Source organism: Talpa europaea, assembly GCF_964194135.1.
Source record: "Talpa europaea genome assembly, chromosome: 13".
NCBI classification, from domain to species: domain Eukaryota; kingdom Metazoa; phylum Chordata; class Mammalia; order Eulipotyphla; family Talpidae; genus Talpa; species Talpa europaea.
Window position 1 is genome coordinate 47,178,430 of NC_140080.1, and position 144,179 is coordinate 47,322,608.

A 144,179-nucleotide genomic window follows, 5' to 3' on the forward strand; every position below is an offset into this window, starting at 1 on the left:
TTACCCTACACCATCCTAACCCCAAACTAGTAGGTCGGGGCTACTAGGGTGAGTTTAATAGCACAGAGTTGTACCTTCAAAGGAATATTATTAGGCTGTTATATTCACTCTATATTCACTACTGTGACAACAGAAAAAAACTGACCTTGAAGGACAGCATGTACAAAGAGGGCACCAAATTAGAAATTATCATAAGACTATTTTAACAATCATTTAAGAATTCATTGATAAAGCATAGTCTTGGAAAGCAGTGGGGGAACACCTGCCTTCTTACAAGTTTCATATTTTCTTCAAGTTTCCTACTGTAAATGTCATTTACTTACTGCATTTTCTAGAGTATAGGCATACTGTCTGTGCACACTGCGTCCTCACTTAAGTCATCAACAGGTCAAGTGGAATGACATAAGTACTAAAGCAAAACCTCAATAACGTCATTTTGTTCCACATAGGTCAGAATTGTTGATTTTTCCTCATTAATGATGTTGAAATAAATGACTTTAAACCACTTTATTTGAGGAGCTGCTGTGTTATAGGAGGAGATACATTTTACTTGTTTTATAAAATCAGAATCCATTTCTGTGGGTGCACTACATTGTGAACTCCCTGGGGAAAATCCTTTACAGACTTCAGTAATTAAGCTCTTTAGTTGAGACCAGACAAGAAATGAATGATATTAAGCTTTCACTCTCTCTTTTTAAACTGAAACTCCTTGAAACAGAAAAGTTTTAGTTGAAGGTTGTATTTCTCCTTCCAGCCAAGTATGCTTTGATGTCAGACAAGCCAAAAGGTACCACAGTCAGAATACAGTAAATGTCAATATTTAATCTATTCCTTATTTTTCTATTCTTAAACCACAATGTATCATCTAAGCATGATTAATACAACCACCCCTTCTTCCCACCTGATGTTATGGCTCCTTTTGTTGCTAAGTTTGCAGTCAGCACTCCTTCTCCAAAAGGGAAAATGGTGTCTTCATACCCACCACCATTGGGCCTCTGCTCCACAACAATAGCAGCTCAGCAGCCTCTAGGCCTGAGGTGAGTTTTCCCACCTCCTACCACCAGGAACTGCCAGCACCATCTCAGGAACTGGAGAACAATCAGGTGGCCCACACAAGGATGGGAGGGAGCAAGGCCACCAGGGGATAGGGAAGCTCAGTGTAACCAGCACTCTCCTTCCCAAGGATCATGGGGAGCCAGTGAGGGTGTAGGCAAGGGGGCACAGTTGGGCATAACTGGGCCTTTTATGGTGCCTCCCTTTGCCTGTCTGTGTACCATTTCCCTAAAGCCTCAAGGCCATAGTGGACAGTGTTCTCTCATCCCCACAATAGGGTTTCCTGGTACAGCACACAGAAAACTACAGCATCTTGGTCTCGCTCAGTTTCTTGCTTAAGGGGAAAAAAAATGAACAAAAACTCTTATGAGCCAGGCAGAATGTTCTATGACTCAATGAAAAGATATTATTCAAATAATGGAAACTATTTCCAAAGCATTCAAAGTAATTCCCTATATAAAAAAAAAAAGTTTCCTCCCACAACATTTCTTTTTAATTAATTAATTTATTTATACAAGCACTGGGTACAGTCAGAAGCACAGGTGGGTGAGAGAATTCACCAGAGCCAGAGTGGGGAACAGAACAGGCAGACTGACGAAATACACTGCTGAGGGGAGCAGCGGGAGCGGCAGGAGAGGTCTGTGCATCATGTGGGACCCTCACCAGTGGCTGGGGATCGAAATGGTGCTGCAGAGGCTGTGGGCAGCTTTGCAGCCCAGCACTCAAACGCTGCGCCACCAGGGGAGGCCCAACCTCCCAGAACATTTCTGACACCAACATTAGAAGCAGTAAGGATGCACAATGCAAAAAATGGAAATTATTATTTATTTTTTTATATAAATTATTTTTAGTAATTAATGCTTCCAAAGTCTAAATTTTTCTCTTTATTTTTTCTATTCCTAACAGTTGACTCCATGGTCTAACAAAAAGGCAAACAAAAAAATTTATTTTACATAGAACTACACTTTTCTTAAAAAAAAAAAAAAAAGACTAGAAAATTGAAAAGGAAAACCAGAGTGGACCTGGTATCTTCACATGCAGGTGTGAACATTCCTGGTGTGGGCAGACTTGTAAAAATAATTGGAAAATTTAAAAAATGGTTTTAAAATGTATTAGTTGTAGGCCACCTGGCAAGGTATTTAGAAGATGTGTTTGATTTTTTTGGGTTCCCTCTATGTCCACACCATTTTGCCAGAAGAAAGACATTCAGACCAGAGAGGAAGGAGGGCTGTGGCCTGACTGGGGCTCTCGCCAGGCTACTGGGGTGGAGGGGGGCAGATGCTCAGCCTCAGCAGAGGGCTCTGTCTTCTGGAAGCAGCAAGACACTCCCAGAACATCTTCAATCTCAGGATTCTGGGCAATCATGGGTCCAAGTATGAAAGTGGGGAGATAAGGGGGTTCCATCTAGAGGGGCACACAGAACATGGGCATGAGAGGGAGGCCATGAAAGGGAGGGAACTGTAGGAGGCATCAGCTTCTCTCTCCCTTGACAGGGCTACTGTCTCTGGCACAGCCAGAGGTAAATTCCCTGGTTGTGAAAAGAACCAAAGCCTATATTTCACATTTTCTAAGGAAAAAAGCACTACCAGAAAACTTTAGAGCAGTATGGCATATCCCGTCCTCAACATCACAAAACAGAGACTCTTTTTTTTTTTTAAAGATTTATTTATTTATTTATACAAGCACTGGGCACAGTCAGAAGCTCGGGAGGGTGAGAGAACAAAACAGAGACTCTTGAGAGGTACCTTGGTCCTGTCCAACATCCTATACTCTCCTTCCCTGGCACACAGGGTACCTCCCAGAGTGACCCACCCTGGCCAGCCTGGAAGGTAAAATGTCCCCCAAAAACCAAGGCTACAGTTGTTCAGTTAAAAAGTTCATTTCTTGCTTTTAACATACTCTCTCTTTTTTTCCTTTTTTTTTTCAAACATTGTGAAAATTTCCCCTGGAAACTTAATAAAACATAAGATGAGGCATGGTTTAAGAGGCTTGTGGGCTATAGTTTTAAAATATTTTTGAGATATAATACGCATATAGAAAAGCACACATATCACAAGTTACAGTTTTTGGAAACTGAACACACCCATGCAAATCTTTTAACTTGGGACATAAAATTTTGAAATATAAATCCCACAAAGGTATATATGAACTGAAAAAATGTTTAATTCCAATGTAATTCACTTGCTATCATTACATAATAGATGTTAACAAAGTTATAAACCAAGCTTGAGGGAATATAATCACTAGACCACATTAGGTCCCAGTAAGTCATTTTCAGTATATTAATTTGATATCCCATTACAGTGAGTCAGTAGTTGTTAGCAGGAGGGATAAGCAGTGTATCCACGATAGGATTCTCCTGGTTTCTGAAGAATTAATCTGTTTTCATATTCACCATGGTGGAGGTTTAGGATAAGAACTCACTTCTCTTGGCCATACTAAGTCTAAGTAGAGATCTGGACTTTATTTACTTTTATCATAAATTATTTACAGAAGGAAAAGTGATCTATGTAACTTTAACCCATCTTTTCGCCATTTTTCTGCATGCCTGGCAAACAATCCACTTCTTTCCTCTTCTATGTCCAACTGTTGTAAGTCACAGAAGCAGAAGACAGACACTAGGGGTGTCTGAGTGCATCAGAGGTCTTCAACAGCAAAGATGTGAAACCAATCCACATGTTGAAAGAGGGCAGTGCTATGACACAATAATATACCTGTGTGTGTTAGGGGTGCTGACCAGGGAGCCGCCAACCACACCTGCTGCTGCTCTATGAACTTAAACACTCCAAGTCATGAGTCCTGAACATAATTTCAGTCTGTTAGTCTGCCCTTGACATAACAGAGTATCAGTGCCCCTGTGCAAGCCTTCACAGGTGAACGTGTACCTATACCATGTGCATCTGAGAGCAGAAGAAAGAAGATATCAGATCAAGCAGGTATCGATGACTTCTAAGTAAAGAAAAATAATTCTGTTACAACTGAGAATGCCTGGAGGCAAACACCACTCCAGTATCGCCAGAGCTTTTCCAGCTCTCCCACATTCACAGAAGGATCTGGACTATGAATGTCTTAGGTTGCTAATAGAAATCCCTTGCACATGGTCTACACACCTGGGAGGGTGGAAGGAGAAACACCAGGCAGATTCTAAGCCCCAAAAACATTCAGGCCTATTTCCGCCTTGTTGCTCTTCCCTTCAAGACAGCAGGATATGCAGGGCACAGGAGGCACTAGAGGAGGTGTCAGCTGTTCTTTTGTGGGTCCTGCCCAGTTCTGCTCTGCAGAGCTCTCTCCAAGGAAAAGGACACATGAATGGAAACTTGAAGTAGAAGCAAATGACATGGAAGTCAGGTGTCATGGCAGGTGAATAGGGTGAAGGTTGTTGCTGAGGTCCCTGAGTCTGTGGGAAAAAGTGAGCTTGGAGTGAGGCAGGTATGCTAGCCCTGAAGAGAGAGTAATCCTTTAAAAGCTCAGCTCATGTTTTACCTGGCCCAACCTCCTACATTGCCTACTCCTCTCAGAGTAAAATTCAAATTCCTCACCAAGGAGCATGAAACCCAAATCAGATCTCCACCCCCTGCTCTCTATGCCCCTTGATTAAAGGGCTCATTAGTTACCCTTGCCTCTGTACACTCCCTCCAACACAGGTATGCTCCTGTCCCAGGTTGCCAACTTGTTCCTCGCTTGATTAAGTTCTCTGCTCAAGTGTCAAATTCTCAAAGATCTTCCTTTTCGCTACCCGCCACCTCCCTACTTCATTCTCCTGGACATCTGTAATCGACTGGCATTAATTTAAACTTTTACTATTTATTTTGGTCTCCATGAAGGCAGGGGCTGTTTGTTTTATCTTCAATGATGAAGATAAAGCAGGAGCTCAGTGTCACGGCATAAACTAATGAGAAACTAAGGCATGCAGGTCCAGTGTTTGGCATTTCGTGTAACAGATTAGCGGCAGCAACAACAACGGCAAGAATGAAGTTCACAACCTCTTGAAAAGTTTTAACATTTCTGTCCATGTCAGACAGGACCTTATCTTGCCAGGAGGAGGGGGTTACTACTCCCCCTCTGGCAGCTTCTCCCTGGTATCGTCATGTGGCACTGCCAGGAAATTTGGGTGGCTCCTGAAGTGATATGCCTTTATAATTCTTTCTGATCATATTCCCAATCAAACTGTCAGGGTCCAAGATTCCTTCAGCTCAAATACAAGTCTGCAGGCAATCCACCAGAGAAGAAAGAGGAGAACAGCTAACCGGAAGGGCTCCAAGACTACCACTGAGGACAGAGTGCCTTTTGCTTGCTTCCTGGGGATAAGGGGTGAAGTCTTCAGGTTTCCTGACCTGGATTATGGTTGAGGAGTAAAGAGAAATGACCGTTGTAGGGTAAAGAAAATATCAGGCTTTTCTGCCCTTCCGCCATCAGGATAGATGATGGATCCTTGTCCTGAATGCATGCCTGATGGCGGGCACATGGAATAGGGTGTGGGCATAGGTAGATGGGATTCAGCTGAGCTAAGACTGTGCTTTTAAGGGCGGCGTCACAGGGGGACGCTAGCAGCACCAGTAGCAGCAGGAGAAGCCGAAAGCCGAGAAGCAGCAGAACGAACTCTAGAGAGCCCAGATAGAGTGAAGACTTGCTGGGGGCTGGAAGGCCTGCCAGCCTCCCAGCCCCCCAGCACCCCTGCCTACCATATGCCTGGTGAACCCCAATAAAAGACCTGCAAAAAACTACTGAGGACTCTGACTCCTCCTTTACCTGGTCTGCATGGGATCAGAAAACCTGCACTGTGCCCAGTCCGGCCCTTTACAACCGTCCTCACAGAAATTTCCCTAAGGAAAAAGTAATCTCTGTTTACAACAGGATTACAAAAATTCAAATGAACAATAAATATATGAAAAGATTGTGGTCATTTAGGAAAAAAATGTAAATTTCTTCAATATACGAAAAATTCCAAAAAATATCCCAATATTAAAAAAGTCCTTAATATATGACTACTTCCCACCCACCATGAAAAAATCTGGCGGCACCACAAGCTAAATGTGGAGCAGATGGACCTGAGAACTCTAGGGTCATGTGGAAATGGGAGAGCCGCTTGGCCCGGCAATTTCACTCCAGTGTTTCCAACAGAAATGCAGCTTAGGGAGCTCTATAGGAGGCTGCTGCCTTCTTTTTTTAGGTCAAATTTATATTAATATAAAATAAATCATTTTTAAGTGAACAATTCAGTGGTATTTAGCACAGGTATGTTCAATGTGTAAAAAAAAAATACAGTGAGTAATTGATATATACACTTTCCTGAATATATGTGCTAATGCATATATAAAAGTGGAATAACAAAATAAAATGAACTCTTTCTTGGCTTCCTTCCACTCCTTAAAGGAACTTCTGTTGAAGGTAATTTCCTGGCGCATCTTCTCTTTAGCCTCATCCAGGCCATGCTCCATTCTCCTTGGTAGAATAAGTTCTGATCGCCTTTGTTTATGTCATCAGATCCTTTCTCCTAGAAGCTTTGTGTGTTTTCTATGCATGGAACAAAATCCATCAGTAAACTGTCCAGATGAATTTAATTCATAAATTGCTATTTGTTTTCACAATTAATCAATCCAATGCATTACTAATTCTTTGGAGAAAGGAAACTGCTTTACTTCAGATAGGGGAGAAGTCATCAATAATTATTAATAACCAAAAATAATTGTGCACATGAAACCACCCAGAATGTCACATATCCCAGGGAACTATGCCTGCAGTGTGCAGGTGCTTCTTTTTTACTTGGCACTAGTTATACTAACAGTCCTTGGAACCCTTGGAGGAATAATGATGTATATCTAGGAACTATTTCCTCATTAGATGTTTTCTGAAACCCCATCTGATTAGAGTTTAGAGAGAAGAGAATGACACTGTGTAAGGGCAGTGTAGGGTAGAGAAAATGTCAGGCTTTTCTGCCCTTCCGCCATCAGGATAGATGATGGATCCTTGTCCTGAATGCATGCCTGATGGCGGGCACCTGGAGTAGGGTGCGGCATAGGTAGATGGGATTCAGCTGAGCTGAGACTGTGCTTTTAAGGGCGGCGTCACGGGGACGCCTGCAGTAGCAGTAGAAGCCGAAGCCGAAGCCGAAGCCGAAGCCGAAGCCGAAGCCGAAGCCGAAGCCGAAAGAGAAGCCGAGAAGCAGCAGAACCAACGCCAGAGAGCCCAAATAGAGTGAAGACTTGCTGGGGGCTGGGAGGCCTGCCAGCCTCCCAGCCCCTCAGCCAGCACCCCTGCCTGCCATATGCCTGGTGAACCCCAAATAAAAAACCTGCAAAACTACTGAGGACTCTGACTCCTCCTTTACCCGGTCTGCATAGGATCAGAGAACCTGCACTGTGTCCTGTCCTGACTTTACAGGCAGGAATGACCACAGTGCAGGTTTTCTGATCCCATGTAGACCGGGTAAAGGAGGAGTCAGAGTCCTCAGCATTTTTTTGCAGGTCTTTTATTGGGGTTCACCAGACATATTGCAGGCAGGGGTGCCGGGGGCCAGGAGGCTGGCAGGCCTCCCAGCCCCCAGCAAGTCTTCACTCTATTTGGGCTCTCCGGCATTCTCTGCTTCTCTCTCAGCTTCTACTGCTTCGGCTTCTCTTCGGCTTCTTGGCTTCTTCCGGCATCCTGTGACACCACCCTTAAAAGCACAGTCTTAGCGCAGGTGTACCCACTTCAGGTGCCCGCCATCAGGCATGCATTCAGGATCACAGGGTTCTCTCATCTATCCTGATGGCGGGAGGGCAGAAAAGCCTGATATTTTTCCTTACCCTACACATTGAAATTCATTTTCCAGGATTTCCTCTTAGTTCTTAATATTTCCAAGTGGCTGAGGCATCCCAGAACAAGGGGTTATTATCAATAATCCACAGCTACTTCAGCAAATGGAACATCTGAATTACTTTGAAACTAAAGGAGAAAAAGAGGGAAAAGGTCCCTTTTAAAAAGTTAATAAGGGTTTACCTACACTTACTTTCAATGAACATTGACGTTTCCTGTTCTTATTTTTTGTGAAGGTATTTTTTTTTTTTTTTTTGCAAAGGAAGTCTGAAGGCCCCTGAAGTGACATGCTTCTGTACTTGTTTCTGACCACAATCCTTGAATATAAAAATAATATCACTCAGGACTTAATACTATCTGATATATGATGAAAACCATTAAATCACTAAAAATGAAGCATATAAGCATATCAGCAGTGAGAACAGCAAGGGGCAGGTGACCCAGCAGCCATAAACTGGGGTAGGCAAACACCCAGACAAGAGCAGCTGTCATTATCACACATCCTTATGAAACTGATGTCCCTCACACAACCCTGTCTCCATGATTCCACAGAAATCACCTAACATGGGGACAGCGGGTCTGTGGTGTGGCCAAGGTTTCAGACAAGCGTTGCTGCGTCATGATTCAAACCTCAAACTCAGGTCTTCCTGAGTCCTAACCCTGTTTCTACTGCCTGACTATACTGCATTGCACCGAGGAAAGATGCTCAGAGAAAAAAGTGGAGATGAGCAGATCTAGTCTTCCCCTAGAGGACTTTGGTCAGCTGTGAGGAGGGAGCTTCACAAACAGGCCCTTGATCCATCGCAGGAGAGATTCCACAGGTACTGAAGAGGCTGCAGGAGCTGCTGCTGGCAGCCAGGAAAACAAGCAGTGAGCAAATCCTCGGGGCTGCTGGACAGAGTGTTGAATGAGTGAGGTCAAACTGGGAAAAGCTCTGGAACCATCGGATCTGCTGTTGGATATGTTTACCTCTTATAAGCATCTGAGTGTTTTTTTGTTTTTGTTTGTTTTTCCAGTGGAGGGAATGTTGGCTTTCCAGGTGTTTGTGTTTGAGAAGTATAGGATCTCTCTCTTCAGGTGTTACCACATCACACCCATCACCAAAACACCCAGAGTCCTTTGTGCTCCCTTCCCATTTTGTTCTGGCCCTTCCCTCTCCTGCTCCCTCCCTGGGAGCCTCAGTTCTATAGCTTTCTAGAGTTTATGGTTAGTTTGGCTTTATCGGACCCTTAGTTTGGTTTCTCTATATTCCACAGGTAAATTACACCATCGGTGTTTGTTTTTCTCCCTCTCACTTATTTCCCTTTGCATAATCCATTCTGGCTTTGATGATGTCCTAGCAAATAAAAGATGTTCCAAGAATACTGAGTGTGTGCTATAGAGCAATTCTCCAAATATGTAGTTGAGATCATCCTTGCTGGGTAATGTGCTTTTCCAAAGTTCCTAGAAAAGTTGCAGAAGCAAAAAATATGCACTAATTTTTAAACTAACCCCTATCAGAAGTGTTAAAATGTCTGTTAACATTGTTCTATCCAAGGTTGGACTCCTCTCAGATGCCTGCAGAACAGAACACTTTCCTCAAAGGTCCCACCAGTGCCCGCCAGCGGGTAGAGGGAGGGACTAAGGCAAAGCCACCACCAAGTGAGGTTCTCCTCCCAGACACATCCTAACTGCTATTAGACAATTGGCCAGAGGCTGCTCCCTTCCTGCCTAGCTGGGCTAGTTAGAGACCTGGATGGTATGGACGATGTCCTGGCACAGAAAGCCCAAGAAAGGCCAGGTGAGCTGGTATGACAGAAGTGACCAGGTGTGAGTGCTCTGGGTCCTGTCCTTGTTGAAGAAGGGCAGGGGCAGGACACACCTCTGCTGATCCCTTTCCTGTGAGTGAGGTAAGGGTGGGTGTAAAGGGCAGGACCAGGCCACAGTGCAGGTTTTCTGATCCCATGCAGACCGGGTAAAGGAGGAGTCAGAGTCCTCAGTAGTTTTGCAGGTCCTTTATTAGGGTTCACCAGGCATATGGCAGCAAGTCTTCACTCTATCTGGGCTCTCTAGCGTTCGTTCTGCTGCTTCTCGGCTTCTCTTTAGGCTTTGGCTTCTACTGCTGCTGCTGGTGCTGCTTCTGCTGCTGCTGGCATCCCCGTGACGCCGCCCTTAAAAGTACAGTCTCAGCTCAGCTGAATCCCATCTACCTATGCCCACACCCTACTCCAGGTGCCCGCCATCAGGCATGCATTCAGGACAAGGATCCATCATCTATCCTGATGGCGGAAGGGCAGAAAAGCCTGATATTTTCTTTACCCTACAGTGGGGGTTCACAGATAACTGGTTAACTTTCAAAACAAGGACCGGTGTCACTGCTGTCCTTGTAGTTTCAGGCTTTTGCTGAGAGTTCCTTCCTTAAATTGAATGAAAGAAAATGCAGACATTTTGCAGACCTGTTCAGAGGAGGACTAGAACCAAGCCCATGATGGCAGGTTACCCAGGAGGGTCTACAGGTAGACAAGCAGTAGGACAAAGAGCAAGCATGGGGCTCACTGCAGGCAGGCAGACCTCTGCGGTTGGAAGGCAGAGACACTGAGAGAACCAGAAGGCAGGTCCTCAGAAAGGGCAGTGTATGAGCACTGCTGGGGCAAGATCTGGGTGAGGACCTGCTCCCTACAACCTCCTGTCTTGATAGCTTGAGCAACTGATTTCATTTGCTGAGCCCCGGTTTTTTCACTGGTAAAATAGAGATAACATTTGCCCTCACAGAGACTAGGAAGATCAAATGATACAACATATACAGTGCCTGGCATTTATTAAATGCTCAGCAAACAGGTCTTGCCAACTTTTCATGACTCCTGAGCCAGGAAGGTGGCCTGGGGGCACAGAGCCCACACGAGCTCATATGCCCTCTGCCCACTCAAATTAGGTGTGGTTCAGTTCCGGTGCCCTCTCCACTTCAGTGGATGCAGACTCAGAATTCACAACGCAGCCGTTAGGAAGCAGCGTGGCTTAGTGATGGTTTGAATGGATCCCAGGTCAAGGGGCTCATCTGGGTAGGGCAGGGTAGGTACAGTAGAAAGTTTTTTAGCAGCAAATATGAAGACTGAACTTGAGATAAGGGGCTTCAAGGGTAGACAACTCGGTTCTTGGCACACAAGCAAAGCTCAGAGCCTTAGAACACACGAGAAACTTGCAACTGTAGCCCTGGGTCATGGAAGGTCTACTTAGATGCGGAACTTGCCATGGAAGCCTGAGATCAAGGCTTCCAGGTTGGAGTTCAGAGAGGATCTCGTGCTGAAACAAGGGCAACTGATCAAGGACCCCCAGTCAGGAATGAGTGGGGAGGAGGAGACACCTTGCCACTGCACCTCAGGGTATTTCCAAGGTGAAAGGGCTCCCAGGTCCAGGCCCTGAAGGCTCCTCCTCCCGCTCAAAGGATAAAACTTCCCTCCATGCTCTCAGAAACTTGGGTTTTAAAAGGAAAGAATTATTTTCCTAGTGTGAGCCCTCTCCAAACCATCATTTCTAATTCTTCCCTTCCGTTTTTATCCATTATCAGGGCATAGCAGGGGAAAGACAAGACAGACGCTGTGACAAGGCCTGGCTTTCCTACTGGTAAGCTGTGTGGCCACAGAAAAATTACTTATAAAATTTACTTAAACTGATGGAGTCGGCCAGTTTCCCTTGAAGATCCCTTCTCTCCTATGTAATGACTTAGATAAAGGACTGGTTCATGTGAGGTGACTGATTTGTTTACTGATGGGAACTCCTCCTTGTCTCTGCCTAATCAACCCTTTAATTTGGGCTCAACAGCTTCCCAAGTTCCTCCACCTGATCACTTTCTCCCACAGAGAAGCTACAGATATGATAAAAGTGTAAGATGCTAGAGAAAGAGTAACAACATTCAGAGTAAACATAATGCACATTCTTCCTGCCAGTCTGCTCCTGAGGTTTGCTGGACATTAAACTTCTGGCATTGTCTGTGTTTATTCTATCCTGAGTACAAGGGCTGAAGACACACAACGGGTGGAGCATGTTGAAACCTCAGGAGAACTGTAAGATCATTTTGCAAGTAAAAGGGTCATCCTTTCTACTCTTGAGAAGGGCATTTCTTAGTGCTGATCCATCAGGAGGAGACCAGTAAGAAACAGCCAGAGCATGATTTCTCAGCCTCTGGGCAAAGATCAAGTGGAACCACCCAGCCAGCCTGCATGAAGTAAAGTCATTACTGGAAATAAAAATGGGAGGTTTATGGGAAAAAAAATCACAATATGCTGGATAAAAACTTGGAGTAACTAGCTGTTATTATAAGAGAAATCCCCAATGAATGCAGAGTCTCTCCTACGTCTCCACACTTGCTTCATTCACCTTCCTTTACTTTTCAGGCACTGGAAGCCAGCTGCACATAGTGTTCCATCCAATGGTCCATCCCAGGCCCCACCTGGTTTCAATCAGGCATCACAAACTTAACACACCTAAAACAAACTGTATCTGCTGTGAGCTAAGACCAACCAGCTTGCAACCCTCTTGTCTCTTGTTTTGCTCACATTTCACACCTGATCCATCAGCAAATCCTATTGGCTCAATGTTCTAAATATACCCATTAGTTCTCATTCCCTCCACAAGTACCACCCTGTAGGTCCACATCACTATTATGTTTTGCTTGAATTATTTTCCACTTTTGTTCTCAATCTAATTTCAGTATAGTAGTTACACAAGTCTTCTTAAACAGAGATCACATCACATCACATTTCTGTTCAGAACCTTCTAATACCTCCTCATTTCAGAGTAAGATTCCTTCTTGTGCTGGCTCTCACTCTCCTGTGATGAGAGTGCTTCTAAGATGCCCCTCAACTTACCAGGAAGGTTCTGCCCAAGACTCTGTACTGGATGAGTATTTCCCTCCAGGTCTTCATGACCTAATGCCTCCACATGATCATGCAAATGTCACATCTAGTGAGGTCTTCTCCTGATCACCTATTTAACATTGGAACCCTGTAAGGGCAGGACATGGGCACAGTGCAGGTTTTCTGATCCCATGCAGACCGGGTAAAGGAGGAGTCAGAGTCCTCAGTAGTTTTTCAGGTTTTTTATTTGGGGTTCACCAGGCATATGGCAGGCAGGGGTGCTGGGGGGCCAGGAGGCTGGCAGGCCTCCCAGCCCCCAGCAAGTCCTCACTCTATCTGGGCTCTCTAGTGTTCGTTCTGCTGCTTCTCGGCTTCTCTTTCGGCTTCGGCTTTGGCTTCGGCTGCTGCTGCTGCTGCTGGCGTCCCCCCGTGATGCCGCCCTTAAAAGCACAGTCTTAGCTCAGCTGAATCCCATCTACCTATGCCCACACCCTATTCCAGGTGCCCGCCATCAGGCATGCATTCAGGACAAGGATCCATCATCTATCCTGATGGCGGAAGGGCAGAAAAGCCTGACATTTTCTTTACCCTACAGTCCACCCCCTCAGGGTTTTCTGCCATACAGTCTATACATATATATACAATTTTCTAAGCAAACAAACTATGTAGCCATGGCCCACAAAAGCAAATACATCAAATATAACAAAATACAACAGAACACAAATAAGTCCAGGCAGGGCCCCAACCTAGCGCAAAAGACAATTATTGGTACCAGCAGATAAGCCACCAAATCTGCTGCCGAAGGCACTGCTCATACGAGGGAGGGGAAATCACACACGGCATCTGCTATAACATACCAGGAGCCGTCAGGCTTCCTGGCCTTCTCTGGCTGTAGTCTAGGCTACAAGGCACACACAGCATCCACCCCCAGGATGCACTAGCACTGAGATTGGCAATTTTATTCTGTCGGGGGTAATCGCCAACCCTCAGGGTTTCTGTCTGCAGTCGCTCCAACACTCAGCCTTCACAGCCACCCATGCGACTCACAGACCCCTGCACTCAAGCCAACCCACTGCACAATCACATGGGTCGGGGATCCAAACTCTGCATTCGGCTTGGGCTCCACCCCAAGCCACATTCCCCACCCGTCCCCCAAGGACAGGTTCCTCAGCTCCTCACCCTCACTCAAGAATGAGCAGGGCATCACCTACAAGTGATTTTACGAGACTCACAGTTCTTCAGCATACCCACGCTGCTTAACAGCCGCTTAGGGCTTCTCAACTTAGCATCAGTACCAGCTTTTGCCGCCTTAGTTGGCTTTTCTCCTCCACCTGGCTGCTGGGCATAACAGGCTGCTTTTGGCCATCAAGGCCCACTGGCCACCCCAGATTCTCAAAAAAAAACATAACCTGCCAAGGTCCTCCGCCTTCTGGTGGGATTGTCAGTCCAAGACCATCAGTCCATCAGTTCAAGTCCATTGGCCTCTCCCTGCTTCAGCAACGGCCTGCTGCCTCAGGGGTCATTGGCTGGTCCTTTCCAGCGTCGTTGGCTGGTCCTATCCGGTGTCGTTGGCTGGTCCTATCCGGTGTCGTTGGCTGGTCCTTTCAGGTGTCATTGGCTGGTCCTTTCCGGTGTCGTTGGCTGGTTCTTTTGGGCGTCTCCTCCATGCGAGGTCTCGTCCCACAGCTCCGGACCGTATCCACCTTCTGTGCCGCCATGGCGCCTCCAGCGTCATCACAGGCAAACAGTCTGTTCTCCTTAGTCCCTCCAGGTCTTCGGAGGGCTCCAATACCCGTCTGCATGGATCTTGCTGACTTACGCCAATTGTAAGGGCAGGACATGGGCACAGTGCAGGTTTTCTGATCCCATGCAGACCGGGTAAAGGAGGAGTCAGAGTCCTCAGTAGTTTTTCAGGTTTTTTATTTGGGGTTCACCAGGCATATGGCAGGCAGGGGTGCTGGGGGGCCGGGAGGCTGGCAGGCCTCCCAGCCCCCAGCAAGTCCTCACTCTATCTGGGCCCTCTAGTGTTCGTTCTGCTGCTTCTCGGCTTCTCTTTCGGCTTCGGCTTTGGCTTCGGCTGCTGCTGCTGCTGCTGGCGTCCCCCCGTGATGCCGCCCTTAAAAGCACAGTCTTAGCTCAGCTGAATCCCATCTACCTATGCCCACACCCTATTCCAGGTGCCCGCCATCAGGCATGCAATCAGGACAAGGATCCATCATCTATCCTGATGGCGGAAGGGCAGAAAAGCCTGACATTTTCTTTACCCTACAAACCCCCTTCTGATTTCCATGCTCTGCTTTATTTTTTCCAAAATACGAATCACCTCCTATCCCAATTAATCAATCAATTTATTTTATCGAATCTTTCTCTGTACCAGAATATAAGCTCCATGAGGGCAGGTACTTTGTTTTGTTCACAGTTCCTAGCATGTAGTAAGTGTTCAATGTTTATTGAATGAGTGAATGACATTTTACCTGAAACTTGTAAACAGGGAACACATGTTATTGCAATAAGTGTCAACCCAATTCTACCTTTCACCTCAAGGGCAATAGTCAGAGCCCAAGATTTCTCACCACAAAACTGATATAGAGCTCTTTATTGATGGAAATGTCCATTCTTTGTCCATTCCCTAACCTCTCAACCAAACTGCTTCATCAGTTTTCTTTCTGATACGTGAGCACTTTCATGGCAAACACTGTTTTCAAAAGTCATTGTTTATCATTAGCAATGCCAAGGATGTTGGTTCTTCTTATTTAAAAAGAAACTAAGGGCCTCCCCGGTGGCGCAGCGGTTGAGTGCTGAGCTGCTAAGCTGCCCGCAGCCTCTGCAGCACTGGTTTGATCCCTGGCCACCTGCAAGGGTCGCACATGGCGCGGAGACCTCTCCTGCTGCGCCTGCTGCTCCCCTCAGCAGTGTCCTCCGTCTGTCTGCCTGTTGTGCTACCTGCTCTAGCTCTGGTGAACTCTCTCACCCTCCCACGCTTCTGACTGTACCCAGTGCTTATATAAATAAATAAATAAATAAATAAATAAATAAATAAATAAATAAATCTTTTAAAAAGGGGGCATTACCCTTAAAAAAAAAGTAAATAAAAAGAAACTAAAATCACAACCATTAGAAAGTACCTAAAGAATTGCAGGCTTTGCAATCAACTTCCATTTAATGATATCAAAGGCAGAGAATATTTTAGTTGAGGAGCAATTTATTTTAATTTATATAAAATTAGAAGTAACAATCACAATTGTTCTAAAGAATCCTAAATGGCTTTTAAATTTGGGGAGAGCAATTTGGCCTTCTGCAAATAGATAAATTTCTGAACTATAAGTGAAACATGAACCTCTAAAATAGAAAGCAATTCTTCCTTCCCTCCACTTACCATTGTCCAGTAATTATTTTGTAATTTTGTAATTTTATATATTTTTACATCATTTTTCATTTTTGCACAATGTACGCATTTTCATCTTGGTTATAGTCCCCATACAATTCCCAACACCCTTGTTTTGATCATACTCCCTTCTCCACCCCCCCACCTCCCCGTAATGTGTCTGAGTCAGAAAGAAAAAGAAAAATACCGGATGGTCTCACTCATAGCAGGAATTTAGAAAACCTAAACAAGGGACCAGGAAAAAGATTAATTATAATAAAGTAAAAATCAAAATCAACAAGCAACCATTGTCCAGTAATTTAACTTTAATACATCTTAATGCCCAGAGATCCTCCAAAACAGAGCAGAAAGTTATCCTTGTATCTTCAATCCCTGCTCACTATCTCAAACTTTTACATCCTTTTTATTTATTTATTTATTTATTTTTTAAGGAGAAGCCTTTTTTTTGTTTGTTTTTTTTTGTTTGTTTGTTTATACAAGCACTGAGTACAGTCAGAAGCGCGGGAGGGTGAGAGAATTCACCAGAGCCAGAGCGGGGAGCAGAGCAGGCAGAAGGACCGAAGTACACTGCTGAGGGGAGTAGCGGGCGGCAGGAGAGGTCTGCGCGCCATGTGGGACCCTCCTCCGGTGGCTGGGGAGCAGCCGGGGGTGGCGCCACAGAGGCCGCGGGCAGCAGCTGCGCAACCCAGCGCTCAACCGCTGCGCCACCGGGGAGGCCCTTTTACATCCTTTTTAAAGACGAACCAAGACACTTTTTCCATTTCCATCCAGCATCTTTCAGTTCCCGCTCCTCCTGTCTTTCCATGACCAACTCCTCATCTCATTAGGCAGTCAGGGCTCAGCTCTGCTCTCTGCCTAAACAAAGAGTGTTGCAACTCACCCTCAGCGCTCTCTGGGCACAGATGGCCACTTCCACTGGGAGCCAAGGGTGGATACCAGCAGCCTGGGCCCGGGCTAATTATTGCTGCTCCCCCAGGAGACTGCAGCAAGAGCACCAGCACCGTATCACCTGGAGCTCCGCAGCCAACCTGTAGACGCCAAGCAGTTCTCTGTGGCGACCTTCTCACTGATCACCTTTGGGAACCGATGACTAGCTGCGTGATTTCCACACCATGCAGACTGACTGGACTGGCGTGGCACCGCCTTGTCTCCACAGGCCTCAGGCTCCACCGGACAGCCCTGGCCTAGCACACCCTCGGTCTTCCTCTGTTCCTGCCTCTTTGTGCAACTTCTTGGCACACAATTTCTATTTTTGTTTTTGAAGGGAGGTGGACAGAATTACGATATTTAAATACTTACAAACTGCCCCTTGTCTAATTGCTCAGTAACAGTGGTGATTTTTGCCATGCTGTTATAGGAATCTGTGTTTTGAGGAAAACAGTGTTTAAAAAGACAATAAGGTGTGTCACACCAGAGCTGACTGGACACCTCCCCTGCAGCACAAGAAGTGGGATTGAAGGATCTCGTAACCATGGGGGAAAGTAAGAGGCACAGAGACCCCGTGGCTCACCTCACATGCCCTGCCTTCAAGACCCTCCAACTCCATTCTACAGGCTCCCAGCCCCGCCATTTGTCCCGGTGCTCGGCCTCTACCACTGGCACCCTGTTCACCTTCACCACTTCTTTACTGCAGCCACAGAGGCCTCTCACTCTCCTGCCTGGACCCCTAAGAGTCAGGCTTCCTTGCACCACACCCCATAGGCCCTCCCAGCGGGTCTTGCCTCCATCACTTTGTCTCTTCTCCAGTCATACCCCACTCCACCCATCAACCTCCATGCTCAGTCGGTGCTCTCTTCTCCTGCTTGCCTGTAAAAATCCACAGGCCAGTCTCTCACTGGCAAACTCTAAACACATTTCATGACCAGTTTAAAGGTCATTTTCTTACGCCAGTGAGAATGGCACTTATTAAAAAAACTAGCAATAACAAATGTTGGCGAGGATGTGGAGAAAAAGGAACTCTCCTGCACTGTTGGTGGGAGTGCAAACTGGTCCAACCACTGTGGAGAGCTGTGTGGAGATTTCTGGACCTACTAAACATAGAGCTTCCATATGATCCAGCAATTCCACTCCTAGGTATTTACCCAAAGGACACAGAAACATCAATTCCAAAGAACACCTGCACCCCTATGTTTATAGCAGCACTGTTTACAATAGCTAAGCTTTGGAAACAGCCCAAATGCCCAAAAATAGATGACTGGATCAAGAAGATGTGGTACATATACACCATGGAATATTACTCAGCATTCAAAAAAGATAAACACATGCAATTTGCAGCAACATGGATGGCGCTGGAAGGGATCATGCTCAGCGAAATAAGCCAGAAAGAAAAAGAAAAATACCGGATGGTCTCACTCATAGCAGGAATCTAGAAAACTTAAATAAGGGACCAGGAAAATGAATAACTATAACAAAGTGAAAATCAAAATCAACAAAAAACTATGAACCAGAGACACTCTATGGGGGTGGGGGGCAGGGAGGGGTGGGATTGAGGTCAAAATAAGGGGGTTGCAATTGTATGGGGAATATAAAAAAAATAAATAAATAAATGTCATTTTCTCAGGGAGACCTTTACTAACCCTCAAAGTTGAAGCCTATTCTTCAAGTGGTACTTTAAAAAGGATATGAAAGTTTGAGATAGTGAGCAGGGATTGAAGATACAAGGACAGGGCCTCCCCGGTGGCGCAGCGGTTGAGCGCTGGGTTGCGAAGCTGCCCGCAGCCTCTGCAGTGCCGGTTCGATCCCCGGCTGCTCCCCAGCCACCGGAGGAGGGTCCCACATGGCGCGCAGACCTCTCCTGCCGCCCGCTGCTCCTCTCAGCAGTGTACTTCGGTCCTTCTGCCTGTTCTGCTCCCCGCTCTGGCTCTGGTGAATTCTCTCACCCTCCCGCGCTTCTGACTGTACCCAGTGCTTGTATGCATGTATGTATAAATCAATCAATCAATCAAAATAAATAAATAAATAAATTTAAAAAAAAAAAGATACAAGGACAACTTTCTGCTCTGTGTTGGAGGATCTCTGAGCATTCTTCATAATTACTTATGTACTCATTCACCTCTTCCAAAGATAGCAAGTTATGCAGGATGGATGGGAGTTTGCCCTTCCTGAATCCTGAAGAATCCCATGCCCAGCATAAAGGAAGAACAAGATTGTAACTGGAAGAGGTGTGAGTAGAAGGGGGTGGATTTAGGGAACTAGTGGCAGGACAAATTATGATAACAGGAATCAAGCTTAGGGTAATAGCCACTAATCAAGGGACACTGGTGCTCTTCCCAGTAGACAAGGACACGTGGTCAGGCTTGACACACTGTGTCCCCTAAGAAATCCTGCTACTGCCATAGACCAATCAGTGTCAAAACATCAGCCTCCATCAGCAGGAACTTTGCCTCCTCAGGTATGAGTCTGAACCACTCCATGTGTTCAGAAAGCAGCTGTGGATTTAGGGGCTTCAGGGTAGGAGAGAGCCAGGGCAGAGTAGAGGGAAAGGCTGCTTTATCCCCCTGGTGTGGCTGTAAACATTTGAAGAGATGTGACTACACCCTTAAATTATATACAGTATTGTAAAGCAATGTTACCTCAACTTAAAAACTGATACAATTAAAAAAAGGATTGAATCAAGAGTGAAAACATTTAAAGTCAGAAGAAAATAAGGGAGGTCAATGTTGTCACCTCTCCAGGTATCAGTGAGTGTCACAGCATCCCAGAGGGTAGATTTGGTTACTGGTTCAATAAAAGGTTCTCACAAGGTGGTAGCACACAGGACAGAGTGCCACTGTGAACTGGCGAGACTGTGGCACTGGACGAATCAGAGTAGATGCAACTGGATGGAACAGAGTGATGACACAGTAACCATGCGTGTATTTTTTGCCTTCCGTCACAGTGGACTGCTGGGAGGTGGATGGCTTTGATTTCAGTGGCTAAGAGAATTCATTCAAACTAAGTCCTTTTGCCTATAACCAAGAATACAGTTTCTCTGTTTAGGTCAAATTTTATGATTCGAGTACCTTCTCCTCAAGAGTGTCCCTTACGAGACAGGTATAAACTCTGAAAACAATAAAGCATTAACTATTTAGCAAATTTCTTTTATAGTGCCAGAGATTCCACACAAGCCTGAAAAAAACACATGTAGCACTACCAGTGAGTGGTTAACATGAAATGGGGGAACACTCAGCTTACGTGAATCAAGGGGCTCCCCAGGCAAAACTGTGAGGTATGCAAATCTACCCCAGCATTATTCTTCTGGAGGCATCTCCTTTTGCTACCTTCAAGACCAGAGCTGTGTCTTGCTATCCACTTCTCTAGCTTTGTGCTTCTTGAAGTGCTCTAGCTTTGTGCTTCTTGAAGCACTGCCTAAGCCCCCTTCTTCCTCCCCCTCATGAAAAAGAAAAACAGTGCTTCAATCCTCTCTATTGGTGATGATGCTCACTGTGAGCCAGACACAGGCTGTCTTTGCTCATCATTGTTGGATCCGCTGTTCCTATGCAGGTGGTACAATGACAAGCTACCACAGCAGAGAATGAGATGAGTATGGCTAGTATTGTTTTTACATGGCCCTGGATCTACACCCAAATCAAGGTTATGAATCTTATTCTTATAGATGTGCATTTCTTTTTGGCCATTTGGAGGTTGCACTGGGCAGTCCTTAGTTTGAGATTGACATTGCTCCTAAGAGACAGGTATAGGGGCCCATTAGAACAGACCAGTCAGAAAATACACTACCAGTCACTGGGACATATTGAACATGTTAAATACTAATTATGCCAATGTTAATAATATCAAAAGGACTTTGCACCAAAAAAAAAAAAAATCCCCGAGTGTGTGATTTCACCCACAGTAATGGCGTTCTACAAATTGTCTGCAGACAAGCCTCTTTAACCAGGTCAGCCTAATCTGAGTCAGTCCAGTTGCACAATCAGCAGAAAAGAGGAAGGAGGCATTTATAATGACCCAAGGTAGTGGGGAGACAGAAGTTGAGGGCAAGGAGGAACTGTGGTGAACATGGAGTGTGGCGCCAAGGGGTGAGGTGTCTGTGGGGGAAGAAGAAAACAGTCCCTTCGCCCCAGTTTTCCTGTGCCACAGGATGAGGGAATCAAGATGCTGCAGTCCCCACTTCAGAACAAGAAAGGGGAAGTGCCACTTCTATAAATCAAACATACCATTTCTCAGAACACATTTCTAATTTCACAGCATATTCTTTAAAAGCTAGACAGCACAGAATAACCACAAGCATTAATAGGTTGTGGTTTCAACCATTTGAGAGTGACCTGCTCATCCAATCATTCCACAGATATTTCTAGGCCTTACACTATAAGCCAGGCAGAGTGCAAGGTGACTTTATAAATGTCTCACATACTTAGGGCCCAATAGACTGTGCTGTTTCACTCCACTAGAAATTCTAGTCATGCACTTTGAGGACTGTGTACAGCCATTAGGCCAGTAAGGAAGCCAGAAAAGGCCTGGAACCTACATCTTACCTTGACATTTTTAATTTTCTAACCATCCTTCTATACACTTGCAAAATGCTGAAACCTCTAATTCTTCATGAAACAGGATCATTAAATTTGAAGGTGATGAAATACACAGGAAACACTTATTTCTCTATGAAAATCTGACTCAGGAGAAAGTCAGGATACTCTATAAACATTTCTTCAATCTTAGCCTTGGAGATCTGTAAAAGTGTTCAGGTCCATACCTCTGGATGTCAATAGTCTACTGAATATTATTTTCTTACGGTATATAGTCCTATCTCAGTCATATGAATATTTAAGATATAGTCATGTATCATGTATCAGTCTCCTCTGACCCTAGATCTGTGAGACCTCAATCTGGAGAAAGAGAAATAAAACTCAACAATGTTAAATTTCATTTCAAGAAATTATAATATTTTTTCTATCTTTTTTTGGGTGGTAAACTATATATAAGAAATATATAATAGAATATTATTCAGCAATCAAAAAAGACAAACTCATGCCATTTGTGCAACATGGATGGAATTGGAAGGGAATATGCTAGCCAAAATTAGTCAGAAGGAAAAAGATAAATACTGATGGTCTCACTTAAATATGGAATATAGAAAAACCAAACAGAAGGTCAAGAAAAAGTCAAAACTAGCAAGCTGACCATAGAATTGAAGCATACAGCAAGGGAGGTGGAAGGAGGGGTGGCAAAACAGGCGAGGGAGGAACACAAAGGATATGGTAATGGTTCACAGGTGATACAGAGTTGAGAGAACTATGGGAACTGCAATGATGCAAGAAAAAACTTCAATCAATAAAAAAAGCCAAAAAACAAATTTTGCCATTTTTAAACATTTTAATTATATAATTCAATTATATTAATTATAGTCACATTATGGTACAACCATCACCCCTAAGTGTTTGCAATTTTTTTCCATCACCCTAAACAGAAACTCTATAACCATCAGACAGTAAGGCCTCATTTGCTCCTTTCCCCAGCTCCTGGTAACTGCTAATCTACTTTTTATGTCTATGAGTTGGCTCCTTGGAGGTATTGCATATAATGGAGTTATTTATACAATAATGGTCTCTTTGTGCCTGGCTTATTTTATTTAGTGTAAAGTTTTTCAGTGTTCATCCATATTTAAGTTTGTATGAGAACTTCATTCTTTCTAAGGCTGAATAAGATTTCTTTCTTTTTTTTTTTTTTACCTTCATGAATAAGATTTCATTTACGGACAGATCACATTCTTCAGTTGTTTCCACCTTTGGCTATTGTAAATAATGCTACAGTGAATGTAGGTGTACATGTATGTATTTGAGTTCCTATTTTTAATTCTTTGGGGTATGTATATAGAAATGAAATTGTTGGGTCACATGGTAATTCTATATTTATCTTTTGAGAAACTGTCAAATTATTCTCCATAGCGACTGCACCATTTTATATTATTACCAGGAATGACAAGGGTTCCAGTGTTTCCACAGCCTTACCAATGCTTGTTATTTTCCAGTTTTTTATTATTGCCCTCTTACCAGATGCCACTGTAGTTTTGATTTGTGTTTCCCTAATGACTATGACTGCTGAGGACATTTACTTGTACTTTTGGTCATTTGCATATCCTTTCAAAGACATGTCCATTTTTTAATTAGGTTGTCCTTTTGTTAAGTTTTAGGAATTTCTTTATATATTTGGATATTGAACCCATATCAGGTATATGATTTGCAAATATCTCCCCCCATTCTCTAGATATCTTTTCGCATTCCTGATAATGTCTTTGGATGCACAAAAGTTTTAATACTGATGATGACCAATTTATCTATTTTTTTCTTTTCATGTTCATGCTTTTGGTATCTTATCTCCAAATCCACTGTTAAATATAAGGCCGTTTCCCCTATGTTTTCTTCCAAGATTTTTGTGCTTTTAGTCCTTGTATATAGAACACTGACTAATTGTATAAACATAGCACCCACATCAAAAATCAGTTGGCCATATATTTATAGGTTTGTATTCTGATGTTTGAATTCTATTCCATTGTTCAATATGTGTATCCTTATGCCACTGACCACACTGTTTTTATTACTATACCTTCATAAATTTTGAAATAGGGAAGTGTGAGCCTTTCAACTTTGTTCTTCTTTTTCAAGATTACCTTGGCTAGTTAGGACCCCTTATGATTTCATATGAATCTGATAATCAGCTTTTACACCTTGTCAAAAATAAAAGACTTAATATTTTGATAGGTATTGTACTGAATTTGCAGATCACTTTGTGCAGTATCAGTATCTTAGCAATACCAAGTCTTGTGATGTCTTTCCATTTAATCAGGCCTTTTTAAAATTTCTTCCAGCAATGTTTTGGAGTTTTTACTCCTTGGTTAAATTCATCTCCAGGTGTTTTATTCTCTTAGATGCTATTTTAAAATGGAATTATTTTATAATTTCTTTGTTAGGTCATTAAATATAAAAATAGAATTGACTTGTGTATTAACTGAATTTATAAGTTTTGTGGATTCTTTAGGATTTCCTATAATATGATCATGCCATCTGCAAATAGGGATAGTTTTATTTCTTTCTTTGCAATTGGATGCTTATATGTCTTTTTCTTATCTATTTTCTCTGGTTAGAACTGCAACTACAATATTGAATAGTAGTGGTAAAAGCAATATTCTTGTCTTGTTCCTTATCTTAGCAGGGAAGGTTTCAATCTTTCACCACTGAATATGATGCTAGCTATGGCTTTTCCATAAGTGTTCTTAATCTTGTTGAAGAGTTCCCTGCAATTATTATTTTTTGGACATTGGATTTTGTCAAATGTCTTTTCTGTGTCTGCTGAAATGGACATACTTTTTTTTCTTTATTTTACTGATGTGGTATATTATATTGCTTGACTTATGTAGACTACAATTCCACTATTTAAAAAAAAACAATAAATATCTAAGTAATTATTATGAAGGTGAACTGTGGGTCCCAGGAAAGTGTGGGCATGCTGGCTGGGATAGTGGAAGCCAGCAACTGCACGATCCCCTTCTGGAACTGAGTAGAAGACAGGGAAAGCTCCACCATCAAGGTGAACTGTGGGTCCCAGGAAAGTTTTGGCCAGCTGGCTGGGCTGTTGAAAGCCAGCAACCCCGAGGTACCCTTCTGGAACTGAGTAAAGACAGATGAAGGGCTAAGCAAACAAATTTAAGAAAGGCATGTAGGGGAAGAGATCAGCAGCAGACAGAGGCACAGTGATCTTCAGAGACAGCACCCATCAATCCATCCACAGTATCATTATCCTTGTGGGGTTTGGTGTAACAGTGCCAGACTTGGTTTGGCCACCAGTTTCCAACATCCCAGAAAGAGCATCTCAAAAAGATGTCCACCAGAAACAGTGGCCCAATGGCCCAATGCATAGAACAAATTAGAAAATAAAAGGCAGGGAGGAGGAAATATATAAACATTCAAGCAAGCCCCCTGTGGAAGGATACACCACAAAAAGAAAAGCAGCCCCAAGAACTCAACAACAATGACATGGAAGAACTTCTCTGCCTGACAGAGAATTTAGAATCACTATGATTAAAAAACATAAAGAAGGCAAAAAGTTAAAGAATGATATGAGAAATATAATTAATGAACTGAAGAATGAAACTGAATCTTTAAAGAAGGAAATGAAAGAAACACAGGGCATTAAAAGATTAATGGAGGATCTAAGGAACTCTGGGAAAAGCAACAAAAACAGAATTGCCGAAATGGAAAAATGAATTAGTACTCTCGAAGATACAGAAATAAAAAGATCCAAAAAAGAAAAGGAAAGAGAAGTACAAGGAAAAAAGAATAAAGAAACACTTCAAGAACTATCTGACACCACAAAGAAAGGAAATATAAGAGTTATAGGAACCCCAGAAGGTGAGGAGAGAGACCAAGGAACTGAGAAACTATTAAGGAGATAACTGAAGAGAACTTCCTAAGCATGAAGAAGGAGATGAAAATAGACATACAGGAAGCTATAAGAAGACCAAATTATCACAATGAAAGGAAAACTTCCAAGAGTCCAAAACAAGGAAAAAGTAATGAAGCTGATAAGGGGGAAGAAATAGATAACCTATAAACAAAAACCAATCATGCTGACATCAGACTTATCCAAAGAAACGCTACAGGCAAGAAGTGAATGGAATGACATATTTAGCAAACTCCAAGTCAACAAATGCCAACCAAGAATACTTTACACTGCAAAGCTCTCCTTGGTATATGAAGGGAAATTAAGGACCTTCTCAGACAAATAAAATCTTTAGAAATTCATTACTATTAAACACCCACTCCAAAAAATACTACAAGAAGTCCTAAAGCCAAAATCAGCAAAGCAACGAATGAGAAGAACAGAGTAAGGTAAGGAATAAAACCACAAAAGACAAACAAAATGGGAAATACAGATGCCAATGTATTGCTATTAAACCTAAATGTAAATGAGCTAACTCATCAATAAAATGACACAGAGTAGCAAGCTGGAACAAAAAACAAAATCCAACCTTCAGCTGTCTCCAGGAAACACTACAAAAGATAAATATAGATAAATATTTATATAGATAAATATTTATAAAAAATAAATATTTATAAAAAATAAATAATTATAAAAAAGATAAATATAGACTGATAGTAAAAGGTTGGAAAACAAACCTACAAGCAAATGAACCAAAACAGAAGGCAGGAACAGCTATACTTACATCAGATGAAATAGACTTCAAACTAAAATATGTAAAAAGAGACATAGATGGACACTACAGTATGATAGGAGATTACATCAGGAAGCTATAACCCTCATCAACATACACTCACCAAATGAAGGAGCACCAAAATATATAAAACAATTATTATCAGTTCTGAAAACAAAGATTAGAGAAAATATCTATACAGTAGGAGACTTCAATGTCCCACTGTCACCATCTGATAAATCAATGAGACAAAAAACAAACAAGAACACTAGAGACCTAAATAAAGACCCAGACCTCATTGGGTTTAATGGACATCCATAGGACACTACACCCCCCAAAAAATCTGAGTACACATTTTTCTCAAGTGTGCATGGGTTATTCTCCAGGATTGATCACATATGGGCCACAAGACAAACATCAACAGATACATTAAGATCAAAATCATACCAACTATCTGCTCTGATCATAAAGGCATCAAACTAGAAATAAATAATGAAAAGAAAACTAATCCCACCTCATAGAGATTGAAATCCACACTACTGGAAGATCACTGGATTAAAGAGGATATCAAAGAAGAAGTTAAAAAATATTTTGAGGCAAAAGACAATGAGGACACAACTTTCCAGAATGCACGGGACACAACAAAAGCAGTAATAAAAGGAAAGTATATAGCAATACAGGCTCACATCAAGACACAAGAAAGAACTCGAAGAAACAACCTAGTCTTCCATCTCAAAAACTACAAAAAGAACAATAAAAAAATCCCCAAACCAGTAGAAGAAAGTAAATAATAAAAATCAAAGCAGAAATAAATGAAATATAAATTTTAAAAAATCCAAAAGATTAACAAAATCAAAAGTTGGTTCTTCGAAAAGGTAAACAAAATAGACAAACTTCTAGCCAGGCTCACGAAGAAAAAAAAATGGGAAAAAACAAAAATAAATAGGATCATAAATGAAAGAGGAAAAATTACAAGAAACTCAGTAGAAATCAAAAGAGATTACTATGAACATTTGTATGCAAACAAGTTCAACAATCTAGAAGAGACAGACAAATTCCTAGAACAATATAATCATCCAAAGCTAGACACAGAAGAAATAGAACACCTAAACAGACCAATTACAAGCAGTGAAATTGAAGCAGTAATCAAAAAACTCCCCAAAAATAAAAGCCCAGGACCAGACAGCTTCACAAATGAATTCTACCAAAGCTCAGAAATGAACTAGTGTGCCTATCCTATACAAACTCTGAAAAAATTGAGAAAGAAGGAGTACTACCAAATATGTTCTCTGAAGCCAATTTTACACTAATACCAAAACTAAACAAAAACACACAAAAAGAAAACTAAAGGCCAGTCGCCTTAATGAGCACTGATGCAAAAATCCTCAATAAAATCCTTGCCAACAGAATCCAATAATGATCAAAAGGATAAGAAACTACAACAAAGTGGGATTTATTCCAGGGGCAAAAGGATGGCTCAACATCTGAAAATCAATTAATGTAACCCAACACATCAACAAAAAGAAAAATATAAAAACAGTATGATCATATCAATACATGCTAAGAAAATGTTTGACAAAGTTCAACATCCATTTATGATGAAGACCCTCAAAATTCTCGGGATAAAAGGAGCACAGCTAAACAAGATAAAAGCCATATATGCTGGGTCATACAGTAGCTCCATATAGTAGCTCCAGTAGACAGAGGAACTTCCATACAGCTTTCCACAGTGGTTGGACCAGTTTGTACTCCCACCAGCAATGTAGGAGAGTTCCTTTTTTACCACATCCTCGCCAACATTTGTTGTTGCTAGTTTTTTTGATGTGTGCCATTCTTACTAGTGTAAAGCGGTATCTCGCTGTGTTTTTGATTTGCATTTCCCTGATTATAAGAGAACTTGCACATTTTTTTTCATATGCCTGTTGGTCATTTGCATTTCCTCTTTGGAGAAATGTCTTTTAAGTTCTTCTGTCCATTTCTTCACTGGATTATTTACTTTGTTTTGGTTGAGTCATGTGAATTCTTTGTATATCTTTGTGACCAGCCCCTTATCAGTGTATGGAGTATAAAGATTTTCTGACCGAGGACACAAAAACATTCATTCAAAAGAGTACTTGTATCCTATGTTTATTGCAGGACTATTTATAATAGCTAAAACCTGGAAACAACCCAAATACCCAAAAATAGATGGCTGGATCAAGAAGATGTGGTATATATATATATACAATGGAATATTATTCAGTGATCAAAAAAATATATGCATGCCATTTGCAGCAACATGGATGGTGCTAGAAGTGATTATGCTAAGTGAAGTAAGTCAGAAGGAAAATGGAAAATATCCAATGGTTTCACTTATAAGATGAATATAGGAGAATCAAATAAGGGATAAGGGGGAAAAATAAAAACAGCGCCAACAACAAAATACAAAATTAACAGGTAACTATAAATCAGAGACATTCTTCAGGGGAGGGGAAGGAAGAGGGATCAAAACAGGGGAGGGAAGAGCACAAGGGACTATGGTGATGGTGCCCATGTGAACTGGTGGTGGGAATTCTATGAGGACTACACCTGAGAGGAGAGGAGAAAGCAAACATTGTGCAAAAATGAACAATGATGTAAAATATATATAAATAAATAAATTATATTAAAAATAAATATATATCTAAAAAAGTTATTACTCCACAAAAACTATGTTCTGTGCATCATAAAGATTAATTATTTCATTCAACATATATAAAATGTATTACCAGTTACTGCTCTAAGTATTGAGTGAGTTCACACTAGTGACCTAAACATAGTAATCTCTCCCTTCATGAAACAACATTCTGGGAGGAGAGATAGACAAAAAACAAGTCATGTAAAATGTATAGCATGTTAATTAGTAATAAAAGACAAGGAAAAAAAAAAAGCAACGAAGGGGGATAGAGAGTATGAGGAAGTCCAGATTTTAGATAGAGACCTGTTTAACTTGCAATGTTATAGTTTTCACACGTGTCCATGACTTAGCATGACTTTCAGAATAAAGAAAATACTTGTGTGAAGAGGAAGAAATGGACTAAATGAACTTCAGTGTCTGTCCCACTACAATCCTGTGCCAAACCACAAGTCCTACCAAGAAATCTCACTTCCTTTTGGCTTCATGTTCTCTGCTAATACCAGATGTAACATGGTGTTTAGGTGTTAGGCATACTTGGCCTAAATTTGCCTAAAATTGCCCTCCTGAACGAGAACCTGGTTATAGAATCCATCAAGTGATGAATGAGGAGTAGTCCCAATGTCAAATGCCTCAAAATGCCCACCCTCTTCAATTTTCACTTTTTAAAGATTTTTTATTATTATTTTTTAAATTTTATATATTTTTACATCATTTTTCTTTTTTTGCACAATGTATGCATTTTCATCTTGGGTATAGCCCCCATACAATTCCCACCCCTCCTTGTTTCAATCCTACCCCCTCCTCCCCCCTTTAGTATGTCTCTGGTTTATAGTTGCTTATTGATTTTGATTTTTACTTTATTATAATTAGCCTTTTTCCTAGTCCCTTAATTTTCACTCTTTTTTAATTAATTTTTGATAGCTATAACTAGTCAGGCTGTGTATCTGTCCGTAACTTCTATAGGTTAACTTCTTGATATTGTATGACCCTTTAAGAAGTTATAAAAGGTTAAATAGTCTTTTTATTTCTGACTCCAACATGCTATCAGAATTTGAACATTTTCTGACCTTCAGAGTAAATGAAAAAACACGCAGCATGAGAATGAAGACCGGGCATACTATTTTATACACTGACTTTACAAATCAATAAAAACCGGTCACCAATTAACTAACTCATAGGGATTAACAGAAGAGATATCCAGGTCTCTTAGACCAGATATTATGCAGGTTGAACATGTCTAATTTAAATTATAAAATAGCAATATACTTACTAATAGCTATGAAAATTTTTAACTGGGAGCTTACTAAAGAAGTCAATTGTTTTATTTTCTATCAAGAGGCCACCATCCTGGGCTAGATCCTGCAGACTCATTCCCTTCATTCACCTTCCTCTCATAACAGCAGACAGGATGCACTGTCTGAGCAAGAGGAAACCTATATTTCCTACTCTTGTGCCCAGGCCAACCAATTAGTATGTTGCCACAAGGGGCAGATGCACATGAATATGGAACACAGAGCCTCCTCTTTCTCTTCAGTCTATCAAACCATGAATTTACAAATTCTATTTTATACTTAAAACTGTGGGGGTGGGGGCTGAAGGGAAAGAGGGATTTACAGTCCCACTCCCCTCTACAGGGATGGGAAACCCAAGGCTATTTTTCAATGCAATGGCCCTAACTTTCTGTACCCTGCTGGAAGAGTCCAGATACACAGTGACTTCTCAAACTGTCCCCTATGATCGATAATCTTGCTGCTTATCATTTATGTACATAAAGAAAAAAGACTTCGAATTTAAAAGGCAACAGGTATAACCAAACACTTAATAAGGAAAACCAAAACACTGAAATGAGATTACTGGTTAAAATGAACTTGGAAAAATGTAGAAACATGAAAATATGCAATGCCTAATTTTATTTACCAGATTAGAGCGATTTCTATAGAAAATTTTTATTCTTTGCTCATCAACACAGATTAAGGAATATAAAAATATTCCTATTGCTTCTGTGCCCAAAAACTTCTCTGCTGAGCTATTAGCCATAGTTTCATTTTATAAAAACCATAATAGAAAATGTGGCCAAACAGCTAGATGGAGTGTTCCCAGCAATATGGGAAACAGTTGTGTTTATGCAGAGATTAATCTTTCAAACTGAGAGATCTCCAAAGCTCCATTTGTACTTGAAAGGCCTGTCTTTTTGTTACCCAGTATATAGCTCATTCATATTCTACAAAGAAAACCCTCCAAATTGGGAGAAATAGCCATATTTAACATTAGATAGTGAAATGGGGCTGAAAGCAAGAAAAGAAGTCTATTTCCCTGTTTCTTGGACTAGATTAAAGCCTGTCTTTATGATTTAAAATAGCCTCTGTTTTTTCCACATAAAGAGACAGAAATTTCATGAAAGGCTGAGAAGTACCATCCATAAATGCAGAAATTATGCTGGAGAACAAGTGGAGAAACACATTTTTCTAAAACAAATCTTGGGTTCCTTTCTCCTTCTCCACAGCTCACGTAACTTAGCCATTGTATTTTCCCTAAAGATGGAAGGTGTGGTTGTCAAGATGTTTGAGAAGCCATGCGCGCAGCTGGTCTTCTTGCCAGGCCATCCTTCTAAAGCACAAGGAACCTAGGGGAGAATCTTAGGGTGAGCTAATTTCTCAGAATTAGGGCTAAATATTATAATTTATATGTGGAAAGTACATTATAGGGCATAAATTGGATGAAAATGTTTTAATAACTGTGTTTAAGCCTCATGGAATGAAACAACAGAATTGAGCTCCAATGTGAACAGGCTACGTCAAAAAAAATGCTGTTGTATAGTCGGCATGCGTCCTTGGGCCCCCACTGACTGGGCTAGTCAAAACCCTGGGCTGAAGTGGAGAAGTGGAGCCTGGTAAGGAGTACACCTTTTCAAGAAAGTAAAGGAGAAAGGGTTTCTCTTCAGAGACCAAGAAGATTGGTAAAAGAGAGAGCCTGAGTGTTCTCATCTGTCAGAATCCAGGAGAAGTCAATACTCACCACACACACACATCCTGCCTGAATCTAGAAACTCCATGTAGTATTTTAAGGGAATCAACAATTACTTTATGACATTCTAATAGGCATGGGTTCCCTGAACAGCAAGTAGAAAAAATGTTCCACTACTACTGAAAGCTATCCTAAGTTGCTGCTGCTGAAGGTATAAACCTGCCTGTCAGCTGAGTGGTAAAAACCCAGGGAAGACTCCCAAAGCCACCCCATCTGGTGTCCAGATCTTGCATGAATACCTCCTCGTGTTAAGCTCATTGAGTCAAGACAGCAAAATTATTCACCAAAAGGTTGTTTCCCTGCATTTCATTCGTAATAGAAAAACTCCTGGATGGTGCTTTGCTTAACGTTTTTGCCTTTCTGGGCTGTGTCCTTACTGTCCCTTCTCTGCCACTTACAGATATCACAACTGAGCCTGTTCCAGTTTTCTGGGCATCTCCCTGATGTGCTAATACATTTCTTCTTGGAGAGTTTTTCAGGGCTTGAACATGGAAGACTTCTGCTAATTAAATGATCCTTGATGGTTCAACTCTAATGCCTTTCTCCACAAGCTTCACTCTTGCTCCATTGGTGGGAAATTGCTCTCTCAGCTCCATTCTGATAGCATGTGGGGTCTTGCCCACATTGTAGTTTATTTTTTTCAGGGCTTGTACTATAGCACTTTGATGACAGGGAACCATGCTTTGGTTAATTGGGTGAATAAAGAATGTGTATTCCAGCACCAAAAAGTTTATCATTAACAAATGCTCCAATGTGCTAAGAGAATGATTGAAGGATAGCGAGATGTGATTTTTTTTTCTTTATTGAGGTATCACTGGTTAACAGCACTGCATATGCTTTATGGGAGTAGACTCATATCTTGTCAGATGTATGTTACCACACTAACCCAACCATCTGAGCACCCCAGACCACCTACCCACCTACCTTTGCTCCCACCCCCATTTTCTCATCCCCTCTAGAGCATCAACTCTGCAGTATTATTTCTAGGGTTTATTTTGGTTTAATTTTGTCAATTTACTTCGTGGGTTTTTTGTGTGATATTGTTGCTTGATTGTATGTTTCTTTTCTCTATATTCTACATGAGTGAAATCATCCAGTATTTGTCTTTCTCCTGACTTTTTTCATGAATTAGAATAAAGCCCTTCGGTTCCATCCATATTGTTACAAATGGCAAGACCTTATCTTTTCTTATAGTTGAATAGTATTCCATTCTGTACATATACCACATCTTAATTCACTGCTCTGTTGAGGGGATTTAGGTTGTTTCTGTAACTTGGCATGTAAACTGTGCTGCAATGAACAAAGAAGTGCATATAACCCTTTGAATTCATGATTTTTGTATTCTTTGGGTAGAAACCTAGGAGTGGAATTGCTAAATCATATGGTATATCTACTTTTAGTAATCTAAGGAATCTCCATACTATTTTGCATAGAGACTAGATCAAACTACAGTCCCACCAACAGTGTATGGGGGTTCGTTTCTCCCCACACACTTGAAGCATATGTTGTTTCTGTGTATTTTATAGACATATATATTGGACAATCTCAAAGGAGGGAAGTGGTTTCATTGTGCTTTCAATTTGCATTTTTTAAAAGATTTATTTATTTATGCATACAAGAACTGGGGTACAGGCCAGAGGTGCAGGGAGAGAGGATTCACAAGAGACGAAGCGGGGAACAGAATAGGCAGACTGACTGAAATACACTGCTGAGGGGAGCAGCAGGCGAGACAGGAGAGGTCTGTTGCACCATGTGGGTAGCTCCTTGGCTGGCTGGGGATCAAACTCCTGCTGCAGAGGCTGTAGATAGCTTCACAGTGCTGTGATTAACCCCTTGGGCCACCAGATAGGCCTGCATTTCTTGATAATAAGTGAAGAGGAACATTTTCTCATGAGCCTGTTGATTATCTGCACGTCTTCTTTGGGAAATACCTAATTAGCTCGTCTGTCCTTTTTTTTTTTTTAAAATTGGTTCTTTGTTTCCCTTTTGTTGAATTATGTGAGTTCATCGAAGGTCTTGGATCTTAGCACCTTGTAGATGTACAATTTACAATATTTCCTCCAATTTGGTAGGATATTATTTTGTATTAATAGTAGTTTCTTTTCCCATACAGAAGCTTTTTAGTTTGATACAGTCCAATTCTTTTATTTTGCTTTTGTTTTCCTTGCTGTCAGAACTGAGTCCCCAAAGACATACTTAGAGCTAAGGTCATGGAGTATTATGTTGATATTTCCTTCTATGTATTTTAATGTTTCTGGTCTTACATCCAAGTCTTGAATTTATTTTGAGTTAATTTTTGTGTATGCTGTGAGATAGTGGTTTAGTTTTATCAATCTGCATTTGGCTGTTCAGTTTTCCCAGGACTATTTGTTCAAGAGACTTTCCCTTTCCCATTGTATACTACTGGCTCCCTTGCTGTAGATTAACTGTCCATATAAATGTGGACTTATTTCTATTCCTTTGATCTGTGTGTCTATATTTAATCCAATACCATACAGTTTTTACTACTATATGAGCCTTATAGTAAAGTTAAAATGTGGGTATATGTCTGGCTAGTCAGGGTTTTATTTGGTTTCATATATGTTTCAATAATGTTTGCTTTATTTCTTTGAAGAATTACACTGAAACTTTGATAGGAAGTGCATAAAATCTACATAGTGCTTTGGGTAAGATGAACTTATAGCAATATTAATTCTTACAATATAAAAGCATGGAATAGCTTTCAATTTTCCTTGTATCTGCTTCTGCTTCTATTTATTTTAACAATGTCTTATAGTTTGATCTCCTTTGCTAGGTTTAATCGTAGGTATTTAATACATTTTGATGCTGCTGTAAATGGAATTATTATCTTAATTTCTTTCTCTTTAAGTTCATTTGCACATAGAAATACAACAGACTTTGGTATGTTGATTTTGTAGCTAGTACTGATTGTTTTATTGTATTGATTGATTTTAATGGATTTTTAGTAGAGTCCTTAAAGTTTTCCATGTATAGCATCATGTGATCAGCATTCTTTCTTATTTCCAATTTGTTTCTCTTGCCTAATTGTTCTAGCTAGGACTTCCAATACTATGTTGAACAACAGTGGTGAGAATGGACATCCTTTTTGTGTATCTGATCTTAGAAGAACAGCTCTCAATTTCTCACCATTCAGTATGATGCTAGCTGTGGGTTTGGCATAAATGTTCTTTTGTTGAGGTATGTTTCTTCTATTTCCATTTTACGTGAGATTTTATAAAAAATGGATGCTCAACCTTGTCAAATGCCTTTTCTACACCCATTGATATGATCACAAGATTTTTGTCTCTCCTTTTGTTGATATGGTGAATTTCACTGATTCATTTGCTTATGTTGAAACTCCTTGCATCCCTGGAAAAAATCCCAGTTGGCCATGATTTGTTAATTCATTGTGATTTTGTTGAAGGTTTTCCATCTGAACTCATCAGAGATAGTTTTCTTTTTCTTTTGAAAAGAAAACTGTCTGATTTGATATCAGAGTAAAGTTGCCCACATAAAACTTTTTCAGAGTGTTCCTTTTTTCTCAATTTTTGGGACAAGTTTGTAAAGGATAGCTATTATTTACTCTTTGAAAGTTTGGTAGAACTTACTGGTAAAATCTTCAAGACTGGGGCTTTTATTTTTTGGGAGACTTGATTACTGCTTCAATTTCCTTGCTTGTAATTTGTCTGTTAAGGTCTTCTATTTCTTTCTGATTCAGTCTTAGAAAGTTGTATGCTTCTAAGAATGTGTCCATTTCTTACAGATTTTGCAATTTGTTGGCATAAAGAAATTCAAGTAGTCTCTTATGATGCTCTATATTTCTGTGGTGTTTGTAGTAACTTCACTTTCATTTCTGATTCTAATTGTTAGTTTTTTGGCTTTTTTTTCTTAATGAGTCTAACTAGAGCTTTGACTTTTCTTTTTCCCCAAAGAACCAGTATTTGGTTTTAAACTATCTTTTGGACTTCTATTTCTAGTCTGATTTTTATTATTTCCTTCATTTTCCTGGCTTTTGGTTTCATTTGTTCTTCTTTTATTACTTCCCGAGCACAGTCTTAGATTATTTATTTGAGTGCTTTCTTTTTCATGATGTGGGCCTGTATTTTTATATATGTCCCTCTTAGTACTGCTTTTGCTGCATCCCATAGATTCTGATAGGCCATGGCTTCTTTTTCATTTGTCTTTAGGTATTTCATGGAGAATGAACCTCTCAACATTTATTGTAGGGGAGGTCTAGTTTTTTCAAACTCCTTCAGTTTTGTTTATCTGAAAGGGAGTCTTGTAAGATATAGTGATCTTGGCTAGCAGTTTTTATCTGCCAGCAGTATTTATCTTGGCTAGCAGTTTTTTTAAAAAAAGATTTATTTATTATTTATACAAGCACTGGGTACAGTCAGAAGCATGGGAGGATGAGAGAATTCACCAGAGCCAGAGCAGGGAGCAGAACAGGCAGAAGGACTGAAGTACGCTGCTGAGGGGAGCAGCAGGTGGCAGGAGAGGTCTGCGCGCCATGTAGGACCCTTGCCTGGTGGCCGGAGATTGAACCGGCACTGCAGAGGCTACAGGCAGCTTCGCAACCTAGTGTTCAACTGCCGCACCACTGGGGAGCCCCTTGGCTAGCAGTTTTAATGTATTTTGGATACATTAGTCCACTCTCCCCTTGCCTTTAGAGTTTTTGCTGATAAGTCTAATGTAATCTTATGGTAATACCTTTATACATTGTCTGTTTTTACCTCTAGCTGCAGTTAGTATTCTCTCTTTGTCTTGAATGCTTGCTAGTTTCACTATTATATGTCATGGTGTAGGTCTCAATTGTATTTAGGTAACCAGGTGTTCTTTCAGCTTCATGGCCTGTTATATTAAATTCCTTATCCAGGTGTGTGAAGTTTTCCACTATTGTTTCCATGAATTAAAAAGAAAAATCTCTGTTCCTGCCCTCATCCTTTTCCTTTCTGGGATACTCTTTAATCTTATGTTGGCTTTCTTAATGGCATCAGATATTTCTTGAATTGCCTCTTCACATTTTTTTAATACATTTTTTCTCTCTCTTATTCCCTCTGGGTTTTTAGTGCAGTACTATCTTTAAAGTGACTGAGTGATTCTCCATTTGATCTATTCTAATTCCATAGCTTTCTCTAGAGTTCTTGTTTAATTTTTCAATTTCTACCTTCTCTTCACTCATTTTATTTCTGAGCTTATTAAATTGTTTTCTTGTTTTGTTGTGTCTCTTTGATTAGCTTTTCTGAGTTCTCTTTTATTGTTTGACTTGTTCTCCTGATTACTCTTTAATTGCTTTGACTTTTCTTCCTCAGTTTTCTTCTATCTCTTTGAGTTTCTTACTGTCATCATATGATAGGGAGATAGAATAGTCCATATTTTTGCGTTTGAATCCTGGAAGGTTGTTCTCACCCTGTGGTGTCATACTCTTTTGAGGTCCTTTATTTCTAGTTTTAATGGGTTTTTTAATAATAAATTTTATTTTTATATTCCCCATACAATTGCAACCCCCTTATTTTGACCCCAATCCCTCCCCTCCCGCCCCCTACCCCCATAGAGTGTCTCTGGTTCAACATCACTTGTAATCAGGGAAATGCAAATCAAAACTACCATGAGATACCATCTTACACCAGTGAGAATGGCACATATTAAAAAAACTAGCAACAACAAATGTTGGCAAGGGTGTGGAGAAAAAGGAACTCTTCTGCACTGTTGGTGGGAGTGCAAACTGGTTCAACCACTATGGAAAGCTGTGTGGAGATTTCTGGACCTACTAAACATAGAGCTTCCATATGATCCAGCAATTCCACTCCTAGGTATTTACCCAAAGGACACAGAAACATCAATTCCAAAGAGCATCTGCACCCCTATGTTTATAGCAGCACTATTTACAATAGCTAAGCTTTGGAAACAACCCAAATGCCCAAAAATGGATGACTGGATCAAGAAGATGTGTACCATGGAATGTTACTCAGCATTCAAAAAAGATAAACACATGCAATTTGCAGCAACATGGATGGCACTGGAAGGGATCATGCTCAGCAAAATAAGCCAGAAAGAAAAGAAAAATACCGGATGGTCTCGCTCATAGCAGGAATCTAGAAAACTTAAATAAGGGACCAGGAAAATGAATAACTATAGCAAAGTGAAAATCAAAATCAACAAAAAACTATGAACCAGAGAATGGGTTTTTTTTAATGCCCATTTTGCTCCATGAGTTGTCCTTATATTATTTTTGTTTCTTTACATCTTTTGTATTAGTTTTTATCTACTTATTTATTTATTTTAACTTTTGCTGACTTCTGTGTGTACTCACCTGTTTTGTAGTTGGAAGTTCACAGGGTGGGGAGGGACTTAGAGGGATGCAGACAGTGGTATTGTTGAGTTGGGTTGAGACTGGCACATGTGTGTGACACTTTAATAGCACTTCTCTCTGAGGTTTGTGAAGAGAACCTCAACATTCCCTCTGCCTTCAGGATACTTTATAGATTAGGTACCATTTCCAGTGGGGAGAAGGGGGAGTTTAGATCAGAACCCCTGCTCTGCTATTATCTTTATTGGGGACACAGTCTGTATGGAATATCTCCTTTCCCACAAATTTTTTCTTCTTTTTAAGGCATATTCCTCTTCCACTACCCTTTCCCTTGTGCTGTGGCTGAGCTGACTCTCCTGTGTCCCCTACTCCAGTCCACAGGTTCCTGTCTTCACTCATTCCTGTTCAATGTAGAAGACTCACATCAGTGTCCACACCAGTGAAGTCTGTACTGATCTCTACTGCCCAATGGACAATCAACATTAAATACTCCTATCTGAAAAATTATTCATCCAACTAGTGTCCCTCTTGCTCACTGCTCCAGGAACCACAGCTATGGTGACTAAGCCCTGCAGTTGCCTCTGCTGGGACCTGTAACTCTGATTACCTGTCAATGTCTGCTCCATTACTTGCCAGGACTACTTGGATTGAGTGGCTTCTGGATCCTCCCTGGGGCTCACTTGGGCCTATGGGGTCCTACCATAATTGGCCTGTTTTCTAGACCTGTTCTGGGGTTTTCTGAGGTCTGCCAAGGCCTACGTAGGTGAGGGATGCTTCCAGGCCAATGCCCCTTTCTCCCTCACACCACCCTAGTGCTTGATGAAATATGTGAATGCTGATTGTGGCAGATGTGCTTCCAGGGCCTTCCCCAGAGCTCACTGAGGATTGCAGGGAGCCTATTTTGGTAGGCCTGATTCCAGGTCCAAACCTGGAGTTCAGCAAAGCTTCTCCAATTTCTGTGGAGGCCTGATGCAATTTCTGTGAAGGTCTAAGGTAGTAGGACTCCTTCCAGATTCCCTCTAGAGTTTATCGAGGCTGTGCTATGACTGCCTAAACCTGATATGGTGGGTCTGTCTCCAGAACCTTTTCCAGAGCTCACCAAGGCTGCGCAGTTATCTGCTTCTGAATCCTGTCCTGAAGTGTGTCTATGTCTGTTAAGGGTCTTACCAGTTTCACTCTGCTGCTCTAAGGACCACCTCACCCATATGTAGGCTATCTAATTGGTCCACATTGCACTGCTTGCTGAATGCCCCTCCTCTGGATGTAATTTCTGGTGTGTGCCATAATCATCTCTTTTTCATTTCAGGATTTTTTGGGTTTATTCTGCTACAATGTAGCTGTTAGTATGAAGAGGTAAGCAGCATCTTCACTCTGCCACCATCTTGCCTCACCCTCCTGAATCTTTAAAGATAAGAAAAGTAATTTTAGATAATACTGTAAACCACAGAATTTAGAAGATATCTCATGTGTTTAAGGAAAAGCAAGTGGCATAGTTCTGCTGTTCTATAATTATTAAATTATTTAGTTTATATTAGCTTGAGATTAGGGTTCAAACCTACACTGATAATATATATTTATGTCTATGAATATGTTTTTGTCATTTTTATATGAAATAGTTTACAAAAGTAAAATTATAATAAATATATGTATATTATTGACGTGTGTGTGTGAGTGAATGTTATGCATGTCAAAACCAACATGCATTGCATGGCTGTTATATATGTAATGAGCTTTTTGCCAGAAACCGAGGATCACAAATTAATAAAATATAGACTGGCGCTACTACTATATGAGGGACAATTAAACATATTGCATGGATTAGAGGAATGATATGGGTTAGAGGAATCCACAGAGTGTAAGGGAGCACAATGGAAAGATAGAAAAGGAAACTGACTTAGTGAAAACACAAAATGGCCCAAATACCATGATAGCCACTTCATTGGCCTTCCCAGGAGCACTTTATCCAAAGCTGCTCAGAGAAAAGAGTGTGTGCATTATGCAGCATATGGAAAAGGAAGCAGGGAGTGCTCTGTAGCTGAGGAAGAAATATTCTTTCACAAGTGGCATACTCAGAGACAAATCTGCATAGAGACAGAAGTTTTAACCATATCCAAAAATCTAGTCTCCTCTTTTCAGGTAAACTCATGCCAGCTCCTCATTCCCCCACCACAGCTGGTCATTTTGGTAATTATTTGAGTCCAAACCCAGACCAGTGGATACATTTTCCACCTGAATCTTTGATCCTTGGAATTTGGAAGATGCATTTTTACCACAACAGTGAAATACTTGATTCTTCCTCAATATGCTGGAAGTCAAATAAGAGCATGTTTCTTTTAACAATGGAAAGAACTTGTAAGACAATTGGTAATCTTTACTCTTATAAGATTTGTGAGACATATACAAAGAAACCAAAAGAATTGAAAGCAGTGATCTCCTAGGGCTCTGAGTAGAAAATCGACTAATAAATAGATATATTTCACGAATAGTTTTGCTTCCTCATTTATGTTGAAAAACGTAAATGTAATTTATCATCCATTCACTTAACACCACCAATATTTTGTTCAATTGCACATTAAACAACCAAAAATGACAACAAAGCATTGCATTTTTCATAAGAATATTTTGAGAAATTGAGTTGTTACTATATAGGTATAATAAAGAAACATTTCAAGAAACATTTTAAGATGTATTGTATTTTCAGATTTTAGTCCTTTTTAAATGTCCAATATCAATGCAATAAGTAATTTTGTTAAATGCCAACAAATAAATCCCTTTATGTTAACAAATATATTTATTTTACTGCAAATTAACACATTCTAAATATTTTTAAAACTGTACTTTGTTTGATATTTTTATATTTTTCTCCTCACAGTAAGTGCATTGCAAACTTTTTTAAATTTTCTGTATAGCATGATATCTCTCCTCAGAGCTAGCGAATTCTTAGTAAGCGCAAAGGACTTAGCTGGGAGTATGATTTTCATAAGCAAACTAACAATCCAGAGCAAGACCTCTTGAACCTGACCCATACACCCTAGCATACAATATTCTTCTACTTTAATTTTCCCAGGTCAGGTACCAAGCAACTAGAAACCACTCCAATACAGCCCAAAGCTCACCGAAATTATTCAAGCTGTTCATTCTTAAGCTGTTTATTGTGCATTGCCTTCCCTTGTCTTTCTCACAAAAACACCAATAAAGGCCATGGCACAAGCTTTTTCCTTACTTTGACTTGTACCTCCACTCTGATGCATCCCCTGTGACCCTGCATGGCATGCACTGACTTCCTCCCTGGGATCTGTGATTGTAATAAACTTCTTTCTTCCAAGCCTCATTCTCCTGTGGTCACACTGACTTCACCTTACATGTTGTTAGATACAACATGTTCATTTCTTAGAACAGAGAGAAAACCTATGGTTTATTAATATGCAAGAGTCATGTCAAAAGAACTTAAGACAGAATTGCGAAGAAAAAATATCCATCGCATGGAGGCGGCAGAGGACTGAAGAAAGTGGGTAAAATACAGAGAGTGGCTGAGATGAGATCCTCAGGACTCATTCCTTTATTCTCTTTCATGTGCATCTCTCATAATCTATAGGACTGGGTCCACAATGCATCTCATGAAGTTGATATTTATTCTTGTAAGGAAGAGGATAATGAATGGGTCTTTTATATATGGTGACTGGAGCTGGGTCTTCAGAAAAGAAGGAAAAACCTGTATTAGTTACCTTTCACTGCTATTTAGTAAATGGTGCACAAGGAAAATTACTCAAGGTAGGACCTGTGTTCGAAATGACGCACAGCAACATGCAGACAAAGATGTGCTAGTGTTTTAAATAAACCTTTGTCACTGAAAGAGCTATCTCAAGATTCAAGGGGAACTTTCAGTCTTACAATTGAGCAAGTCACAATGATATTTTAGAGTAAAAATGAAAATAATGGGCTACACATGTGCATACATGAAGACACACTTTGTGTCTTCATTCATTTCAGATATGTCACCTCACTTCTAGGGTCTTTCAATTTGTGTAGCAGCTACCTACAGAGTCTGAAAAAGCCCTAAAAGACAAAGACCACAGCCCACCCAGGCAGGCAGGTGCAGTGTGGATTTGCTCTTCTAGTGTATCAGGGAGCCACTATTGCAGCACTGTGTCCTCTGGAAATCTGTCTGCTCCTGAGATACACTCTTATTCCTTGTGCATTAACACTCCTGGTGAAACCTTCACTCTACATTTCATTTGAAGCAGCTCAAAGTGTAGGCACCAGATGTTATTATCTAATTTAAGAGAAAAAGAAAAAAGGGAGAAGTGAAAGAGGGAGCCAGAAGGTGGGGGTGGAAGGAGGAGATGGGAAAAAAAATATAAGGGCATGAACCTGTGTTTCAAAGTTTAATTCCTGTGTGGGAAGGTAGGAAGTATGAAAAAAAAATGTTTTAATAATATATCCTCCCTGGGCCTCCCTGGTAGCACAAAGGGTTAAGAAGCAATATATGAATCTATCCTCAGTTACTGCAGCACGAGTTTAATTCCCAGCCTGGAAGCTACCTACATGATGCAGCAGACCTCTCCTGTCTCACCCGCTGCTCCCCTCAGCAGTGTATTTCAGTTAATCTGCCTGTTCTGATCCCCACGCTGTCTGGTGAATTCTCTCACCCCCCACACCTCTGGCCTGTACCCCAGTTCTTGTACAATATATCCTCCCCCAAATTTACCATATGATGTATTAAGGAAAATCTAGAAACGAGGTGACTGTGGTTTTGATTAAAATCTATGATGTATGGCTAACTGCTACAGAGCACAGAGTTTTATATAGTTTCCCCCAACAATTTGTTAAAGAGCTTAACTGTGGTAGAACATATTAGCTATAAAATTTCCCATAAAGAAAGATATTGTCGAAGAATACACTCCTGCTATGAAACACATCATATACATACATATATATGTATGTATGTATACACACACATAGAGAGAATGCTATCCATCAGACTGCTGGGAGCCATTCTCTTTCAAAGTTCCCCTTGGTAATTCCCCTATTGATCTGTCCTTCAGGTGAAGGGGTAATCTACCGCCACATGAAAGAGGGTCCTGCCTCATTAAGATAAACCTGGTGTGTGCGTGGGTCAGATAGGTAGGCTGGGTTCCAGAACCAAGACAAACCTTCCTGTGCAGATGGAACTGAGAGGAGGCACAGAAACATCCAAATGAGGGGTTAGGAACAGTCCTTAAGGAGACAGGCACTGAGCCTTCTCTCCCTTTGTTGTTGTGTGTTAACAGTAAGATGCATCTTGTTGCCTAATACTGACTGGAAATTCCGGAATCTTAAGGAATGTGGCTTTATTCATCTAGTTTTAGAGTAGGCTCCAATCTTTGGTTCACATTTTCAGGATGCCCTGTTAACATTCCTATTTGACTACTGCCTAGTGTAGAGCTGAACACAGTTGAAGGGGAGGCAGGTAGCCAAGATCCTGGGGGCTTACCATGCAGAAAGAATAAGAACTACTCACACTCTACCCCAGTCACAGGTGGGGGGGGGTGCATCCCTGTAACTGCTCCTACTCTCCTGCCTTAAGCAAGTGCACAAAAGCAACCAAGCCCAGCTCCTCGGTGAAGAGCAAGGGCACACAGCATTGGGAGGAGGACCCTACCTCAGAGGGGCACCTGGGCTATCAGACAGTGCTGAGAAGCCCCCAGTACTTCTCCATCTTCTCAGTCAGGCAGGAGTTACTGCAGAGTCTACCCTTATCCAGACACAGGCTTCCTGGGCCACCTCAGGATCTTCATGGGCCTCAGAGATGCACCTCAAACCACAGAAGGGCAACCACATCCCACATGAGAAAATGAACCGCAGTTGATTAGTTGACATGGTGTTATCTTCTGTTCACAATTACATGTTCTCATTGCCATTTTGCAGTTTTCCTTTCCTATCTTGGGGTGGTACCAACCTTTACAGGTTTTTAATATTTGTAGGAAAAAATTAAAGCCCACAGGTTCTCTACCTAAGTGCTCACTGAGTAGAACCACTTGCCTACCAAGCCTGGGGCAGCCAGGCTGTGGGGTGGCAAGCTGTGCTTCAGCATCCTTGTGCTCTGCTGAGTTTCTCCCAGATCCTGCCTGACAGCATCGAGTCCTCCTTTTGGGCCCCCTGCTTATGAGCATACAGGTAGCTCAGCATCTGTCTACCATGTGTTCCTTGTAGGTGAGGACCACCAAATCTTGTGTGCTTTGGATTGTCCGGTATATTAAATGTTTCATTTATTTACTCAACAAATGCTGATTGAATACCTACCAGGTTCCACACCCTATTCTTACTTCAGGGGATCCAGCAAAAGATATCCAAATGGAATAATTGATGAAGGGATGAATAAAGAAGTGGTTATAATCTATATCTCTGAGTTCAGGGTTATGTGATCTCCAAGGAAAAATATATAGGCAACAAATGATACAACATTTGTTATAGCAATGCAATGCTTCACTGGCCTCCAGAACCATCTGGGTGAATTCTACTGTGAGCATACCTGGAGCACCAACACCTGCTGACCTCTGTGTGGGCCACCTGGATCCATACATTAGGTAAACCCCGCGAGGGCCAGTCATGTTCTCCAGCCATGTTCCCCACAGAAACAATCATCTTTCAGATTGTACAGATTAGCCCTGTATAGCAGATACCATCTGACTGTCCTATTCACTCAGTCTGAGGATATTTATCAGTCAATTGACTTCTGCAAAGTGAGAGCAAGCAAATGGGGGAAGGGGGGTGGCAGCAGGGCAGAAGGTATGCCTTGGTATTAATAAGAACAAAGATTGTGATGAGAGTGAAGTAATTTATTATTATGAGCCAAGAAGCAAATGATGGGCAAAACAGTAAGCCAGAAATTCAAATTTCTATGTATTTAAAGTTCCTTAAACCAGCTCTTTAAATTTAGTATACTGAAATTCTTTGACACATTTATGTAACACAGACTCTCTTTCTAGAGCTCAGAAACTCCATCTCGATAAACATTAACCACAAACAGGAAAAAAAAAAGTAATTTACTTTAATCAAACAACTGCATCCTATCATCCTATCATCACCACGAACATTTCCCCATGTCAACTATGCGCTTATCCACCCTCTCTAAACAGTTGCATTCAAAGGGATTCTATCCTCATAGCCACAGAAAGGCAGCATGCTTTATAAAGGAGACACTGCAATAAACAAAACCAACCACTAAATGCTGGGATATGAGCATCACACCCTCCTGTTCTGTCTCCACATCCAGCAACCACGCTGGCGTGAACAGCTGCAGTGTAAAAACAGCACCCATTAGCTCCTGCAGCTTGTTAGCATATTTTAATGCTGTGATCACAGCTTTCTATTTCTATCAAGGTGCTACTAGGTGCCAGACTCTGGATTCACACATTGCGTCATTATTATCCCAAGTGAACAGATTACAAAGCAATATTGGGGACAGGGGTTGAAAAGTAATAAAAAGGGGTAGCACTTTGAAAGGCAGATGGAGCAGCCTGTGCTCTGTAATGAATGGAAGGGGCCATCACTCTGGGAGGCTCTAATTTTAGCAGGCACTGGTAGACATTTTCTGCCCTGATGAACACCTCTCTCAAAAACCTGATCATAATTACATTATTTACAAAGAAACACTTCTCCTGGATAAAGTTTGTATCCATATTTATTTCATTCAAGTTAATAACAGAAGTCCCAGATTCAAAAAAATTTTTTGAGCCACTAGGGACTCTAGAGATCAAAACTGCCCTCCTTCCAACACTGAGGAAACCCAGGCTCACAGTACTGACGAACCAAGGTTACTGCAGAGAGTAGCAAAGTTGCTGATTTTTTATTCTAACTGATTTATGTGACAAAAAGAATGCACACATCCACAACAGAAACAAATTTCAGTGCTAAGCCATTAAACAAATTTCATTGAGGCTCATGCCGGTTCTGAACCTTACATTCAACATTTCCTGGTAACACTACAACTTTCACACGCATTTATGCCACACACACACCAGCAGCAAAGCTAAGCAAAGACAGTCATTTGTTTTCAAAGCTCTCCCCCAGACTGTTATTCAAATGGTATGTTTGCACACAATAGAATCCCATCACACACGTGCTGACTCGCATGCACACACAGTAAGCCCTGCACTGAATATCTGTGAATGAGCCCATCTCTGCCCCTTTCACTCCCACTGGTAATTTACACCTTGGAAACAGGCATTCAACATAGCACTCTTGGTGGTATCCCTAGCTAGCCCCATGACCTTCCTTGGGGTCAGTCTCCACTCCTGGTCACAGGTCAAGGCTGGACTCATCTCTGCTATTACCTTAACTCTGAGTCAGGCATTAGGAATTGAGTATCTGTGCCCTCCTCCAAAATTCGTATGTTGAAACTTTATCCTTCAATGTGATGGTGTTAGGAACTGGGGTCTCTGGGACAGAGGTGACTGGGACATGAGGATGGAGCCCGCATGAACAGGATTAGTTTCATGATAAAATGGCCCTCAGAAGATGCTCCTGCCTGGTTTCCACATGCCTAGAAGCCAGCAGTTTGCAACCTGGGAGAGAGTGCTCACCAGAACCCAAATGGGCTGGCAACCTAATCTCTGTCTTCCAGCCTCCAAAACTACAAGAAATAAATTTCTATTGTTTATAAGCCACGAAATTTATGGTATTTTAGTATACCAGCCCAAACTAAGAGGGGATACTGTGAGGTCTTATGCACCTGGTTGTTGTGAAAATTAAATGAAATAAATCAGGTAAGCAGACATGTAATAAATACTTCAACTTACAGAATTACTGAGAGATAAGTAGATAGGTGTGAAAATTTCTTGAAATTCACAAAGTATAATACATATGGCCCCAGATGGTAACAGAGGAGGCTTCTCAACTGACCTCCTTCCATGAACACACTGAATCTACAGCTACCCACAGAACAATTCCCTCTGAAAGAATTCCAGAAACTTACTGAACAACACCTATATATCAGGGAATGAGAAAGTACATCTGTATGGGGGTTGGCACAACTTCTACTAGGAGCCACTAAGGACAAAGACGATGGGTTCAACAATTACAACGGTTTAAGTGACAACCAGGAGCTTGGGCAGAGATGACAGATAAGGTTAATTTCATAAACAAAACCATTCTGTCACAACCGGGAAAGATGACTCTTTTATCCAATGCACAGAAACCAATCAAAAGAGTCAAGGAAAATGAAAACACACAAGAATATGTTCCAAATAAAAGAACAAGATAAAACAATGGAAACAGAATATCCTGGAATGGAGATAGTGCTTACCTGAAAAAGCATTCAAAATAGTCATAAACGTGCTCATTGAAATCAGAAGAACAAGGCATGAGAAAGTGAAAATTTTATTCTCACTTTCATTCACCAGTTTTCACTGGTGGAGAAACAGGATCTCTAAGAGACTGATGATCCCTAAACCAGCAATTTTTTTGTGAGAATTAAGACATACGAAAGAAGATATAAAAAAGCACCAAAAGCACTCAGCTGAAAAATACAATAACTCGAATGAAAACTCAAAGAGCAAACTAGGTCAAGTGAAAAAAAAAAAAAAAAGGATCCGCAAACTCAAAGACAAGACAGTGGAATTTATTCAATCAGATAAGGGGTTAATGTCCAAATACATAAAGGGTTTATACAACTCAATAACAGAAAAAAAGACTCATTAAGACATGGGCAGAGGAGCTGAACAGACATTTTCCCAAAGAAGACATACAATTGGCCAACAGGAACACACACACAAATGGTCAATATCACTTATCATCAGGAAAAAGGAAATCAAAACTATCAAATGAAATATCACCTTATACCGGGCCTCCCCTGGTGGCGCAGCAGTTGAGAGCTGGGCTGCAAAGCTGCCTGCAGCCTCTTCCCGCAGCCTCTGCCCGCAGCCTCTGCCCGCAGCCTCTGCAGCACCGGTTCGATCCCTGGTCGCCAGCAAGGGTCCCACATGGCGCGCAGACCTCTCCTGCCGCGCCCACTGCTCCCTTCAGCAGTGTATTTCTTCCTCAGTCTGCCTGTTCTGTTCCCCGCTCTGGCTCTGGTGAATCCTCTCACCCTCCTGTGCTTCTGACAGCACCCAGTGCTTGTATAAATAAATAAATAAAATCTTAAAAAAAAAAAAGAAATATCACCTTATACCTGTTAGAATGACTATCATCAAAAAGACAGGTTTCACAGGAAGGTGGAGGAAAGGGAAACCTTGTTAGCTCTTGTGGGAGTATAAATTGATGCAGCCATTATGGAAAACAGTATGAAAGGCCCTCGAAACACTAAAAATAGGAATTTCACATGATACAACAAATCCATTTCCAGGTCTATATTCAAAGAAAATGAAAATAAGATATTGAAGAAATATCTGTATGCCCATGTTCACTATTCACAATTTGAAAGAATGGAAAAGCCTAGGTGCTCATGAGAGGGTGAATGGATGGCGGGAACATGCCATGTAGCTATAATGGAGTCTCAGGACATCCTGCCACTTGCAACATGGATGAATCTTGTGGGTATTAATGCCAAGTGAAATAAGCTAGAAAAGAAAGACACAGTGTTGTGTCATTTATATGTGGAATCTGAATTTTTAAAGAGTCAAATTCATAGAAACAGAAGAAATAGAGAGTGGAAAAGTGGTGGCTGGGTCACTAGAGGAAACAGGAAGAGTCTGGCAAAAGGATACAACTCTCAGTTATGAGATGAACAAGATTTGAGGGCTAATATAAAACGTGCTGAAAATAGTAACTTTATTTGCAATGGAAATTTGCTAAGAGAGCCGAACTTAAATGTTCTCACACACATGAATAGATAAGTATGGTGAATGTGTTAATTAACTAGATGAAGGAGAGCCCTTACACAACATATACGTATGTCACCACCACGATACACACTTTAACTATTTTACAAACTTATTAATCAATTATACCTCAGTAAAGTTGAAATTTACAAAAACAACATTTTACAAACAAGATGTTGACTGCTGTGACTGTGGATCCCTCCTACTTTCATCTTTTTCCACCCCCACCATCCCCCACCCCCGTCCCAAGCTGACTCATGGCAGAAGACACCTAACCTCCCTTTACTGGGAAGAGCTGCCCCACCATAGGAATTCTTTGCTCCTCCTTTACAGTTCTGTGCATAGGTACACATTGGCACCAGAGCTCTTCTGAGCCAAGTTCCAAGGAGAAGCTTCTCTCTTCTGCACTGGACCCTACCTCTTCATAGACTTGCTCATGAGGTCCTCCTCCTCCAAGAGTCCCCCACTATCCTCTGAGATAGCCCTCTGCCCTGAAATAACCATCATCTTATTCCTCCCTTCCACACTCTCCCTTCCTGCCTCCACAATGCTGAGAACCACTGGGGGACTGCCAGGGGCTGCACTGGGCCCTGAGCTCACAGCAGGGGGAGGTAGCCTTAAAGGGGCAGTGAGACCACATCGGAGGACCCCACCCTGGGGCACACTCCCACCACCTACCCACTCATCTCATGATGTGGCTTTCACAACGACTCCTCCAAATTTTTCTTTTTACATAATCTTAACAGTTATCAGAGCACTGTAATGATCATCAGAAACTGCTGAAAAGGGGTCACTGCGGTGAATACACTGAGCGGAAGGGGCTATTCCCTGGACTTGGGTGACCAGCAGCATTTCTGAAAAGACCCATTTTGGAACAAGGGTGGACTCTTTTTTCACCTTTAATTTTCCTGTTTTCTGCTTTTTTCTGGGGAGGAAGAAGTAAAGCCCATTTACTTTTCCCTCTGCTGTTAGGTTTTAGGACATAATGGACAGATGAAGGTGTTAAAAAGTAATAATTGTAGCTAAATTTAGGTTGCTGAGGTCTTTTCCAAATGAAAAATCTATGCTGGTATCTTCCCTGAAACATGACTAAAAGAGCTACCAGCCCAGAGGGTTAACTCAGTGGCTTAATCCTTGTGGGCTCACCAGCCTCTGTAGGACAGGACATAGCATGTAACTGGTGGATTTCCATTTTATTTTTGCAATTACTCAAAGATGGTCCCTTCGAAGCTATACTGGAAGTCCGTTTTGGATAAATTCTCTAAGGCATACAGATGAGGAAGGACATCAGGTGCACAATGAAGCCCCTCCCAGACATACTCTCGTCCGTGCTCCCTTGCCTACATCCCATAAATTCATCCTGATAGCAATATTTCCTTCTCTCATAACTACCACATTTAGACCATGAATTTTCATGAGTAGAAATTCACTACTAATATCATTAAACTGCACTCCTGGTACCCAGGAAAAGGACCCTCACAAAGTGGCCATGCCCTGAAGCTCACTCAAGCAAGGCGCTGGTGAGGTTTTTAGGGCATTTCCTACACCATCATCAGAGCTGTGTGTTAAGTTCTAGCTCTGGGAAGTTCTCAGAGATTCATGAAAAAGGAAAGCAAGCAGGCGAATCTCTAAATCCTTTCCAAATTAAGAGGTTAAATCCTAAAAAATGAACAGTCAGGCCAGACATCTCAACTGGAGAAATATCAAGCTCATCCGTACCCTGAATTCAGGTCACCCATGCTCTGTTCTTGCTTTAATAATACAAGATGCTTTCTTTTCTCCTCTTCTTTGGCATTCAAGGACCATGTCTGAATTAAATCATTCTGCATTGTGTGGCAGAGTACAGTTTAAATCAATAGTGTTATCACACTACAACTCTCCTTTCACGCTCTCCCTAATGCCTAGTATTAGTCAAGTTTGCACTAAAATTGATCAGTAACAGAGGCATTTTCTCATAACACTTGCTTCGCATCCAGTCTCCCAAACTACCCCTCAGCTGCCCCCAGGAAGCAAGATCAGCATTGATTTCTATCTGATTACAGGAGAGCTTGCCCTGACTTTCCCCAGTTACTTAAGCCAGCGGGCATCTCACTGCGTGTCCTTAGAGACCAGGGTTTCATTCAGGCAGAGAGCGTCTAGACAGTATTCATGACCCATCTGTCTGGCACGGCCCAGCGGATGGCAAACTCTATTAGGACCAAAACCACTTTTCCCTCCACCTCCTCCCATCTTCTCCCTTTTGGAAGCAGGAATCTGACACTGAAAATTACTATCATTGTTGCAATTCTCAAAATAGCACCGCCAGACTTTCATTAACATCCACGCTAGACTACTAAATATTTAAATAAGTGGATAAATTTCATCTGAAGTAGGACAGCCCTACACACATGAAAGCAGTAACAGAATCAAAATGGAAATCTAAGAGCTTGTCTTTATTCACGTAAATTTAGTGTCACAGCAGGAGGAAATGAGGCCTAAGGTTTATTGAAACTTTCCCTCCCATTTATTCTCTGTCTTTGTTTACTTGAAAAGGCAGAACTTTTCAAGACGCTTTAAGATTTTAATTGATCAGAAAACCATCTTGGAAAAACAAAGGCAGCAACCCAAAAGCGTGGCCAGGGACGTGCTAGTGGCAAAGGGTGCTCAGGTGGGAGCTTGTGGCCAGCCTGCATTACGTGGCACCCGGCCAGAGAGGCCCCATATCCGCACCTGGTTTTACCAGCTGGATCATTTGCGTGCAAGTCAATAATTGTGTTTGCTGTGGACTCTTTTTTTATTTTTATTAAGCTGAAAAGTGAGCCAGGGAACCCTGTCAAAAGAATACACTCTGCTTGCATAACATCTGGCTCATGGAAAGCAGCCTGGACTGCTGGTTTGGGCCAGGTACGCCAGAACTGAGCATGTGGAACCTCCAAAGCCCGCACCATCTCCTCACCATCATGCCCTGGGCCCACAACGCAAAGACTTGCCCCACACCCCTCTGGGGTGTGACACCCTCGGTGCATGAGGGCTGGGGAAGATGCAGCCACCTGCACCTCTAGCGGCACAGCCCAAGGAGTGTGAAGGGGCTCAGTGCTTGCACCAGATCCAGAGGGAAATTGGGGTTGAGGGCTGAGTTTACAGGTGGTCAAAGATGACTTTTAAGAACACAGATGAAAGGGGAGAGCGATGGTGGCAATACAGTCAGTGTGTTCACCTAGTCCCAGTAAACAAGACTGACAGTCACTCCTGTTCATGGAGGCAAACAGGACAGCCTGGACAGTGTGAACAAAAGCAGGAGAGGGGCCTGACATGTGGACTGTGGAGGTTCTGAGGGTGCTGACGGCCATGCCCAAGCAGAGGTCATGCCAAGACTTTTGTGCTGTTGACAGCCAAGTACTTCTCAGAAGGAGCTAGAGAGCAGAGTACAGCCCTGGGGTCTAGAAGGTGGATTCAGCAGAAGGTAGTGGGCTCAGAGAGGCAAGGCTGTAAAAAAAAATGCCAATTCAGGAAGTCAGAGGCAGGCAGACAAAGACACTGGGCAGGAGGAAGATAAGAGTGCTTGGGAGGACAAGGGTCAACCAGGTAAGAAGATGGAGTGAGCTCAAGAGATTCCCTGGTGCTGGGTTACAGGATTCTGACCCTGCACCCTTGAAGTTTTACTTGTTTGGCCATTAGGAGTCACAGAATCCTGGATATGACCTGGGAGTTGGTCATTCATGTGCAGCAGAGGGGGATTTCTAGAAAGGTTGTGGGTATATATCAAATATGTCTTAATTCACCAGTTCACAGTGGCTCATAAAGAAAATTTCACTGATTACTTTTAAGGACAATAGGAAGCTTTCTCATTATTAAAACAAACAAACAAACAAACAAACAAACAAACAAACAAAAAACAACTGATTCAATATGATATTTGTTTATGATAATCTCATGGTAATCACCTTACTGATAGGGAAGTTTTCTTTATAGAAGCATCTCCACTATTAAATGGAGAAAAAAAAGGACAGAATTAGATTATGACTGTTTTGCTACACTTAATGATTCTAGTATCACACACAACAGAGAGAATATGCCTCCTGATGGAAGAAAATGGCATCTAGGAAGTAGCTTCACACATATAACATTAAACCTGAATCTCCCCAAGCCCCTAGACCTAAGTACCAATTTACCAGAATTATATGGGATAGCAGAGTATACTTCATGGGAAGGCAGTTAGCAAAATCCAGAGTATGGAAACTCTACAACAATCCAGACCCTTCCATCAAAAATCACAGTAAGTGTTGTGGAAAGGGTAGTGGGGAAAAACCTGCACAGTAAGAAATTCTTGGGAACATAACAATCCATCTTGGAGGTTCTCTGCATTCTGATTAAAACAAAATGTAAATAAAGCAAAATAAAGATTATTGGAGAAATACGAACTCTAATAAGATATTTGATAATAGTAGAGAATGAATTGCTGAAATAATTAGAGAAAACAAAATTAAAGATCCAGTTTTTGTAAAGCTTGGTTGTAGAGTTTTTCTACATGGTTATAAGCCTGGTCCCAAACACAACACACTTAGTGTTTCCTAAGCTAATTGTGGCAATCATTTCACATTACATGTATGTCAACTAATTATGCTTTACACCTTAAACAACACCATATATCAATTATATCTCAATAAAACTGAGTGAATGAATAAACAGAGAAACATACTTGAAGAGAGAAGAAAATAGTCAAAGGTGAAACAGAGGGTAGTGTAGCTTGGAACATAAAAGTGACAGATGTCTTGGGCTTAGTGACAAGTTGAATGTCAGTTCCTTTGGTAAAAAAAAAAAAAAACGGAACATGGGACTTGCTGATTCAGCTCAGATTTCAATATGGTGAATTTTATTTTACATGGTTGTCATTACTTTAAATGGCCATGGGCAAAAAAAATATATATATATATTCCTTCTGAAAAAGTCTTGAAGTTAAAATCCTGGCTTAATTAGGTACAGTTTATTAGTTTCAGTTCATTTGATTTTGAGATTCCGTTTTATGAGGCCACCTATCAAGAAAGAAGCAACTTACCCCTCCACAAGGGACAGTGGCTCCACCAGACCCCACTTTCTCTGAAGAGGTTCCTCTCACTTAATTGGAAATTCCATTGAAGCTGAAAGTGAAAGTTGTTCTGTTTGACTTTTGGCTTCCTTTCAACTTTGGGATTACTCTTAAGGTCTAGTGGCATAAATTCCTCAGCAGAGATTGCTTAAGGAAGGTCTGTTCTTGCCAATACTTTCAGAGGACATGGTTCTTTCCAAGGCTACTCGATTATTGCTTCTGGAAAGTAAAAGAACTCTGTTCTCCCCACTAAAATGTGGCTTTGAAAATATAGTGTAATAGCTTGGCAGGAATGGTGAGGCAGTGGATCCAGGTGAAAGTGAGGAGTACAGATGCTAGCATCATTCATAGTGACTGTAGGCCAGGAGGCTCCCCGCCACATGGAGGGAGACCCACAGGTTGTTTCTTTTTAAAGAAAAGGGAAGAAGGTATAGCATGACTTTTATATGAACTCAGTCCACCTTTCCATTTTTATCTCAGGCACTCCTAGCCCAGGCCTTCTGGCAAGTTAGGGCTTCCCATCCATCTCTCCACACTCCTACTACTCTTGGCCCTGACACTCAGTCTTCACCATATCACCCAGCATGTTTCCTCCACTAAGTCACCCAGACTACTAGTCCAACCAGAATGATTCTCTATGAATTACTGAACCACCAACTGCTGGAGTTGCTCAGTTCTCATGGCGCTAGGTTTATGTTCAGTTATTTTCAAATGTATATCTTTCAGTTCCCCACCTGACTCCCAAAACCTTAGTCACAAAATCTTTTCTCCTTCATTCCCCCATAATGCCTAGTAGAATCACCAAAGATGGCATTTAATAACTTTATTTGTAAATAATAATCATCTTTATAAATAATAAATTATTTTTATAAGTAATCTTATGAGTACAGCTTATTTTTTAGGACTCAGGGATATATTACGTCGATGAAGCAATCAAGAAAAAAGACATGAGAAAAGTTGGTAGTTTAGCCTGATAGCATTGTCTACACCAGCACAATTCTTTTGCTGTGAGACAATGCCAGCTGGTCCTCCACATCTGTGTTGGGGATCAAGGAAAAAATAAGCTAGGCTCAGTCAGTGGATAGCCTGATCACTGTTAGCAAGGTAGAGAGACTGGTGAAATCACTCAGCTTAGGTTCCAAAAACATTTTTTGAAGGGAAAAAGCTTACAGTCATTACAACAGCTTCCATTATCATGAGCACTGCTGATCTCACAAATTACAGTAAGCTTTCTTGCTAATGTGAATTCATGCTAAACTTTAGCAAATATCAAATGAGTGATAAATGACCAAGACATCTAAGACATGGTGCATACCCACAGCAAACAGATTGCTTCTAAGCTGATTCTAGCTCATCTGAAAATCCAGAAGATTGCATCTTGCTTTACTTTAAGTAGAATAAAATAGCAGAATATTGAATGTTTTCCTCCAGGCAGGGACAAAGCAGATCTTACAAGTAATCTTGTCCTTAAACTGGAACAGTGGGAAGCACTATTTGTTGTTGTGTTGTTTTGGATATATATTTTGTAAGCAAAAATTCCTTCACATTCTCAAGGTAGAGGCAAAAAGGGAGCCTTATCATCAGAATTAGCACTCTGTGAAGGGCACACTGCCTACCTGCTGTGAGAAATGCACTGGAAGATCCATTAAAACCCACTGAAAAATCAGAGCCTCTAAGCTTCATTACAAGGCTATTAATAGGAAGCAAAATATTCTTTGTTTATGCTGTATTCTTGTCCAACAAGCTACAGGAAAGAGAATACATATTTATTAATATATAATCATCCTCTAGTGTCAACAAAGAACAGGGACACTACAACCTTTCCCAAAGGCTCCTGACTACAAACAACAGAGTGAAAGATTCTGATGTAGCAAGTGAGTCAGCTCCCTTTGGTCTCTGCAGAGAACCTGGGGGTGGGGAGAGAAAAGAAGACAGTGTTGGGAGCGGATGACCAGATCAGAACAAGCAGCTTTCAACTGGCAGGATTCCCAGGAGGTCTTCCCCAGGGACAGAGTTGGTGGAAAACATAAAACATACAGAACCTCTGATGACAAACTCACCTCCAGATACCTGAAAACCCCGTACATATGAAGAGTAGTCTTGGTATTAAAGACAAATTATACAGAATCACACAGTCCACCTCCAAAAAAAAAAAAAAAAGCCATACAATGAGTGGGAGTGATGATAGAAAAGATGGATTCTATACCTATGATTTTAATGTATACTGTTTCACTTACATCCTCCTAGCAACCTCATATGGAAGAAATTATTCTCATTTCACAGAGAAACTAAACCTTACAAGCAGTTCAATCACTGTCTTAAGCTGGAACTTGAGTCAATCCAAAGCAACCTAAAGCCACAACTGTGGTTCTTGCTGGCGCTCTGCTCTTCTTGAAAAAGAACACATTGTAAATAATCTCCCATTTTTTAAAAAGATTTATTTACTTATGCCTACAAGTGCTGATGTACAGGCCAGAGGTGTGGGGGGTGAGAGGATTCACCAGAGACAGAGTGAGGAACAGAACAGGCTGATCTACTGAAATACACTGCTGAGGGGAGCAGCGGATGAGTCAGGAGAGGTCTGCTGCGCCAAGTGGGTTGCTCCTTGGCTGGCTGGGGGATCGAACCCATGCTTCAGAGGCTGTGGACAGCTTCATAGGTTGTGTCTTAACCCTTTGTGCCACCAGGGAGGCCCAATAATCTCCCATTTTAGCCATAAGGACACAACGAGTTCTAGTTATATCTGAACAGTATGGACCAATGGTTTTCCAACAGAATCTTAAGATTCCTCTGTTAGACAAACCCATGTAGCTGCCTGGGCACTGCCGAGTCATTCGTGGATGTAACTGTTTCACTAGAGTTCTAAGTAAAATTAAAGTATTGACATATTTTAAAATGAATGAATAGAACAGATACATGCATATAGGTTAGAAATTGGGAAAGAAAAGAATACTGACATTGGAGGGAAGGGTTGAAAAGGAAGTAAAGAGCGTTCAGCATAGTAGTGGAAGGACCCTAAAGTGAGGCAGAAGTGCCTACAAGATGCAGAGAACCCAAATGTGAAAAGCCCTAGGACAGAGGCAAGGTGTGGTCCCCTGCTTTTCACACAAATCTCTCAAATTCAGCCAAGGGTAGGTTAGTAGGTTGTAATAGTCTCCTCAGTTTATCATGTATATGTTTGCTATTATCAAATGTAAAAACACAATCAAAAACAAAATTAAGAATTGCCTTTACATTGCTCTTCTTCTAAGACTCCTGGCCTGAGCAGACCTGTACCAAGTGCTCAGTGCCAGCAAAAGTCTGTTCTAAATGCTTTCAGTGGACCATACCACTTAGCTCCTATTGTACCCCTTCTAATACCCCCTCAAGTAGATGGGAACATGGAATGGCTCTACTATTGGGTAAGTGCCAGGACCAGGATCCCAACCCAGCAGTCAGGCTGGGAGCCAGCAGGACAATTCACTTCAGAGACCTCGCCCCTCAGTCCAGGCAAGTAACAGTGTAGACAGTTGCAAAGAACTACCACCAGATGAAATGTATGTTGAACACCAAGAAAGCAAACACCTAACATGAAATTTCCCACTGAAAGTGTAGAGATGGAACCCTAATACTGCTCATTATTAGAAAATTGACACAACAGAAAAACTTAAGGAAAATTATTGTACTATTAGACTCTCAAATTTTGCAAGCCAAAATAGCAGACACAGTCATTTTCTCAGCTTGCCCCCAATATAAAAATACAGTGGGAACAGTGAAAATTATTGCTCTTAAATCTCACTCTACGTCACATTATAGCACCAATATTTATGGAAGCTTCCATAACAAAAACTGTAAAATTTATAAACAAAAACAACTCTAACACTTCAAAATAATGTCAGTAAGACTGGAGAGAAGTTTCACATCTTGATCTCAGTAAGAAGACTCCATGAAGAGGGTCAGGGCTGTGAACATTCTTCCAGGATGTGCTACTGAAAAACACTCCCCTCCCCAGACTTTACCCAGCCAAAGGAAACACAGCAGACAATCAGTTACTTCTCCTTAGAGAAGTCCAGAGTGATTCAGAGCTGTCTTCCTTCACCTTTGTCTTCCTAAAAAAACTTCAAACTGATTTCACCTTTTTAAAGTTTAAGAAACGTCCACAGCCTGAATGCGGGGGAACTTACACATGTAAACAGCCCACTTAAGTTCTTTTCCACCAAGTATCGGACAGAAATACACACAATCAGGATATTTTTAAGAGTCCCATTTGTATTTTAATTACATGATTAATTATGGACTCTGCATCTTTCCTTGCTGACTTAAAATTGTTTTTTAATTGTTACTTAAAATTACTGTAAAATGTATATAAAACTGATATGAGAAATACTAAATTAATATATTATTTCATGGAACCCAGTTAGTACTTCAAGTATCCAAAGCCTATTCCAAAACACAGTGCCACCTTTGAAAACAATAAATTTCCCACCTGGAGACACACCATCTTTCTTCCTTAAAAGAAGGAAAACATTCCCTTTGTGAAAATACAAAACTGTTTTCTTAACACAAAAACACAAGATCCTCTCCATTTCCCATAAGCCTACTTCCTACCATTCCAGAAACAATTAAAGGAAAGCTGCCAAGGTGAGGAGGAAGGACTTACAGTTGAAGATCCCTGGAGGTGGATGTTCAGTCACCAGGAGACAGTTTTCTTCATCACTGTTGTCCCCACAGTCGTTCTGTTGGTTACAGACCAGTGACCCAAGATACAAGCATTTACCACTGGCGCAGGTGAATTTGCACTCTGAAAAAGCATAATAAAAGGCATGAGGCAGTCAGTGCAAGATGGATGCTCTTGAATTTATATACCATGATAATTTGAGAACTCAGTCTATCTGCAGATCCCAGTAAACTGAACTCAGAAAAGCATTATCTTGCTAAGGAGCTGCCATCTAGGAAACCCAAAGAGCAGGCACCGGGGCCTTCCAGTAGCTGTTGTACTATCACCCCATCCCCCTGACCCACAAAACTATTGTTGCCTTACTTCCACAACCTGCACAGCAAAAGTCCTAACTGTAGGGTTCTTATTTATCTTAAAAATATCCTTGGCAGTTTTCCACCCTTCCAAGGGTGAAGGGAGCCAGTGTAGCTGGGACTGGGGCCCAGACAGAACTCAGAAGCTCAGGATTGACAAAAGGAGGGTCATGCATTTCATGTCTGGTATATTGTGAAGCTCTGGGAAAAATATTTAACCTCTTGGGTGTTCATCCCTCTTGTGCCTAAGAAACACCAATTTTAATACCAGGCAGGGAGTGGCACTGACTTTATAACATAAAACATGAGAAAATAATGTGTGCTTTCTGCTACTGAGAAGCAACCATGCCAGGATGGCTTAAAGAATAGCTGGAGCCCAAACCCAAATCTCTGTAAACCATACTGAATATGTATTCCCTCAACTCTGTAAAAAACAATATCTGAAAATGCAATGTACTTCCTTAAGACTTCAAAATAAATCAGCAAATTTAACACATTATTATCAATTTAAACAATTATGGATAAAGGAAATTACACAACTACAAACACGTGGGCATACAAACATCCAAGGATATCTCATAATGAATATCACTTTTCATCCTAACTATGAATTTTTTCTCAGGAGCACCCACAGAAATTGCAGGGTTTATTTCAGCAGGTCCCACTTTTTTTAAAAAAACTTTCACAATCCCACTGGCACTGACTACAACAGCATCTTCATTTCTCCTTGATTTTTATCTACTGGAATACAGGTGGCAGGCTGGAAACATGTCCAAGGTCCTTTGGACACTAACATTCCATTCTTCAAACTCCACTTGATTCTTCAAATCAAATGCACACCCAGGCTAAGGACACGTAGGACTGCAGAGAAAATAACCCTTTACCTGCTGTAAAGAGACAGAACTTAAATCCCCCAAGCATTTCTGTGAACCATTATGAAAGGATATTACAATTCTCCATTTGTTAACATTCTCCTGAAAATATGCAGGAAAAAGCCACTAACCACAATCCCTGACCTAGTACAGAATAACATGTGGACACAACCCAAATCCACAACCACAAATTCATAGCTAGCTGTACGGACCAGGTTAAAAAAACCTGTGTGCTGAATGTGATCCAGACATGTGATGTGGTAGGAGACTGAAGCTATTCTCTTTTCCCATAAGGTAGAAAGATTAAAACCCAGCTGTTCAAAATCACATTATTAAGTGACTTTTTAAAGACTTAATGGAAAAAGGGGGTGTCAAGGAAAGAATTTATCTTGTTTTCCAAAGGAAATATTGGAGTTCAGATTAATACCAAATATGACAAGGACATCAGCCAAAAACAGGTACCCCAGATGTTGTTAAAAATGTGATTGGGAAAATAGGATACTAACCTAGACTGAGTCACATTCCAATTTCACCACTGCTGTGATTTGAAAGGATCTCAGGTTAGAGTACCATGTGTCAAGTTCAAGTAGAACTGAGCCAGCAGGGAAATGAAAACAGAGCTACACTTTACTCATTTTACCATGTTCAAGTCTAGAGTAATAAAGTGTTCAAGTCAAGGAAATAAATTATGTGATTCATTAGTTTACATAACCAATATTTTAGCCCTTTCTATGTTATGTGCCAGGCATTGAGACATGGAGACACTGATGAAAGCGCAAGCCCTCTTCAAAGGGCTTAGAATTTAAACGTTTTTAAAATGTGAGCAATGACTAATATATAGGCTCACTCCTTCCAAGGACATATTTTCCTTCTTCATATCCTTCCATCTAAAGTACTTCCTGCTATATATAACAGGAACTCAGTGAATCATATATTTATTAAAGAAATAAATGATCTAACCTAAGTCTCCTATAAACCTTGTGAAATAATTTAGATATTATTATTCCCACCTAATAGATGAGGAAATTAAGACTCAGAAATAAGTGACTTGCCCATAATTAAACTTCTAATAAATGGCAAAGCCCAGATGTGTCTAAATCCGCTGCCTCTCCTCTCAGGGTCTCTCATCACTGCCTCTCGTTTTCTAAATCTTCTTCCGTGAATGTGTAAACCTCACCGCAATATGTATTCCACAAAGTTCTCAAAATAGCTTTTCTTGGGTAGTTTTAACATTAGTTAGGATACATTAACAAGGCTTGTAATGACTGATTTTCACATAAACTCACACTTAGATAATAGAAACGTCAGTATCAACCCACTGAATTTTAAATTTATAAAATTTAAATCTTCTCAATTGTAAGTGAACTGAATTTTGAACTAAAGGCCTCTCTGTCACACAGTCACAGTACAACTGGATTAAAAATTTGAATCTAATGTCTTCTTTATGTGGTAGAAAATTACTATAATGCTACTAAGTGTTAAAGATTAATGTAAAAGCTAGAATTGCAATGCAAGCCAGAGTAACACATCTGTCTAACTTAAGGTCAACTCATGTTGATAGAAGAGATGTCAAACTTCATTCGGACTCACCTTGCAAGGCCCTCTCTACCATCATGCTATCCAAAAGCCCACTGCATTCAGATATTAGGAGGGTAGTCCTCCAATAGCTAGCTTACTCAGATAGCTCAAAGAACCCTAGATGAGAGGTTCTAATCATGGCTGTGTACTGGAATCACATAGACAGCTTTTAACACTTTGGATACCTAAGCTCCAGTCCAGGGCTCTGCTCTCTAGACTGAGGAGCAGCCTAGGCAGTGGAGGTTTTTAGAGATCCTTAGAATGATTCTGATGGGGCAGCCAAGATGGAGAACTACTGTCTAGCGAGAAGCATATAATTCACTTATATGAAGCACTCTCTTTAGCTAAAATATTTGTAAGTAACATGGAGTAAGTCGGTGTAAGGTCAGGACTGGCCACTGAGCAGGTTTTCTATGATCCAGCAGACCTGGTAAATAAGGAGTCAGAGTCCTCAGTGGGTTTTGCAGGTCTTTTATTGGGATTTACCTGGTACACAGCAGGTAAGGGTGCTGGGGGGCCGAGAGGTTGGCAGGCCTTCCAGCCCCCAGCAAGTCTTGACTCTATCTGGGCTCTCTGGAGTTCTCTGTTTCTCTCTCAGCTTCTACTGGCATCCTCATGACGCCGCCCTTAAAAGCTCAGTCTTAGCCCAGATGAATCCCATCTACCTATGCCCACACCCTATTCCAGGTGCCCGCCAACAGGCATGCTTTCAGGACCGCAAAGATCCATCATCTATCCTGATGGCGGGAGGGCAGAAAAGCCTGACATTTTTCCTTACCCTACAGTTGGGCTCTTTTTCGCACCTGCCACTGGCCTCTACAGCCACCAACTGCGGCTTTGTTTTCCTCCTATGTTACAGTATCCATATGTGACACTGTGTTATTGCACAAAGCACTTGGGTGTGTGAGCATGCGGCATGCACCACTATGATTACAGACACCTGGGCTGAGAAGCAGGACCAGGGAGAGACTGAGAAGGGAGAAAGAGGCGAGAAACCAGGGAGAGCAGATATTGAAAGCAGAGGGTGAGCTTGGAAGCACAGCTACTGCCTGCCTCCCTGCCTGGTCTGCCTGTGTACCAGTCCCCTGCTTCAGCATTAAAGGCCTGTCAAATCTATCGAGCACTCCAAGCTTTCTTTCCATTCGCCCAAAATAACCATGAACCTGCCAGGCCTGGAACATTTGCCCGTGCAGTATCATAAGAGGAAATGTGGGAAAGCAACTCTGAACCCGTCAGGGGCACTCATAGCCAGCTCTATGATAGAGGCAGAGCTTTCAAACTCTACCTTCTGAGCGGGAGCTGTTGATAGGAAAAAGGGTGTTGGTGTTTTTGGCAGTTAAACTGCTGGGACGTTTGGCACTTAATGGGGAGGAGGGTGTCTGTGGAGAAGCTGCCAGCTTGCTACATGTGGCTTCAGCTTGGGCCTCACTCTCTGCTCAGCTAGGTGGGGCAGGACAGATGGCATCCGGCCAAGTGCCCACCTGTACACTCTTCCTTCTTCCCAACCCCAATTTTTGCCTCCCTATAAATAAACTCTTATGTGTCTCTTTTTGAGTCATGTCCTACAGTCATAAATGCTCCAACATTTCTGACATTAAAATCCAGAACTTGCTCTCAGTCATGAAGCCTTAATGTCAATAACAAGGAGATTAAACTTAGCCATTAGAAGCTGTAAGTGAAGAGCAGGATTTTAAAATTAGTATAGATAATTTTACCACAACCAATTTAAGTTTACCTTTCCCAGTATACAGATAACAATATTTTCATTGTTTTACATATCCATTGCCTATTTCCATGCAAGATACAAGAGACTCCTCAGATTATTAAAAATGGAGCTACCATATGACCTAGCAATTCCACTCCTGGGAATCTACCCAAAGGACACAAAAACATTGATTCAAAAGGAAACCTGTACCCCCATGTTTATTGCAACACTATTTATAATAGGTAAAACTTGGTGTAGGGTAGGTAAAAGTATCAGGCTTTTCTGCCCTCCCGCCATCAGGATAGATGATGGATCCTTTCGGTCCTGAATGCATGCCTGCTGGTGGGCACCTGGAATAGGTTGTGGGCATAGGTAGATGGGATTCACCTGGGCTGACTGTGATTTTAAGGGTGGCATCACGGGGACGCCAGCAGCAGCAGAGAAGCAGAACAAATGGGAGAAGCAGCAGAATGGAGCAGAACCACAAGAGAAGCAAAGAGAAGAAAACAAAAGACTAGCAGAGCGAAGGAGAAGCAGAGGCCACCAGAGAACGCCGGAGAGCCCAAAAAGAGTAAAGACTTGCCAGGGGCTGGGAGGCCTGTCAGCCTCCAGCCCCCCGGCACCTCTACCTGCCACGTACCGGATAAATCCCAATAAAAGGCTGCAAAAGCCACCAAGGACTCTTTAGGACTCCTTCTTTACCTGGCCTGCTGGATCAGAAAACCTGCACTGTGGCCCATCCTGCCCACTACACTTGCAAATGCCCCAAAATAGACAACTGGATCAAGAAGATATGGTATATACTCACAATGGAATACTATTCAGCAATCAAAAAAGATAAGCTCATGCCATTTGCAGCAACATGGAAAGGGGAGGTGGCAGGAGAGGGATCAGAATGAGAGAAGGAAGAGCACAGGGGACTGTGGTGGTGGTGCATGGGTGAACTGATGGTGGAAATTCTATGGGGACTACACCTGAGAAAAGAAGCCAAACATTGTAAAAAAAAAAAAAATGAACAATGATAAAACTGTTAGAAAATGTTCAGCAATTCATTCGCTTGTAATAAAAGTATCTGTAGAGAGGTTGCCTCAGAGGGTAGGGCGTACAGAGTGTCCCTGGCGGGCTTCAGCAGAAAGGGTGTTGTGCAGTGATGGTTAAGTTATTCTCTATACATTCAGGTATCTCCAAAGTTGTTCTTTATTTTTCTTTTAAAGATTTATTTATTTATTTATACAAGCACTGGGTATAGTCAGAAGCGCAGGAGGGTGAGAGAATTCACCAGAGCCAGAGCGGGGAGCAGAGCAGGCAGAAGGACTGAAGTACACTGCTGAGGGGAGCAGCGGGCGGCAGGAGAGGTCTGCGCGCCATGTGGGACCCTTCTCTGGTGGCAGGGGAGCAGCCGGGGATCGAACCGGCACCGCAGAGGCTTCAGGCAGCTTCGCAACCCAGCGCTCAACCGCTGCGCCACTGGGGAGGCCACAAAGTTGTTCTTTAAACAGTAAAAAATAAATATATAAAGTATTTAATTGATTTTTTCCCTATCCTCCATGCTTATTTTATATACTTGTGTTTATCCCAATATATACAAACTTGTATTCTGCTTCCTTTTCTTAATAAGAGCATTTCCTGACTGCCTTAAAAACTGCCTTAAAAACTTCAAAAAACAGGGCCTCCCCAGTGGCGCAGCGGTTGAGCTCTGGGTTGCGAAGCCGCCCGCAGCCTCTGCAGCGTCAGTTCGATCCCCAGCTGCTCCCTGGCCACCGGAGGAGGGTCCCACATGGCGCGCAGACCTCTCCTGCCGCCTGCGGCTCCCCTCAGCAGTGCGCTTCGGTCCTTCTGCCTGCTCTGCTCCCCGCTCTGGCTCTGGTGAATTCTCTCACCCTCCCGCGCTTCTGACTGTACCAGTGCTTGTATAAATGAATAAATAAATAAATAAATCTTTAAAAAAAAACTCTTCAAAAAACATTACTAAAGACAGTGTATGCTCCACAATATACTCATCCAATTCCCAATCTGCTGATTCCAATTTTAATGTTTTTCTCATTTTTCAATACAAAAAGATAAAAAATATAAATAAAAATAAATATTTGCCTCTTTTTACTAAAAGGTCCAATACAACAATAGAGGGTTCCATCTTAGATACCAGTCTTATCAAAAAAGGAAAAGGGCTCCCCCATACTGTTATTTCCTGTACCAGCCTTCAGCAAGAGTTTCCATAAGGCATCAGATGACAACAGCCAGAAAGTAGCTAGTCATCAAATTAAGAAGATAAAGCTTTGAGGATCATTAGAAATGACAACTCAGTCTTTAGGATTATTCTCAAATTTCAGTTCTTGACAGTCTGGATGGCAGGACATTGCTATATGCACACTCTCCCAAATTTTTTTAATGCAAGGAATCCATTCTGAATAGCTAACATATTATCAATCTCATCTCTGTGGAAATCTGAGGGAGGCAAGTACAGAAATTGCCTGTGTCTGGAGAAACATCACAAGTCTATCCAAATAGCACGTGCAGTGTCAAAACTAAAAACATGGTGTTATTAATGACGTTCTCCCTTTACTCAGATGGGACTGGTTTTCCTGGCCATAAATTTGGAACAAAGTGAAATTTAAAGGTTTAAATTGTATATAATGAATTAAGTTACCAAAAACATTTAATAAGTCAAATTTTAAGTGGTACTACTGAAACCATAGCTGTCCTTCAGAAAGACAAATGTGACATGATAAAAGGATATTGGCCCATATAATGTGATTAACATAGAAAAGTCTCCCCTCTAAGATAGTAATAAAATTGTTACAAACCTGAATCCATTTTATGATCTGGCTTATTGTTCCCACTACGGTGCTGAAAAGATTGTTTTAATGTGTTTGAAATTCTCTTAGAACCATGAGTGGAAAATGTGCTGTTAAAAGTCCACGGGATTTCTGGGTGTTAGACTTCTAGTTCTAATCCTGCCCTTTAGAGAAGCTTGGAAAAAATTACCCGACTTTCATCAAAACACTATCAAGCATTTTAAAAATCAACAAAAGTCCTTTAGAACTTGAATTTGCGAATAGCAATATTTCTTTTCTGTATTTATAGCTAATGAATGAAACGACTTACTATATTTTTCTGTCTGTAACATGTGAAAATATATAAATCTTGTATAAATTCTTATTTATTATAACAGCCCTGAAAGCATGAAGAGGTAAACACCATGTAGGGTAAGGTAAAAACTATCAGGTTTTTCTGCCCTCCCGCCATTAGGATGGATGACGGAACCCTACGGTCCTGAATGCATGCCTGATGGCGGGCACCTGGAGTAGGGTGTGGGCATATGTAGATGGGATTCACCTGGGCTAAGACTGGGCTTTTTAAGGGCATCGTCAAGGGACGCCAGCAGAAGCAGAGAAGCAGGAGAGCAGAGAAGCAGAGAGAATGGAGAGAAGCAGAGCCATGAGAAGAGCAGAGAGAACGTGAGAAAACGCCAGAGAGCCCAGAAAGAGTGAAGACTTGCTGGGGGCTGGGAGGTCTGCCTGCCTCCCAGCCCCCCAGGACCCCTGCCTGCCATGTGCCTGGTGAATCCCAATAAAAGCCTGCAAAAACCCACCGAGGTCTCCAGGACTCCTCCTTTACCCCGTCTGCTGGATCCAGAAAACCTGCTCAGTGTCCTGTCCTGCCCTTACAAACCACCTTTGAATAACTCCACCTCTGAAGGAGTATCAATACAAGGGAAAGAGTTTGAAAGGAATCTGACCAAAATATAAACCAAAGCCACTATAAATAGTGGCTACCTCTGGGTACTGGGCCACTAGCAATTTGTAAGTTTCTTGTGAATTAAATGTATTTTTTAATAAGGAAACATATTAAAGCCTATGAAGGTGCTTATATCTGACCACCCCAATATAAAGCTTATGAAGGTGATTAAATTGGGCCACCCCAAGGTTCTCAGAGTTGGTCTGATCAAGGAGAGATTATTTAGAGCTAAAAGCAATGAAGGTCCGGGAGGTTAAGGAGAAGCATGTATATCCCCTAATCCCTCGGCCCTTTCCCAGTAAAAGAAGCGATCTGTTTCCTCTAATGACCCAAGAGAATGTCATTTGGGGACGTCATCCAGGTGTAGGTTTATCCGTAAATATGCCCTCTCTGAGGAACATGTCTTTCCCCTTAAAGAGGAAGTCACCCCTCTTTGTCACGCAGTTTCCCGCTTCTCTTCTCAGCACCCTGGGCCCCTTACCTCATTCCTTACTTTAGAATTAAAAGCTTTTCTCCCAGACTGGAAGCAGGACCTGATAATCAGTGTAGATCCCCCAGGTGAATGTTATTAAATTGATTTTTCCTTTGCTAACCCTCCTGATGCTGTTTTGATTACTCAACCAGCCCAGAGAAGAATCCAGAGGGGTGGGAAATATCCCCATTTCTGGAAACCTATTTAAGGGGGAAAAAACTCTGGGAAAACCAAGTTTACAAAATTCTAAATCCAACACAATCCTAATTTGACTTTTTTTTTTTTTGCTGTTTTTTTTTTTTTTGAGATTTATTTATTTATACAAGAATTGGGGTACAGGCCAGAAGTGTGGGAGGGTGAGAGGATTCACCGAAGACAGAGGGGGGAACAGAACAGGCAGACGGACTAAAAACACTGCTGAGGGGGGCAGCAGAAGAGACAGGAGAGGCCTGCCACACCATGTGGGTATCTCCCTGGCTGGCCAGGAATCAAACCCACGCTACAGAGGCTGCGGATAGCTTCACAGCACTGCGCTCAACCTGCTATGCCACCAGAAAGGCCCTTTATGCTGTTTTTTTAAATACATTTTTTAATTTATATCTTTTACATCACTGTGTATTCCCCATAAAATTCCCACCACCAAGTCACTCGTGAACCATCACCACAGTCCCTTGTGCTCTTCTCTCCCCTGTTTCGATATCTTTTACTCCCCTTCCCTTGCAGAAAGAATGTCTCTTATTTATTGCCTGCTAGTTTTGTTGTTTTATTATTGTTCTTGTTATATTTTTTCCTGGTCCCTTATTTGGTTCCCCTATAGGGCGCCTATAAAGTGAAATCATTCGATATTTTTCTTTTTCCTCTGTCTTATTTCCCTGAGCATGATCACTTCAAGCTCCGTCCATGTTGTTGCAAATGGCATGAGTTAACCATTTTTGATTGCTGATTTTAAAGGGCTAATTCTAAAATACTTAACTCCTCACAGCATCATCCAAACAGAAAGCTAGACACACAGTTCCAAACCACAAAGATCAACACTGTTTCAGATACAATGCATTTCACTTCACAAAGTACATATTGAGCAACTACGGCAGGCAGAACAGGAGAGCTATTAGTACTATCTACTGAGGAATGAGAGAAAGACAAGGAGTCCATCATGAGGCGTGGCCAAGCCTGCAGTGCTTTGCAGGTGACTGGTGAGAAAGCAGCTTTTATTGTGAGTGAAACTTGAGGCATTAAAGGATTCTGAGCTCAAGGACTGATACACTGACATTTTAATAAATGTTTTATTGCAGTAAATGTGTGTTTGTGTGTGTGTGTATCTGTGTGTGTGTATGATGTTCAGGTCAATGGGCTCATCAAACGTAATAGACACCCAAGCAACTAGCACACTAAAGGTACACATTAAGGTTCCTGACGTGTTCTAACTTTCATTTTCACAGGATGCCACTGTGTGTTAGATGGAAAATAAAACTGGAGGGGGCAAGATACTCAGTGGTGAAGAATCTTGTTTGGTTTGCTGAGGCTGTTAATGGGTCTCTTATAAGCATTTAAGTGAATGCACTGAATGTAATAGTAACCAGATGGTATCGAGCACTTAGTATACATTCATCAAGACTAACCTTGTATAACCCTCTCATGACTTTGCCCCAAGAGTAACAAACAGCATGAATCAGAAAACTCAAGGCTAGCTCTAAATTGTCCACTAATTCCTATCTTTCCACATGCATTTGAGGTATTTGGTTATGAGGACCACAGCTACTATTGGGACCAACATCAATGGATGCTCAGGTGTTCACAGCACTAACTGAGTCCCAAAGTGGAGACCACTGGGGTGAAAGAGCAGCATGTATGCTCAGGGGTGGAACACTAGTCTCAGGGCTTGTAGGGTAAGGAAAAATGTTAGGCTTTTCTGCCCTCCCGCCATCAGGATAGATGATGGCCCTGAATGCATGCCTGATGGCGAGCACCTGGAATAGGGTGTGGGCATAGGTAGATGGGATTCACCTGGGCTAATACTGTGCTTTTTAAGGTCGGCGTCACGGAGACGCCAGTAGAAGCCAAGAAGCTGAAGCAGAAGCCAAAAGAGAAGCCGAGAAGCAGCAGAACGAACGCCAGAGAGCCCAGATAGAGTGAAGACTTGCTGGGGGCTGGGAGGCCTGCCAGCCCCCCAGCACCCCTGCCTGCCACGTACCCACTGAACCACAATAAAAACCTGCAAAACCACTGAGGACTCTGACTCCTCCTTTACCCGGTCTGCATGGGATCAGAAAAACTGCACTGTGGTCCAGGCCTGCCCTTTACAGGGCTCTTTCCCTTTCATTCATTCATTCATTTACCCATCCATTCATTCATTCAGAGTCTTGCACTACTCTGGGAAAGGAGCGTGGCCACAGGGAACAAGGGAGAAACAGTCCATGATCCTGAAATGCAGGCAATAGGCTTCTCGCTCAGCTCTTCAATATTTTGCTTTTATCCTCAGGCAAGAATCTCAACCTCTAGATTACTTACTGGAAAATGAGGTGTCTGGATTAAACCAGCAGTTTCTAATTTTCCCTCTCAACAGCTGTGAGGCAGGAGGTGGAGGCTAGGTCCATAAAGGAATTATGGCAGGACCACTAGGATTTCCTCTGAGATTTCATTCCAAAAAGGCACCACCAGCTAAGGTGGCTGCATAAGTCTCAAGTTCTAAGCATCCTTTTAGTTCTTACAATATGAAATTCTATAAAATTTGAAGAAAGAAATTTTAAAGAATGAAATCCCACTCTAGCCCTTTGGTACTTCTGCTACCCACACTTGATTAGTCTAATGAGTATCCAACTGACAGGGGATTATTAATTTCTGAATTCTGAGCATTTTGATACACATTAACACCATCTCTATGGGAGTCTTCCCATCAGTTATACAAATATAATAACTTTCTCTATTTCTTTGCTCCCACAGCTTAATGTCACTAAATTGTGATTGTCCCCTAAACAAATTCTATTTAGGATCTGGCTCCCATCACTGTATCAAAACTGACTGTCTAGGTCACCAATAACCTCTATGTTGTTAACTCCAATGTGGGCAACTCAGACCATCTTTCTCGATCATCTCAGACACAAATGATTACACTTATCACCTGGAACCATGTACTTCACAGATCCAAGGACAACTTCCTCTGCTCCTTCTTAGATCCTGATCACCTCCCTGATCTTCTAATTTTGGAGTCCTCAAGCTGACCCTCAGTCCTCTTCCCTTTTCTATACACCCATTCCCATATTTATACTGGACCTCTCCACCCCCTCCCTATATAGCATAATCCTCAATTCTTCTAACCATCTGTCCAGCATCTCCATGTGGAATACAACAGACATCTGAATGTATCATGTCCAAAACCAATACCTCATTTTCCCACAGAAACTTGTTCCTTCTCCATCTAAGAAATTTTACCTTCCATTTGTTCTGGCAAAAATATTGGAGTCATCCTGACTCTTTCCTTTCTCTAATCCAGGAAATTCTGTTGGCTTCACTGTCAAAGTACAGCTGGAATATGGTCCCTTTTACAGACTCACAACAATCACCCTAGTCTAAGGTGCCATCAGCTCTCACCCAGATATCTTCAATAATCTCCTGACTAGCATCCCATCTCCTCCCTGTGTCCTTCCCACCACAATTTAGTACCTAGAAGGCAGCCAGATTGTTGCTGCTGAAATGAAAGTCAGATCAGGTCTTTCCTTACTCAAAATTCGAAAATGATTTCCATTTCAGTCAGATGAAAACCTAAAATCCTTGTAACAAACTACACAACCATCGATGATTGTGCTCCCATCAACTCTTCAACCTCCCACCTCCCTCACTTGGGTCAGCTGTCTACATATGGGCCTCCTTGCCATCCCCTGCACTTACAAGGCTCATCTAAATGTGCTGTTCCTGTCTGGAACATACTTCACTGGGGTACCTGCTTGGCTAACTCCCTCAGTTTCATCACACCTTCACTCAAAAGTCATCACCCCTATAGGGTCTTCTCTGTTTAAAATTGGAAACTCCTTCCCTATTATACTCTCCCCATGTTCCTTGTCCTTCCAAACCTCCTCTCCTATTTTTTTCCACAATATTCATTTCTATCTAAATGTATGCATAATGTTTCTTTTCTTTCTCCCTATAGATACAAATTATATGAATTATATTGTGTATCTCCTGATCCGTTGTAGGGTGCTGATCAAATCCTGAGTGGTTGTCATCCAACCAGAGATTGTGCAGGGCTGTGGTCTCTCAAAAGAAGACAAAACCTCTGAAATGGTCAAAGCAGGACTCCAGTTGTCTTTAAGGATGTCCAGACAGGTGACTCCCTGACTGCTGATGCTGCAGTAATAGACTGACAGATTCTGATGCGGCACCCAGCCTTTGGTGGCTCCAATGGATAATCAGAATAAAATGTGATACACAGAAAAAAACATAGTACCTTCATATACAGAACCTGGTGGATCAAATGTAGCATATCTCCACTCATAAGTGTTATGCCCTAGGCCCTGCACTGCAGTTAGGAGGAAGATCAGGGTTATTTCAGCTAGCTCTTCAGAATTCTTTTAGCGCTAGTGGAAAACTCAGCAGTGTTTTTTGCTAAAAAGTTTGGTGGTGTTCTGCTGGGTGGCTATTCTTCAGGCTTTGTAGAGACTGGGTCTCACTGGTCTGCATCTGAACTATACCTCTGGTGCTTGGGTTCTCACCACAGGCCGTCTGCTCATCACTAGGCATCTCGGTGAAGTTACTTCTTGGAAAACTCAGCCAACTTCCCAGTTAACTCCCACACCACTATGGTGTGTTTTTTAAGCCTTTTTAAGGCAAAGACTTAGCTAAAATTATTAGTCAAATAGTTTTTTATTACCTGTATCCTCATAAAATAATTCCCTGCTTAGTCTTCAGTGTCATAAATATCTACGTTTTTTCCATCCTAGTCATCTGGCCTAATTCTTAAATCACTATGTTCTCTCTTGGTGCAGCCCCCATGTGCTTGGGAGAGAAAACCCACTGTCCAGTGAAGCAGTTTATTTAGGACACTGTCCCCTCCTTTCCTCATGGATTCCAGCAACATGAGAGCTGGGCGGAGACATGGAGCTCTCCACCTGCATTTTTTAAAAGTATCTGCAAACCACCTCAGAAGTCAGGGAATAAGACAGGTTTTACCCATTCAGTGTGCCACTGCTACACTCCTGTTCTCAAGCTGATTACAGCTTTTTAGTTTTTCCTATGTGGATAACAACTGCCTCACTTTCTTGCATTGAGCCTCCTATGATTATCTGCCTGGGATCCTCTGTCATGTTCCTTATAAAATTTCCCTTCTTGAAAGTTTCTAAGTCTGAGACTTCTAGAAAATAAAACCTTGACTTTAAAGTCTCATAAATTCCTGTGTTCCCTATATCCCTTAGCCAACTCACATTGGAACCTTGAGATGGTATTTTTATATTTTTTTAATGGAGTTTGCACTGCACAAAGGACGGTTTACTACCTTTGCTTGGTCTTACTATTCCTACTGGTCACTTGGAAGTCCTTCTTTGTCAACTGATATAAACATCCCTCTTTAGGCCTGACTCAGTCCTACTAGCCACAATTGTCCCCAGGATTAGCTAATGGTCTCCCATTCATGAGGGTGTCATATCCAGTCATGTTCAAAGCTTGTTCACAATGTACACAGTCTCAGAATGTTCAGGGATGTTGCAGAGAGCACTTTCTCTTCATCTCTAGGGAGAGACTTTAAATAATACACTTTGGTTTCCACAACTAATTAACTGAGACCAGGGATCAAAGTGCATGGAAACCATTGTCAAATTTTCCTGAGAACGACAAACTTGGGAGGAGGAAAAAAATGGGGGCCTTCTTGGTTCTCACAGGAGACCCTGATTGAGAGTCACAGTAATGACTTTATTAGAGAAAATGGCACATTTCAGACAAACTAGGCCAGGTTAGAATCCCCAGTTCTGCAAAGACATTTTATTGCCCTGAACATGCTCATGTCAGGTCTTCCATAAACAATGTCTTTATGATTCCATGAGTCAATTTAAGATTTCCTGAATTTTTCTGCATATTGCCCCAATAACCATAAAAGATAACAGATTTCAAATAATTTGATTAATAATCAGTAGCTGGATCTTAAAATCCACCCTCCTCTAAGGGTTGATAATTTTTTTTCTTTCATAATTAACAACTTAACAGTCTTTTTGCTCAATTCTTGCCTGAGTAAATATCTAGTTAGGAGCTTGTTGTGTGGTGCAGCACTCCTGGTGACCCAACACCTGGAGTTTTGGGCATCCTGTTGCTCTTGGTTATTTGTCCCCAAATCTTCTGCCACTGATCAGTGTGCTCCATAGACTGACCCTCCCAGGCTCCTGTCTCCCTATCACAGGTTAGAATTACTTTCAACCTTTGCCTGCATCCCTACCCCCCCAATCTCCAATAGAACAGGCTCAAATACCATCTTTGCCCTACTGCAAGGACCCACTCACCACTACTACAGCTGAGCTCAGATCCACTCCACAGGATTGTTGCCTACCACGGCATTAATAACTGGGAGCACATAGAAAGGACAATTCATCTGCCTCCCTAAGCTACCCACTCCAGTATGGAAAACTCACATTTGTCCTCACTCCAGCTTCAACACTCCCAATGAACATTCCATCTTATTCTGTCCTTAATGGAGTAACTTTTGGTTGAAATCATTCACACCCTGAGAGTAGTTCTGAAGGTATACTCTAATTTCTCATGTCCAAATTCCAATTTGTCCACATTACCTGGAAACGGAATTAAGTTTTAATTATATTTCACAGCCAATGTAGGAGGTATTTTGATACTGTCTCTGTGAAAAAAAAAAGTAAAGAGCAGCAATAATAATTTACATAAGGAATAAATATGATGTAAAATCTGAGTCCTAAAAACACACTGAAAACTTCATAATAAACATGAACCAAAATAATTTTTCTTGGGCCTTCCCTGGTGGTGCAGCAGTTGAGTGCTGGGCTGCGAAGCTCCCTGCAGCCTCTGCAGCAGCGGTTCAATCCCTGGCCGACCGCGAGGGTCCCACATGGCATGCAGACCTCTCCTGTCGTGCCTGCTGCTCCACTCAGCAGTATATTTCATCAGTCTGCCTGTTCTGTTCCCACTCTGGCTCTGTGAATTCTCTCACCCTCCTCTTGTATACAAGCACCCTCCCAGTGCTTGTATAAATAAATAAATCTTTAAAAAAAAAAGAAAAAAAATTTTCTTTATGTTTAAGTATAACAAAGCATCCTACTTAAAAATTATAACCCTCCTCATCCATGTCTAAGACTCCCTATCTCTGCTCTTTATTTTTTCTGTAGCACTTAACACCTTTAATTTTTAATTTAATTAATTAAATTTTTATGAAGTACCATTGTTTCGCATCCTTGTTAATTTTTAGAGAGTACAGGATTTCTCCCTCAGGTGTGATCACCATAGCTCTCCCACCACCAAAGTATCCACAGTCTCCCACCACAGTCCACTGTGCTCTCCCTTCCCACCTCTCACTCTGGATGGCTCAGATCTGTTTGGGTCTCTATATTCCACATATAAGTGAAACCTTCTTGTTTTTGTCTTTCTTCTTCTGGCTTATTTTGCTTAGCATAATTCTTCCAGTTTCATCCACATTACTAACAGCAAATGCTATTAGTTTATCTTTTTTGGTCACTGAATATTATTCCATTATGTATATATACCACATCTTCTTGATCCACTCATCTGTTCTGGGGCATTTACATTGTTTCCATACCTTGGCCATTGTAAATAGTGCTGCTATAAATATAGATGTAAGTTTCCTTTCAAATTAGTGTTTTTATGTTCTTTGGGTAGACACCTAGGAGTGGAATTGCTGGGTCATGTGGCAGATCCATTTTTATTACTCTAAGGAACATCCTCACAGCTTTCCATAGGTGCTAGACAAGTCTACACTTTCCACCAACATTGCAAGAGAGTTTCTTTTTCTCCACACCCTTGCCAGCACTTGTTTCTAGTCTTTTTAACATGAGCCATCCTCACTAGTGTGAGGTGGTATCTCACTGTTGTTCTGATTTTCATTTCCCTTATGATAAGTGAAATTGAACATTTTCTTCATGCTTGTTTGCTATCTGTATGTCTTCTTTGGAGAAGTACCACTAGGCTCTTCTGCCCAATTTTTGATTTAATTGTTTGGTTTGTATTGTTGAGTTATATGAGCTCTTTGTAAATCTTTGATATCAGTCCCTTATTAGATGTACGGTGTACAAATATTTTCTCCCATTCAGTAGGGTGTTTTGGTTACAGTCTCTTTCACTGTACACAGCTTTTTAGTTTGATGTGATCCCTGTTGTTTTTCTTGCTGCTGGGATGAATACTCAAAGATAACTCTGATGCTTATGTCATGCATTTCGCCTATGTTTTATTTTATGAACTTTATGGTTTCATGCCTTATATTCAAGTCTTTTATCCATGTTGAGTTGATTTTTGTGTTAGTGTGAGGTAGTAGTCTAGTTTCATTCCTTTGCATGCAGCAGTCCAATTTTCCCAATACAATTTATTAAGGATGCTGTCCTTGTTCCAGTGTATATTATCTGCTCCTTTGTCATAGATTGGCTCTCCATGTATGTGTCGTTTTATTTCCAGGCTCTCAGTCCTATTCTTGTTCCAGTACCATGTTGTTTTCATTATGTCTTTATAATACAGTTTGAAGTCTGGAAATAGAATGCCACCATTTTCCCCCTTTTTTTGTCAGACCTTTGGTTACTGAGAGTCTTATGTGGTTCCATATGAATTTCAGCATTATTTGTTACATTTCTTTAAAGAATGGCATTGAGATTTTTATTGGGATTACATTGAAACCGTGAATTTGCTTTTAGTTCCTTTACCTCCTTTGACCTCAACTTTTAAATAAATCATATAATTAACTTTTTGTTTTCCTTACTGCTTCTTATCACTAAAATTGTACATTTGCCCAAATTAGAGAGTTTTTAATGGCATTATTTATTCCCTGACACCTAGAATAATGTCTGGCATGTAGCAATTTCCAAAAAAAGTAAGTTCCTATCTTGAATGAAGCAAAGTTTCTTCTAGCAAGTAAACTATTATTTCTAAACCATATATATAATTTCATTCCTCTAAATCCTTCAGTAGATTCCCATTACCTTCAGAATATAGTCCATATTAGCTACTCATATAAGGTCCTTCCCTCTTAAAGTGTTCTGACCATCTTTCCAATCTCACTTCCCAACTCCTCTACACAGCACTCTGAACACACCAAAATAGGAGGAACTTCTCAAGTACACCATGGTTTCACATCATTGAGTCTTGATGCACACTATTTTTCCTGCTGACAGTTACTTGTTCCTGAGTCCCTGGCTGATAAATGCCTACTGAACTTTCAGAAAACAAAAAAGCACCATGTTTATGAAGGCTTCCCCAACCTCTCCATTTCCAACCATAATGAAGTACTGCTGTCTCTATGTTTCCATGGAAACCTGCACATCTCTCTACTACAGTGTTTGTCATGCTGTTGTCATTATTTGTCTTTGTCTCTCTTACCCAGTGGCAAGACCTCTCAAGCCTGAAATACACCATCATCTTTTCATCCCCTTCATCTATCACAATAGGTGATTAATAATTGCTTTGACTTAAATTTGAATCAAAAATTCACTGGAGGGCCTCCCCGGTGGCGCAGCGGTTGAGCGCTGGGTTGCGAACCTGCCCGCAGCCTCTGCGACGCCAGTTTGATCCCTGGCTGCTCCCCAGCCACCGGAGGAGGGTCCCACATGGCGCGCAGACCTCTCCTGCCGCCCGCTGCTCCCCTCAGCAGTATACTTCGGTCCTTCTGCCTGCTCTGCTCCCCGCTCTGGCTCTGGTGAATTCTCTCACCATCCCACGCTTCTGACTGTACCCAGTATATGCATAATAAATAAATAAATAAATAAATAAATAAACATGCCTCTATAAAATAAAAAAAAAAATTCACTGGAGGAGGAAAGGAGAGAAGTACAGTCTCAAGTTAAGTTTTGTTCCTTTCACATGCACCTGAAATTATGCCTTCACCATAGACTATTCACACAAACATATAAGTTAAAGAGAAAAATGTAAAAAGGGCGGGACACACTATACTGCACTGGCTTCACAATGAGCCACAGGTCCACTGGTTTTGTTAATTCAAGTTATCAAAACTGTATGCTTTACTGTGTAAAATAGTATTTACCTCCTCTCTATTACATGCCCTAATTAGGAGCCAATCAAAAGTTAAAAGATAATTTGAGTATATATATTTTTCACATAGAAAAAACTATATATATTATTATACACAGAAGAATAAAATGCCAATGAGACAAATGACTTGTGAGAAGGAATAACATGACCAGGACTTTCTACAACTCCTCAAGTGTACAACAAATAGGGAGCACCACCAAGGATTTCTGTAACTAAATGAAAACAGTGGGTCAGCAATGAAAAATACAGGCTAAAGAGGGAGTGAGTATGAGTTCTCATCCACTCAGCCCTCCCAGTTCCTTGAAGCAGCTTAAGTCCCAAATCCATGGAAATGTAGTAAATGGACTTTCCATTGATCTTCTTATATCAGAAACTTTTTTCTCTAAAGGTCAAAAACTGCCAGAGTTCTATGCAAATGGTTAGTCACTGTGACTACATCAATACTGAGATAAAATAAAGATTCTTGATACCAACTGTATTATAAACATTTGATTATCAATGCTCAATAGCAGGTTCAATTATTTCCAGCCAGAGAAAACCGTTTGTGATTAACCTCAGGGCTTGCTCAATGCTGTAGGTTGCTGTTAACTTCAAGAGCCACACTACATTCTAACATTATCCTAGAACTTCAGGTGAGTGGGAGTGGGATCACACTACCAAGGCTCAGTGGCAAGACAACTTACACAAGACAACTTACAGGTAAATCTGGAGTTTGTTTTGTATCTTTTGGGTAGATTCCAAGGAGTGGGATTGGGGGATAGTGAGATAGATTTAATTTTAAAATTCTGGGAAACCTTCATATTGTTTTCCATAGGTGCTGGACCAATGTACTGTGGAAGTGAAGATATGAGAAGGGAGGGCAAGAAGAAGAGGGATTCGTGGAATATGGTGGGGGATTATGGGCACGGTGGTGGTGAATGTGGCTGTGATTTACTGAATATGGCTGAAGTGGTGTGAAACTGCACCTGAAATTATGTAAAATGCTGTAAACTATTTCTACCTCAATGAAAATAATACACTAAAAAATAATTTGAAATACACACACACTCTCTAGCATGCATGCACACACAAAGGAATTTTAGACCTGTTCTATCCAGGCAGTTGCACCTAACAACATACTCTTCTGGATTGTGACTCGCTGAGACTGAAGAGGAAGAAATAGATTTGTTGCTACAAACATGTCATCAAGCATAGTTTTTTCTTTCTTTTTTTATTGTCATTGCTTTTAAGAAACAAACATTTGCAGCAGTACACAGAGTCTCTCTTTATTTGCAAGTGGCAATTAGCGAGGCATTATTAGAGAGACCCGGGCTAATCAGGCAAAATATATCTTTGGATCATGGGATGCAAAGGTCTTTCCCTAATTGTGGTTTTTCCCCCAATCTTCCACTCTGAGTCCTGATGTCATCTTTCATAATAATTATTGAATGAGTTATTTAATGAATTAAGGAAATACATACTAGCAAAAAGTTGCTATTAATTTAGTAGTACTTAGAAATGAATGAGTAATTTCTTCATCACAACTCACAATAGAAAGTAAGAGTATAAAAAGTGGTCCCTTCACAGATGAGAAAGGGTGACAAGAAGCATCAGAAGTTGGCTGCAGTCATTCTGTTGGAACCAACTTGCCATCTCATTGCTTAGGCCTGAGATCAATCTCAAGTCACTCCCAGGCATGGGGGGCACCAGCGTGGGTGTGGATGCATGACATTACTCAGCTCCAGCCCTACCTGGAGCAGGCCCTCTGTGCTGTGTTCCCCAGAATGTGCTCTGCTGGCTACCTGGCCAGCTGCATTCTGACTCCCCTATAGGCTTAAGATAGCCGTTAATTTTATAACAGCAGTTAGTTCTATAAACAGCAATTCTATAAACACCAGGGCAGCTGTGGGTAGCCTCACAGAAGGTCTACAAAAGCACAGGAAGGCAGAGATGGGGACAGAGGCAATGCAGTGCACTTCTTCCTTGAAGTCAGAGCTCCAGAGATACACAAACCCAAAAGATGCCCAGTCAGAGGGTTGAGAGAATGGACAGAGGCTTTCATGAGTGGGCACCACTCCCCCGGGACATGAAAATCTATATTGGCTTCTTCTCAGCCTTGGACAAAATACAGTTCTGCCATTCTTCAACATCTTCTGACTAACCAAATTAAAGCTGTAACATTTCCAACCTTAGATCATCAAACATCAGATGCCTTAACTTTATCTCTACTGTTATCGCTATTGTTACTTATTTAATCATTCTGCATTGGTCAACAATTACCATCTATATACCAGGCGTGCCTGTTTGAGGATAAAATTGAATATTATCTTAAATGAGGAAACCAAGGCTCAGAAAGCTTCAAAGAGCAGCTGGGCACCATGGAAGAAACAGGAAACAGCTCTTCACAGGCTTATTCTCCTCTGCCTTGGGCACAGAGCCCTTCGGTGTCATGCTGTGCGGGTGGGTGGTAATGGAATAGGAAGAGGGGGGTTCCTATTACAATAGGAGTGATAGGCTGCATCACCCAGACCTGACTTCTAAATTCACACACCTTCCCTTTGTATCCCCCACCTGTCCCCAGGGTATGAATGCTCTGGTAATAAAAGCGTATCCTCACACACAGACCTAGAAATGTATGCCTCCATACTCCCCGCACACAGCAAAGGGCAAGGAAACTTTAGGATTCCATGCAGCAGAGCTATCCCCTCCATAGAGACTTGTAGAAGTCAATCTATGTTATAAAATGCAGAAAAATATTTTCTACGCCTTTTAACATTTTAATGATTACTTTGCTCAGTCATACCAGTGACCCTGGTATGCTTTTCTTCCTACTATATGAAAATGAATTCCTCCACATTCTGTGAAGGAAAACTACTTAGAGTGCTTCTCCAGCCCATCACTGGGCAACTGCTCAGATGAGGACATCCTGCTGACCTAAGTTTCCAGTAGACTGCACTGAGTATTTGTGCATATGGGGCTTAGAGAACTGTAGTGACTTCCTACTCCAATAAAAGTAACTAATATTTTCTATGGTGTCAGATTACTCTAAAGTGAGTGTTTTGTAGTTGTTCATTACATGTTGTGAAGCTCTAGAGGTAATGGTGAGGGATGACCTGGCATACTGTGTTCTGTATGCTAAGCAAGGAAGTTTCAAATGAGCTACAAACCCTGACAGTGTTTTGCTTGGATATCTCTAGTAGAATAAACATGGAGCTCAAATATGCTTGCTTAAAGTTTATCTTCAACAAAGACCTGTGTCTTTTATGAAGATTTCGATGTCAAAAAGACATTCAGTGCGCTGCTAGGCTACAATCCCAAGATCCACCCCCTCTGTTAAAAAGCTTTTCAATATTGTAGATATCACTTCTTCCATTGTAAATCACAAAATGTAGGAGTCAATTAACAAGGGAAAAATAATTGTTTCTCCCTCTGAAGGTGCATATGGAATGGCACAGAGATTCTCTCCTCAGACAAAGAACTCAGACACATAATTTATGCCAAACTTTAAACAAAACCACTCAGCTGACCATCTACAAAGATAGAGCAGTGAGAACATGTGCTGAGGCATGCAGGCCAGTGCCCCACCAGTTTACAATGCAGAATCACTGGGTTGGAAGAGACCCTAGAAATGTAAGTCAAACTCTCGTTTTAAAGCTGAGAAATTTTAGACCCAAGGAAGGGAGGAGCTACAATATGGTAGAACTGGAATCAGACCTCCAGGGTTCAAATCCTGGTGTGGCCATTTATTACCTGTGTGATTTGAACAAGTTACTTTAACCTGCTGCATGACAATTTTCATGCCTGTAAAATACAGATAAGAGTAGCTACCAGAGGGTGGATCAACATGGCGGTGAAGAAATGCTGTAAGATCTCCCATTAAAAAAAAGTTAATAGGGAGGAAAAGCAGCAGGTCCCAGAGAGAACTCATACATGGAAGATAAACGGGCAACTCCAACAAACTACCCAAAGAAGAAAGTTGCCATAAAAGAGGACTAGAAGGGAGGAAAGCTCAGAACCCTGCTACCCTCCCCCACCCACAAAGTCGGCACTCTACGACCAACAGGAAGGAGGAAAAAACAAAAAAAACTAAAACAACCAACAATAACAAACTACGCATCAAGCGGGACTGTGAGTGGAAAGGAACTATTTCAGCCACCACACCCTGTGAACTGGAGCTGTGGAGAACCCTGCAGGATTCGCTGAGGAGGTGAGCGAATGGCTCCAAGTGACATTAGAGAAAAACAAAGACTCCTGGAGATCTACAAACAGCCCCAGACCAGCCGGTAAGCTTGTGCGGAAAAGCAGCACCCTTGAAAAGGATACGCAGATGAGACCTAGGCTTGTGGGGAGGAGCGCGGGGGCTGTCACTGAGGTGAATGTCCCTCACTGAGTAATCAGAAACCATGCACCCGGACACGGGAGTGGGGTGCAAAAGGCGCCATTTCTGTGGACACTGAACTGGGCTACAGCCCGCGCCCTGGACCTAAGGGCTTTGGAACTGACACCCGGGGCACAAAATTCGGGGGTGGGATCCCCATGATGGTGGGGCACAAGACAGACACAACACTCCAAAGCCGTTGAGGCTTTCCCCACCACTCCCACTCTGTTCCCCTGTCCCACAGGGTAAAAAAAAACAGCTCCCCAAGGACACTAGGAGAGATCTCTGGCTCCATCTAGTGACCAGAAAAAAAAATCACCAACACCCCATAGAATAGGGACCTTTCTTCAGTAAAGACTGCTTGAAACCAGCAGAAGGCTCCCAGAGAAGTCAGAGGTGAGCTGGGAAGTTTGCCCAAACCAGGCCCCTTCTGACCAGCAGTCTGAGCCCAGAGGGGGAGCAGGCACCCACAGCCAGGGCCTACCAGGCGCGTGGGAGAGTGCGTCTGTCTCCGAATCACCATTTTAGAATAGGGACCTTTCTTCAGTAAAGGCTGCTTGAAACCGGCAGAAGGTTCCCAGAGGAGTCAGAGGTGAGCTGGGAAGTTCACCCAAGCCAGGCTCCTTCTAACCAGCAGTCCCAGTCCAGAGGGGGAGTGGGCACCCACAGCCAGGGCAGATCCAGCGTGCTGGAGAGTGTGCCTGTCTCCGAATCGCCATTTTAGAATAGGGACCTTTCTTCAATAAAGACTGCTCGAAACCAGCAGAAGGCTCCCAGAGGAGCCAGAGGTGAGCTGGGAAGGTTGCCCATGCCAGGCTCCTTCAGGCCAGCAGCCCGAACCCAGAGGGGGAGCAGGCACCCACGGCCGGGGCAGACCGGGTGCTGAAAAGTGTGCCTGTCTCCAAAGCACCATTTTAGAACAGGGACCTTTCTTCAATAAAGACTGCTTGAATCTGGCAGAAGGCTCCCCTTGGAGCCAGAGGGAGAAGATTCTCTGCACAGTCAGAGGTGAACTGAAGGCCCCCACAAGCCCAGTCCCACCTGGGAGGAATCGGAGCCCAGAGGAGGATCAGAGATTTGGAACCCAAAGTTCAATCCAGCTGCCCCAACTCCAGGGAAGTCTGTGGGACTTCAAGATGTAACTTTGTAACGAAACAGAGAAAGAGGAGAGATTCTGTGGCAGTGACCATTAACATACTCAAAGTACCACTGCCTCACAAGACTTCTGGCATAACAGTTTTTGACTCGTTTGGATTGCCAGTTTCTGAAACTCCCGAAAGAACACACCAAAAGATGCCAGCCAGTACCAGTGACACAGTGTACCAACGCATAAGGCAAATTAGAAGACAGGCAGCAGGGAAAAGAAAAACTACAATCAAAGTAGCAACGCCTCAGAAAAAAGAAACACCACACAAAAAAACAAAAAAAAAAAAAAACAGCTTGCAACTACGGTGACTTGGAAGAACTTCTAAGCCTTCCAGAAAAAGAATTTAAAATTGCCATGATGAAAAAAATGATGGAAGTAATTAAGGAAAACAATGCTCAGAAGAATGAAATTAAGTCCCTACACAGGGAAATGAAGGAAATGCAGGAGATCAAAGGAATAACAGAAGAGCTAAAGAATGCTGGGAAAAGCAGTGATAACAGAATAGAGGAAATGGAAGAATGAATAAGCACTCTCGAAGACACAGAAATAAAAAGAACCAAAACAGAAAAGGAAAGAGAAGTACAAATGAAAAAGACTGAAAAAAGACGTCGAGAACTATCTGACTCCATGAGGAAAGGAAATATAAGAGTTATAGGAATCCCAGAAGGAGAGGAGAGAGACCTAGGAACAGAGAAAATATTCAAGGAAATAATTGAAGAGAACTTCCCAAACATGAAGAAGGAGCTGAAAATTGATACATAAGAAGCAAGAAGAACACCAAACTTCCATGATGAAAGGAAAAATATTGCAAGACACATAATAACAAAGCTCCCAAGAATCCAAGACAAGTAAAAAATAATGAAGCTGACAAGAGAGAAGAAACAGATAACATACAAAGGAAAACCAATCAGACTGACATCAGACTTCTCCGAAGAAAACACTATGGACAAGGAGAGAGTGGAGGGACATAGTCAACAGACTCCAAGAAAACAGATACCAACCAAGAATACTCTATCCTGCAAAGCTCTCCTTCCTCTATGAAGAAAGAAGGACCTTCCCAGATAAACAGAAACTCTGGAATTTCATTAAGACTAAACCCCCATTCCAAAAAATACTACAAGGAGTCCTAAAGCCAGAACCTCAGAGAGACGAATAATAACAAAAGAAGGCCAAAAAAAAAAAAGTTATTAAAAGAATAAATAAAATCAAAGGAAAGACAAACACAACAGCAAATACAGATGCTAACATATCAATATTAACTCTAAATGTAAATGGACTAAACTCTTTAATAAAAAGACAGAGAGTCACAGGCTGGATTAAGAAACAAAACCCAACCTTTTGCTGTCTCCAGGAAACACATTTAGCTACAAAAGATAAAAATAGACTCAAAGTTAAGGGATGGAAAACAATCCTACAAGCAAATGGACTGAAAAAGAAAGCAGGAACAGCTATGCTTACATCAGATAAAACAGATTTCAAACTCAAAAAGGTAAAAAGAGACCCTAACGGTCACTACATTAAGATCAAGGGGACAATACTTCAAGAAGAAATAACACTCATTAACATATACTCACCAAACGAAGGAGCACCAAAATATATCAGACAACGATTGTCATCTTTGAAAACAGACATCAGAGAAAACACATAAGTAGTAGGAGACTTCAACACACCACTATCAACAATGGATAGATCAACAAAGACAAAAAATAAGACACAAAAGCTCTAAATAAGGATCTAGAGTGCTTCGGCTTAACAGACATCTACAGAAAACTAAACCCCAAAAAATCTGAGTATACATTTTCTCAAGTGCACATGGATCATTCTCCAGGATTGATCACATACTGGGACACAAGACAAACATCAACAGATACACCAAGATTGAAATCATACCAACCATCTTTTCTGACCATGAAGGCATCAAGCTAGAAATAAGCCATAAAAAGAAGGCAAGGATCTCTCCCACTTCATGGAGATTGAAACCGACACTACTGGAAGACCGCTGGACTAATGAGGAGATCAAAGAAGAAATTAAAAAATTCTTTGAACTGAATGACAAGGAGGACACCAATTTCCTAAATGTATGGGATGCAGCAAAAGCAGTAATAAGAGGAAAATATATAGCAATAGAGGCTCACATCAAGAAATAAGAAAGAACTCAAAGAAAAAAACCTAATCTCAAAGCTCAAAGATCGAGAAAAAGAACAACAACAACAAAAAACCCAAAATCAATAGAAGAAAAGAAATAATAAAAACCAAAGCAGAAATTAATGAAATCGAAACTAAAAAAAAACAATCCAAAAGACCAATGAAACCAAGAGGTGGTTCTTTGAAAAAATCAATAAAATAGACAAACCCCTAGCTAGGCTCACAAAGGAAAAAAGGGAGAAAGCACAAACAAAACGATCATAAATGAAAGAGGAGAAATCACAACAGACACAGCAGAAATCAAAAGAATAATCAGTAACTACTATGAACAGTTATATGGAAACAAGTTCAACAATCTAGAGGAGATGGACAAATTCCTACAACTCTACAATCACCCAAAGCTAGATAAAGAGGAAATAGAACACCTAAACAGACCAATTACAAGCAGCAAAATTGAAATGGTAATCAAAAACCTCCCCAAAACAAAAGCCCAGGACCTGATGGATTTACAAATGAATTCTACCAAACATTCAGAGACGAATTAGTGCCTATCCTTCACAAACTCTTCCAAAAAATTGAGAAGGAAGGGACAATACCAAACACGTTCTGTGAAGCCAACATTACACTAATAACAAAACCGAACAAGGACAACACAAAAAAGGAAAACTACAGGCCAATCTCCCTAATGAACACTGATGCAAAAATCCTCAATAAAATTTTAGCTATCAGAATCCAATGTATCCATAAGATAATGTATCCATAATACAATGTGTCCATAAGATAATACACCGTGACCAAGTAGGATTCATTCAAGGAACACAAGGATGCTTCAGCATCCGAAAATCAATCAATGTTATCCAACACATCAACAAAAAGAAATGTAAAAACCATATGATAATATCAATAGATGCTGAGAAAGCTTTCGACAAAGTGCAACACCCATTCATGAAAAAAGCCCTTGAAATTTTTGGGATACAAGGAACATACCTCAACATCATAAAGGCCATCTATGACAAGCCAACAGCCAGTATCATTTTCAGTGGTGAAAAGCTGAAAGCAATTCCATTAAGATCTGGAACAAGACAAGGATGTCCACTCTCACCACTGCTTTTCAATATAATACTGGAAGTCCTAGCCAGGGCAATAAGACAAGAGAAAGACATACAAGGAATCGAAATAGAAGAAGAAGAGGTCAAACTATCACTATTTGCAGATGATATGATAATATACATAGAGAACCCCAAAAAGACCACAGAAAAACTAATTCAACTCATCAATCAGTTCAGTAAAGTGGCAGGATACAAAATCAACACGCAAAAGTCAGTAGCCTTCCTATACACAAACAATAAATCTGAAGAAGAAGAAATCAAAAAAACCATACCTTTTATTATCAAAACAAAAAAAAATCAAATACTTGGGAATAAATCTAACAAAAGAGGTAAAGGACCTATACAAAGAAAATGATAAAACGCTGTTAAAAGAAATAGAAGAAGACACAAAGAAATGGAAAGACATTCCCTGCTCATGGATTGGAAGAATAAACATTATTAAAATGGCCATCCTACCAAAAGCAATATACAGATTCAATGCTATTCCAATCAAAATTTCAATGTCATTCTTTAAAGAAATAGAACAATTATTGATGAAATTCATATGGAATCACCAAAAACCCCGAATAGCCAAAGCTCTGCTGAAAAAAAAGAAGGGAATGGAGGTATCACACTCCCAGACTTCAAACTATACTACAAAGCCATAATCATCAAAACTGCATGGTATTGGAACCAGAACAGACACACAGACCAATGGAATTGAATAGAAAATCCAGAAATAAATCCACAGATTTATGCTCAACTAATCTTTGACAAAGGAGCAAAGACTATGCATTGGAGCAAAGAAAGTGTGTTCAATAAATGGTGCTGGGAAAACTGGGTTGCTACACGCAAAAGAATGAAGCTTGACCACTACCTCACACTAGATACAAAAATCAACTCAAAATGGATTAAAGAACTAGACATAAGACCTGAAACCATAAAATACATAGAAGGAAATATAGGCAAAACAGTACGTGATATGCACATCAAAGACATCTTTACAGACACATCACCCAAAGCAGTGATAGTGAAGGCAAAGATAAACAGCTGGGACTACATCAAATTAAAGAGCTTCTGCACAGTAAAAGAGACAATAACAAAAAAAAAAAAAAGAGAAACTCCTCCGCCTGGGAGAACATTTTTGCACACAACATACTGATAAAGGACTGATCACAAAAATCTGCAAAGAGCTGATGAGACTCAACAACAACTAAGAAAATAATCCTGTCAAAAAATGGGCAGAAGAGCTAAAAAGAAATTTGTCTGAAGAGGAAATGCAAATGGCCAACTGGCATATGAAAAAATGTTCAACATCACTTGTAATCAGGGAAATGCAAATCAAAACTATAATGAGATGCCATCTTACACCAGTGAGAATGGCACAAATTAAAAGAAAAACTAGCAACAACAAATGTTGGCGAGGGTGTGGAGAAAAAGGAACTCTCCTGCACTGTGGGTGGGAGTGCAAACTGGTCCAACCACTAAGGAGAGCTGTGTGGAGATTTCTGGACCTACTAAACATAGAGTTTCCATATGATCCAGCAATTCCAATCCTAGGTATTTACCCAAAGGACACAGAAACATCAATTCCAAAGAACACCTGCACCCCTATGTTTATAGCAGCACTGTTTACAATAGCTAAGCTTTGGAAACAACCCAAATGCCCAAAAATAGATGACTGGATCAAGAAGATGTGGTACATATACACCATGGAATATTACTCAGCATTCAAAAAAGATAAACACATGCAATTTGCAGCAACATGGATGGTGCTGGAAGGGTTCATGCTCAGCGAAATAAGCCAGAAAGAAAAAGAAAAATACCGGATGGTCTCACTCATAGCCTGAATCTAGAAAACTTAAATAAGGGACCAGGAAAATGAATGACTATAAGAAAGTGAAAATCTAAATCAACAAAAAACTATGAACCAGAGACATTCTATGGGGGGTAGGGGACAGGAGGAGAGGGATTGGGTTCAACATAAAGGGGTTGCGATTATATGGGGAATATAAAAATAAAATTTATTATAAAAAAAATGACAATTCAGCTGTATCCAGAAAGTAAACCACAAAGTAAAATAACTTTAGAGTACATAGCTCCATTAGAGAACTTCAGAATACTAATTATGCTGACAGTGATGTTCCTGATTTTTTCTAAATCACTGCTTTTAACACCTTTGTCCTTTTTCTTGAGGGAAAAAACAAGCGTGTCAACTTGTAATGTTATTATATTTTCCTTACTTATTGGGTTATGCAAGTATGACTCAGGAAAGCTATAAAACTAGCCTAAGATGGCACAGCCAAAAGGGGTGGAGCTTGACACACCCCTGACCCCCCAGGAAGTTAACCCTTGATGCCCTGCTGTAAACTACATTAATATTTGTGGGGGCAAAAACAAAAATAAATAAATAAAAATTAAAAAATAAAGAGCTTCTGCACAGCAAAAGAGACAATAACCAAAACAAAGAGAAACCCCACTGACTGGGAGAACATTTTTGCACACAACACTAATGATAAAGGACTGATGAGACTCAACAAAAACAAAGAAAATAATCCAGTCAAATAATGGGCAGAAGAGCTAAAAAGAAACTTCTCCAAAGACAAAATGCACATGGCCAACAGGCATATGAAAAAATGTACAACATCACTTGTAATCAAGGAAATGCAAATCAAAACTACCATGAGATGCCATCTTACACCAGTGAGAATAGCACATATTAAAAATACTAGCAACAACAAATGTTGGCGAGGGTGTGGAGAAAAAGGAACTCTCCTTCACTGTTGGTGGGAGTGCAAACTGGTCCAACCACTATGGAGAGCTGTGTGGAGATTGCTTGACCTACTAAACATAGAGCTTCCACATGATCCAGCAATTCCACTCCTAGGTATTTACCCAAAGGACACAGAAACATCAATTCCAAAGAACACCTGCACCCCTATGTTTATAGCAGCACTATTTACAATAGCTAAGCTTTGGAAACAGCCCAAATGCCCAAAAATAGATGACTGGATCAAGAAGATGTGGTACATACACACCATGGAATATTACTCAGCATTCAAAAAAGATAAACACATGCAATTTGCAGCAACATGGATGGCGCTGGAAGGGATCATGCTCAGTGAAATAAGCCAGAAAGAAAAAGAGAAATATCGGATGGTCTCACTCATAGCAGGAATCTAGAAAACTTAAATAAGGGACCAGGAAAAAGAATAAGTATAAGAAAGAAAATATCAAAATCAACAAACAACTATGAACCAGAGACACTCTATGGGGGGTGGGGGATAGGGAAAGGAGGGCTTGGGGTCAAAATAAGGGGTTTGTAATTGTATGGAAAATATAAAAATAAAATTAAAAAAAAAGAGAAGCTACCTTAGGGGAATATGTTAAGAATAAAATTATGTTATTCGTATAAACTCAAAAGACTCCCAGGAATATGCCACTGGATCTGAAACTCACTTTGGCCAACCATAACCCAAAATTTTGGCTTAATGACTTTCAAGCTAATTATTCTCCTACTTGGTTCATCAGTTACACTGAACAATAGGTTGTAAACTGACACAAAAATTAATTGATATATGTTATGTATATTTATATATAGAATTCTTGCCCCAAAATTTATATGGATTCCCAAATACCCACATATCATAAAATTTCCCCCAACGAATGCAGCAACACGTAAATGGAAAATTTAAGAGATTTCTTTAGACTGTTAATGATCTATAAATATAGCCCTAAGGTAATTTATAAAGCTAATAAAATACATTCCAATGACAGCATTTACTGCAAGTTTTTGTTAGTGACAAATGTACATGAATACATTTTTTTTATGTCGTATAATCAAGCCACCACTGTGGCTTCATTTATACAACACTTTTATTTTATTTTGTTTTTGAGACCCAACTGAACAAAGAGTCTAAATTAGGAGAGAAAGCTGGGCTGAATGCCTCTTGAGGGTGAGAGTCAAGTTTCCAGCTAACACTCTTCTGTGGAACAAAGTCTGGCCCATGAATAATGCTTCTGAAACCAAACTATAGGTGTCAGGCAGTGCCAATAAACCAGGGAGCTAAAAGTGTGTTCATTAGCTGCTGTTCAAATCTTTGAACTTAGCACACCAGAGGTCATTCCAATGTTTCAACACACAACTTACAAAAAAGTACCAGTGACTCAAAACTTAACTGAGTTAGACCTGAGGGTTGCACATGGTGATGAGTGTCTGCAGTAGAATAATGAAGACCCAGAAGTTGTAAGAAATGAAACGGGGTCAGCGAATACACACGCAGAGATGCAGGGTACTGGTGGGAGATGTGTCTTAAGGGCCCCTCAGGGGGAAGGCCTGAAGAAGCTGGGCTCTGGCCAGGACCCTCAGCATGAATTTTTGCATCCCAGATGGTCAGTCAGACAGGAGCAGAGGGGCCTGAGTTGCTGATACCAGATGAGGCTCCAAATACAGACTGACCCCTGAAAGCAAGTGACCTTCCAAACACAGATCCTCATCCAGGGGAAGTAGGCCCATGACCAGGACCGGGCTGGAAGATGGAGAGTCTAAGAGGGGACGAGGCTGCAGATGGAGAGCAGGCCCAGTCTGGGAGGGTCCTTGATGACCCAACATGTTCCGGGGCTCAGTGTGGGCACAGGACTCCAGAATGCTCAGGAAGATTCTAGGACCATCAACACTTAGATGAGACATGAACCATAACAGGGAAAGCCTTTTACTTCAGAGGCCTCTTCTTCTCAGTGGGTGAGTATACTGCACTAATGCAGACCAGTAACTGCATTGGTGGATCTGGAATGCTATAAAGTGTACAGCAAAGAAGGCAGAAAAGGAAACATGCAAAAAATCACCACCAATAAATTAACTAAACAATAAAGAATCCTGATATCTGCAGGCCACTCTAATGGGGGCATATTGTGTGGTTTGAAATATATCAAACCATCAAATCATTAAATTACTTGCAAATAAGAGAATTTTAGATCATCATAATGAGGTAGAAAAAATTGTTCAATTTTCCTTAGAATCTTAACTTTTGCACTGGATTTTATACAAAGCTTATAAATTGAGAGGTAAATTTGAAAGAGAGGAACCAATTTATGTAAATACTTAAAAACACTTTTTTCTTATTTTCAGATCTTGGTCTGGACTACCACAGTGAGATGTGACCTATGGATTCTCAAGTTACACAACCGTTCAGACTTATCTGCCTCATCCATCTATGGGTCTTTCTTTCTTCCCATCTTCCTTCCCTCCCTTTCTCCCTTTTCTCCCTTCTTTTATTTCTTATTGTGGAAATATTAATTTATAACATTGTATATGATTTTGGGGAAAAGGGTTCATACCTCCTCAGTTGTGTGCCCTCATTTTTCCCAATTGTAGCCACTGCTTTCAGAGGCAGTGTGGCACATTGGTTAAAAGTGGACACCACTAATAGAACATCTGCATTTGAGGCATGCCTCTACTACTTACTGGCTGTGCAGCCTTGGAGAAAGTCATTCAACATCTCTGTGCTTCATTTCCCTTAGGTATAAAAAGGAGACAGAGATAATACCTATCACATATGGCTGTTAAAAGAATTAACTCAAACAACAGAAATAGATAGCACGAAGAATAGCAAAAAGCATATGTCTGTACTATATGTGTGTTATGATTATTAATGATACATTTTATTATAACAAATTTGTTTTTCCCTTTATTATAAATTTATGTTATGTATTTATTTTTTAAGATTTATTTATTTATGCATACAAGCACTGGGGTGTAGACCAGAGGTGGGGGAGGGTGAGAGGATTCACCATAGAGAGTGGGGAGCAGAACAAGCAGATCTACCAAAATACACTGCTGAGGGCAGCAGTGGGTGAGTCAGGAGAGGCCTGCTGAGTCATGTGGGTTGCTCCCTGGCTGACCAGGGATTGAGCTCCTGCTGCAGTGGCTGGCAATAGCTTGACAGTGCTGTCTTTAACCTCTGAGCCACCAGGGAGGTCCTATTATGCATATTTTTTACCAAATTGCAATCAGCAAAGCCTTTTTTCAGTATAACAACTTTTATGCAAACAGAAAGTAAAATTTTGTTGTAATTTGATAAAATTAAATGAGCAAATGAACTGATTCCTATTTCACTAGATAAAGGCACAAATGTTTTATGGTACTAGCATCATACTAACAAACACAGATATCTGAAGCAGACATTTCCCTAAGCTGCAACATAATTAACACAGCAGTTCTTTGGTGGTGTGTATATTAATTATTTATCTCTATAATAGGATGTGGTAATGAGCCCTGCTGACCTGCTGCCTCAAACAAGGTAACAAACCCTTGATTGAAGGTGGAATCAAAACCACTTAACATAAAGTTATTGTTACTGTTGGAAAGAAAACTGGAAACAAAACCAGAATTTCAAAAGGTGATGCTGGTAGAAGGATCCCATATTCCATGACTTGAACAAAGAGAAAATGGGAAGACACTCAGGGCTGCCATCTCTTCTGGCTGGAACACAGAAATCTTGATCATCCCCATTTATAACTGAGCAAAGGGCTGTACATTGCCCCATTTAAGCTTCAAAATAAACCCACAAGAGGTAGTAAGGGGTACAAATGTGTCCTCTTTCCCAAGGGTAAAAAATGAATACTTGCCACTGTTCAAACTAACCAGTATGTGGCTGATGTGGCTGACCCCAGAGTCACACCCAGAGGTTTTGACTCCAATCAAAACCTGACTACTTATCAGAACTTGTGCCTTCAGTTTTCTTGGGAAAAAATTGAGGAAATAAAGCAAAAGATTTTTAGAGACCTTCCTAGTATTAAGCTTAACTATCCTTAGCATCACCTTCCTAACTACACCCCCCTGAATGACTGTGGTATTCTTTGTCTTGGTTCACATTCTCCTTTGCAGGATGCTGACTTCCTGCTCCTAATCCTTTTCCTTTATCTTTCCTTCAACCCAGCAACTTCCTTTGTCACAAAGAATTAAGGAGCTCCACCAGTCCATGCCTTTACTGAAGATCTGGTTGTCCCCTTCTTCAATCTCCTGACCAGTATAAGTCACCGAGTGACTAACAGCTACCGCAGGACCCAAAACCTAAGGTCGGCAGAGTGGACAAAGCACACAGAGGTAAGGCCTGCAATGCGCTGTGCTAACATTAGATGCAGCTTCAAAAAGGACCCATTTTGGGTGGAAAGCAACCCCTCCAAGGCTCATCCACCCTGAGGACCACAGGCTTTTAGATGAGACAATTAGCTCCCTGTCTCGAGGCCAGTTTTGGAGAGTGGGAGTCGAGGGAAATGTAAATAGGGACCACGGCAGGCTGCAAAGACCTATTCTGGACAGTGAGGTTCGCTCTCTGATACACCAGCGGTGGCATCCACTTCATGATTAAACACTAGGGAGTGAGTGCCCCTCAGTAGTCTATGAACCCTGATATCCAGCAGCATGGCCAGCTCCCTCAGATATTCCTGACCTGGTTGAGGTCTCCTATTCAGACCTGCCTCTGTCCAGCAAGCACCCATGCCCCATGCTTAGCATGCCAGGGCCTGTACCTCTGCTCCTCAGAAAAGTCTCATCAGCCCCCAGGCACACACGCTGGAGACAAATACGCAAACTGCACATGTTGGGAAGGATAATTATCTGAAAATAGGTCGTTCCTCTAGGCTAGTCCCCTTTAAATGAACAAATGCAAATGGTACATCTCTTTCAGGGCTTAAGAGACTGTGTGTGTTTTGGAAATGTGGATAATCTCTGGGCTAAGGAGGAAGGTAAATCTCTGGGACTAAGGATCTTAAATTGTATTCTTACAGTTTGTTGTGCCTCTGAACAGCTCATCTCCAGTTTGAACTACAGGCATATTTTACTTATATGTGGTGAAGGGTGAAAGAGTAGTAAGGCTGAACCCCTAAAGAAGGTTAGGCTTCACCAAGAAATTTTGTGTTTCCTTTTTACTTCATGGCAAATAATGAAGAAATCCTCAGATAGACTACAACCAATTGCATTTTGGGGAGTAAGTGAGACATTTACAATTCTCTTTCCCTGTCCAGCACTACTTATGGAATTCCCAACATTATTACTGGTCCTATGGAAAGGGAAACTCATTCACAACAGAAAATTCAAATGCAAGCACAGCACTTGCAGGCAGGGTGCACTTTTCTAAGATTAGTGACTTTAGAAGGCAGGAGGAAAGACCATTCTATTGGTAGTTCTTTTGCTTGCATCCTTACCATCATATGTAGCCAAATGCATGGAAAGAAAGTGGCACTTCCAGAAAGTCAAGTAGAGAAATCCTTGACAGCTGTGATTAGCTCAGTTCATAGATGACAAACCATATGATCACATGCAAATCAGAACATAAATTGCTCGGTTAGCTTCTGTATTGAGTGCCTACTAGTTGCTTTTTGACACACAGAGCCACAAAAACAAGGAAGACAAAGATCTCATCATCTAAAAATGGACATAGGTGAATAAATCATCTCACAACCATTAGTGTTTAGTTAAGTCTGTCTGCTCTGCTAAAATGGAGGTCCCTGAGAAAGGGACTCTGCCTATCCTTTACTGCTGTCTCTCCAACTCCTCAAATAGCAAGCACATAATAGGGACTCAATCAGTACCAGATGAATAAATGAATGAATGAATGAATGAATGAACACAGTAAATGCTACAATAGAGAAATATGGAGTCCTATAGTCTGGGAAGAGGTCACACAGGAAATACTTGATAATTCCTAAAGCTAAACAAGAATTTCTCAGAGAGAGAATGAAGGGAGGGATGATATTAGGGGGGCAGGAGACAACTGAGAAGACTAAATGGAAGGACACAGCAGGCCCTGGGAACAGCAGCCGGTGTGGGGCCAGCGTGAAGGCTACGTGTGGGGAAGTGACAGTGCCCAAAGCAGCACTGGTGCTCTAAGCAGACTGCTCTTATGGAGTTAGGAAGCTGCCTCGAGCAAACACCCATTTAAGAACTCCATGCAAACTACTGGGTAGGGCCTGCTAATGGCAATTTCAACAAAAATATCTTATTCATTGCAATACACAACAGTACTGAAATATCAGCTCTTTAACATGAAGCCCCTCTGTCTTTGGGATAACACCTATTTAAAAAATCTAAATGTATTGCCTAGAAGTAGTAACATATTAACAACAAATTATTTGTTCAAACAATTACTGAGCACCAACTATGGAAAAACTATGAAATATGGAGACTGAAAAGGTGATTCTGCTCTTGAGGAATCTAGGTAGATCTGACTTACCCTAATAACTGTCACCTTCTACGGTAAGGCCTGCTAGACCTCCAACTGCAAGAGAGAGGAGAGGCTACCCTCAAAATCTACCCTCTCATTTGTGCTGAACCTCCGCTTCCCACAAGCAAAAAAAAATCCAATAAAATCAAGCTAACCTTTTAGATACAGTTCTTTCATCTTCCAAAAAAATGATTTATTATTTATGACATTTTATAGGCATCCAATCTGTTTGGTCTCACCTCATATACTGTTGGGTTAACCACAAAGCAAAAGAGCTTGGCCTGACTATATAAACAATAACAAAATTGCATGTAAATTAAAAGGGGGATTATATAGCCATAACAGATTTTTAAACTTCTTACTCTGAGATAATTTTAGACTTACAGAAAAGATACAAAAATAGTAACACTACATGACATGCACCTCAAAGACATCTTTACAGACATATCACCCAAAGCAGCAACAGTGAAGGCAAAGATCAACAGCTGGGACTACATCAAATTAAAGAGCTTCTGCACAGCAAACGAGACAATAACAAAAACAAAGAGAAACCCCACCTACTGGGAGAACATTTTTGCACACAACACTAATGATAAAGGACTGATAACAAAAATTTACAAAGAGCTGATGAGACTCAACAAAAACAAAGAAAATAATCCAGTCAAAAAATGGGCAGAAGAGTTCAAAAGAAACTTCTCCAAAGAGGAAATGCAAATGGCCAACAGGCATATGAAAAAATGTTCAACATCACTTGTGATCAGGGAAATGCAAATCAAAACTATAATGAGATGCCATCTTACACCAGTGAGAATGGCATATATTAAAAAAAAAAAACTAGTAACAAGAAATGTCAGAGAGGTTGTGGAAAAAAAGGAACTCTCCTGCACTGCTGGTGGGAGTGCAAACTGGTCTAACCACTATGGAGAGCTGTGTGGAGATTGCTTGACCTATTAAACATAGAGCTTCCATATAATCCAGCAATTCCACTCCTAGGTATTTATCCAAAGGACACAGAAACATTAATTTCAAAGGGCACCTGCATCCCTACGTTTATAGCAGTACTATTTACTATAGCTAAGCTATGGAAACAACCCAAATGCCCAAAAATAGATGACTGGATCAAGAAGATGTGGTACATACACACGATGGAATATTACTCAGCAATCAAAAAAAAAATAAACACATGCAGTTTGCAGCATCATAGATGGAGCTGGAAGGGACCATGCTCAGCAAAGTAAGTCAGAAAGAAAAAGAAAAATATTGGATGGTCTCACTCATAGCAGGAATTTAGAAAACCTAAATAAGGGACGAGGAAAAAGACTAATTAATACAAAGTAAAAATCAAAATCAACAAGCAACTATAAACCAGAGACAGACTATGGGGGGGGGGAGGGGAGAGGAATGACTAGGGTCAAAATAAGGGGGGGTGCAATTGTTATGGGGAATATAACCAAAATGAAAATGCATACATTGTGCAAAAAAGAAAACTGATGTAAGAATTATATAAAATATTTTTAAAAATAGTTTCTGTATACCCCTATGCCCACTTCCTTTAGTGTTATCATCTGACAACTATAGATAATTTTCAAAACTAAGAGATTAACAGACATTATTTAGATTTAATGGTGCTTTCTCAATAATGTCCTTTTTTCTATTCCAAGACCCATTACAGGAGCTGAGGTTATATTTAGCTCTCCTGGCTCCTTAATCTCTGCTGTGACAGGTCCTCAAACATTCCTTGTCTTTCAGGACATTGCAACTTTTGAAGAATACTGGTAAGGTATCTTGGATAATGTTAATTGATTTAGATTAACTGGTAAGGTATCTTGGATAATGTTAATTGATTTCTGTAATGTTTTATAGAGATTAGACTAAGATTATGTGTAGCTGGGAAGAACAGCACAGAGATCAATGTTCCCTTCTTTCTATATCATATCCAAAGTACAAAATGTGGATATGTTTATTACTGCTGATGTTGACTTTGAGAAAGATGTCTGCCAGTTCTCTTCACTTACAAAGTTACTATTTTCTCTTTGTAATTTACAAATATTTATCTTGGAGAAGATACTTTAAAACTATTCGAATATCCTATTTTCCTTAACTTTCACCAACTAATTTTAGCTACATTGACAGATCTTACTATTATGGTATTCTAATAGTGAGTTTCTATTTTCCTCATTTTTTCTACATGTAATAACTATAATTCTTCTCAAGGGAGAGTTGTCTCTTCTCTTCGTTCCACAATGTCCTTAATTCATGTGAACTGGGCTGATGCAAGAATGAAAACAATTAAGAATTAATGTAGGGAATACTCATATTGCAATATGTAAGGTACATATTCTAATGCTCAGTGATAAAATACAGTTTGCAGATAGAAAATTTTAAAGAATGTTAAGTTCTGCAAAGAGATACAGTAAGTTAATTGTTTGACCTATCAGTAGCATAAAGTCTTCCTATGTGTATTAACAATAAATAGGAGGCAAGGTTATTCGATAATCCATAGATAGGATATAATGACAAGTGGGAGAGTGTAGAATCATTGATAGCACAGGACAGATCCCCTAGAGGGCAAAGAGGCATTTTACACAGTATCTTTGGGAGGACTCCACATGCTTCCCCCTTCTCTGAGGAAAGGAAGCAATGGCCTTGCCCTCCCGGGCTCTACCCAGTCACTCACTACCTGAAGTCATGTCTTATCTTCAGTATGAAGGTGGCCCAGTGACTTCCCTAGTGAAAGAAAGTGGTGTAATTATTTCATGTAGAAGGTAAAGCTGGCAGTAGGCACAACAGGGTTCATCATGGGCAAATATATATGGGGTTTATGGTGGGACTATGGAAAAGGCAGAATCTCACAACTCTTTACTCTCTATGTGCTCAGAAATCTTTACACTATACCTACAAAGATGAATAAAAGGATCGTTTTTGAGGGCGTTCATCATAAACGTATGTTGAACTTCATCAAATGCATTCTTAGCCTCTACTTATATGATCATCTACTATTTTTTTTTGTTGTTGTTGATGTAGTGAATTACATTGATTTTCAAATGTTGAAGCATTCTTGTGTCCCTGGAGCAAATCCCACTTGGTTGTGGTGTATCCTTTTGATGCATTGTTGGATTTGGTTTGCTAAGATTTTGTTGCAAGCTGAGCATAGATCTAAAGCATACAGCATGGGAGGGGGAGGGAGAGGGGTCAAAACAGGGTAGGGAGGGGCGCAAGGGACTGTGGTGACCAGTCCTAAGTGCTATGGTGATGGGAGAACTATGGGGATTACACTTGAGGGAGGGATGCAAAATTAACGATGATGTAAAAAAAAAATTAGAAATAGAAAAAAAATCAAATTCAGAAGTAATTTTAAGTTATTTTCCATTGCTCAAAAAATAAATTTATATATAGTAGAGAATTTAGGAAACCTAGGCAAACTAAAAATGAAAGAAGAAAATAAGGAGAAAGAAAAAAGGCTAAGAGAGAAAAGAAAATGCATCCTAATCTCAGAAACCAGAAAAAAAATCACTGTTAACATGCCTTCTATTAAGTTCTTTTATGCATGCATTTTTTTTACAAAAATGGATTCAAACTTTACTACTCTATTTCTTAATATGCCATATTTAACTAAATGAAATTATAAGACACTATTTTGTTGCCAATAAAAAGGAAAATGAAAAAAAATTGCAATTATAAGATATAATCATATCCCAGTTTTTGTGGCGTGGCAATGAGGGGGAGGAAGAAATGCTTGAAATTGACTGTTTGCTTAAACACGTTCTATGCTGTTAAAAATGAGTTCCCAGCAGCATTTGCAATGGCTGTATATTGCTATATACACTGCCACATTATCTCCAGAAAAGTTCATTCACTCACTTATTTTACTCAGTATTTATTGAACACCTATTTTGTGCTAAATCCTGTAGGTAAAATAATTAGCACAATGGAACCTAGTCCATGTCTACCAGGGCCTTGAGAGACAGACACTAATAACAAAAATCACAGAAGTATATCTACTAGAAACTATGGGGCCTCCCTGGTTGCCCAGGGGTTAAGTTTCAGCACTCTCATCTCTACGGCCTGAGTTTGATGCCCAGCCAGGGAGCTGATCCACATATGGTGGAGCAGACCTCTCCTGCCTCACCCACTGCTCCCCTTACTCATGTATTTCAGTAAATCAACCTGGCCTGCTCCCCACTTTGTCTCTGGTGAATCCTCTTACCCCCCACACCTCTGGCCTGCACCCCAGTTCTTCTAAGCAAAAGAAAAAAAAATTAAAAAAAAAAAAGAAACCATGGTAAGTGCTATGAGGACAAGGCCTGCAAGGCACAGGCAGCCCACTGGCTATCCCAACTGCAGCTTATCTACCTGGCCAAGAAGTGGTTCTTTGAGCCTGAACTACCATCTCCATCAAGAGAGGTCGGAACTTTAGAGAGAACGGGCTCTGTCCATGGACAACCTCAGTATAGATCAGAGGAGTGTAGGAGAATGTGAAAGTGACTGGAGGGAAGACATTTTATCTTGTTTATCTTCACAGCCACATGCAAACCCAGTTTTGATGCAATGCCCTTAGGTGTTCTATAGATACCAGGTAAAAATTATTCAAGATAATCATACCACCCTTAATCTACTGAATGATGGGAGTGAAATGACACTTTCCTATAAGTGAAATTATTTCTAATCTCTAATAAGAAATGAAATTAGAGAAACTATGGAATCACAGACAGATTGGCCTTTATGAATGATGCACCCCAAGTTAAAAGGAAAACATGATAACATGTGTTTTTGAAACAGTAGTTCTCAGATTATATAACATACTTTGCAAAGGAAAAATGATCAGTAGAAAATAAGATCCATACCACTATGTGCCTTGCTTATTACAGCAAGTCAGATCATGTAAAATTTATGAGATGTGTGAAAGAGCAGAGGCCAACAGTCCTGGCCTTAAATTGTCATTAATAAATAGCAACTTTATTTTACTGCCAAGTCAGCATCTAGTTTAAAGATTAAGGACTCAAATCAACCTTCAATTGCTATACCACCAATTCTTAGCACCTTGACAAGCACAATTCACCTCACAGACAGCCTCCAGAGGACACACACCCCACCCTGTAAGTATGTGGGGGCCCAACCAGCACCGTGTATCCTCTCACCCAGGTCATATGCTGCCAGCAGCCAGGCACTGTGAGAAACTGTGCTGTGGGGCTTACTCTGTTTAACACTCTGTCAGACTCCACTGAAACAGGTTCCTGAGGTTTCCCCAGACCCACTGCCACTTCCCCTTGCAGAGACAGGCATAATGATTAAGTATGTCTGGGAATTCTGAGGCAGGCAGGTTCAGTACAACAGGGAAACATGTTCTCCAGTAAGCAAAATCAAGGATGAAACAAACCGGGCAAAGTGTCCTTTTCAATGTATCATCCTGTCCTGGTCTTGCATGATGCTAGATATTCTTCTCTGTGACAAAGAAAATGCCTAGGGAGCATTGTTCAATTTCACTTCTTAATAAATATACGTCAGCTTCTTGTTTAAGGTCAATGTCATTTTAGGAGGTCAAATGACTTGTAAAAACCAACCTGCAGTACTTTAGCACTACTTCCCAACTTTACCAGAAGGAAATCATAGAAGTCGCCTGGGGGTCTCATCAATCAGGGAGGCCAGTGAGTTAAGACTCCAGATGAATCTGTCTGGAAGTCCCAGGCACATCATTTTGATAAGGGGCAGCTGGCATGGTGCATGGTTCTGTTGGACCATAGAACGAAATATGCTGCAAAACTAGAGGTGACTTTATTAGTGATAATGAAATGTGCATTGGTGATTTGAAAATTCTTTAAAATTTAATAGTCTTTACTTTTTATGTTGCCTAAAGAAAAGAACTTAGGGAGCAATCATCTCTCACAATAAAATGAACCATCAGCTTTAGGAGAAAGAAAATGAATGGTGAACAGGAGAGAGTCCAAATTCCCTGGTGCTCATGCACCAGCATCATTACACACCTTCCAAGTCAACGAGAGGCAGAAAGACTGACAGAACTGTCAGCAATTAAAAATATTTCAAGGGGGCCTCCCTGGTGGCGCAGCAGTTGAGCGCTGGGTTGCAAAGCTGCCCGTGGCCTCTGCAGCACCAGTTCAATCCCCGGCTGCTCCCAGGCCACCAGAGGAGGGTCCCACATGGCGTGCAGACCCCCCCTGCCGCCCACTGCTCCCCTCAGCAGTGTACTTCGGTCCTTCTGCCTGCTCTGCTCCCCGCTCTGGCTCTGGTTAACTCTCTCACCCTCCCGCGCTTCTGACTGTACCCAGTGCTTGTATAAATAAATAAGTAAATAAATAAATACATTAAAAATATTTCAAGCAGTAAAAACTCACATATTCATGCCTCAAAATTTTTCACATTATAAATAGCTTTTGTGTCCATGGTGCTGATATATGAGAAAGAAAAAAGACTTGTGACTGAGATAAAATTTTAGTTATACTATTGTCCTGAAAGAGGTGGTTATGAACTTACTAGTTCAGTTTCTGTTCTGACATGGCACTTTTAAGAAGCCAGTATTACTTCTTAAGGCAGTGAGTCTTGGGTACAAAGTCCAATCTTGCCATCAACAAGCTGTGTCTCTTTAAGAGTCCATTTTTCATGCATGAAATAGGTTTAATAGCTCACTTCTTGAGGTTGTTGTAAAAACTAAAAGAGATACTCTATATGAGGTAGTTAAAACAGTGCCTGTTATATTTGTTATTATTGTTATCAATATCAATGACAGTGATCAAAAAACAAATCTGAAGCTACAATTAAGATGTCCATGACATTTCCCCACAGTTTCTCACTATCAGGTGACACCATCCTCATGAGAGATGGGCACTCATGGAGCCGCTATGTTGCAGGTATTTTTACATCATCATTATGTTTCTCTTCCACTACATTTTTCTTTCATTACTTATATGCCCTGCACACAGATCTTCTTTGACTTACAGTGGGGGGAGGGGAGGCCTTACATCTTGATAAACCCATATTAGCTGCAAGTGTATTTGATACTCCTTAACTATCCCACATTGTAGCTTAGCCTATTCTACCTCAAATGTACTCAGAACACTTTCATTAGCTTAATGAAATTAGGGCGAAATCATCTAACATAAAGCCCACATAAGAAAGGATTGAATATGTCATGTAATTTACTTAACACTGCATTCAAAAGAGATAAAACAAATGGTTGTTCACACTTGCGGTCACATGCTGCTTGGGAGCCATGGCTTGCTGCCATCGCCCAGCATTATGAGAGAGAATCATACTGCACATCACTCGCCAGGAAAAGATCAAAATTCAAAATTCTTACTATGGTTTCTATTGAAACTGCATCATTTTTGCACCATCATAAAGTTAAAAAATGAAAAGCTGAACCATCCTATGTTAGGGATCATATGTATTAGATTTGTGATTTCTGTTCTTTGCATGAATTGCTGAAACATCACAGAAAATGAAGCAGGCATTTGTATGTGCTTATTTTTTAATTTAATTTTATTCTTTTATTGAAGAAACAATGTATTTTAACATCATATAAGATTCAAATGTATGGGCTTCCCCTGGTGGTGCAGCGGTTGAGCGCTGGGCTGCAAAGCTGCCCACAGCTCTGCAGCACCGGTTCGATCCCCAGCCACCAGCAAGGGTCCCACATGGCACTCAGACCTCTCCTGCAGCCTGCTGCGCCCCTCAGCAGTGTATTTCGTTGGTCTGCTTGTTCTGTTCCCTGCTCTGGCTCTGGTGAATCCTCTCACCCTCCCGCGCTTCTGACTATACCCAGTGCTTGTATAAATAAAAAAAATAAATCTTAAAAAAAAAAATTCAAATGTATATCACTGAGAATCAACATGCATATATGCTATCTTAAGTCCATGCTAAAATTCCAATTTTACCCTTCACCATACAATTATCTTTTTTTTTTTCCAATTTACTCTCCACCCCCCTTCTCTTCTTTTAAACATGAACTGGTCTTAAAATACAGCCTGATTTTGCATAATTATGTTATAAAAATGAAATATTAATTTTAAATAAAAAGAAAAGGTTATTTTGGGGGGGGAGAAAATCTGCTTATCAGAAGTTATCATGAAAAGAATTAAGGTTTTCATGTTCTGTAAATTCAGCATGTCCGTCATGAAACACTGTCAAGTACACCTGATACAGAGGATACTCAGAGTAAGCAGGCTATGCCAGGGTGGGGAGTTTGCCAAAAAGATTAATAAAATCTCAGGCTACTACAAAGCATAGACCCAGGTCAGGTTCACATAATACTGCAGCCCATAAAATCAGTGTCTGGAGTCAAGAGTATCCTGGGCACAGCTGGACACCTGCTGTAAGGGACAATGGAAATAGGGTAAATTCAGAGTAAAATTGCCAGAGGAAAGGGTGTCCTGTAACAGCACACACCCCTGACTAGATATGGCTCAAGATATAAAACATAATAAAGGCCATATATTACCTACAATTACATGCACATACATATATACATAATATAAAACAAAATAAATATATTTCAGAACCACAACTAATAGTGAAAAATTGAAAACTTATCCTTTAAGGTGAGAAACAAGGCAAGGTTGTCCACTCTTGCTACTTCTTAATTTAATATTACAGGCCTTAACCAAAGCAATAAGACAGCAAATATAAATATAATAAACAACCATAAATAAAAGAATCCAGATTGGAAAAGAAGTGAAATTATCACTATCAGCATTGGTAATATCCATAGAAAACCTTTAAGATTCCACTTGAAAACCATTAGAAGCAATAAATGACTACAGTAAAGTGGCAGGTTACAAAATCAATAAATAATAACCTGCTACATTCTTATATGCAAACAAAGAGCTAGAAGACAAAGGAATTGAGAAAAAACCCAATTCACAATTCATCAGAAATAATTAAATGCCTAGGAATAAACATAATAAAGTGAAAGTGAAAGCAAAAGATGTGTACATTTACAAGACACTGTTAAAAGAAATAGAAGAAGATGCAGATAGAAAGATATTCCATGTTCAAGGATGAGGGAGAAATAGTATTGTTAAAATAGCCATCTTACCTAAGTCAATATACAGTGCATTCCTTATAAAAATTCCAATGACATATTTTTAAGGAAAAAGAACAAATAATACTAAAATTTGTATGAACCACCAAAGACCCTGAATACTTAAAGCAATCTTGGGGGGGGAGGGGGATAAATATACTTGACTTCAAACTACATTACAAAGTGATAGTAATAAAAGCAGTATGATACTTCAAACAATATTACAAAGTGATAGTAAGTATGATACTGGAATAAAAACAAACACATGAATCAATAGATTAGACTCAAGAACCCAGAAATGAACCCAAACATATATTGACAGTTGATATATTACAAGAAGCCATGGCCATACAATGCCATACAATGGCATCAGAAAAAGACTCTTCAAAAAATAGTGCTGGAAAAACTGGGCAGCCACAAGTAAAAGAATGAAACTGGATTACTCTCTAACTCATATGCAAAAGTAATTCAAAATGGATTAAAGACCAGAAAATACATGAAAGAAATCATAGGTGGTAAGTTACAACCTCAGTCTTAGAGATGACTTTGCAGTGAGACTGTTTCTCTCACTGCAAGAGAAACAAAAGCAAAAATAAATAAGGGGACTACATTAAATTAAATAGTGTCTACACAATAAAAGAAAATATCCACAAAATGAAATGACAGTATATAGAATTAGAAAACTAGATATTTACACATCATATATCCAATAATGGATTAATATGAAGGTATATAAAGAATTCATACAATTTAACAACAACAACAAAAATAAATCACACAAAAAATGGGTAGAAGATCTGAATAGACAATTCCGTAAATATACATAGACTGGTAAAAGCAAGTGTTGGTGAAGGTATGGAGAGAAAGAAACCCTCATACACTATTGGTGTGAATATAAAATTGGTCCAAACATTTGGGAAAACAGTTTGGAGGACACACCAAAAAAAAAAAAAAAAAAAAATAGAACTACCTTATAATCTAGTAATCCAACTTCTGGGAAATAGGGAATCATTAACTGAAAAGACATATGCACCACTATGTTTACAGCAGCACTATATACAAAAGAAAGATATGCAAACAACATCAGTTCTCATTGACAGATGGCTGGATAAAGAAAATGTGGTATATATACACAATGCAATACTATTTGGCTATAAGAAAAGATGAAATTTTGCCATTTGCAGCAAAATGGAAGTAACTCAAGGAGATTATGCTAAATGAAATAAATTAGAAGGAGAAAGATATCAGATGAACTCACCTATATGAGGGAGATAAGGAAACAAAGCAATTAACAGATGAAACAAAATAATGATAAACCATTGGACTTAGACAACAGAACTGAGGTTATCAGAGGGGAAGAGGGTAGAGATTAAGAGCAAGGGTGAGAGGAATCCAATGAAGTAGGTTACAAAAAAAAATGTTTAATAAATAAAGAGAAAAAAAAAAAACATTTATCAGAGATGCTCAAGAAAGGATTTCTGTAGAGGTATCTCCCAGCCCTATAAACATTAATTAAGAAACAGCAGGATTTTATTTCATTAACATTTTAGTAAAATATACCTAAAAGGAAAAGGAAAAGTCATTTCCCAGGCTACACTGATCATGGGGTGTGAGTGGGGTGGAGATACTATATTTTATAATAAGAAATATATATTTGATCTTCATCCCCATTTCTGGCACAGAGTACCTGAAACCCTTGGAATTCCCAAAGTGATGCAAGCCATAAACATGTCTTAGTATTCATAGCCAGTCCCTTTCACTAGTCCTTACTTTAAAGAACCTAAGAATGGGGGCAGGGAAGTGCTGCAATGTTCAGCCCTTTCCCATTTCCACCCAATCACTAGGGAAGGAGAGGGGGCTGGAGGGTAACTTAATCACCAATGGCCAATAATTTCATCAGTCATGCTGATGCAATGAAGTTTCCATAAAGTCCCTGAAGAGGGTTCAGGGAGCTTCTGAGTTGGTGAACATATGGAGGTGCCTGGGGAGTGGCCCTCCCAGAGAGAGAATCCAAGGCCCATGCCCCTTTCCCCAGATCCTGCCCTGCACAGCACCTCCATCTAGCTACTCCTTAGATCCATTCTTTCAAATGAACTGTCAGTCTAGTAAGTAATTTGCTCCCCTGAGTCCTGTGAGTCACTCCAGCAAACCAATCAAACCTGGGGAAGCACCACGGGAGCCTCCAATTTACAGCCAGTTGGCGACAAGCACAGGTAACACGCTGGACTTCCTAGTGGCCACAAGCAATCTTACACGACTGAGCCCCGAATCACTGGAGCCCAATGCTAACTCTGAGCAGACAGTAATACATTGCAGAACACCCAGATGGTGTGGCAGTATTACCTGGTGTGGGAAAAACCCACATATTGGGTGACCGGGTGCATGGAGTGCATAGACAGGAAAATAGAAGAATTTTTCCTTTATGTGGATGAACAAAATAACAAAAATCAGAAATCTCTATCTCTAGCCTCTACTCAGTTTGCTCATTTTGACTCAGACACCTCTGTTTACACGCATCTGTGTGTGGTTAGCTAGGGGCCAAGTGTACATGATTTTGCTTCCTCTCACCAACCATTTTCCTTCCAGTGCTTTCCACTGTTTTATCATTCGGGGATTTACAAACAACAGAAAGAATTTGTTTCAAGGCCATGGACTTCCCATGTCCTTTCTTTCAAGGTAAAACATATTAGGCCCAATTTGAATTCTGTTAGTTTAACCTCTAGGTCCTACTGGAACATATAATTTGTTGGGATTTCTGCAAAGCAGTAAGACATACTGCAACAAAAGACAGCTAAACACAGAAGCATCAAAGCATACAGTTCAAATCAGAAAGGGGTTTTTAGAGATCATTTTAATTCATGACTTCACAGAGAAATTGGGGCCCAGAGAAGTTAAGCAGTCATCCAAGGTCATGTAGCTATGTAGTGGCAGAACTGCCAAAACATTGTTTTTTCTCCTAGCAAAAATTGAAGTTTTAGTTTCCATTCTCAGATATACTCTTTTTAACAATATTATAAAACAATAATAGCTCTTATTATAATAGCATATAAACAAGTGGTTTTCTAATCACAAAGGAACAGTTATTACTGACCCATTATCTTTATAAAACATCTTCATGATACCTAAAAAAGAAAAAAAAAGGGCCTCCCCGGTGGCGCAGCGGTTGAGCACTGGGTTGCGAAGCTGCCCACAGCCTCTGCAACGCCGGTTCGATCCCCGGCTGCTCCCCGGCCACCGGAGGAGGGTCCCACATGGCGCGCAGACCTCTCCTGCCGCCCGCTGCTCCCCTCAGCAGTGTACTTCGGTCCTTCTGCCTGCTCTGCTCCCCGCTCTGGCTCTGGTGAATTCTCTCACCCTCCCGCGCTTCTGAGTGTACCCAGTGCTTGTATAAATAAATAAATAATAATTTAAAAAAAAAAAAAGTAAAAAAAAAGAAAAAAAAAAACCTGGAAAATATAGTGAATACAGGAAAGTAAAAATCAGCCCTTGGTAAGGGGCTGCGCAAGATGGCAACAGAGTGAAGACACTTGGGCTCACCTCCTTCACATACTCACAATTAGATTTGTAGCAGAACAAAGCTAATAACTCCTGATGGAAAATGAGAAGCTTGCAGCAGACACTAGGCATAGAGGCAAGAGGAGTGCGACCCCAGCAAGCAGTGGGAGGGACCAAGTCAGCACTGGGCCAGTGCAAGAGGTGAGCTTCAGTGGCCTGCTGGGCCAGGGAACAGCAGAGTGGGACTGGCAAGGACATTACACAGTAAACCCCAGACCTGTAACAGCATAGCAGGCCTCCACGGCCATCAGGCAGATTTTAGAGAGCTCTTGGAGGTAAGCTGGAAGCAGACCCACCACATAGGCCTCCAAAACATTAGCATAGACTTCAGCAAGCTCTGGTGCAGGTATTCTAAGCAACCTTCATCAAGTAGAACTTAGGAGACCTCAACGAGTCCCTGAGAGCTGTAGTAGTCCCTCATGGAACCCAGCAAGCCCTGGAGAGATTCCTGGAAGAAGCCAATACCTGGGAGGATCTGGCAAACAGTGGAGCAGGCCTTGCATGGGAAGCAAGTGTGATGGGCCCCAGCAGAGGAATCTGGTCCCCGCAGGATGCAGCTTTGGGAGCAACCAGCTAGAGGGATACTATTTGGACAGATAGTCTCTGAGTTAGGAATGGAATTCATTACCAGCAGAGGCCAGTACATATTTCATAGGATTGGCACTGGGGAGACTCATATACATTGAACAGGAGGTGGGTGGAGAGGGAAAATTGGGTTGTGGTCTGGAGTGGGGGATACCAGTGGCAGGATGATCAATTCAGCCAGTCATAGGGGAGAGAGAAGTGGAGGCTGTGTTGAGAAATATGCCTTTGAAATAGGGGGACACTTTCAGGGGAGCTAGAGTGATCCACATAGACTGGGTTCCCCAATAAAGATAATGGCAGAGCAGGTATTCTAATCTGCACGCCCCTTCCCACTCCAGGAACAGTCCTCACATTGTGAGGCACCATGAGAGAATAGGAACTACCGAATCTGTCATCTCAAACCTCAGAAAGGAGGGCTCTGAGGGGTGTGACAAACAACAGCCAAATCACCTCAAACCACTGGCTACCTCCAAGTCCCTCCCCACCCTGTGAGCAGAACTGCAAAAAGATGTGAGTATATACAGAAGCCAGCAAAGCTATAAATACACACATGCAGACATAAAATTATATGCCAGAGATATTAAAAATAATAAAACAGGGAGACATCAGGTAGCAAAATAGGCAGACAAAAAATAAAACATATGGAAATAAAGGACATTAATAGAGTATAACACATAAAATGAGAGTAACTCTACAGAATAAAAATGAAAAAAGTTGCATATCTTCTGTAGCGAAGTACCTATTTAGTTCTTTTGGTTTTGTTTTTGTTGAGTTGTGTGAGCTCTTTGTAGATCCACATATCTGAGACACCCAGGAGGGGAAGGGAAGAAGAAGAAAGAGTGGGAGGGGTGAAAATAGGGGAGAGAAGCACAGGACTACAGGTACTTTGGTGGTGGAGGAACTGTGGTGACCACACCTCAGGGGAGAAATCCTATACTGTTCAAAAATTAACATGGATGTAACAAAAAGGTACTTTATTAAAAAAATAAAGAAAAAAGGATAATTTCTGCTTACCAGATGAAGAGTTCAGAACTGCTATAATCAAGAAATTTAAGAGATAAAAGAAAATTTTGAAAGGCAAGTAAAAGTAATATAAATAAGAAAGGCAATTCCGAAAATGTAAGATAACTCAGAAAACAAATAAATTAGCTCAGAAATAAAATCCAGGAACAGAATATAGAAACTGAAGCTTCAAATAAGACAATAACAGAAATTCAGAAGGAAACAAGCTCAAGAAATGAGATCAAGAGGGCCTCCCTGGTGGCACAGGCAGTTGAGCGCCACACTGTGAAGCTGTCCACAGCCTCTTCAGTGCTGGTTTGATCCCAGCTGGCGGTGAGGGTCCCACATGGTGCAGCAGACCTCTCCTGTCTTGCCTGCTGCTCCCCTTAGCAGTGTATTTTGTCAGTCTGCCTGTCCTGTTCCCCACTCTGTCTCTGGTGAATCCTCTCACCCTCCCGCAAATCTGGCCTGTTCCCTGGTTCTTGTATAAATAAAGAAATAAATCTTAAAAAAAAAAAAAAGGAAAGAAATTGAGATCGAGAACTCTAGAGAAATGCATGGTAGTAGAACAGCTCAAAAGGAGGGAAGGATCAGCGACCATGAAAATGAAAGTGCACTAAGGACCCAGGGGAAGAAAGAGAAACAAGATGTTAAAAAAGCAAGAGGACATTAAAGACATATTTGAAACCATTAAGAAAGCCCACCTCAGAATAATGGATATCCTAGAAGGAGAAGAGAAAGGGGGAAATAAAATCTATTCAAGGAAATAATAGAAGAAAACTCCCTGCATCTGGGGAAGGAATTAAATATACCATGAAACTAAAAGAATATCTAGTTACACAAACAAGAATTCAAGACAAGGAAAGAATATTAGAAAAGGGGAGAAAAAAGTAAGGCATAATGGTATTCTCATCAGTTTCATATCATATTTTTCAGCAGAAAGCCCACAGGCATGGAGAGAATGATGTATTCAAAATACTCAGAGATCAAAAACTGCCAACCAAAAACAATATATGCTTTAAGACCATTACAGATACTAGGGAGAAATACATGCCTTACCATACAAAGAAAAGCTGAAGGACTGTTGAAAGGAGCATTTCTATCTAAATCTAAGTGAAAATAAAAACACCCCCCAAAAATAAATAAGAAGATATATAGAACTTGAAAACTACAGACAAAATAGCAGTAGCAAATGTCCATATATCAATAATTACTCTAAATGTACATGGACTGAACTTACCACTAAGGCACAGAGTGGGTGGTTGGAGCCAAAAACAAAACCTAATTTTCTTTTGTTTTCAGGAGACCCATCTGAGCTCAAAAGATAAATATAGCTTCAAAATAAATGGGTGGAAAAGAATCCTACAAAAAATGGGAAACTGTTTAAATCAGATAAAATAAATTTCCAGTTTAAAAACAAATTAACAAGAAACTGGGATGCATATTATGTAATGATTAAGAGATCAATACATCAGGAAGATATAGCAGTAATCTATATATAAACCAAACAAGTTTACATTGGTATATACAAGATAACTAACAAACCTAAAAACAGACATTCGACCAAACAATAGTGTTAGGAGACTTCAATAACCCATTTCTATCAGTCTACATATAAAACAGACAGAAAAATCAACAAGGAAGCAAGGACTTAACTGAGGAATTAGACTAGGTAACCTACTAGATATTTATATGGCACAGCACCCTATGTGCATTCTTCTCAAGTACATATGGGGCATTTTCTAGGATTAACCACATGTTGGGTCACAAAAAAAGTGACAAAAATTCATGAAATTAAAATCATTATCAAGTATCTTCTCTGATCACAATGTATCAAATGAGAAATCAATCACAAAAAAAGCAGGAATACCTTCTAATTGGTAGAGAGTAAACAACACAGTACTATGTGACTATTGGGTTGAGGAAATCACAGAAGAAATTAAAAAATACCTGGAGACAAATGAAAATGAAAGTGTGACCTACCCGCATAAACAGGATACAGCAAAAGCAATACTAAGAGGAAGATACATATCAGTACAGGCCCACATCAAGAAACAAGAAAGAGGGCCTCCCTGGTGGCTCAGCGGTTGAGCGCTGGGTTGCGAAGCTGCCCGAAGCCTCTGCAGCGCCGGTTCGATTCCCGGCCACCAGAGGAGGGTCCCGCATGGTGCGCAGACCTCTCCTGCCGCCCGCTGCTCCCCTCAGCAGTGTACTTCGGTCCTTCTGCCTGCTCTGATCCCCGCTCTGGCTCTGGTGAATTCTCTCACCCTCCCATGCTTCTGACTGTATCCAGTGCTTGTATAAATAAATAAATCAATCTTTAAAAAAAAAAAAAGAAAGAAACAAGAAAGAGTGCAAATAAATAATCTAACATTACACCTTCAGGAACTAAGAAAAGAAGAACAAATGTAACCAAAAGTCATTAGGAGGAAGAAAATAACAAAAAATAAATGTAAATAAATTGTAATTGAAGTAAAAACACAGCTCAAAAGATCAATGAAACCAAACAATAGTTCTTTGAAAAAATTAAAAACAATAGAAAAAGCTCTAGCAAGATTCACTGAGAAAAAAAAAGGCAGAAAACTCTAATAGAAATAGAAATGAAAGCAAAGTTACTACAGACACCACAAAAGTATAGAGGATCATAAGAGAATACAATGAATTTCTTTATGCCAACAAATTGAAAAATCTATAAGGAACAGATAAATTCTTTGAAGCATGCAACCTTCCCAGACTGAATCAGAAAGAAGCAGAAAACCTGAACACATGAATTACAAGTAAGGAAATTGAAATCAAATGTAATCAAAAGTCTTCCCCCAAAACCCAAAAGACTGGGGACAAAGGATCTTTTGAGTAAATCTATTGGTAAAATAGATTTATTTTATTAATGATTATTGGCCTCAGTCATCGTCATTATCATCATCATCATCATCATCATCCGTTGCAAACTTCAAAAAAATTGAGTAAAAAAAGGACACACAAACACATTTTATGAGGCCAATATTACCTCTGATACGAAAAAAAGGGTGTCAGGGGCCTCCCTGGCACCTCTATGAATCTATCCACAGTCTCTGCGGCATGAGTTCGATCCCCAGCCGGCCAGAGAGGTGACCCACATGGCACAGCAGACTTCTCTTGCCTCGCCTGCTGCTCCCCTCAGCAGTGCATTTCAGTCAGTCTGCTTGTTCTATACCCCACTCTGTCTCTGGTGAATCCTCTCCCACACATATCCCTAACACATGCCTCTCCCCTGTGCCCCAGATCTTGTATGCATAGGTGGATACATCTTTAAAACAAACAAACAAAAAAACAAACAAACAAACAAAAAAGGTGTCAGAGTAGATAAGGACATCACCAAAAAAAGAAAACTAAAGACCAGTATCCTTGATGAACACATAGGCAAAAACCCTCAATAAAATCCTTGCATAACAAATGCAATGATACATTTTTAAAAATTACACATCATGACCAAGTGGGATTTATTCCAGGAATGCAAGGAAGTTCAAAATAAGCAAATGAATCAATGAAATTACCCACATCAACAAGAGGAAAGACAAAAATTATGTGATCATATCAATAGATGCAGAGAAGGCATTTGACAAGATTCAGCATCCATTTATGATAAAAACTCACAGTAAAATGGAAATAGAAGGAACACACCTCAATAAAAGGCCATAGATGCCAAACCCATAGCTAGCATCATACTCAACGGTAAGAAACTGAAAACTGTTCCTGTAATATCAGGTACACAATAAAGATAGCCATTCTCACCACTGTGGTTCAACATGCTGAGGTTGCTGGAAAAGTCATCATGCATTTTTGCTTGAAAAATAGAAAAAAATACATCATAGCTTTTCCAACAACTCAATAGTATTGGAAGTTCCAGCCAGAGCAATTAGGCAAGAAAAAGATCTATAAGGAATCCAAGTTGGAAAAAAAGTAAAACTATTACTATTTGCTGATGACATGATAATATACATTAAAAAACTCTCAGGACTCCACTAAAAATCTACTAAAAACAATCATACAATAAAATAATAAATCAGTACAGCAGACTATAATACCAACAAACAAGTTTGTTGCATTCCTATATGCAAATAATAAACTAGAAAGGAAAGAAATCAAGAAAGCAATCCTATTTACAGGGCATCAAATGTATTAAATAACTAGGAATAAACCTAACAAAAGAGGTGAAAGATCTGTTCATTGAAAACTGTAAGACATTATTAAAATAAATAGGAAACACAGGTAATGGAAAAGTAGTTACAATTGTTGATTGTAAGAATTAATATTGTTAACATACCCAAAATAATATACCAATTATATACTGATTAAATGTAATCCCTATCAAAATTTCACTGGAATTCTTTTTTTTTAATACTTATTTATTTATATAAGAACCAGGGTACAGACCACATGTGCAGGAGGGTGAGAGGACTCACCATAGACAGAGTGGGGAACAAAACAGGCAGACTGATGAAATACACTGCTGAGGGGAGCAGCGGATGTGACAGAAGAGGTCTGCCGCACATTGTGGGTATCTCCCCTGCCAGCCAGGATAGAACCCACACTGCAGAGGCTGCAGACAGCTTCACAGTGCTGCGCTCAACCACCTGCACCACCAGGGAGACCCTGAAATGCTTCAAAGAACTAGAGAAAACATTATTGAATTTGTTATGGAACCACATATTACCCTGAATAGGCAAATCAATCTTCATAAAAACAGAAAAAGAACGGTATCATGCTCTGAAACTTAAAACGATACCAAAATTCGGGCCTCCCCTGGTGTCACAGCGGTTGAGCACTGGGCTGCGAAGCTGCCCTCAGTCTCTGCAGCACAGGTTCAATCCCTGGCTGCCGGTGAGGGTCCCACATGGCTTGACAGACCTCTCCTGTCTGACCTGCTGCTCCCCTCAGCAGTGTATTTCATCAGTCTGCTTGTTCTGTTCCCCACTCTGGCTCTGGTGAATTCTCTCACCCTCCCGTGCTTCAGACTGTACCCAGTGCTTATATAAATAAATAAATAAATCTCTAAAAAAAAAAAAAAATCTATACCAAAAGTCTATAGTAATAAAAAAACAGTATGGTACTGGAAGAAAAACAGGCAAATAGACCAATGGGATAAAATTGAGCCCAGAAATAAATCCACATTTACAAGGACAGTTAATCTACAACAAAAGGGCCAAGCATATACTATGAAGAAAGTAAAGTTCCTCTTCAACAAATGGTGCTGGGAAAATCGGACAGCCACATGCAAAAGAATGAAACTAGACCACTATCTCCTCACAGTGTACACAAAAATTAACTCAAAATGGATTAAAGAGTTGGAGGTAAGATTGGAAACCACAAAATACATAGAGGAAAACACAGGCAAAACACTCCATGGCACTGGCTTCAAGAATGTCTTTGGGGATTTGAATCCAGTGGCAAGAAAAACAAGCAAAAATAGAACTTCCCAAAGGAGGGGGTGGATCAACATGGCGGCGAGGAAACACTGCAAGTTAAGATCTCCCATTAAAAAAAGTTAATAGGGAGGAAAAGCAGCAGGTCCCAGTGAGAACTGGGACACGTAAGATAAACGGACGACTCCAGCAAACTACTGGAAGAAGAAAGTTGCCATAAAAGAGGATTAGAAGGGAGGAAATCTCAGAACCCTGCTACCCTCCCCCACCCACAAAGTCGGCACTCTCCGACCAACAGGAAGGAGGAAAAAACAAAAAAAAACTAAAAGAACCAACAAGAAAAAACTACGCATCAAGCAGGACTGAGAGTGGAAAGGAACTGTTTCAGCCACCACACCCTGTGAACTGGAGCTGTGGAGAACCCTGCAGTATTCCCTGCGGAGGAGAGCGAACGGCTCCAGGTGCCATTAGAGAAAAACAAAGACTCCCGGAGACCTACATACACCCTCGGGCCAGCCGGTAAGCTTGCACAGAAAAGCAGCTCGCTTGAAAAGCAAACGTGGATGGCGGCTGCCAGGGCCCCACGCCTGCCACCTAGGCTTGTGGAGAGATGCGCGGGGGCCCTCACTGAAGTGAATGTCCCTCACTGAGTAATCAGGAACCAGGTGCCCGGGCACGGGAGCAGGGTGCAAAAGGTGCCATTTCTGCGGACACTGAACTGGGCTACAGTCCACATGCTGGACCTAAGGACTTTGAACTGAGACCCAGAGCACGAAAATCGAGGCGTGAGTTCCCCACGACGGTGAGGCACAAGGTAGACAGAGCATCCCAAAGCCGTTGGGGCCTTTCCCACCACTCCCACTCTATTCCCCATCCCACGGGGTGAAAAAAATAGCTCCCCAAGGACACTAGGAGAGATCTCTGGCGCCTAGCAACCAGAAAAAAAATCACCAACACCCCACAGAACAGGGACCTTTCTTCAGAAAAGACTGCTTGAAAACAGCAGAAGGCTCTCAGAGGAGCCAGTGGTGAGCTGGAAAGTTCGCCCATGCCAGGCCCCTCCTGACCAGCAATACAAGCCCAGAGGGGGAGCGGGCAACCATGGCCGGGGCAGACCAGGCGCACAGAAGAGTGTGCCCGAGACCGGGCGCGCAGGGAGTGCGTCCAGCATCAACATTTTAGAACAGGGACATTTCTCCAGTAAAGACTGCCTGAAACCAGCAGAAGGCTCCCGGAGGAGCTAGAGGTGAGCTGGGAGTTTGCCCATGCCAGGCCCCTTCTGGCCTGCAGTCCAAGCTCAGAGAGGGAGAGGGAACCCACCACCAGGGCAGACCAGGCACACAGGGAGTACCCCGCATCACCATTTTAGAACAGGGACATTTCTTCAGTAAAGACTGCCTGAAACCAGCAGAAGGCTTCCGGAGGAGCCAGACTTGAGCTGGGAAGTTTGCCCATGCCAGGCCACTTCTGGCCTGCAGTCCAAGCCCAGAGGGGGAGCAGGAACCCACCACCGGGGCAGACCAGGCACACAGGGAGTGCGTCCCGCATCGCCATTTTAGAACAGGGACATTTCTTCAGTAAAAACTGATTGAAACCAACAGATGGCTCCTGGAAGAGCCAGAGGGGAGTGGAGAAGTTCACCCAAGATGCCGGCCAGTCCAAGCAACACAGTGTCCTAATGCATATGGCAAATTAGAAAACAGACAGTAGGGAGTAGAAGAACCACACGCAACCTAGCAACTCCTCAGGAAAAAAGCACACCACAAAAAGAAAACCACCCCCCAGATTGCAACAACAGTAACTTGCAAGAACTTCTGAGCCTTTCAGAAAGAGAATTGAAAATTGCCATGATTAAAAAAATGACAGAAGTCATAAAGGAAAACAGTGATAAGGAAAAAATAATCAACGATCAGAAGAATGAAATTGAGTCCCTAAAGAGGGAAATGCAGGAGATCAAAGAATGCAGGAGATGTAAAAGAAATTCAGGAGATCAAGATGTAAAAGAAATGCAGGAGATCAAAGAATGAGTGGAGGCACTAAAGGACTCTGGGAAAAGCAATGAAAGCAGAATAGTTGAAATGGAAGAACGAATAAGCACTCTTGAAGACACAGAAATAAAAAGAAACAAAACAGAAAAGGAAAGAGAACTACGAAGGAAAAAGTCCAAAGAAAGACTTCAGGAACTATCTGACACCATGAAGAAAGGAAATATAAGAGTTAAAGGAATCCCAGAAGGAGAGGAGAAAGATGTAGGAACAGAGAAAATATTCAAGGAGATAATTGAAGAGAACTTCCCAAACGTGAAGTAGGAGCTGAAAATTGATATACAAGAAGCAAGAAGAACATCAAACTTGCACGACAAAAGGAAAAATACAGCAAAACACATAATAGTAAAGCTCCCAAGAATCCAGGACAAGGAAAAAATAATGAAGCTGACAAGAGGGAAGAAACAGATAACACTCAAAGGAAAACCAATCAGGCTGATATCAGACTTCTCTGAAGAAACACTAAGGCAAGGAGAGAGTGTACGGACATAGTCAACAGACTCCAAGAAAACAGATGCCAACCAAGAATACTCTATCCCGCAAAGCTCTCCTTCATCTATGAAGAAAGAATAAGGGCCTTCCCAGACAAACAGAACCTTTGGAATTTCATTACGACTAAACCCCCACTCCAAAAAATACTACAAGGAGTCCAAAAGCCAGAACCTCAGATGGACGAATAACATCGAAAGAAGGCCAAAAAAAAGTTATTAAAGGAATAAATAAATAAAATCAAAGGAAAGACAAACACAATGGCAAATACAGATGCTAACATATCAATATTAACTCTAAATATAAATGGACTAAACTCTTCAATAAAAAGACACAGAGTCGCAGGCTGGATTAAGAAACAAAACCCAACCTTTTGCTGTCTCCAGGAAACACATTTAGCTACAAAAGATAAAAATAGACTTAAAGTTAAAGGATGGAAAACAATTCTACAAGCAAATGGACCAAAAAATAAAGCAGGAACATCTATGCTTACATCAGATAAAACAGAAAATAATCCAGTGAAAAAATGGGCAGAAGAGCTAAAAAGAAACTTCTCTGAAGAGGAAATGCAAATGGCCAACAGGCATATGAAAAAATGTTCAACATCACTTGTAATCAGGGAAATGCAAATCAAAACTACCATGAGATACCATCTTACACCAGTGAGAATGGCACATATTAAAAAAACTAGCAACAACAAATGTTGGCGAGGATGTGGAGAAAAAGGAACTCTCCTGAACTGCTAGTGGGAGTGCAAACTGGTCCAACCATTATGGAGAGCTCTGTGGAGATTTCTGGACCTACTAAACATAGCGCTTCCATATGATCCAACAATTCCACTCCTAGGTATTTACACAAAGGACAGAGAAACATCCATTCCAAAGAACACCTGCACCCCTATGTTTATAGCAGCACTGTTTACAATAGCTAAGCTTCGGAAACAGCCCAAATGCCCAAAAATAGATGACTGGATGGAGAAGATGTGGTACATATACACCATGGAATATTACTCAGCATTCAAAAAAGATAAACACATGCAATTTGCAGCAACATGGATGGCGCTGGAAGGGATCATGCTCAGCGAAATAAGCCAGAAAGAAAAAGAAAAATACTGGGTGGTCTCACTCATAGCAGGAATCTCGAAAACTTAAATAAGGGACCAGGAAAATAAATAACTATAAGAAAGTGAAAATCAAAATCAACAAAAAACTATGAACCAGAGACACTTTTTGGGGTGTGGGGGGCAGGAGGGGATGGACTGGGGTTAAAATAGGGGGTTGCAATTGTATGGGGAATATAAAAATAAAATTTATTATTTTAAAAAAAACATATTTCAAACTCAAAAAGGCAAAAAGAGACCCCAATGGTCACTACATTATGATCAAGTGGACAATACATCCAGAAGAAATAACACTCATTAACATATATTCACCAAATGAAGGAGCACCAAAATGTATCAGACAACGATTGTCATCTCTGAAAACAGACATCAGAGAAAACACATATGTAGTGGGAGACTTCAACACACCACTATCAACAATGGATAGATCAAAAAGGCAAAAAATAAGTAAAGACACTAAAGCTCTAAATAAGGACCTAGAGCGCTTGAGCTTAACAGACATCTATAGAACACAAAACCCCCCAAAAACAGAGTACACATTTTTCTCAAGCGCACAAATATCATTCTCCAGGATCAATCGCATACTGGGATATAAGACAAACATCAACAGATACACCAAGATTGAAATCATACCAACCATCTTTTCTGACCATGAAGGCATCAAGCTAGAAATAAACCATAAAAAGAAGGCAAGAAACTCTTCTACCTCTTGGAGATTGAAAACCACACTACTGGAAAATCACTGGACTAATGAGGAGATCAAAGAAGAAATTAAAAAATTCTAAATTGAATGACATTGAGGATACCAATTTCCTAAATGTATGGGATGCAGCAAAAGCAGTAATAAGAGGAAAATACATAGCAATAGAGGCTCACATCAAGAAACAAGAAAGAACTCAAAGAAACAACGTAATCTCGAAGCTCAAAGATCTAGAAAAAGAACAACAAAAAAAAAACCCAAAATCAGTAGATGAAAAGAAATAATAAAAACCAAAGCAGAAATAAATGAAATTGAAACTAAAAAGACAATCCAAAAGATCAATGAAACCAAGAGCTGGTTCTTCGAAAAAATAAATAAAATAGACAAACCCCTAGCCAGGTTCATAAAGAAAAAATGGGAGAAAGCACAAATAAACAGAATCATAAATGAAAGAGGAGAAATCACAACAGACACAGCACAAATCAAAAGAATAATAGGTAACACCATGAACAGTTATATGGAAACAAGTTCAACAATCTAAAAGAGATGGACAAATTCCTACAACTCTACAATCACCCAAAGCTAGATAAAGAAGAAATAGAACACCTAAACAGACCAATTACAAGCAGCAAAATTGAAATGGTAATCAAAAACCTCCCCAAAAACAAAAGCCCAGGACCTGATGGATTTACAAATGAATTCCACCAAACATTCAGAGACAGATTAGTGCCTATCCTTCACAAACTCTTCCAAAAAATTGAGAAGGAAGGGACAATACCAAACACATTCTATGAAGCCAACATTACACTAATACCAAAACCGAAAAAGGACAACACAAAAAGGAAAACTACAGGCCAATCTTCCTAATGAACATTGATGCAAAAATCCTCAATAAAATTGTAGCTATCAGAATCCAACAATGTATCCATAAGATAATTCACCACGAACAAATAGGATTCATGCCAGGGACACAAGGATGGTTCAACATCCGAAAATCAATGAACATTATCCAACACATCAACAAAAAGAAATATAAAAAACATATGATAATATCAATCGATTCTGAGAAAGCTTTTGACAAAGTGCAACACCAATTCATGATAAAAGCCCTTGAAATTCTTGGGATACAAGGAACATACCTCAACATCATAAAGGTCATATATGATAAGCCCACAGCCAATATCATTCTCAATGGTGAAAAGTTGAAAGCATTTCCATTAAGATCTGGAACAAGACAAGGATGTTCATTCTCACCACTGCTTTTTAATATAATACTGGAAGTCCTAGTCAGAGCAATAAGACAAGAGAAAGACATACAAGGAATCCAAATAGGAAAAGAAGAAGTCAAACTATCACTGTTTGCAGAGGATATGATAATATACATAGAGAACCCCAAAACTCCATAGAAAAACTAATTCAACTCGTCAATCAGTTCAGTAAAGTGGCAGGATACAAAATCAACACGCAAAAATCCTAGCCTTCCTGTATACAAAAAATAAATCTGAAGAAGAAGAAATCAAAAAAACCATCCCTTTTATTATCAAAACAAAAAAAATCAAATACTTGGGAATAAATCTAACAACAGAGGTAAAGAACCTATACAAAGAAAACTATAAAACACTGTTAAAAGAAATAGAAGAAGACACAAAGAAATGGAAAGACAGCCCCTGCTCATGGATTGGAAGAATAAACATTATTAAAATGGCCATCCTACCAAAAGCAATATACAGATTCAATGCTATTCCTATCAAAATTTCAATGTCATTCTTCAAAGAAATAGAACAATTATTGATGAAATTCATATGGAATCACCAAAAACCCCAAATAGCCAAAGCTCTCCTGAAAAAAAAAAGAAGGGAACGGAGGCATCACACTCCCAGACTTCAAACTATACTACAAAGCCATAATCATCAAAACTGCATGGTATTGGAACCAGAACAGACACACAAACCAATGGAATCAAATAGAAAATCCAGAAATAAACCCACAGATTTAGGTCAACTAATCTTTGACAAAGGAGCAAAGACTATGCATTGGAGCAAAGAAAGTGTGTTCAATAAATGGTGCTGGAAAACTGGGTCGCTACATGCAAAAGAATGAAGCTTGACCACTACCTCACACCAGACACAAAAATGAACTCAAAATGGATTAAAGAACTAGACATAAGACCTGAAACCATAAAATCCATAGAAGGAAATATAGGCAAAACACTACGTGATATGCACATCAAAGATATCTTTACAGACACATCACCCAAAGCAGTGATAGTGAAGGCAAAGATAAACAGCTGGGACTACATCAAATTAAAGAGCTTCTGCACAGCACAAGAGACAATAACAAAAACAAAGAGAAACCCCTCCGACTGGGAGAACATTTTTGCATCCAACACTAATGATAAAGGACTGATCACAAAAATCTGCAAAGAGCTGATGAGACTCAACAACAACAAAGAAAATAATCTTGTCAAAAATGGGCAGAAGAGCTAAAAAGAAACTTCTCTGAAGAGGAAATGCAAATAGCCAACAGGCATATGAAGAAATGTTCAACATCACTTGTCATCAGGGAAATGCAAATCAAAACTTCTATGAGATACCATCTTACACCAGTGAGAATGGCACATATTAAAAAAAAATAGCAACAACAAATGTTGGCGAGGATGTGGAGAAAAAGGAACTCTCCTGCACTGTTGGTGGGAGTGCAAACTAGTCAAACCACTAAGGAGAGCTGTGTGGAGATTTCTGGACCTACTAAACATAAAGCTTCCATATGATCCAGCAATTCCACTCCTAGGTATTTACCCAAAGGACACAGAAACATCAATTCCAAAGAGCACCTGCACCCCTATGTTTATAGCAGCACTGTTTACAATAGCTAAGCTTTGGAAACAACCCAAATGCCCAAAAATAGATGACTGGATCAAGAAGATGTGGTACATATACACCATGGAATATTACTCAGCATTCAAAAAAGATAAACACATGCAATTTGCAGCAACATGGATGGCGCTGGAAGGGATCATGCTCAGCGAAATAAGCCAGAAAGAAAAAGAAAAATACCGGATGGTCTCATTCATAGCAGGAATCTAGAAAACTTAAATAAGGGACCAGGAAAAAGAATAACTATAAGAATATATCAAAATCAACAAACAACTATGAACCAGAGACACTCTATGGGGTTGGGGCATGGGGAGGGGATGGAATGGGGTCAAAATAAAGGGATTGCAATTGTATGGGGAATATAAAAATAAAATTTATTAAAAAAAAGATAAACAAGCAAAAATAAATGAATGGGACTATATCAAGCTAGGAAGCTGTGCAAGAAACTATCATTAAAACAAAAGACACCCTCCTGAGTGGGAAAGAACTTTTCCATATGATAAATTTGACAAGGGGTTAATAACCAAGATCTACAAAGAACTCCTACAACTCAAAAAGAAAACAAACCACCCAATTTTTTTAAAAAAGGGCAGAGGAGCTAAATAGGCACTTCTCTAAGAAGACACACAGAAATGATCCAGCAAATTCCACATCTAGGTATCTACCCGAAGAATATAAAAACTAACTCAAAGGGATATATGCACTCCTATGCTTACTGCAGCACTATGTGCAATAGTCCAGTTATGTAAACAACTTAAATCCTCATCAACACTGCAGTGAATTCAAAAGAAGTGACATCTACACAAAGGAATACTACTCAGCTATTATAAAAAAGAGATGAACAACATGGATGGAACTGGAGGGAATTATACTAAGTGAAATATGTCAAAAGGAGAAAGATTCCAGATGACCTCACTCATATGTGGAATGCAGTTTAAGGGGAAAAAAAGAAACTGACAAAACTAGATCATAAAAAAAAAAAACCCCGAATATATGACTATATAACTGAGGCTGCTCAAAAGTGAGGGAGGGCCAGGGTGGGAATAAAAGGATGAGGGGGCCCAATGACCTAGTAAAAGGCCATGGGTGCTTGGATGGTAGGGGCCAGAGCTCACATATAGCTAAAAAAAGTGTGAGCCTATTCCCCTAAATCATGTACAGTGGTATAAACGAATGTTACTTCAAAAACAAACAAACAAAATATATACTAAGAATCACATCTAGCGCTATCACTGAAAGGCTGTCACTATCAACATTTTGTTGCATATACATCTTTATTGTCTTTGATCTTTAGATTTTTAACAAAAAGGATAACCCTCTTCATAGTTTTATGACCTACTTTTTTTCACTTAAAAATATATCACAAGTGGGCCTCCCTGGTGGCGCAGGGTTGAGCGCTGGGTTGCGAAGCTGCCCGCAGCCTCTGCAGCACTGGTTCGATCCCCGGCTGCTCCCTTCGGCCTGCTCTGCTCTCCGCTCTGGCTCTGGTGAATTCTCTCACCCTCCCGCCCTTCTGACTGTACCCACTGCTTGTATAAATAAACAAACAAACAAATAAATAAATAAATCTTAAAAAATATATCACAAGCATTTCTCCAGGACATGAAATACTCTTCTGAAACATCATTTGTGATAGCTGCATATTTCATCATAAGGATGTACTATAATTATTTAACCATGTGTTAATCTGTTATTGGTTCATCATATTTTAATGCCGTGATCTTTGTAAATTTTTATTGTATTAGCAAATGACTGAACAATTCTTTCTAGTCTCCTGTCATCTGCAAATTTTACAAGCATATTTTTTCATTGCCTTCACCAAAGTTCTTGACAAAAGACTTGAGATACAAAAGAGCTAAGAGAGCACCTACCTGGTTGACACTTATCCCTTCATCATCATTCTTTGAGATTGCCAACTGGAAATTCAAATTATGGAAGAGTACCCCAAGTATCACAAATGCTTGCTGTTTCATTCATCCATTCATTCAATGTATGTTTACTAACTGTTGTATATAAATAATACAGACAGAGAAGCAACAAAATGTCTGAACATTGTTACAAATACTTGCATAAATGAGAACTTTTCTAAGTTCTATTGCTAACAAAAATGCACTGAGATTTGACATCCCAAAATTTAGTTTTTCAGTCAAAAATATGACACTTTAAATATTTCTTCATAAATTTCTTTTTGATAAAAAAATTCCTGCAATGCCAAAAACATGTTTTGGAAATGTGTATAGATTATAAAAATTGTCGTAACTACTGGAGATAAAAATCTTATAATTGAAGATTTAGCTATGCAACAACTACCATTACTAAGCAATGAATTCAGGTCGGAGTAACAGGATCCTGTAATCCAAGCAGCAGCTCCAGTGTTGAAGAAAAGGCCATAGGTTTTACCTGATTTCTGTGCAGAAACAAGGAAACTCCAGTGATTACAAGCAAAAATGAATCAAGAGCTGAAAGTCTCAAGAGTGGAAGAGAAGGACAAAGGATATTTTTGGTTCATATCTTTTTTAAAGGTGGTATTTAATGCTGAAAATATCATAAAAAGTTCATCAGATGTTCTCATTTTAAGTGAGAAGAGACAAAATATGGCAAGATTAAAAAATGATTTGGCAAAGTGTTGTTGGTACTGATTTCCATTATGTAGCTGTCCTGGGTAAAGTATGCATTATCCTTGGAAACTGTGCTTTTGAAATTCATAAATCTAAGAGCAATAAATTCTGATGTGGACTGGTGATGGTGTACCCATGGGGGCGGATGCACTCTGAGATGCTGCAAAGTGAGAACATCACTGGCATCACCTCCGGTGGACCCAGTTTGGAAGAAAACCAGGGCAGAAAGCAGATCCTAGTCTCCATATGAATGGTCCCAAAATGACTATAGCCTGTATGTGAGGAACAGAGCTGGTGAGACCAACACAAAGAACTGCTGTGTCTTTCACATCTCTTGGCCTCTGCTGGAGAGAAACACTGCTTTCCCCAGACTTGGGGGCGCTCACCATGTGGTGTGTCTTCATTTCCTGGGCCTGCCTTTTCCTTTCATATTTCTCAGAGGCTAACAATGAGAATTTGCTTAGCCTCCACCTACATTTGTTCTCTCATATTTATATCAACAGATCTGAGCAATGTGTTTAGAAAGTGCTAGAAAATATAAAGTTGGAAGTCCAAGAATAAGACTGAATGCTTAATCCTTTGTAGTGGACTCAGTATTTGGGAGATGGATAATATTTAAAAAGCAATGATTCAAGATAAGACAATTTAAATGTACCAATTGTACAGCAAATGCTGCTAGGTAAAGTTTATTTAAACTTATGCAGATTTTCCCTCCCTTTGAAGAGAACAATCGGAATCAAAACAATTAAAATAAAAGTACAGTTGTTCCAGGGCAGAGAGAGCAGCACCCAGAACTCCCAAACCTGCCCATTCTAAATAGGTTCTGCCATCTGCTGCATCAAGGCAAAACATACGCTAGTGCATAAGACCTTTAATGGAAAGGAACTTCAATGCAATTAGTATGCAACAAAGATAAGACAAGGAAAATAGTTTCCAAATCAAACACCTGAAGTTAGCCATCCCCTCGTGGGTAAATGCCAGCCTAGCAGGGTTGGCCTAAAAGCCTGCTACAAGTCTAAGGCACGTCTTGGTGGGGACCCACAGGAAAGAGGCAGAAATAGCCAAGTCTGGAAGGAAAAGAGCAAAATCATAGTCAAGATAAAAGCTGCCGTTGCTAACTTCCTCACGGTCTTTCACCCACATCTGTTTCAACCAGTCCAGGACCAAGAAGCACAGTTTCTTCACAAGTTTTTCGGTTCCATGTGCCTCCTCCAGGTCTCTTTGCTCTCCATCCTTCTTCCTCCTTCTTCAGTCTGCTCTCCAGCTTCTCCTCCTCCCTGCTCAGCTCCACCCTCTCCCAGGTGTGGCAGGAGACCTGTAACCTCCCCTTTTCCTGGAGACAACCCATGACATAGTGACCACCCACCCATGTACCTGGCTTACACCAGAGCACATGACAGTCACCTTGCTGTTCCTCAGCACCAAGTCTGTTCCCACCCCAAGCCTTTGCACTTACTGGGTCCTCTGACCAGAACTCCTTTTCCCTTCATCTCTCCATCCTATCAGTAATAGTCATTCCCTATCACTCTCTTCTTCACTGTACTTCACTATTTATTTTTCTATTATCTGCCTCCCCAGCCAATGTGTAAATTCCATGTAGGGGGACAATCTCTGTACCCTCTGGCTCCCCAGTTCCTACTACAGTGCCTGGTATATACCAAGTGTTCAAACTATGTGTAAAATGAATGAATCCAGCAGCTCACCTCACAGACCATAAATAAACCACATTCATCTCCCATCATTTTTAAGCCAAAAGTAAGGCTTCCCACTGCTCAAAGTGTGTTCAGAGAATGTATGAGAGAAGAAAGATTTGTTCCCATACACATGCTCTCAAGCCTGATCTACTTGTAAAAATGCATCCGCACACAGGTAGGTCTGCTGTTACCTTAGTTCATCCCAGCCACAGCCCATCATGATACTCTCTCACATCTCAGAGTGTCTCCTTCCTTGTTGCCACATTTAACAGTCTTGTCTGCACACCTGCGAACTGGACTACACAAACAGAAGGACATGCCTGGTGCCAGCTAGTCTGAGCTCCACTCTGCATATGAAGCTGCTGTCCAGCTTCCTGGGCAGGGGTTAGGGTGTAGCCTTATGGTCACCCCTTGGACTTCAACCCACACTCAAATTCCTGCCAAATATAGAAATTTTCTCAGGCCTCCAGGACCTCCAAAGGAAACAGAGTGCTACACAAAACACCCTTTTGGACTTCTTCACATGCAAAAATAAAATCACCAAGTCTTGCATATTTCCCTTTCTTTTATTTTTTACACACACAATATAACTTAATCATACAAACATGGGCATAGTGCCATCCAAGTAAACTATGCAGTGTTTTTATTAGGTGGACCTGTTTTATAAGTCATTTCACCATCAAATCGCCAGCCCCGCGCCTGGCATAAAATTCAGTGAAAGTCAGTAAGAGAAAACCCACGCTCACTGGCCCTCCAGGCCCAGGAAGGCTCTTCTCCACATAAAGCAAGACAATAGAAGATACATAATCTAAATTGTCCAGAAATATGCATATTTAAAGTACATTTCTACTTGTATAACATACAGCAAAAAATTGTAAACAATGAACATGTGATAGACATTCTCACTGAAGGGGGAAATCACTCTTCACTGAATGCAACAGAACAATCAATCATGTGGGAATATTAAATTCAATTTACAAGAATATCCAAGAATCAGGTTTGCTTTGTTGTTGTTTAACAAATGCACCAGAAAGGCATATGTTCACATGAGCTTACACTATGAATCCCCACACGGTCACCATCATTCATAACACTCTGGAATGGCACTTCTGAAAATGTCATTGGCCCCATTGCAGACATGATGCCACGTGGAGTGGGCTGAGGTTTTCAGAGGCAGCAAAAACTTATCTGGGGTCCAAGTTGCACCTCTCCTTCCAGATCTGTACGGGCTGACTCACAAACCTCTCCTCAACTGTTCCAAACTAAGGAGCAGACTTTTAAACGTTGCAGCTCACATCGGACTTTTGAAGAAACTACCTGAGTAACCCTCCCAGGAGGCAAAGGCAGGATCAGGGCTTGAATAGAAAGACCAGAAACAGAGTATGCATGTGAATGAGTCTGCAGAGGCAGCTCTGCTGCTCACTTTAAAATCTGACCAAAGACAGTTGGGCACCAACACTGCATTCCTTCTCCTATTCCAGCTCTGACTGCTCGTAGATTTTCAAGTGGATGTAGGGTAGGATCAGTTCTGTTTCCAGAGCCTTTAGTCCTACTCCCAGAATCTACTTTCAAGTCTAGATTTCTTCTTTCCTCTTACTCTGATGCAGGGTACGCTGCTCCCCTGTGGGAATCCTCTTGGGCCCAGGAGGACAGATGGAAGACCCTACTTGGCTTGCTGGGAAGCAGGACCTCTGCGCTGGTTTCACTGACTTCCCCTCACTACTCTAAGAATGCCAGTTGCTTCATCTAGAGTCACCGGAAGTAAGAAAGCTGTTTGTGATTAAGGATAAAGGAACAACCACCTTAAATTCTGAAGCTCGGCAGCCTCTCCACCCACAGAGTAGGAAGTCCCACTTCAGCAAGGCCCAAAGGTGGGTCCCATTTCCACCTCTTACATCCCAGGAGACCCTGGATATGGTTTGGAAGCAGCAGCAGATGACTAGAGGAACACAGGATAATGTACATCAACAGAACCCACTGGCCTCTGTACAAGCTTTACTGCCTATGGAAAATAAAAAGCAGGGTCCTTGGAACATGTGGATGTGAATGTACGTGTGTGTGTATGTGTGTGTGTGTGCATGTGTGTCTACACAAGTCACCTAGAGAAGAACAGACAACTCAAGAGACACAGGGCACAACTTCAGGTCACACTGGCCCAGAGACCCCAAAGAGAAGCCGCTCTTATGCACACAGCAACGTGTCAGGTGAGGGCAAGGCCATGGGTCCTGGGACCTGTTACATGGAGGGAAGGATGGATCCCAGGGCAAGACATCTGAGAAGGGGGACTTTCCTATGAGGGAGGAAGGCTGAGTTTACAGGCAAGGGTCCTCTCACTGAAAAGGTCGAGAGTGAACTCTAAACAGGAAGTAAAGGACAGGTGGGACAGGTGTAGGATGTCCCCATGAAAGGGTCATCTGCAAAGAATGTCCTCTCAAATTGCTTTCCTCTCAAATTCTGTAAAATTTCTTTGATCTATTAAGTGTCCACTTTCCAAGTTTGTCTCCTATCTTGTAGCTCCTGCTAACTCTGTGCAGCCTCCAACACTGACCACCCCAGTCTTGTCCAGGGTTACTGCAGGGTTCAAAAAGCAATGGAGACTGGTCCCCTGCAAGATCGGCCAGGCCACAGCAACAGTCTCAACGGAGGGTAGCAATTTGCTCTTTCTGTGGTAGACACAGGGGGCAGCAGGGTCAGAGCAGGGTGGGCACGGAGGCAGGGGGCTAAGGGCAGAGAGGAGAGTCAGTGTGCACAGAGGCAGAAGGTGTGTGAAATGGGTTCAATTCCCCAAAAGTTTGCTACAAGGGTGTATTTGCAATGCATACAGAGTTGCAAGCTATAGATTGCTGATTCCCAAGACTGCTCCAGCTCTGATTAAAGCTGGATGTGCTATCCAATGGCATGCCACCCACACCCATGACGACTTCCCAAAACACCTCAAATTCCATACATACAAAATGTAACTCTAGGTCTTCCACACAAAACCCTCTTCTTCTCCCGTGTTACCTGCTCAGGAGAATCACCATCCATCGCCAGGAACCTCAGATGGGCGGCTCAGCATTAGCGCTGACCTTTCCTCTCCTTCACACATTACTTCCAATCAGTCAGGTTTGACACATCCTCCCTCTGAATCGCCTCAGTGCTCATCCCATCTTGCATCACACAGTCACTGCTACCGGCCAGGCCCTGCTGATCCGGTCCTGTCTCCCTCCACCTCTGTGAAGACTCAGCCGTGGCAGCAGAGATCACCTCTGGGCTATTGTTCCTCATCTCCTGTCTTCCTGGGAGTCTTTCCTACCACCAGCCCTAATCTCTCATTTGACCAAGTCCTACTTCTGAATTTGTGTTTACATGTCATTTCTTATAAAGTTCTTCTCTGATAACCCAAAACTATTGCAGGGACTCTATAAAGCAAGCTGTAGTGCCCTGGAAATGGTCAGCAACAATGACTGTCTACTCCTTCATCTGGGTCCTCTCTTGGGCATTGTGGCCCCTGAGTGCTCTTGTCTCATTCAGTGCCAGGAAACACTAGGAGCTCCACAGTGGATGAAGTGGATAATTGTGCTCTTCACTCACCAGCACAACCTCATCCCCAGAGCATTACACAGCAGCCATTTTTAGGTGCAGTGTTTAACATGGAATGAAATAAGGTAATACCAATTAATTCTTCTATATATATATATATCCTCCCTCTGCTGAGAGGCTCCTACATTTTGACAATTCGATTTGGCAATTATTTTATTTTTAAGTAATATGTACAAAATCTGCACAAAAAGAAAAGTATGAGTATAAATCAGAACTTGGTTTTTGTCATTCTTATCTCTTCTCCCAAAACTCCAAAAATGAGCAAGTAAATCCTACAAATGTGTTTCTCATCTCAGGGTTGCTGGAATTCTAACACTGAATTAAATGTATACTGTGGCTTTTAAAACAATACAATCTCTGGTAAGAAAATAAAAGTCCACCAGTCAAACTTATGTAGCTTATTGCAGTTTGGGGAAAAGCTACCTTTAGGATGTATACCTCTCAAGGGTTTACAGTTGCTCATAAATCTCTCAGCCACATTCTAGGCTTTCAGCAACAGAAGATACAAGTTCTCTATGCTCGAAGAAGAGTGTGTACCTTTGCTGTAAACAACAGTGAACCTTGCCCAGGAACATCAAGGGGGAAGGAAAAGGAAGATAAAAACCATGTCACTGAGTGAGCACCACCTGTCACCAAGCACGAATGGCCTCTGTCTGGCCCCCCAGTCTCTGCCTTCTCAGGGACATTTGTAGCCACAGCCGTTCTGATAAAGTCACTCTGCAATTTGAGACCTTCAAAGGCTCTTCACTCACCTCCAAAAAACTCCATACCCTCCCTACTGCCAGCCACAACCAGGTACTGGGTGACTAGCCACTCCTGCTTTAATTTTCTTCCTTCTCTGGAACCTCCCATCCGGGGTCCCACTCTCTCTAAGCCCTCCCCCACCACCCCCAGGAGGGGGCACCCCAGCATGCCCCCCAGGAAATCCCAGGGTATTTCATTAGTGTGTCCTTAGCTCCTGACCCTTCTGCTGCATTTTGTAACCTACTCGGTCCACACATGCTCTTTCTCCTAATAAAACAGGATAGTGCTGTCAAGAGAGATGCCAAATTAATCTTCACTCTTCCATCCCTAGCAAAGAGTAGGTCATTAACAGATGGACAATAAGTAAATGGACAACACTACCAAGGATGTTTCAATGAATCCCAAAAGATAAGGTGGTCACATGTGGTGCAATTAGAGATCAAGGCTCTACTGATTTAAATACAAACTCAGATGAATATATATCGCTCATCAATAAAATCCTCTGAAGCTGCCCCCTCAGCTCTCCTCTGTACTTATGACCAGGCCTCCAATTCAGTAATTCAGTCAACAGCAAAAGCATTATATAATTTTGTTTATAAATCTTAAATTTAAAAAACAACAAAGTGTAATTTCAGTTAATATTTACTTGTACGTACATGGATTGGTGGGAGGTAATTTGCTGGGAACTTAGACTTCATTAAACTCTTACAACAGCCCCAAGAGGGATGTACCATCCACCTGAGAGACAGAGGAGGACGTCCTCTTTGCCACAAAATTAGTGGGAAGCCAGGGCTTACCCATCCACAGAGTTGCAACCCTTCCTCCATGTCGGAAGTGCTACCTTTGCTTGCAAATGATTCATTGCATTGACAATCCCTACTGCTATGAAAGCCATCATTCCACAGGGTTTGCAGATGGTGCAGAGAGAAGACTGTCCGGAGAAGGTTTCTATCACCATTCAGAGCCTGGAAATAGCAACCCCCTTTTAGTCAGGGCTTTGGCCATAAGTCAGGTCATCCCAACAGGGATATTTTCAAGAGCGCAAGGTTAGCACGGCTAGGAACAGGGCCACCATCAGCCGCACAGGGATGCATGGCTACCTCTATAAGCAGACACTCCAGTGAGAAAAGCAATCAGTCACCTAAATATCATTATTAGAATTACCACCTCTGGGTTAACATTTAAAAATTTACACAGCATTTTCCACATGATTTTTTAAAAATTGGCTCCATATCACCACCTAGGAAAGTGGTTGCTTATACATTTCCCTTCCCACACGAGGACAATTCAGTGAAAGCAAACATTCATAATGGTGCAGACCCTGAGCTCTCCTGCGCTGTCTCAGGGCAGCCGGTGTGGTCTTGCCACTTAGGTCACCTTCCAAGAAGCCAGCTTCCCGAGGGAACAAGATGCTATCGCTGCCAAGTGACAGAAAAGGGAGGGTGAAGGAGAGGGTGAAATCCCAAAGCACCCAGAGGACCCAGCAGGGCAGTCCTGGGGGACAGTGGGGAGCAAGCCTCATGTGAGGGGTACAAGAGCAAAAGGCAAATTGGGTAGAACAAGAGGTAAACTGCCCCAGAGTTAATTTTTCCTTAGGTCAGTCTAAGTCAATGAATTAATATTTAACATTAGGAAATACTTTTGACCAAATAACACACTTTCCGACATCCTCCCCCACAAAAAAATACAGGTAAAGTTGCTCAAAACTGGAAAAACAGAGGAGATGTAAACTGTACGTTAGGTCCCGTGCTATGCCTTCACCCATCACAGACCTACAGAAAGTTGGAACAGAGATATAATCAAACACGAATCCGCACATAACCGTCACCCTGTCTGGCCCCGAGGCCCCCCTACTGCGGCACCAAAACACTGCAGCCACGTGGCTGCTCTTAAATTGCACCTTTCCTGCTCACATCTACCCTCTGTAAATATGCCACAGACACACAAAACAACAACTAAAGACAGGAAGAGAGGAGCCCGCAGCCTGCTGGAGAAGCCTCACTTATGACAAGTGGCCTGAGGCCTGCGTCTGCATCGAGGCCTTGGCAGCGACAGAGGCACTGCACGCGGTGCCTGGGTCTTTCCAGGACAGCAGGGGAGTCAAGCAGAGACACCAGCAGCCTAGTCCAGCACTGTCACCCAGGTTCTCTCTGTTGTCATCATAGACATACAGGGTCGAGATAATGACTCTTATTTTACAAGAAGAAAAACATAAACTGAGGCTCAGATTAAGTAGCTTGCCCAGTTTCCTCCCCTAACAAATGGCAGGACTTAGATCAAAATCCTGAACTCGTGAGCTCATGTGACCTTCTGCTATCCTCCCTGGGTCCTCAGCATGGAGAAACAGGCCGGATGTGAAGCGTGGTCTGTGGTCTGAGCCAGGCGTCCCCCAGAGTGAGCTGGGATCTTCATGCTCATGGTCTGTAAGAACCTCCTCCCGGTGTTGTGAGCTGGCCTGATGCCCCAGCACTGACTGGAGCCCCTCGAGGAAGAGGAAGCCAGAAACAGGAGGCAGGCAGGCCTTTTCCATTCTAGAATATTAGTCAACATACACATACGGGAATTTTTCTCATTGTTCATTTCATATTTGCTAAAGGGGGAAAAAAAAAGATTTTGTGAGAAACAATGTTTCGATCATCCAGACTGCTAACAATACAGACACACACAACGCAGGAAGCACTCGCTTACTTTCAAACACCCTGAAAGGTTGTCAAAGTGACAATGCACACTCTGGGTGGTCTGAGAATCAGAGAAGGTTATAGGGGTGTAAGTCCGTGTATCAGAAAACCATCATTTGCATGCAAGCTATGATTTTACAAATTTTATGTCAAAAATGTCCTTCAAGGAAAATCTTAAACAAACAACTGTACCAGGCATCGCTCTGGACCTAAGCCACCCCTTCCAGAGCATGTACAGGCCACAGGCCTGTGGACACAGACAAACTGGAAGGGAAATGCTTCCTGACAGAGGTTGACTTGGATTCAGTCAAAGCACAGTCCAGTCATTTGTGTTGGCTCCTCAGGTTGCAAATTCTAATCCTAGCTTCTCCCCTTACCTGAGGTGTGACCCTGACTTAACCTTGTGCCTATGTTTTCTCATTTGTCAAAAGAGCTTCAGACCAGTACTACTTTACAGAACTATTTTGAGAGTTAAATAAGATAATGCATGTCAAATGCTTCCATACGCAAAGTGCTTGGAACATTTCCTGGCTCACAGTAATATCCAGTTACTATCATCTGCCCTCTCCATAGCCCTCAAACCACCCATGGAGGCAAAGATAAAAAACATTAGCATGTACAAGGTCAGCTTAGTCAAGAATGGAAGAAAGGGAAGGAGATCAATGGAAGTGAAGGTTGGGTGTTTACAGACAGGAAAGGCAAAGGCAACTCACAGCACAAACTCATGCAGAGGACGAGCATTGCTCATACACTCCTGGGGACAGCAGGGTTCTGGGTACAGGCTATCAAAGGATCATCTCCAGAAAGGTAAGCTAGGATGGGAAGATTCAGGTGACACCGCCACCAGGTTACACAGAGTAGTTAGGATTCAAAGCACAAACAAAACTGAGTCTGAGTACCAGGCCAAAGCCCCTATGGGGAGAAGATACATGAAGGGGATACATGACATGCTAGCAAAAGTTGGTATGAAGCAGAGGTAAGGACAAGAAAGAACTGAAAGAATGTTACACAAGGAGATGCATGAGACAAAAGAGGCAGGGGGAAAGCAGCCTGTGTGCCAATACCTTTTTTTAAGTGAAACTGTCTTTGGTTGTGACATTTCTAGAATGCTGGCTGGTTCATGCCCCTGATCAGAACTGCTTGGGAGCATTCTGCAAACACCAGAATCAGCAGAGAGGGAAAAATGTCCATGTTACATTAAGTCACTGCTGTTAATTTTTTTAACTGGAATTATAAAAATTCCTCCCAGATCGAACACGTGCATCTCCTTTTCTGGGCCTTCACATCTGAACACAGTACCCTGAAATAAGAAGCCCTATGATACATTAGGCCCATAGGGTACACATCCATGACAAGATAGCTGGCTAGGCTCCAGGCTCCCAAGACCTCTGGAGGAGAAACCATCACCCAAAGACCACCTCTGAGCACAAGCAGGTAGAATGAGTTGACTACAGAAACTATAATGGAAAGAAATAAATATGAGAGAAGCAACTGTGGACTACAGATTCCCATGAACAGAGTGGTCAAGCTCTCCAGACCATGCTCCCAGTCCCACAATAACATGTGATGCCTCTGTGCTGCCCAGTTACTGGTGTAGATTGTGATGACATCTACACTGTGAGCTCCCGGGAGAGGGGTCATATCACACTGAACCACTTACAAGGGCGGACTGAGTTTCCACCAAACATTTGTTAAACCCCTGGTTTTTCTGAGGCCTTTCTACACAGTTAACCTCTTGAAAATGATGAGGGGAGAAGAGGAAGAACATTTATTAAACATCAACAATATGCTGGGTTTGATGTTTGATATTCAAAGATGTTATTTCATTTAATCATTACCAAAACTTTATAAAGTAATTATTATCTCCATTTTAGTGTTATTAAAAAAAAGCCGCACTTCAGGGCCTCCCTGATGGCACCAGGGGTTAAGACGCAACCTATGAAGCGATCTGCAGCCACTTCAGCACAAGTTCGATTCCCAGCCAAGGAGCTACCCACATCCTGACTCACCCGCTGCTCCCTTCAGCAGTGTATTTCAGTCGGTCTGCCTGTTCTGTTCCAGATTCTGTCTCTGGTGAATCCTCTCATCCCCTGCACCTCTGGCCTGTACCCCAGTTCCTGCATGCATAAGTAAATAAAATCTTTAAAAAAAAATGCACTTCAGAGAGGTTAGCTAACTTGTTAATGTCACAGAGCAGGAACTGGGAGGAAGGGTCAACCAGGGCTGGCTGCTCCTGCTGGAAGCCAGGTCTCCTTGGGCCGGTGAGCTCCTCCTGCAACAGTAAGCAGAAAGCCCAAGCAAAGGAATCTAGAAACATCTGTATACTAAGAGCACAAGAGTCAAGAACTCAAGAAATACAGAGGTCACATGTCGAAGTGATCACCTTCTTTTTGCATAAGTCTCTGATTCCTCAGAGTTAAATGGCTCCATTGGACTTTAAGTCTAAGTTTTAGAAGTATGATGGACAAAAGCCAACATTTTCCAAAGAACCTAATGAAATGTGTAGGTTGTTTTTGACCTGGATATTCAATGACAAGGGATTCATCTGAAACCATGCTGACTTAAAAGATTGCACAAGTCATCATTCAAACCAGCACTGATGTGTGTGTATATATCCTAACATCCAGCACTGAGTAATCAGCACCATGTTAGTTGCTCTTCAAGACTCACTTCTCATAAATGAAAGGAGCTAGAAAAAAGGAGGTTTCAGCAAAACAAAATCACCTTTCAGTTTAAATAGTAATTTGAATGTTTCTGATTTTATCATTCCTATAATATTTACATATAATACACAAATATTTGTTTTGAAGTATACTTAAGAACTACAAAAAACGAGTTTATAACTATCTTTGTGTTGCATATATTTACGTAACCTGAAATTAAGTAGAATTTCAGGCAATACTGAAATTACTTCTTGTCCTTATTTATAAGGGTCTTCTACATTCCTCAGACATTAGGCTAACATAAGCCTCTAAAATAGAAGATAATCATATTTGTCACAGTAGGAAAACCCTGGGAACAGAGTAGATTGCTTTATAGGGAAGAAAATGGAAATTTGCTTGGGGCTTATTAGAAAATAAATTATGTATTATTTACACATAGAAACAATGTTATTTTAAATAAAGTTTAGGTTTGCAACTGAAGACCAGATGCTAGGCCAAACAGGGCAACAAGAAAACCTAGCACACACGCCAGCTTGTTCAGATGGCTCTCCTAGCAAACCTCGCTTCCCTCAAACCAGAGTATGCAAGGGTTACAATAGCATTTTGGGCCTTTCTCCATCTGTTCAGTTGCAAGTAGGAAGATCCATCCAGGCTTCTCCCGAACACAAGACAAAAGATCTGAGAGACCTGAGATAGACCCTAAAACTGGGAGGAGGTAAACAAAAAACAGCATCTAGAGATTACAAAACATTAGTAAAAGTGTCAAAGTATTTTAAAATGCAGAAAATATGTGGAGGTGGGCAGTTGTCCGATTTGTCTAGAACCTTAGTCCAGCAAGAAAATGAAGGAAGACAACACAAGGGGTCCTGGAACTCCAGGATGAGGGAGTTTAGGCACTTACTTAAGAAGCAAGAAGCAGTCATGGAAAATTTGGGGGTAATAAGAGATATTTTGGCAGAATGAGAGAGGAAAGAGAATGGAGACAGGAAGAGAGAAGGCTCATCTACTTCTCATCTACTGCACTCACTGTGTGTGGCGACAGCTCTAAAAACACGTGTCAATGAAGCAGGCCTACCGGGACCAGTGCACCAGTGCCTGCTGGGCAGGGACCTCAGGTTGCAGACCGAAGAGGGCAGCATCACAGGCCAGCAGTACAGGCTGTTTTTCTTTCTCAAAAGGCTCCAAGGTCTTGTCATTTGGGAAAGGCTACACACTGTCTGCCCATTTGGAACTTTCACATTGTACAGTCTCAGATTAAACACTTTGAAAAGTTTTATTATAAGGAAACTGATTTAAATTTATTCTTCTAGAATATGCCCATGAATTTAATTCTATCCCCTTGATTGAGGAAGGACTAGAGTCAAAATAAGGGGGGGGAAGGGTATGCAATTGTATGGGGAACATAACCAAAATGAAAATGCATACATTGTGCAAAGGTGAAAAAAGATGTAAGAATTATATAAAATAAAATATTAAAATAAAAAAATAAACAATAAAAAATTAAAAAATAAATAAAAAATAAAAAACAAAGTGTGGGATCAAGCCAACTATCAGTCAGCACATGGGAATGACCTTGAAAGGATGAGCAATAAGCAGAAGGTCTAGGCAGTGGGAAGGGGGAAACTGTGCAGCTCTGGCCAGGCCTCCAGGTCAGGCACATGCACCCACACAAGAGCCTAGCATTCCTGCGAGAGTATTAAGAATTCCACGGTGAAAATTAGGCTCAGCTAAAGTGATTCTAACAACTCAGCTTAATGATCTTATCTTTCTGGTCATTAACGACTAACAAACCTGGTCACCAGCACCCACAGTCTTCAGATACCTGAAGACTATTTTAAATCAACTCTCACCTTTCTTGTTTATGAGCAAAATAACCTTAATTTATCTAATCTTTTGCTGACTCTTTTTTCCACAAGAAAGACTTGTAAATAGTATAGGAATATGGTTCATTTACCTAGTTACACAGGGTTGAACATTTTTCTAACATTGAATGAAATGATTCAAAGAACCTAACAAATTTGTGTAAAATCTCTAATTGAAGATGGGGAGGAAGCAGAATCTCAAACCAACATCTGCATTAAAAGACTCTTAGTAGTGACCCAAAAAGGACGCTTCCAAGTCACCTTAGAATCCAGGAATCCTCTGATGAAATCTCCACCACTTTTAGGACACCCCCAAGGAGGGCTGACTGACCCAGTCCAGGGGTGGGGGAGGGGATCCCATTCTCTCTGCCCAGAGGCACTGGGAGTTTGTCTTGTCTTGCTGAGTATATCCTTAGACATCACTGCCTCAGTGAACTACAACCAGGCATAAAGACTATCTGAAAGAACAAAAACAGCAAACTCAGGACCTGAATTTTCCTTGCCCAAATTAAATATCAGCATTGCCATCGTAACTTGTGATACTTGGGCATCCTTTATAGCAGCCCCAAAGAGTGCCAAAAACATGTATTACCAGGATGGCACCCTGCAGGGCAGGCAAGGCTGTCCCACTCCACAAGAAGCCACAGCAACTGTGAACAGGCAACTGGAAGAAACTGAGTTCAGTACAGTGTCAGAAGTTAGAATCAACCCAGCCCTTTGGAAATTCAAACATAAATCTTAATAAAGTTCACATCTTTGGACCCCAAAATTCTACTTCTGAGATTCTGTTTCTAAAAAAATAACCTAATATACAAAAAAGCTCTGTGCACAAAGGCTTTCATCAAAGTATTATAAGGGTAAAAGCTGTCAAAAATTGCAATATCCAACATAAAGAGCATGATTTTAAAATTCAAGTACACATAAAAGAGTATTATGCAGCAATGTGAACTCAAAGAAAATGCTCATAATCTACTTTTATAAAAAGGGAATGATCAGGTTACAAAACTGAATTTACAGTAAGAACACTGTTCTATAAAAGAAATTTGCACAGGAAAAAGATGTAAGTGTGCAAGCTGAAATGTTAACAGTGGAAAGCATATGAGTATGTATGAGTATGTAACAGTGATTGGAGTATGTATAGGCAGTTTTTCTTATTTTGATTGTTTTATGATTTCCAAATTTTCTTACAATAAGCTGGTAATACTTAAACAAAAAAATAGATTTTTGTTATAAAATACTATCTAAATTATTTTTAATCATTTCTAAATTACATGTGCTAAGAAAATTAAAAGCAATGTGTCAGTTCCTGTATGCAAGCATTAGCCTATAAAAATCATAATTAGGAAGTTGAATTGGCAATATACATCTATGTGGGTATACCTACATTCACACAGGAAGCAAGACGTAAGAGGGAACTTCCAGTCACCCAGGTAGGCCAGCAGGGGCCTAGGGGATGGACCTTTGCAGCTTTCATCACCCATCACAGTAATTTCACCCACTCCAAAAGCAGTGGGCTTGCCATACAATAATATCTGCACACAGGTCTCTCTTCCCTCCTTCCCACACAGGCTGCAGCTCCTATTCCATCTTAAATAGGAATTCCATGCCCTCATGCATCCATTGCCACCAAAACTACTGGAACATAAAAACAAACTGACAAATTTCTTTAAGTGATGGTATGGATAACTGTAAAGTAACTGTTGTCTTACCCTAAAACAAGATTTGAAGCCAAGGGAAAATGCCTGAGCGCCTTCACAATTTAGGATATCCAAAACAAAACGCCTTCCATTAGCCTAAAGAATCAACAAAATCAGAGCATCTTCAATTCCAGAACTAAGATGCTAGTATCTTTAGTCACCCTTGGTTAAGAATGAAGTAAAACTGGGCCTCCCCTGGTGGCACAGCAGTTGAGCGCTGGGCTGCGAAGCTGCCCTCAGCTTCTGCAGCACTGGTTCAATCGCCGGCCGCCAGCGAGGATCCCACATGGCGCAACAGACCTCTCCTGCCGTGCCCGCTGCTCCCCTCAGCAGTGTATTTCGTTAGTCTGCCTGTTCTGTTCCCAGCTCTGGCTCTGGTGAATTCTCTCACCCTCCTGCGCTTGTATAAATAAATACAGTGCTTGTATAAATAAATAAATTAATTTTAAAAAGAATGAAGTAAAACAACAACAACAAACATAAGAAAGGCAAACCTCTGGTTTATAGTTGCTTGTTGATTTTGATTTTTACTTTATTATAATTAGTCTTTTTCCTGGTCCCTTATTTAGGTTTTTCTAAATTCCTGCTATGAGTGAGACCATCTGGTATTTTTCTTTTTCTTTCTGGCTTATTTCGCTGAGCAAGTATAAACCAGAGACTCACTACAGGGGTGGGGAGGAAGGAGGGAGTAGGATCAAAACAAGGGGGGGTGGGAATTGTATGGGGACTATAACCAAGATGAAAATGCATATATTCCACAAAAATGAAAAATGATGTAAAAATATATAAAATTTAAAAAATAATAAAAAAAAGAAAGGCAAACCTAATAAGGCAAGTCCATCATGCCCTACCTCCTGAGAGGCCAGGTACTCACATATGCCTTATTTTACCATTAATTAATTAATTCATTATCTAGAGATCTCAGAAAGTGAAAGCCATTGTCCTGGAGGTACTTGTGTGCCCCTGTGGTAAATATCATCCAACAACAGACAGTTCTCTGAAGAGTGAGCAGGTTAGTCAATACAATCCCCCCTGCTTAAGGAGTGGGACAAATCACTTCCTTTTTTCGAGAATTGACTCTGCCAAACTACCCTTCACCTCTCCACACAGCGTGAGTTCTCCTACTCCCCAGACCTCCAGTGCATTGAGCATATGGGGATCTCGTTAGGAAGCAAGACCTGATTTAGCAGGGCTAGGCAATGCAGAGGCCAATTAAACCCCAACCTCTGAGGGTGAGACCCAGGCAGCAACAGGGTTCCCTAGGTGAGCCCCAGGTGCAGGGAAGGTTGCACACACCCCTAAGACTTAGAAATGTCATGGGCTTGACCTCAACCCTGATGCCTCCAGTTGGTGGCCCTGCACCAGCCACAGCAGCACGCAGCATGCTAACACCGCCCTTGAGCTGCAGTGGAAACTGACAGGGACAGCATAGTCAGTTTTCTAAAACACAAGTCACAGTTACTATTTCACTACTACAGGCAGGCTATTTATTTATTCATTCATTCATTCATTCATTCATTCAGGCAGGCAGGCAGGCAGGCAGGCTAATACAATCTCCAAAACAAACTTGGAGGAGGTCAAATCTGTAAGAAAATAGGGTTCGTGAGTTAAAATAAGAAAATGTGAATTGAGGAGAAGCCGCAAGAGGGTGGCTGAGAGAACGTGTGGGTTGGCAACCTGGGGCTGTGCATGGCTCACCACCATAAAGACAGTCATAAAACAGCTGCCAGGTCCTAACTATGGAGAATTCTCTAGGCCCCAGGGAGTGCAGATGCATTTGAAGGGCTGTGCACTTGGCCACTTCACAAAGTTGCTTTATGTCACAGCCCTGCATGCCCCCTTCACCCAAAGGGGAAGGTGACATTCCATAACAAAGACCTCGCCATAGAAGGGGGAGGGAGTGGGTTCCCTGCCCCACCTAATGAGGGGCGGAGCTGAGCAGGCAGGAGACTACATAACAGGGTGGCAGGTGGGCTCAAGAGAGACGTGAAGAGACATGGAGACTCAAGGAGAAGAACCTGCTTGCTCCTTGGCTCTGGACTTGCACTAGGGACTTGAGGGGCTTGGAGGACACACATGGAGGAGAGACATGAGGAGCCACTTAAAAGAGACACGTGGGTGAGAGGCTAGTGGGGAAGCCAACAATTGCAGCCCTTCTCTTGATTCGTATTTTGATTTTGTTCCTTCCCATCCAGATTTGCCTGATCCCTTTTGCCCCCTTCTTATGGTTGCCGGCTCAAGGTGCCCTAAACTTGGTAAGTTTTCAGCCTTTAGTGGTCCCCCTTCAAGCTAACCATGTTTGACTGGGCATTTACCCATGAGGGGAGGGTAACTTTGGGGGTTTTATTGTGAAGTAATTATCCTTTCTTCTCTTCTCTCTCTGTGCACACTAATCTATTAAAGCTCTTTTACAGTGAGTTGCTTTGTTTTTGTGGGCACAGACAGCCAGGCCCTGTTAGCCCCTGCAAATATGGGGCCCTCGGGTGCCCCCTCAAGGTACCCCTTAGTCACACACTAACAATTCCAGGAAGGAGCAGCTCAAGTGATTGAAAAGGCTGAAGAGAACCCATTCAGGGAGGATGGGAGGGCCCAGTTTCTAGGCAATCAGACTAGGAGTCTGAAGATGGTGCTAGATAGCTCCACTTCCTGTGTGCGCTTTTGCATCTGAACCTTTAAATAGCCACTTAGCTGGTTTTAAATGGGCCATGACCATCACAGGAGGGCCTGTCCTAGAACAACTCCTTAAAACTGAGGCTCCCAGGTAAAACAGATGGTCGAGGAGTTCACTCAAAGGCTCAAGAACACGGAGCAACAGGTCTGGACTGGGCAACACACTAAGGCCCCACATCAGGAACACAGCTAGGCTTGGAAAGTACTGGGTTGCTCTGCAGTCAGTGTCTCGCAGATGTTGTCTTACTTTGCCTTAGAGCAGCTCTGCAAAAGCTGCATGTAACATTTCATTCGTAAATGAGCAAAGACTCAGAGGGAGCTCAAGGATCAAGGAGGAGCAAAGCTCAGTCCGTGGGCAGGCAGCATCCCACCTGCCTTAGCCTCAGGCTAGGCAGGGGAGGGGGCAACTGCAGGGGCCGTCACCTCTGGGTGGCTAATAACAGCTAGGGAGCATGGGGACTAAGTGGCAGCTTCAACCTCTCTGTAGTCACCCTGATAAACTGATGTACTCGCCACAGAATTTGAAAAGCTGCAGATTTTTAGGGCTTACAATATCCAGTCATTTCTTGTGATTATTCTGCCAACATTCCCTTTAAAAGATTTTTTGTAAAAACATTTTTCCCATGTTCCATGAGGTTATTAACTTCGCATTATCCCACCTTTTCTTTAAAAAAAAAAAAAAAAACCACCATTTTTATTGTAAAAAATGTTTTCCCTGGATTCTATGAGGTCCTTCTACTTCACAGTCCCCATTCTATAAATCAGGAACCAGAGGTACAAAAGGATTAAGTGACCTCCTGGATGTTAAGTGGATCAGACAAAAAGCCAAGACCCAAATTCAAAAGCCCCTATATCTCAGGTCATGGCTCTGAGTGGTTCCCTTCAAAATGAGTAAACTGGCAGCCAGAGGGGCAAATCAACATCAACAGGAATGTCCAGCTTCTCTGTGACCTCGTTACATGTGAAGGATACTAAGTTAAGGTTAGTTCAACAGAGTGATACCACACATATGCACCACACTTGCAAACAAATAACGTGAGGAAAAAAACTAAAGATGGGGAGGGAAAGATTACTCATCAGCAATAATGACGCCCTCTGAGAGTCTCTGGTTCTATAAAGAAACAACACTGATCCATTGCTTTGCGAGTGACGCTGTTCCATTAACGAACAGTGACTTACAGTGTATTGCGTGGGAACTATCCAGCAACAAAAAGGAAATTATAAAATGTCTTTTTTTTTTTTTCAAATTCCTGTTTAGATAGATAGAAAGCAGGCTATTATTTTGTCCAAATCAGTCACCGTGGCAGCTAGAGTCCCATGACTCTGTATGGCCTTTAGTTCATAAAAAGCAAATGTACCTTAATTTCATGCAGTTGTTCAGTATTTTGTTACCTATTACCTAAGAATGGAAATAAAGTTTCCATTGAAATGTGGCGGATCCTCACCTGTGAAAGCATTTGTGGCCTGAAAACCAGCTTCCTGCATACTGCTCCCCAGACAGGCCCTGCTCCGACTCTTAAGCTGCACTGTCCAGAGGGAACCACCTGGG